Source organism: Strongylocentrotus purpuratus, unplaced genomic scaffold (assembly GCF_000002235.5).
Source record: "Strongylocentrotus purpuratus isolate Spur 01 unplaced genomic scaffold, Spur_5.0 spur5_scaffold_15, whole genome shotgun sequence".
Classification (NCBI taxonomy): Eukaryota; Metazoa; Echinodermata; class Echinoidea; order Camarodonta; family Strongylocentrotidae; genus Strongylocentrotus; species Strongylocentrotus purpuratus.
This window is the reverse complement of record NW_022145600.1, coordinates 27,452,375-27,589,069: the sequence shown is the minus strand read 5'-3', so window position 1 is coordinate 27,589,069 and position 136,695 is coordinate 27,452,375. Positions and strand designations below refer to the sequence as shown.

The 136,695-nt window shown below is 37.8% G+C and overlaps 7 protein-coding genes across 9 annotated transcripts; 5 read left to right on the top strand and 2 right to left on the bottom strand.

The window, feature by feature from the left end:
• Positions 1–6,688: 6,688 nt before the first annotated feature.
• On the top strand, positions 6,689–8,125 carry LOC576037. The gene has a single exon (XM_011666267.2). The coding sequence runs from the start codon at positions 7,208–7,210 to the stop codon at positions 8,123–8,125; it is 918 nt and encodes a 305-aa protein (XP_011664569.1). The 5' UTR covers positions 6,689–7,207.
• A 16,009-nt stretch (positions 8,126–24,134) lies between these two features.
• On the top strand, positions 24,135–30,555 carry LOC100887948 (C-C chemokine receptor type 8). Its single transcript, XM_003724827.3, has 2 exons — positions 24,135–25,523; positions 28,827–30,555. Exon 2 carries the CDS (start codon positions 28,892–28,894, stop codon positions 30,038–30,040), a length of 1,149 nt encoding a protein of 382 aa, XP_003724875.2. The 5' UTR covers positions 24,135–25,523; positions 28,827–28,891; the 3' UTR covers positions 30,041–30,555.
• An 11,170-nt stretch (positions 30,556–41,725) lies between these two features.
• Positions 41,726–43,055, top strand: LOC575907 (nociceptin receptor-like). Its single transcript, XM_776270.3, has one exon. The coding sequence runs from the start codon at positions 41,783–41,785 to the stop codon at positions 42,863–42,865; it is 1,083 nt and encodes a 360-aa protein (XP_781363.2). The 5' UTR covers positions 41,726–41,782; the 3' UTR covers positions 42,866–43,055.
• A 31,940-nt stretch (positions 43,056–74,995) lies between these two features.
• LOC752136 (suppressor of fused homolog) lies at positions 74,996–86,945 on the bottom strand. The gene is made up of 10 exons (XM_030985966.1): positions 86,597–86,945; positions 85,761–85,895; positions 84,604–84,743; positions 83,096–83,238; positions 82,003–82,088; positions 81,161–81,357; positions 80,378–80,618; positions 79,490–79,628; positions 78,497–78,565; positions 74,996–75,889 (listed from the first exon to the last, which is right to left on the bottom strand). The coding sequence occupies exons 1-10, from the start codon at positions 86,740–86,742 to the stop codon at positions 75,818–75,820; spliced, it is 1,368 nt and encodes a 455-aa protein (XP_030841826.1). The 5' UTR covers positions 86,743–86,945; the 3' UTR covers positions 74,996–75,817.
• Positions 86,946–87,453: 508 nt separating this feature from the next.
• Positions 87,454–100,972, top strand: LOC105445260 (alpha-centractin). Its single transcript, XM_030985964.1, has 10 exons — positions 87,454–87,585; positions 91,450–91,514; positions 92,535–92,649; positions 93,182–93,268; positions 93,745–93,869; positions 94,339–94,555; positions 95,323–95,415; positions 96,269–96,505; positions 96,892–96,932; positions 97,748–100,972. The coding sequence occupies exons 1-10, from the start codon at positions 87,541–87,543 to the stop codon at positions 97,848–97,850; spliced, it is 1,128 nt and encodes a 375-aa protein (XP_030841824.1). The 5' UTR covers positions 87,454–87,540; the 3' UTR covers positions 97,851–100,972.
• A 3,878-nt stretch (positions 100,973–104,850) lies between these two features.
• mogs (mannosyl-oligosaccharide glucosidase) lies at positions 104,851–108,742 on the bottom strand. The gene is given in 2 exon segments (NM_001163807.1): positions 104,851–107,185; positions 108,143–108,742. Coding segments are annotated over 2 exon segments (2,493 nt in total). The 3' UTR covers positions 104,851–105,292.
• A 4,665-nt stretch (positions 108,743–113,407) lies between these two features.
• LOC591855 (PWWP domain-containing protein 2A) lies at positions 113,408–135,640 on the top strand. 3 transcript variants are annotated; one of them, XM_791402.4, is made up of 4 exons: positions 113,408–113,837; positions 116,412–117,924; positions 123,070–123,107; positions 132,838–135,640. In XM_791402.4, exons 1-3 carry the CDS (start codon positions 113,665–113,667, stop codon positions 123,097–123,099), a joined length of 1,716 nt encoding a protein of 571 aa, XP_796495.3. In that variant the 5' UTR covers positions 113,408–113,664; the 3' UTR covers positions 123,100–123,107; positions 132,838–135,640. The 3 variants fall into 3 exon arrangements, with proteins under 3 accessions (XP_796495.3, XP_011664566.2, XP_011664565.2); XM_011666263.2 differs by having other exon boundaries at positions 113,411–113,837; positions 116,412–117,978; XM_011666264.2 differs by lacking the exons at positions 123,070–123,107; positions 132,838–135,640 and adding an exon at positions 122,888–123,056 and having other exon boundaries at positions 113,409–113,837; positions 116,412–117,978.
• The last annotated feature ends 1,055 nt before the right edge of the window (positions 135,641–136,695 follow it).

Genomic DNA, 136,695 nt, shown 5'->3' with positions numbered 1-136,695 from the left:
AGCGGGACCACCGATTACATCGCTAAAATGTGATATTTTAGGATATATTTTCCATTGCAAATGTGGACAGTGACTCTGGCATGGTATGGTATGTGTGTGATAGGCCTAGGGAGTAGGGGGGGGTCTATGTCATGATTGTCCGTACAGCGAAACACTTGAAGGATCATGTGAGTCACTATGACTCGATACAAATGAGTCTTATTTATCTAAGACTCACTTGTATCGAGTCGTAATGACTCACATGATCCTTCAAGTGTTTCGCTGTACGGACAAACCAGTGACTCATCAATTTGAGTAAGGGTGACTCACTTTTTGTTGTGGGTGTAAATACAGGAATCTAATGAAGAACAGCGTTGATGCTGATGAGGCTTCCTTGGGTAATCAAAATAATGTAGTATCATTAATGCTAGAATCTATATTTTCGCAAGATTTGAGGGGGCGCCGTCTAGAGCCCATCGATCCCCCTATTATGTTCCCCCTGCCTTGGCTCTAAATGCCCCACCCATGCGATGCCCCTTAGAGGGGGAGGCACACCTTCCTATCCATCCGTCATCATCCACCGACCGGATGAGAATGCTAGAAGGCTATCATATTGTTGAAATAGAGAGGACTCATCAGCCTTAAAATCAGTGGCACTCTTGACTGGATCCTCCTGTGTGTCTCCTCCTATACCACTCAGATACCAGGACACGAAACAGGTCAGCCGTGGGCATGCCTGGTATACATGCAGTGGTGTAGCCAAATAGGCAGAAATGGGAAGGTAATAGCCCCCTTCTCAAATAAAAAAAAAAATCACATGTGTTCATTTACCATTCTATCATCATAATTTTAGTGAAAATATGATTTAGTCATACTTAACATGCTTAAAAAATAAATTTACATTCGAAGGAACGCTTTTCATTTTGTTTTTTCTTCAAAAGTTCATATCCATTCCCTCAAATATATTGAAATCGCTAAAATTATATCGATTGTTGAATACAAGAATTTTGCATTAGCTCTTTTCATGAAATGATTGTGAGAATATGGTTTATTCATGATAGACAAGGTACATTTCTTCTCAGAACGTTATCTTTCAATCTCTATGACTCTTTAGATTGAACAATAAAGTTCTGAGAAAATATGAACTTTATCTATCAAGAACAAACCATTTTATCAAAATACCTTAATGAAAGAGATAAGACAATTTATTACAATGTTTTGGGCAACAGTGTATTATGCATCCAGATAAGCAGCCGATGGCCATCATAATACACGAGGGACAAGTTAATAGTCAACTGCTCTATCACCACACTTCCAGTGGTGGTTTGTTGGAGGCAAAACAAAAATGGATATGATCTATTGGTGTTGGTGATGACAATGCCCCTCTTATCTTCCGTTGGCCTGAGCCCTCCATTAAGATTATTCATCATCACCCTGTATCGATGATCAGTTATAGGGTATAGATGCCTCCTATGCACCATGCGTGACTTACACTTGGATGTATGCGTTCATCACCCCCAAGCTTTGGTTACATTGGAGCCCCCCCCCCCCTCCCCTCCCTCTCCCGTCCCCACCCCCCAATAAATTGAACTTGCTGCAATGTCAATAGCCTTGTCCAATGTCCATTTCACTAAATGAAATGTGCGAACATCACAATAAAGTATTACGTTATCTGTTTTTTAAAGAATCTAAATCTAAAGTGTTATATCAACAGATAAAAGGATGGGGTTGTTTCGGCTCTCTTTTGTTGTATCTAATGTTTTAAGGTGAACATCTCCTTCCCGTCTCCCCGTCTCCTCCCCATCCCCATTACCTTTTCTCCACCCTCCCCCTCCCCCTTCTTACTGCACCAGCCTTACATGTCCTTGCCCTAACCTAATTAATCGGGAACATGATCGGTTAGGATGGTGCGTCGAAAGGAGAATAGACGTGCATGTAGGGTAAGAAATACCAAGTATCTAGATGCGACACATGAAGTTCATCAGTATGCTTTGTTTACCTTATCCTTTATTACTTCTAAAGTTATCAAGATCTTGCTTTTTTAACTATTTATTGAAAAAAGAAAAGAAAAAAATCGCAAAGATTTCCCAGATATCGACTCAAGGGCGATTTCATATTCCATAATCTGTCCCATAAATATCATGTTCAGATCGCGCAACATTAAGGTAACGAGCAAGGCCAGTAAAGGTTGAGTTTTGGAAAGCATTTGCGATCATGTTCAGACTGCCCTACGAAGTGGATTCAAATACGATTAAATACCATTGTGAAACGGTACTACACAGATCATCTTTTTATTTGGGTTTTGTATAACCTAACAGGTAAACGCCAGTCGCAGTATTGGAGGTCGTTGGTCAAACTAATTTTCCTAATCGGTTCACTGACACTGATAGGCTCAACTAAGAGCAAGAAATGCGTTAGCTCACATCATTGAACACTGTGTCATCGTCCTTTCTGTTCTCAATAGACAATGGATTCCTACTTTCCAAACTGACCGTAGGATATGGTCAAGTTACGACAAGATGAAAGAAATGATCATGATGATATACGATTGATAGTTCAAGTTACCCATAAGGATGCGTTGCTCATGCTTCGCGCTCTTTTTAAAAGCTATTTTTAAATTGTCTAAGTAAGTGGGTTTTACCAAGGATGGGATTCGTATGAAGACAGTCATTGGACGCATTCCAAGTTCACACACTCAATGCGTCCATGCAGTGTCGGTCAATCTTTACTCACTTTCTGTGACTGTTAAAGGAATTATTCCAGTACTTTTCTAATTCTTTTAAAGATGACTGCCTTTCTCCTATCCGACTAATGAATTATTGTGCATTGGTGGAAAAACAAGTATTCAAACCAGGAGAACTTCTTTACACTACTCTTCAAGGTTACTTGATATCAGAACATTATTATGAGCCGTAACAAAAGGGCATTTGATATGTTTTCTTTTCCTTTGTTACGTCAGAAAGAAGCATTACGTCAAGTCTGTAACGAGGAGTTGTTGAAATGTTAATACTCACGCTATTAATAGATAATAATTACGATACAATAGATATAAGCCTTAATGTGACAAGATATTTTGGCCGACTTTAAAAAAAAAGTTGAATACCAAGACAAGACATGGCTATGTCGGTACCGATCTCGGCCTATAGTTATAGTCTTATGAGTACACATTAATCATTATCTTTTTTGAGCGGCTGGTCAAAATTTCCTTTGTAATGCAAAGTTATTACATACACGTTCTCTTTGCATGGTTTCATTGCACGTAGCACAGGTCTTAGTTTATTTTATCATAGCAGCTATTTAATCATTAATCTAATTGGCTTAACAGGATCAATGTATAGTCAGTATTTTTACATTACCGTGACTGGAATTCATCACCCTTTTAAACACATGATTGCCAGGCGCGGATCCAGGGGGGGGGCCGAGCGGGCCTTGGCCCCCCCCCCCCCCGCAAAAAAAAAAAAAAAAAAAAGAGAGAGAAGAAAGGAAAAGAAGGGAAAGAGAAAGAGGAGAGAAAGGGAAAGAAAGAAGAAGAAGAAGAAGAATAAAAGAAAAGGGGGAAGAAGGAGATCGGGGGGACCGAAAGGGCCTTTCCTCCCAGGCTGTTGACCCCCCCCCCCCCCCTCCAATAGATAAAATAAGAGAGAAGGAAGGAAAGGGAAAGAAAAAAGGAAAAGAGGAGATACTGGCGTACTAATGGGGGGGGGGGGGCTTTGGGGAAATCAAATTCAAACGTGGTTTATTTATAATTCCACAACGGTGGATTACAAATAATGCTGAAATGACATAATTTCCGAGATTTGTCCTCACTTTTTAGTAAATTATACGTTTGTATATGTGTTTGTTGGAAAATGACAAATTCCTAAATTTACAGCCAGGCACGAAATATGATTCTTGAGATTCCTACATGTCAGGGCCCGAGGTACGGCAGGGATCGGGAGCCTCGAGCTCCCTCCCCCCCCCCCCCCACTTTATTTGAAAAAGTATAGTAAAGAGAAAAAAAATAGAATGAGCGCAAGAAAGAACGAATAGTTAACTGCCAGTGTTAAAAAATGAGTCATCAAAATATGCTCATCTGACCGTGATTAAATGCCTAAAACCCTTAAGCTTCCGGGGCTCTGCCCCCTGGATTCCACCTAGGGCGCTACGGCAGGCCCTTAGATGCTCATCTGACGGTAATTTAATGCCTAAAACCCCGCTTTTGGGGGGATCCGCCCCCTGGACCCCACGCCAAATAGTGACCTGCCAGTGTCACAAAATAATAGGTATTAAAAAAAAAATGATCATCTGACCTTAATTAAACGCCTAAAACCCCTGAGCTTCCGGAGCCGGACAAGTTATCAAAATGTGTTTATCTGACCGCAGGCGCGTAGCCAGCCGGGGGGGGGGGGGTCCCCCAAATCGGAAGAGGACGTAGAAAGTAAAAGGAGCAGACAAAGAAAATCTTTGAAATTCAGATAAGGATTAAGAGTATAGAGAACGGTACAACGTATCGTCTTCTTTCTCTAATAATTTAATGAAACGTCAAAGCTTCGCGCAGGAGGGGAGGGGGGGGGGGACTGAATTCAGACAAGGATTAAGAATCGAGAACGGTACAGTGAATCGTCTTCTTTCTCTTATAATCTTATGAAACGTCAAAGCTTTTGCGCGGGAGGGGGGAACCTGAATTCAGACGAGGATTCAGAGGCGAGAACGGTAATAATAATCTTTAATGAAACGTAAAAGCTTCCGCGTTTTGCGGGAGGGGGGGGGGACCTGAATTCAGACGAGGATTAAGAGTCGAGAACGGTACAACGAATCGTCTTCTTTCTCTAATGATTAAATGAAAAGCTTCCGCGCTTCGCGCGGGAGGGGGGGGGGGGAACCTGAATTCTGACGAGGATTAAGAGTCGAGAACCCTACAACGAATCGTATTCTTTCTTTAATAGTTTAATGAAACGTCAAAGCTTCCGCGCTTCGCGCGGGAGGGGAAAAACTAAATTCAGATGAAGATTTTGAGTCGAGAACGGTACAACGAATCGTCTTATGAAACTTAAAAGCTTCCGCGCTTCGCGCGGGAGGAGGGGGGGAACCTGAATTCAGACGAGGATTAAGAGTCGAGAACGGTACAACGAATCGTCTTCTTTCTCTACTGATTTAATGAAACGTAAAAGCTTCCGCGCTTCGCGCGGGAGGGGGGGGGGACCTGAATTCAGACGAGGATTAAGAGTCGAGAACTCTACAACGAATCGTCTTCTTTCTCTCATAATCTTATAAAACTTAAAAGCTTGGGGGTGGGACCTGAATTCAGATGAGGATTAAGAGTCGAGAACTCTACAACGAATCGTATTATTTCTTTAATAGTTTTAATGAAACTTCAAAGCTTCCACGCCTCGCGCAGGAGGGGGAGGGGGGGGGACTGAATTTAGACGAGGATTAAGAGTCGAGAACGGTACAACGAGTCGTCTTCTTTCTCTAATGATTTAATGAAACGTAAAAGCTTCCGCGCTACGCTCGTGAGGGGGAACCTGAATTCAGACGAGGATTAAGAGTCGAGAACTCTACAACGAATCGTCTTCTTTCTCTAATAATTTAATAAAACGTAAAATTTTCCGCGCTTTGCGCGGGATGGGGAAAAACTAAATTCAGACGCGGATTAAGAGTCGAGAACGGTACAACGAATCGTCTTCTTTCTTTAATAGTTTAATGAAGCGTCAAAGCTTCCGCGCTTCGCGCAGGAGGGGGAGGGGGGCTGAATTTAGACAAGGATTAAGAGTCGAGAACTCTACAACGAATCGTCTTCTTTCTCTAATAATATAATAAATCGTAAAATTTTTCGCGCTTCGCGCGGGAGCGGAAAAACTAAATTCAGACGAAGATTTTGAGTCGAGACCGGTACAATTAACGAATCGTCTTCTTTCTCTAATAATTTAATGAAACGTCAAAGCTTCCGCGTTTCGTGGAGGAGGGTGGGGGAAAACTCGCCCCTCTCTGCACCGACCCCCCCCCTCCGCATTACGTCACTGTTGGTCATCGTTACGTACCAATATTTGGCTCGCATAATTTCAAATTTGGGCCCCCCCCCCCTAAGAAATCCTGGATCCGCGCCTGATGATTGCGATCTTTAGCACTTTTAATAAGCTTAGGAGTAAGGAGTAGTGAGGGAGTAAAGTTCTGTGTATCAATATCCTATCCGTGTGCGATAACACTACTCCCCGCCCCTTTACCAACCCCACCGACCACCCCTCCCCACGGCCCCTCCCTCCCTCCCTCCTCGCCTTCGGGTGAGCGATAGATGATGCGGTAGACACATACATAGATCGCATACCAACTTGGACCACGTCACCCCGTATCCAGCGCTGCTACCACAGCGTGTAGCATGAGGCGAGCAGCAAGGAATGCACGTCAACGTATACCCGGCGTATGGAATACTGTATGTAAAGGATATACTCTTTTCGCGCAGACGACATAAGGGATGCACTCTTTCACTCTCTACACCATCTCGTGAAAGATTTTTGCGATTGCCGGTGTATGTCACTTAGTGGGCGGCAGCGGCCAGTGTGCCCACGGAGTTGACTTTTTATTATACTTCTTTTAAAGCTCAAGCGGAAATAATTTCTCGAGATAAACATTTCTAGTGTAATTATTCCGGTTGCACTTGAGCCCTAACATTCCTCCCAAGTCTGAGTGAAGTAGTTCGCTTGAAAACTCTGGACGGTATTTGACGCTTTACTTTCAGATAATTTCAGATCGCAACAGTGCAGCATTTTTAGCTTGGAGTCTTGTGATAGCTGACGAATGCTGGTTCTGTTCATGAGGCGATAGCTGACCAAAATAGGCCAGACACATCTCATCGTGTCGCCTTCAACACCTGTGGCAAACTGGAAGTGGACGTGTTAAGCTCGGATTTACATATTCGCTGGAGGCAAGAATACCCGGAAGTTTCTAGAAGGTTCTCGTGGTTTGCTGAGACTGAGGAGTTATACTTTGGAATGTTCAGTTGCGGATTATACTAGCCAGCAGTGTGCAAAGGTTGGCGTGGACGAGCGTGCAGTGACTTCACATCTAACCCAGACAGGAGGATTTGTTTATTTTTCATTTCGTGTTTGTGTGAAGAGCAGACGATACCCAACCGCGCGGAAACGTGACATTGACAGATATAGGCAAGTAAAATCCTGCTCGAACTATCAAACACCAGACGGTTTTCTGTTATTTGTTTGTCTTTCCATTGACTGGATACTAAACAGCGATCATGAATATCGAAATTAGAATTCCGTTTTCGCATCCCCGGGTGGAATATAGCGTCAATTCTGGACAAGGTGGGTCAATAACTCCGACAGTGATATCTGGCGGTCCTCCACAGTTCGGTCAGCCCACAGTCGAGGTGCACAAGGTGCCGCAGCAGCAAAGTGGTGGTAACCAGGGAATGCCAACTATCACTGTTCTTTCCCCGAATGCAGAACCAACGGTTATCAAGCCAAACCAAGCGCCACCACCATACCTCCAGCAACACTCTCAGCCCGAGTCTAGCACATACGTCACAACAAGTCAATCTGGAGGACCAGGAGGACAATCTAGCGTCAAGACCACCACCACGACCAGGAAAACAACCGAGCGACGCGTTTACGAGGACCCCGGGATGTCACCGGGATCATCGATCTATTCGTCCGATCCTCCTTCACCTTCTCCGACCCTCTACCAAGGATATTACGTCACACCCGTTTCTCTGACGAGCCAGTCATCAGGGCCACCGAAGGGCCTTGGTGAACGCCAGACGAGTAAGATCGAGTACGACAGTCAACGGTTCCAGGTGACCCTTGATGTGAGTTCATACCGACCAGAGGACATTGAAGTTAAGATCAAGGATAATAAACTGACTGTTCGTGCTGAGCACCGTGAAGGGACACCAGAAGGCGGCTTCGTTCAAAGAGAGTACTACCGTCAGTACACCTTGCCTGATGACGTCGATCTGAGGTTAGTCAAAAGCTACCTGTCTGAGAAAGGCATCCTGACCCTGGAGGCTCCCAAGCTACAGTTAGCCCAGGCCAATGAGCGGACCATCCCCATCCAAGTCAGGCCACATGTAGAGGGTTCTAGCGGCAAAGGAACACCGACTGGACCCATCGTGGAAGAATTCACGAGTGATGCTGAGTCCCTCAGGAGATCATAAGCTCGGAATTGCTTGATGGACATCTTGAAGTCACTGTAATCTACTAAAGGCAGCTTTGGTATTCTGAAAATGAAATTTGATTATATTTGCGTGTGTGACCCATATTCAAATTAGTTATCTCGATAACATTTTGCTGTATTTTGAGTCTTCGTTACTCCTAAAATTGATGACAGTTATGAAATTGTTTGATATAAAATGTGTGCGAATCATATCAGGATAGAAAACGTACTTGAAATGTAATCATGACGACATTTTCGCTCATCAGGAGAAGCGATAGCACTGACAACGGATTTCCTGTACGTCTTTAAGAGTGATTTTGATTTTTGATTTGTTTTATGAGCAAAAAAAGAACAGTCTAAGGTAACAGGTTTCGGATCGTAAGGTTAATTATTGTAGATAGAATATTGATGAATGTGTCTCATTGACGAAGCTCTAAGAACTTTTATTTGAGAAGGAAAGCAGTGTAAATATTTATGGGGGAAAATACATCTCAGACAACAATGGCTGCGTGAATGAAACTGCCTATTATCATACCTTAAGAATGTATGTATTTTGTAAAGTTGACCTCTTCTGTAAGTACAGCTGTAGTTTCTTTTTCTCAAATTGATACGTTTAGACGCACGCTGAGAAATTATGTAGTTCCTAGTATGTTTGTGCTCGGTTGATTTAGAGCTTATGGGGGAACGAATCAGAGCTTTCATTGTATAGAACTAGAATGCGTTTGAAGCCACTTTATTGAACAACTAAAAACAAGTTTCACCAACAGATCTGTGATTGGTAACCTGTGACTTTCCTATGGTATGTGGCAGATAATGCTCCGAAGAAAACATGACTGCTTTCAACTTTGACATTTTAGATTTCGGTCGGAGGTGTGTACAAAATATGTACATACTGGACACTGCACAATACTCATTATTACAGACAGGATTTATGTCAATTTGAAACCACTGATGGATTATTTAAGGAGATGCTGGTGTCAAAGATTTTGCATCTGTCAACAAAAATGAGTTTGACCTTTATAGATGACTTGGTACTGGTCAGTGAAAAACGACTCTGACTCATTAAAATGCTATGTGCTGAAGGGGGCAGATGGTCAAGTCAGTCATATAAGCGACCTGCATTCATAAGGGTGACTGTTAAATCTATCAAGACTAATATATATGTGGCTAAAATTAGCTCCATGCATACCTTTCTGCATAAAACTAATTGCCACAAAGGGTTGCAACACAAGGTGCGAAAAGACTTTCCCATCGTTAATACATCACTGACAATCTCCAGTTGGCATAATTCGCATTTTGCCGGCCGGCTTTTATCAATTAGAGATATGTCGGAGCTCCCTGGCCTGGATATAGACGAAATTGACCAAATCTTTCTCCATCCATTGAAGGTCTAAAAGGTCCATCTTTTATTCCACCCCTTACAATGCTGCTCGACTTTTGTTCAGGTTTGAAAGCCTTCCATTTGCTTAAGAGACCGTTCAAGACCGGACTAATATTTGTCCAGTTTGAAGGAATTTTTGGGATGCACATTGTTGAAGTAGCTTCCAAACCTGATTCAACAAGAATGTAATCTTGAGCTTTCATCAGATGGTAGAAAGAGAGAGAGAGAGACTCGCCTCGAGTAAAAAGAGTGTTTCTAATGTCTTGAGTATGGGGTGTAATCTCTTCTGAGCTTAGTCCCAGGGCTAGCAAACATTGTTGGCATTCAGGTTACATGTGAAGGGTCTTTGGGATAAAAGGTAAGGACATAGCGGTATTGTACGTTGTCGAATTAGTCCTCATGTGCTTTGTCTAAAGAAAGGCTCTGCTGGCATTGATAGATGTTGCATATTGTCGAACTTATTATATGAGAATTGTAAAACGCATTTCTGTTGATATTTAAACCAAATTATGAGAACCGGTCTCACGTGATTAGAAGAAATTGCTCTGAAGCCTATCTTCTGAATGTATCATATATGCTTTGTCATCACTGGGTGTGTATATTACTCCACTGGATAGAGAATATATTATTGAAAACATCATCAGACATATCATCATATGCGTCATATTAGTCAAATAATATCTGCAAATGCTCACTGATTATATTTGATTGCATCCATTTATTTTGTTACTTGATTTCTAAATCACGACCATCTAAAACTGAAATAATTCAGTTTATAAATTATATCTATTCATGATGGCAAAATATTGGGGTGATTCTGATATGACAGACACAGTAAAGAGAATTACTTTCTGCTCCATGAGATGGTGAAAGGGGGAGGGAGCTCGACTGAAATGGTGGACTATCTATCCCAAGACGGCTGTTTTGATTGTAATGACGTCATCATCAGTAACCCAATTCTTGACAGGGCAGTGTCCGTTCCTCAAACAGCTGTGAGCGACTTCCGCTGTCCCAGCATGCACTAGACATGGTTAGACAAATAATGTGCCGTCTGAACGCATGGGCAATTGAAATGCGCTTGTGTTTCGCCGTTTGAAATATTGGGGAGATTGGGGCCGTGATGGAAAGAAACCCTATGTTCAGTTGACCTTTAGCAGGACCTTGGAGGTTAGATTGAAACTTGGATGTCACGTTCCTTAGATATTCAGTTCCGATTGTAACGTCGCGTGTCTTGAAGGTAAAGGGCAAGGTCTGTAGATGATTCAATGTAGGCTGTCAAAATGACAACAATACCATATTCCTTATTCGGCCGTTGTGGATGCCTTTGTAGAGAGTAAGGCACACAGTTGTCCTTTATATTTGATTTACCATTTTGCAAAACTAGTGTCTTACAGTAGCCCGTAGTTTTGTTAAAACACGTAAGCAGTTCATACGGTAATCATCATCCAAGTAATGCTCTATCGTGACCTGAGCCTACACAAGATATGCCTGCAGGATAAGTCATATTCGTATACGGCGGAAGTTGCACATTAACTATATGTTAAAGTATATCATATATCGCTCTTCTTGCTCCAAATCATGTAGTTAGTTTGATTAGCAGCGTTCGCATCCAAAAACAGCGAACTCATTGTCCGCTTGAGGATGATTTCAGATCTGTCCATACCTGGTATATAATTCATATCGTGTGTGGTTAATGGAAATTTGATTGAATTAAAACGTGGATGTGTATTAGGTATTGTGGTTCAGGCATACCAGGGGACTTAAAACCTTGAACAGGGTAGTGTGGTCTCGCGGCAAAGGCGGATGACGAAAATGATGCCGAGGACAAAAGTCGGTTGACGAGAACACATCGCGTGATCGTAGCCAGCAGCACTACAGCTTGGTCGCAAATACGGTCAGACAGATGACAATTAATATTACAAATATAGCTCATGATTCGATAGTTTTTAAATCTTGAAACCAAGCCAAGTTTAATTTTGTTTCATGAGGCTGTATATTACCATGATAACTAGGGACTAGAGGTTTCATCTTTCAGAAGGAATAATTAGAGTTTCTAAACGGAAAGTTCTGTTTGATTTGTTTATTGGCAGCTTTAGGTAACTTATTATCCTGAATTTCAGTAAATTAACAAAGGGTTTACCCAATATTTACTTCCTTCCGTTTGGCATACCGTTGCCGCCAAATTATTACCTTTTTCCTCAAGCTTATCATGTCGATACGATACATTCTGTGACAAAATAAGACGGTAAAGAATTGGTAGCAGCCTGTGCAGAATCTTCTGTTTTTCATTATACCAATGCCGCTTGGTTGTCTCATGGGAGAGACGAATGTTGCAGACGAACAGATGTGCAAAAATGAAATCAACAAAAAACTTGTTCGCGCCAACTATCCCATGGGGACACAACATGTCAAACGAAGTATGACAAGACAAGGACGAACGCAGGGAGATTCCTCTCTATCTTATCTTTCTTTGTGGAGAGATCAAAACAAATATCTCACAAGATCCCCGCCTGACGAAAAGTGATGATGATAAATTGTCGTCTGATGGATGTTGTGCCTGCGTTTTTATTGTCAAGAAGAAGAGGAGGAGAAAGATAGAGGGACAACATCACTTTGATAAGATTGATAAGGTCTGCTTGGGAAAAGGGTTAGGAGTGTGAACAAGTCATATTTATCCAAGAGAATATATTGTAAAATTATTTAGAACAGCGTTATCTTTCAGAGTTTGTATAACGACTGATTTGAGATTGATGTGGTCATACCGACAATGATCTTCAAGGGTGGAGTAGCTTTATCCTTGACAAAGGGGTTAGTGGGGAGAAATTACCCCCTCCCCCCCCCCCCCCAATTAACGGACATTAAATTAGTGGTGCATTTTACAATCTATTGGCGCGATGAGCGGATGATGTCAGCAAATTGTCCCGTCAATGGATCCGATTTATTGCCATAAACAAGATGGCAGTTGCAATAGCGTTTAAGCTGTGTGATTTATCCTTGCTTTAAAGGCATCGTTTAACAATGTTGAATCTGAGATGCATGGCCCTACGTGTTATCAGTGTCTGTGAAGCCCAAACAGAAATCGCGCTTCAGAATGAACAAGAAGTGTCTGAAAAACGTAAAAATCTTTGAGTGACCGGTTTTACCATACTCGTTTCCCAAATAGACTGTAGTGTTATGAAGACCGTTTGCCAAACTCAACATTTGGTTTTGATTTCCAATCATAAATAACTTGATAATCAGACAGGCGATCGGCTTGTAAAAGTCATGGGGTTCCTAACTGACTCAAAGGTTTATAATTATCATTGCAGCATGAGCTAAATCGAGGGTTTTGTTTCAGAATCTGAGACAAAAATACCAGATCCCCTTAAAGATATATGGTGGTTTGGTTGAGTTTCACTAACATGTTATCTACTGAAGATGTAAATGTAGTATATCTGAAACTTTGGTTTGCACATCAAGTCTTGATAGTTGTACGTATCTTAAACAAATGGAAGATTTATTTAGGCTCGGCAAATGGTTTGGATCAAAGAGTGGAGGTTATATCAGATAACTAACCATCCATTGCGGTGCTATGGCATATCAAGGTTCCACATTGAACTATTTAGGTAGAAAATAGAATAGTGATAGAACGAGTGTTCGGCAACATGCTTAGGGTAGAGTTCATATGAATTCATCAACCGTTGTCAGCATAGAGACATTCGTTGTATGGATTTTACCCGTTCAGCATGTTGGAGACTTGTTTCTGGACGATTATAGCGAATGGAATAAATTGAGCGGTTTGTGTGCCGACTTGATGTCACCTTTTCTTTTCATTTCCCCTCCTCTTCCAGCCCACATCCCTCCCTTTCCTTAGAAGTCAATCTCTGGTTTCAATAAAGTGTCGTGGTTCAGCGGTTTATTCACTTGAATCTCAATCAAAGGGTTGAGAGTTCGATTCCCTGTCGCAATACTAATATACCCCTTGCCAAGACATTAATCCACATTTGTCACTCTCTACCCAGGTGTAAATGGGTACCTGGCAATTACTTAGACATTAATTATTTACAAGGCCAGTAGGAAGAGCACCTTGGGTAAATAAGACCAGGTAACTATAGTTTTTGTCAACATATTTTGACAACTTTCCTGTAAACACCACAATAATAACAACAGGACAGCCATCATTAAGATATTATACGTACAGTCGTAAAGCGTTTAATGAAAAGTGATCAGACCTTTGAGTTTCATGATGATGCCGTTACCCCTGTCAATAATGCTTATCAAGCTAATCACGACTGCCTTGTTGAGGGAAAGTGTGATTTTATTCGAACATTAAGAATCTATTTGGTTATCTATCAGTGAGGTTCTCATGATCTAAATCTACATGACCTATGAGCCATCGAATCTCAATCATTTAGACACAACGAGCAGAGATGCATTGCAGTTTATTTTTAATGAATCATGAAGACAAATGCGGTCTCGCGATGTGTAATAGCGTATACAGTATATGTCACGATGTTACGCGAAATGTTAAGATAACATAGGCCGATCAGATGGTAGATAACTGGGGTCACAGATGATCTCGTCTGACTGGTTTCGTTCATATAGTCCAATTGATTAATGTGTCTCACAGATTGACAGTTAGATTGTGGAATGGGTTTCCCCAAATTCTTCGCTCTTGTCACCAGTTATCCACCTTCAGAACTCAACTAAAGACATACCTATTTCAGATTGCGTACAATTATTAGTCACTGCTTTTTTGTTTTTCCTAAATAGGATCATGAACAGACATTTTTTGGTAGTTTTTCAGTCTCATCAGCGCCTTTGATTAGGCAACTAGATGTTTGAGCTTTCTAAATACCTGGATTGGTTTGGATTACATTATTTTTGTTTAAACATGGTCGCAAAGACTTTCGAAAAATCTCACTAAGGCAATGTAAATAGTCTTGTCCTTAACCTCATGTGATTGCGAACATTAACATGACGTATAACATAATCCGTGAATGAATTCTATGGTATGTACTATATAGGGTATTGACATTGCCCTCGAGATGATTTCTCGAAAGTCTTTGCGATCATGTTAATTCTTCAATTGTTTCTTTGTTACTATTCTTTAGTGCACATGTCTCTTTAAGCAACGTTAAAAAGACTCCCATCGCGTCCAATTATCCCCCTGCATTGGAACGATGGTATAAAGATAGGAGAAGCGACCATGACACTGGTAGGAAAGGTCGAAGTTACCCCACTGATATGTTTTCCAGACGGTACTTCCAGTGAGGAGGCAGAGCCTGTACAGATTTAGCATCGCTTGTCATTGCCTATCTCTTCACATCACAAACGATGTCGCTTGTGTCGTGTAAATGATGAAACCGCAAAGTGCTTTTTTAAATACTTGCATGGATATTTGAAGTGAAAGCTCTGGCCTCACAGTCCTGTAGGAGTAGAAGGTAAAAGGGATAGACGCAACCATCTTTGAAACAATGTTACACAGGCTGGTGTTATTTGTGGTAAATTTATTTGCTTCACAGGAAGTGTAGACTTTAAATTTGCGGGGTTAAAAAAAAACTTTTCACGCTTTCCAACCATCCTGGATCCGTTTAAATCGGCAAACCTTGTAATGACCATTTAACTTCAATGTTCGATTAGTCTATCATTATTTGGAATCTCATTTTTATTGTTAATAATGTAATGATAACCAATGATATGTAAGAAAGCCTCGTCAGCATTGATGATGTTCTTCCTGTCATGAGGGCCCTGCAATTATTATTACCCTAGCAATTGCCAGGTATCGATTAACAACAGGGTGGAGAGTGTCAAATGCGGATTTATCTTGCCGAAAGAAGTTAATGCCGGGATGGGATTCGAACCTTCAGCCCTTGGATTGAGGGTGAAGTAAATGAACCACTTTACTACGCCACCTCCACGTTTTAAATAGTGTTGATGAGTGCTCTTTACATTTTGCGACAATCGTCATTGCGTTTTGTACAAAATAACGCGTGCAAAACGTGCATGTCATATTAATTACCTGGTGGAGATGTGAGTAATAATGGACAGTTTGTAATCCTTGAGAGTCTACTGTTGTCAAGTATGAGCAGTAGGCCTATAGGAGACAAATGAGTAGGTTCGTTAATCTGAGACGTGTTTATCGGGACCTGGGAAAGCTAACGTAGATTGAAAGCCAGATTGGAAGTTGATGGGTCTTCTAGGGATTTCATCCGACGACTCTTGATGGCTTTCAAACATTATTTACTCCTACAAGGATAATGCGTGACAAATAGCCGCATTAGCCTGCTACCAGTCTGTCCGAGAGGAAGAGAGCGAGAGAGCGAGAGAGATAGGCAACTGAAAAAATACAGGCAGAGAGAGGGAGGAAGAGAGGGAGAGGAAGAGAGGGAGATGGAGAGAGAGGGGGATATGAGGGAGCGGGAGACAGAGACTGAGATAGAGTGAGACAAGGAGAGAGAGGGGGGAGAGGGCTACTTAGAAAGGGATTGGGAAACAGATGAATTAGAGACAAAGAAAGGAAATAAGTTACTTTAAACTGATGTTAGTTTCTACAATCTGATTATCAACCATTACCTGCACATATCAACATTTGATATTGTTTAAATTTATTTTAGAAAATGAAAATATATGGAATGATATGAAATGACATGACAAGGAAGAGATCGGCAGTTCGCAGACTTGGGATGACGAAGCATTCATCGATTCGTACAGCATCATCCATACACGCCTTTTCTCATTCGCCATCACCTCTTCATGTTCTCCAGAACTCTACGCAATATTAATTGGCTTCCAACCGAAAATTGATGGGTGACAATTGGAAAGCCAATCTTTTGGGGCACTTAAAGAGGGTAATACCATTGTATGGTCATTAAATGTAAAAAGGTTGATGAACTTTGGGGGTGACGAAGTATACTTAAAAACGACTATCATTAACCGTCATACTCGCACCAACTCCGGTTGAAGCCCTTTGATACTGTAGGCTAAAACAGAAAGCATTTTATATACCATTTATTTAGGCTGGAATTATCAGATGATAAGATGACCATATTCATTATAATACTTTTAAAGAGTTTAATTATAACCGATGTTTCAAATGTATGCTAGCATACGATGCATGGTGAATGGAATACGCAGGAAATAATATATTGTTGGTTTCCAGACGATCGTCTGCTGTCCAGGCTAGACTCATTATTTATTTGTTATGCCTTCGTGTTTGTGACAGTGGATGTGATCCATGGCTATGACAGTTGGCTGGCACCACTAATGTTGTAAACAACGTATTTAAAGCGTCGCAAAAATAAACATGCGGGAGCATCCGCGGTAAACTGGATGTGCGTCGGCAAAGGGCTGGGTGAGATGACGAACGGGTGATTGATATCTTTGATTTGTAAGGAAACGTTTTTTATTTGAAAGATTGATCGGATAAGGGCGTAAATTAGGTGAAAATGTACCAAGGAGAACGAGTGAGAATCTGAAACCATTATAACTGCTACAGTTGTTGAAAATCAGAATGACTATGTTATAGAGAAAGGAGACAGGGAGAGAGTCTAAAACCATTATAATTGCTACAATAATTGTAGGAAATTGCAATGACTATTTCATAGTGAAAGAAGACAGAGAATTAAGGTTATTATGTCATGATGGCATGTGTAAAAGAGTTGCATATAGAATGATTTAGTAGTGGTGGTAAAGAGAAAGAGGTTGGAGTAACAAGGAAGGGGAGGGGGTATGTTCACAAGACCCCCCCCCCCTAGTGCCTAGTGGGCTCTTTCATCATTGTTTCCACTCAACGTAATGACACATTACGTCTGAATTAGTAGGCCTAATTTGTAGAAACCCCCACCCCTCTCTCTCTCTCTCTCTCTCTCATCTCTCGATGGAAAGGGGGGAGGGGTAAGAACCCCAGTCCCCCATCTCCTGCCAGCCCCCTCCTACCACTCCTTAATCACTGCACCTGTTTTACATGTGAATGAAGCATCACCAAGCAGCAGGGTTCAGGGAACGCTCTAAAGATAGATGAGCACCAAATGTCACTATATCTCATTTATAATGTGATCATAGACCGTACTGGCTGGTCGTTTGTGTCGGAACGTAACAATTAAAACCCCTGATTTAATAAAGGGGCACTCATAGTAATCATACTAGTAATATAACGCACAAATATTGCCCCATCTATCTAGTAAAACTATTCTATCTAAGTATCTTCTCCCGGTTCGGAGGTTGATTGCAACATCTCTCCATTTCACTATATCTTCTGCCATTCTGAAGCGCATTATTAATTTAAGAAAAGACAGAGAGGAAATACAAAATGAACTGCAGAATAATACAAATTTTGTCTTGTACTGTATTCTTGTTAGTTCTGTTCAGTTGCATGTTATTAATTTATAAGTATCTTGAATGCAATCGATCAAGCTGAATATAGCAATAAAACTTCTTGATCCATGATACCAAGGCTTGTTGCACAAAAGAGATTATTTGTTTTATTTTTTTTTCAATTTCGAGTAATTATCATGAATGTTTATTCATGTATATGATATATGGAATAGATGTGCCCTTTAATTTCAGAAATATTTTGTGACGGAAAAGAATAGTTGTGTGGGTGCGCCCCTTACGTTCTATCCCATGCTCGACCTATACGAGACTCTTGTAAAAACTGCGTGGTCAAAATAGAGATGACAGGTTTAGTTTGGGTAATCAAATGACTTGCATAATGTACAGACAGATATGTAAGTGCTGTTACTCGTAACTACATTTGATTCGAAAGGTGCTATTAATAGCAACAGTTCAGTTTAGATTAAGAAAACAGTTGATGTGCCGACTGCCGAGTGAAACTGTAATCAAAGAATTCACAGTGAATTATAACCGTGCCTTGTTCATATTCATAGGAATAATGATAATGATGATTGTGGATACATTTTGCACCCCTATTATATATAACAATGGCGAATTCGTCAAGTGGTCATACTTCTCGACCGTTAAAAATTGTCTTACGGTTAATATTTATCGAAATGAAACAGCATTGTGTTTGTTACTGCAACGATATTCACTTCTGAGTGTTATGAATGAGTGAAAATCGTGCACATAGCTAGCGTTGTATAATTATCATGTATATATATATAGATAAATGTAAATCTAAAAGTGTAAATTATCAGACGTGCCAAGTTATTGAAATGCTTGTGTAATTAATGATTAGGTCATAACATGAAAATAAAATACTGTGCCTGAATTGAAAGCCATTATAGTTCCATCGTATGCCAGTTAGAAATTTGTTATGGTTTTTTAGCATTGCGGTATTATGATCATCGTATTATTTCACATGTACACGTGTCATATTTCTATTGGTTGCTGTGATTGATGTGTAATGACGTCGATGAATAATTGCCAATTTGAAGCATGTGCAGTGATCAACTGAAATGTATATTATATTGAATAATGCAACGTGCAAATTAAAACAAACAAAACAAATCAAATAAAAAAAAACAGTTTGCATTTGAATATTGTGCCTGTATTTATATCATATCATTATGTTTGTATGTTTAAACCACTAGAAATAAATTGCCCGCTATTTAACTCGTATCCAAGAAAATAATGTACAAATTATATGTAAATAGTTGTAAAATACCTAGAAACATTAATTAAGTAAAATCATGTGTAAATTTGTGTTTGCAATAGAGGGGTTGTTTGTGTTTGTGTTACAAACGATACAAAATAGCATGTTCTTTCCACTTAGAATTGTGTATACAATTTTGAACTACATTATTATTTTGCATACCGTTATACTGACTTCCAATTTTAAATTCACTGGAAGTATATTATCTGCTTGATATTACACCCAATATACTGAAGTGACTATGCAAGTTATCCAAGGAAACTAAAAAACAGAAAATCTTGTTGAAAAAAGTAGACAAAACTGTTAAAAAGTTACATTCTTGAAATCGTTTTGATATACTGTGATTGTTACAAAATCTCTTTGGTAATTACCAAATAAATGACTAAAATTAATGGTAGCAATTTTTTTATTTTCACTGAATCACGCGAAAGTTGGTTAGTGTTTCTTTAGTTTGCATAGGCTATTTCCGTCATATATTATTTTGAACAGATGCAGAGAATAGCTGCATAAATGTTTCTCATCATTTCATTTATCATGCTGCTTTTCAATATATTACAGTTCAGTCTTTGCAATGTCAAGTGATAAAGCTTGCATGACTTGTACACAATATAAAACTAAATTGCTCTACAGTAATACCTCAATCGTAACATGCCCAGGCAGCCTGGTTAATGTTTATTAATTGGATTAGTATGAATTAAAGTCAAGACAAATTTTGAGATATTAAGAGAACTTAAAATTGTTCACTAAATGGCTTGAAATCGACCATAAATGTAGATTTTAAAATTACAGTATTTTTAACGATTTTTTTTCTTTCTTAATCACAATTATATCTCTTGTGTTATAATCGACTAGAGTTTGTAACTCATTTTGTCTACTGAAGATATAAGGTTCACGTCGACTATCCAGCCAAACGGGAATTTCCAACGAGATTGAGACAGACAGAGAGAAAAACAGAATAAAATAAATATAATTTGCTTTCACGCTCTTGTTGTTTCCTTGGCCCATTTCTTTGTTCTCGTTGGGTGCCTGTGAAATGTCCTGGAAAGGGGTTTCTAATGCGGTGTCAATGTCCAAATCAACTTCGGGTTCGCTCGCTGTTGAAATGTACACGGCCCAATTGGCTTTGGCATCCTTGGAATGTCATATGTTGAACACACTGTACATGCACAGTCATCCGCTGCCCTATAGTGTATGCATCAATATATGACATTATACGACAAGCAATGGTACAGTTGTTATGTATGTAGTTTAACTGTCTAGTAATTACATGTATATAGTAAGAACATAGACCTATTTGATCTATGGTAAAAACAAATTTTAATAGGTTTCAGTAAACTTTAACGGTGCAGTATTTTGGCATCGAAATGCCCTATGTGTCATTTTTAAAAAAAACAGTTTTGATGATTGTATTTTCATTTCAACAGATTAATCATATCGACATCTAAATTAAATGTACAATGTATATGAAATATGGTATGAAATGGCAAGAAAGTGAGTAAAAGAGGCATAAATTATTAAGACGCAACAGATAGAGAGAGAAAGAGGGGGGAACAAAAAAGATAGATAGAAAGAAATATAGATATATAGCGGAGAGGGAGAGGGATTACGAGTAGAAAAGGGAAAGGTAGGCATGATGAGAGAGAGAGAGAGAGAGAGAGGGAGAGAGGGAGAGGGATAAAGAGAAGAAAAGGGAAAGGTAGGCATGATGAGAAAGAGAGAGAGAGAGAGATGAAGAATTAAAACAATCTATAATGAAAATATGAGGGAGAAAGTGCAGTATTCGTAATTTGCAGGTCAATTGTGATCAAATGATCAATGTAATTATTAATTTTGGTATTTATACGTACATGTATTTCATAGTTTGCTTTCACAAGTACTCAAATATAACACTCGCGTTCTCCCCCCCCCCCCCCTCTCTCTCTCTCTCTCTCTCTCACACACACGCACACGCTCACACACGCACTCGCACACACATACACACACATAACTATACACACACACACTCTCTCTCTCTCTATCTCCTCCCCCTCTCCCTTTATTCCCCTCTCACTCATTCACTCACTCTCTCTCTCTATCTCTTTCTCTCTCTCTCTCTCTCTTCTCACCCTCTCACTCTCTCTCTCTCTCTCTCTCTCTCTCTCCCTCTTCTCCTACTCCCCTCTCACTCTCTCTCTCTCTCTCTCTCTCTCCTCCTACTCCCGTCTCACTCAGTCTCTCAGGTACTTAATAAGTATGGGGTCATGATCTGCATGGAGGTACTTATGGGGAGGGGTGGATTTACACTGTAACCCAGAAAGTAAGCGACTTCGTTTTACCTCATTCCATGAAATCTCTACGACTTTAGATCGGTCTATAAAGTTCAGAGAACATATAAAAAATATTTGAAAAGTCTTATTCTAACAATAATGTCATGCAAATAGAACAGAGAAATAGCTCTATTGGCAACAAAATTGTGCTTTATTAAATCAGATAACGTTATAACGGCAGTGACATGAATAGACCAGTTCACGGTTAGCACATCACTGCAATGACCCCGAATATCCACAGATCTTCAAAACATGAAGACGTCCCACTTTGTACATTTTGAAATAATCACTCCTACAGCGATATATAGATAACCTTTGTTTCCCCTTTTCAAAGAATACTTCCACCTGTGTATCATGGAGTTCATTGAATGTGCATGAATGAATAATGATCACATAACTTTCATGAGCACGCATCCAGTATAACGTCTCAGTGTATTTCAAAATTTGTTCTGCAATGACCTTTATCTGCTCATGCTCAGACTGCAACCGTGAACTGGCTTATTAATGTCAGATGAGGAAGTGGGAATCTAACAAGACTATGAACCACTGATCTAGAAGTAATGAGCAAAGACTTATGGTTTAGCCAACTCCATTGCAGATGGACACAACACATAGTATACATGAATAAAGCAATATGCTCCATACTTTGTCCAACTGTATAGCGAGTTAGCCGAACTCTGTGTGTGTATATATAGCTCTGGTTCAGGCGTAAATATTCTAAAAAAGAATGAAACGCCGATAATACCAAACAACAACAACAACAACAACTGAATCCAGTATACATGAACTGGTGAGGGCGCTCATTGTTGAGTACCAAAGATAGAAATCAAGCTCCTCATGAAATCCATACATGATTATTGTGTCTTTTCTTCTTCTTCTTCTTCTTCTTCTTCTTCTTCTTCTTCTTTTTCTTCTTCTTCATCTTCTTCTTCATCTTCTTTTTTCTTTTTTCTTCTTCATCTTCATCTTCTTCTTCTTCATCTTCTTCTTCTTCTTCCTTTTCTTCTCCTTCTCCTTTTTCTTCTCCTTCTTCTTGTTCTTCTTCTCCTTCTCCTTCTTCTTCTTCTCCTTCTTCTTCTTTTCCTTTTTCTTCTTCTACTACTTTTTAGGGTAATTTTAGTCATGTCGCGTATGTAGATCTTGGGCCCCAGTAGGGGGCAAAGTATCTCATCTGTCTTTTTTTATACTATACAAACCGTTCAGTAAGAAAAAAAACTTTGTGAGGGCAGTGGTTATTTGCATTGCAGTACCGGGTGTCGCCTAAAAATTACGTATTGGGGGAAGAAAGGGTACATGTAATGAATGTCTCTATATTTTTGGGCGATTCCATGTGCAATCTTATTAATCGTATTTCCAAAATGATTCCCTAACTGCTAGGTTGTGTAGTATTATACGTCAAGTAAATGAATCACTATAATAGTGATTCGTTCACTTGACGCTTAATCCAAGGTTTGTGGTTCGAACCCCGGCCTGGCACTAACGTCCTTGGTAAGACATTTATCCACATTTGCCACTCTCCACCCAGGTCTGAATGAGTACATGGCAATTGTTAGGAACACGATCACAGCTGCTTTCGAAAAATCGGCCTAAGGCAATATAAATGAATAGCCTTGTGCGTCACCTAGTGCAATGTGCTAACATGACAATGAGGTATTATGCAATGCAAACATTATTTCCATGGGATGTACAACCGGGTATTGAAATTGCCCTCGACTTATTTTTCGAAAAAATTGTGATAATGATGGTTTGGGATAATAATAATTGTAGGGCCGTCGTGAAGAATAGCACCGGAGCTGATGGGCTTCCCTCGGTAAACCTATGAATACTTCCAATGTAAAACAAAAAATGACAGTAGTGTTTCCTCGATCTGAAATCTGTCGGGGGGGGGGCAGATAAAATCACAAAGGATCCACTCGATAACCGAATGCAACTACCTGTTTATCAGTGCAGGACCCCCAATTACATCCTAATCTGAGACATTTGAGCACAATGATGTACCGCCGACTTATTATGATGCTCAACAATGGCATACAACTGTTTGTGGTACTTTCCTCACTTGCATGGCGAGATAGATCTGTCACGGTTCATCGATTATAGGTCTATACCAGGTATGTACGCAATCACCTTGAAGTATTGTAGAGGTAAAGACTGAAAGACAATTATGTCTAAAAATCCATATCATCAAACCTTCTTTACAGTAACAGTCGATCAACTGTTAAGAAAGAGCATGGGTGTGGAAGGCATAGTACCAAGTCATGCAACGTACCCTACGTCTAGACTCCTGCCTCGAAACATTTTATTCTTGTTGAAATAACAATCATACTAGGGGGCCTTTACATAATCAACATGCTGGATCTAGGTGCTAAATGAGTTTTCTGCTATATTCTTGAAAACAGTTCATCACGCTCATAATGTTACCAGGCTGTTCGTGTCATGTAAGCATGCATCTGCAACAGATCTCCGAAGTCGGAAGCGCTCAAACAAAGGAAGTGAAGAAGCCTTAAGAACGTAAAGTTTGAGACCCTTTTTTTACCTGAACTGAAGTGGCATCGCCTTAAGCAAGTGGTTAGATCGTGGTCTGTACTGTGTATAGGCTCCACCGATGTGCGTCAACGTCTCGGAATACAATAAAGAACTATTTTTTGGCTTTAGCAGGGTCCCACGGAAGGGCAGTTTTGACATTTGTACAAAGCCGAGTTGGTATCCAGCCATTAACCTACTAGTAGGCCTATTCCTGATTTTGTAATGCACTTTTCTACCTCGGATGTATGGTTTTTATATCTTGATTTAGAAAATAAATATCATACCATACCATACCTGGACATTACTCAATACGTCAACGGATAACTGCATTTTACTGGAGAGGAAGAGATTGGAATGGCATCAATCAAAATGAGCGTTTTGTGATTCACGTGTGTTATCACCATAAACGAGGAACAACAACTTTGCTGAAATTTTAATCTTTGTATTTTCACTCGAATGTGGTAAAATGCAGACGTGATTCTCTTTATAAAGTGGGCAAAAATTATCTTTATTTTCAATTTGTGAAATTCAGCAGTGTTGTCGAGGAAGCCTAATCAGTTATTTCAAACATGATGCTACTTTAGGGGCCACCTGTGTAGAAAGACCACCTGTATAAAGACTACAATATCCCCCGTGAACAGGGTTTTGCATTGAAACGGTGGGGGCTCCTGGAATAACCTTCTCATAAAGACCTCCTACTACAGAGACTATATCGGTTTGGCTCCATTGCTAGCGGTCTTTGTATACAGGTTTCATCGCTGAGACATAAACCATAATATGCCCACCTATGATAATTTCTACGCGTCCGTTGGAAAGTTCACTTCGGCTTTCGTGCCCATATAAAGAGGGAAGAGGTCGTATATCTTGCAATCCGATTGAGAGTTTCATTGCCCCTCTCAAACAATCAACATCCGGCTAGTTACACAATGAGGACAGTTTAAAACAGAGTTTGGATCGAAAGACAGTGACGTGATTCATGGCTCTATAGAAATAGTCATCCAAGCAACTTGTCGATATTGGCATGCTCAGGACATGCTTAGTCATAATGTGCCATTTAACCTCACGATGTGAATCTCCTAGCATTGGATTTAACAACTCCTCTCTGGCCTCAATCTCTCTCTCTCTCTCTCTCTCCATAACGGATTTGTAAATGGATTCGATTGATTACCTGCGACGAATATTAATCAATTGACGCCCATTCCTGGAAGCGGATATATTCGTACACTGTAAATACAGCCTACGTTCCATCAAACTAATTATAATCTTAACACGGAAGGCAGGATTATGTAACAGGGTGCATGCTTGTTGTCGGGCCAATGGGTTCCATTAATGACTTATTCCAATGCCACTTTTGACGCCGTCGATACCAGAACGAATCTAGACTAATGAGATTGGGGGTCGTACTGAAAGGGAAGGTTCGACCATTACTAATCTCTACGTACCCATTGTAACTTACAATTCTCCACCACTGCCAATGTTTGTGGAAATTCTTATAGGCAGATACCATTAGTCTGCGTCGGAAATGAATCATGGACAATTACTTCTTGCATAGCAACCCGTGTCGTCTGGACCAAGATATTGAGAAGTTGACGGAATGGTAAGATATTGATTAGATTATTGGCAAGTTCAAAGTGTTTTATTCCATACGTTACCGGACAACTTGTAAACGTTTTAGGTATTTGGGCAAGTCCATGGTATTTGATCATTTGGTGTCCCGTAAGTTATCGAGTATCGTAGGATATTGATTGTAATCGACATATTCAGAGTATATTATATCTTCATATTTTATCTACTACGAGCTAGAGCAAGGCTATCTAATTCATAGAACCAGGTATACGAAAATTGGATTAAATGGCATTGCAGTGGTTTGTTTATTAATAAGATTTTATTCCGGCCACATGCGTGCCGAATGGTATTATATAATTATTGAGGTAAACAAATAAGATCGGATGAACTTAACCTTAGGGAAAATGGTACATATAATGTGTAATGTTCACTTGTCATTTTCCATGATTCTTTCAAACTTAGGAGACATCAAAATACCAAATAACTTTGGAGTTGTATATTCGTTGTAATCTCTGTACATTATGTTTTAGTCGGGATATATTTATATTTTTCAACCCACATAATTAATGTTATCAAAACAACAGCCGATAGTGATATCAAGTCACATATATCACCTATGTCTGACTGGAATGATATAGTATTTTTTTTTTTTAATAATTTTTTTTCCCCTTCCACAGGGTTCTTTATTTTCAAAACAAATTTCATCATATACAGAACATCCATATATCATATACAAATAATTAAAGAAATAATTTCCATATATAATGGCTTGACACAGATAATAATCATCACGGCCAAAAACTTTTGTGGCAGATACAAACAAACATTTATGACAAAATTAGTACTTTAAATATATAATTTAAAAAAAATACCAAACATAAAATACATGATCATGTTTATGTTAGCACATTTCCAACACTCTCAAAATATTTTCTAAAGTGAAACCATTTCTTTTTTAGTTTATTCTCTCTGAGATTTGTTTGGTATATATATTTTTCCATTTCATAATAATGTTTTACAGCTGATAAAATTATATCAAATGATGGTAGTTGATTTCGTAATTTAGCTGAAAATATTTCTTGTCTCACAACCATCAGAACACAGTTGAGTGCATTATTATTGCTACCGCAAAATCCAAACAATTTATTTTGATTTGTAAATTTGATCCTTTCCCCCGTATTACGAAATATCCAGAACTCTAACTTCGACCATACTTCATTAGAATAGTTACAAAAGCAAAAAACATGTATGATAGTTTCATCATTGTTACTACAAAAAGTACACTTCTTGTCAGCCACTACACCAAATCTTAACAAACTGTCCTTCATATATAATATTCTATTTAAAATCTTGATTTGAAACCACCTCATGTTGATATCTATTGTTGACTGAAATGGAATTTGACAGTACGAACCCCAAAGTACATCTTGAAAATCTAAAAAACTTTTCCACTTTGTAAGGGCTTTACATTCTTTTACTTTGTTTTTTAGCAAAGACTGATAAATATGTGAACAACCAACATTTGTTTTCACCACAAGGTGCACGGCTTCGGGAATGATAGGTGCTAAGGCCTTACTAAGAGCTACATGTGTAGTCATTTTAAAAATGATATAGTATTCCTTCCATATCGGACATGAGAAAACATGTCTCGTGCTGTTTGCGGTCATATTTCAGAAAAACGGCTGAATTTCAAATTACCTCACTGAAAGTTTATTTAGGCTTTAACGAATATAATGTTGAATGAGTCATCTCATAACGACATGTAAAACCTCTATACGGGATGGCAAAAACGTAATTGTGTTCTCATGTTATCTCCTGCATAAAAATACACAATGGTTTAAGATAAAACTATGAAGCGTAGGTTGATGCATTTTGTGAAACCTAGCTTGCATTTCAACATTTTAAAGATACTATCAGTGCGTAGTATCCTTGAACGAAGGAGTATTGGCCATTTAAAGGTAATTAATAATAATAAATAACCACATATCATTAATTCTTGTAACCATATTCATATTATACAGCATTACCTATAACTGTTTTAAAAACCTTTGATTTTGTAATGATTATTTCCATTTTTATTACCTGCCATGAACGATGTCCCTGTCATGTTTTGTCATGTATGTTTCTTTTTTAGTTTTGTTTGTATATGTAAATCTAAATCTCTTAACTACTGTTCGGGGAACTATGCCTCCACATTTGCCCTTATTTTTTAGTTCCCTATTTTCATTTTCTTATATATTGCAACTACTTATCATGGTATATACCTTTGTATTGTTTTTATTGAATACGAAAATTAATGAAATGAATTGAATGAATTGAATAATAGGTTAGGAAGTTTTTATCGAACTCTCAACCCTTGGATTCAAGATTCAAGTTTATGAACCACTATACCACGACACTGCTATTAATTTGTGCCGGTTCTTGGGCTATAATAATCTTGGGCATTTATTTGATGGCATCTAACAAATGAAATCAGATTTGAATGTGTAAATGTCGATTTTATCAATACAAAAAAAGTGGGATGGAGTAGATTACATTGAACTGTTTGCCATGCAGATAATAATGTGCAGGTGTATACTATTCATTATTCATCTTTCTAATGTTTGACAAATGCAAGGTGGTACTCAGAAGCAGCCAAATCTTCCTTGTTCCTCATAAAATCAGTCAGAAATTCATCTAAAATCTAGATGACACTTTCGCGTATTGGCACAATATTTCCTGGGCCTGAAATCTTATCTCATAATATTGCGAACAACCGAGCAAAAATATTAACACTATTGCAAGTGACATTCTGATTTCATACATCAGAAAAGATATGGAAATAAAAACAGATCGCCTCTCTTCCTAAATATCAGATGGCGGTTGCCCGAATATGGAACGGCAGCAACCATACAGCCCCTGCCCCTCTCCCCTGCATAAAAGTGCCTATCCTCCAGCATTAACTTAGAATTGTTTCATTCTACTTTCAGGGGGTTGGATACTAAATTATCGTTTCATCTGGGACGCCCATATATATTTTTTGCTGAAATTTGAACTAAAAAATTGTGTTAACCCAGGGAAGGCTCATCATCAGCATCAACCATCAATGCTGTTCCTTTTGAGGGTCCTACAGTTATTATTACCCTTAAAACAATATTGCTACATGTAGGTACCCTCCAACCCAAAGGAAGTTAGTGCCGGGCCGGGATTCGAACCCTAATTGACTGACAGTCAAGTGAACTAGCACTTTACAACGTCCTGTCAAGTTAATCTAATACTTTGCCTAGAAAAGCTTCATTAATATGGCATACAATGATAACGCTTTCATAATGTCTTCCCTTTTTTTTCATTGCAGTCTCTGAATCTTAAAGATGTGTGATATAACAACGTTTGTATAGTGACATCGATCAGCATCTCAAGATGGAGCTTTACACAGAAATGTCCTTGATATTTGAGAATTGTACCAACTGTACCGATAATGAGACTGATGTCTATGATCTCTACCCTCACTCGCTCGTCATCGCAGCCATCTACCTCTTCACATCTATATTCGGTATCCTCGGAAACAGTCTCGTCGTCGTCGGCGTGATCGTCACTCCCAAACTGCAAACCCCTACCAATGTGTTGATAGTCAACCTGGCCATCGCTGACCTCCTGACCTGCATGATCCTTCCGTTCCAGATGTATGGTATCCTTAGTGATGGATATATGTTTCCGCGTGTCTGCGGCTTCATAGGGGGTGTAATCTATGTAACATTTACCTGCAGCGCTGTCACTCTGGTTCTGATAGCCATAAACCGATGTTACGTCATTACCAAAAACATACGCACGCCAGTCGGTCTTAACACGCACAAGAAACAGATCTTCTTAGCTATTCTATCATGGATTCTAGCGTGTTTATACAACTACATCCCAATTTACGTTTTTAAATTCACCGAATACTCTTATTATCCTCCCTATAAACAATGCTTCACGAGTCCTACAGAAACGAGTGACTTTTATCATAACTTCCTGGCTTTACTAATCGGGAGTCATATCATCATCATGCTCGGCTGTTACATCAGGATTTTGGTGCATGTGCGACAGCAACGAAAGCTCTTCCATGTTTTCTTCGGGAGCAGTCGTAGCCAGAATATTGAACGACAGCATCACATCAAACGACTCAGTCAACGAGAGGTCAGGGTCACCAAGAACCTATTCAGCATTGTCATTGCTTTCATCTGCTGTACCATCCCTACGGCTGTGGCCTTTGCGACACCTGGGGTACTCCTATCAGGGATATACACCACCGCCATCCTCTACTTCAACAACTGCATCAATCCTGTCGTCTACGCCTTCAGACACCCCGTCTTCAAGAAGTTCTTCAAGAGGCTCTTAATGCGCACCCTTCAGATCGTTCATTGCCCGAAAAAGATGGTGCCCGCGGAAGAGGCCCTAGGAAACGTTGCGCTTAGTAAAATGCCCGAAAGAAACGTCACTATGGCATGTTTATATGCAATTAACGTCAGCCAGATAGTTGCTTTTGAAGGTGTCAAATCTGACTCTATGGAGGTGTTAAACACGTTATAAACTTATAAAATATTGGATGAATAATTATTTTAAAATGTATAACTAAAAATAATGTATTCATTGGTAACAATAATATACAAATGATGCATGCGCATGAGTTCATTATACGATCTATCCGCACTCGAGTTGAGGCTGTGTGTATCTATTGCACGAAGCCGTTAGGCCGAGTGCGATAGATACACACAGCATCAACGAGAGCGGATAGATCGTAGAATGAACGAATGAAAACATGCATCATTTTGTTTTATACAACGAAACTCCTAAAACCTTTTTATTTGATGTAAAAATAATTCATTCAAGATGGATTCGTGACAGTAGTATGGCTGACAAATAAATCTAAAGTTTAAGGCTTAATTTACTGCGCACACGTAGATATAATAAGCGCACTTACCTCTATACCCATTTACGCATAGTGCTGTGCAAGAATAGGCCTATGCACACACAGTATTAAGCGCTAACCTCTACGCGCATTACTGCGCATCATGTACATGCGCTAAAAAAGCCTGCAATAGTACTGGAAATTATATACCTCACTTAAGAAATCCAGCCATCTGATTGGTCGAATTGCATTCATAAACTTCAACTGTTCCTGTAAAATTCCCGGTAACCATGCATAAAACATTTCAATATTTTTAATAACCATGGTTATTAAAAAAATAGGTCAGTCTCCATGGTTACCCCATAGGTTTACATGTTAAAAAATGGTTTGAGCGATGGAGGATACCATACGTGTGCGAAAAATTGGTCGGCAATTTCAATACAATTGAATCTCGATCGATCTTACCGACAATTTTATCTTGCATTTTTGACATGAAGACGAAAATTAACTCTCAAAAACAAAAAAACAACATCTGCCGATAGATCTTGATCTAAGTTCGTGCCAATATGCATTGCAAAAGTAAAAGAAGGGTCCGTTTCATGGAGCTTTTGCGAAGCATCCCTCACGCGGAGCCGTTTTCAATCCATTTTAATGTATATATCGGAGAAAACTGCCAAGCATGTCAACGCCGCACGATAGCCGAGTGGTCTAAGCGTTGGTTTTCGATACACCTCTTGTTGTACGCAAGGGTTCGAATCCCGTCTTCGACAAAACTGCAAATTATTTTTTATTTTTTATTTTTTAGTCTATTTTTTTTCGGCATATAAAAGTATTAATGACTGCTTTAATATTCGAGAAATAGTTGTTTTCATACGCTCTCGGGAAGGTTACAATTGGGCTATTCCCCTCGGCAAGCCTCGGGGAATAGCACAATTCTAACCTTCCCTTGAGCGTAATAAAACAACTATTTCTCTCAAAGCAGTCATTAATACTATACTATTGCACGCCTTTTCATGAAAAAGCTTGCAATAGGCTCAGTAAATGAATCACACGTGACCGCGCATGACCAATCATTTGATTAGGATTAAGCGCTAACCTCTACGCGCATTACTGCGCATCATGTACATGCGCTAAAAAAAGCCTGCAATAGTACTGGAAACTATTGCACGCCTTTTCATGAAAAAGCTTGCAATAGGCTCAGTAAATGAATCACACGTGACCGCGCATGACCAATCATTTGATTAGGATCTGGGAGTGAGTTGTATAAAGTAATGTATGCTTGCCAACTAATTTTAAATATCAACATACATGTATTATATAAATGAAGAATTTATGAATGCATGTATTATAGAAATGAAGGATTTATGAAAACATGTATTATAGAAATGAAGGATTTATGAATACATGTATTATAGAAATGAAGGATTTTTAAATACATGTATTATAGAAATGAAGGATTTATGAATACATGTATTATAGAAATGAAGGATTTATGAATACATATATTAAAGAAATGAAGGATTTTTAAATACAGGTATTATAGAAATGAAGGATTTATGAATAGAGTACACAAATTAATATCGATCATCGATTTTATAACTTCGCATTCCTGTCCTCTCCTGCTTTGTATATCTATGCCGAAATGATTACGATCTCGTATTTCTACTACTGCATCATTTTCTCATTTTACATGTTTTAGTAAGCAAATATATATCCCACATCGGCAAAAAGGTCTATTTAAAGTGAATTTTACATAATTAAAAATACTGATTCTGCAGACAGTTTAGCTTAAGCTAGATTTTACAATGCGCAACATGCATACAATGTAACAAAGTCGATGCGCGCTCATTTGATATTGACATTTCGCGTAACCTACTTTGCTACGCGTATTCAATGGCAAGTGCGGCAGCAGCAAAAAATTCCCTTACAAAAGTCCTATCGCAGGTAGATAGTACTTATCTATCTTTTATCATGTGACCTCGTTTAGATCAATCAGATTGCAAGATTCTTAGTATGCGGGATATAAAACAGACTATCGCAAAGACTTTCGAAAAACTAAATCAAGGGCAATTTCAGTATCCTATTGTATATCCCATAGAAATCATGTTCAGATTACGTTCTCACAGTTATATGTGATGGACAAGACTATTGATACAACCTTGTGTTGATTTTTCGAAACTACTTGTGATGTTGTGATCGCATTTTTTAAATCATTCTCAAAATATCAATAGGATGGGCTCACGACTCTTGATTTCCTCTATCGAACCTAAAGCAAACAAATTGTTGTTTTATCACAGAACCGTTGAAACCGATCGTAAGGTACGTTCCGTACAAAAAAGGGACAGAAGAAGAAGTTTACGGTTAAATATATCATTCGAAAAAGGCTTTCCTACAGGAAAACTGCAGTGTCGAAAACAGAAGGGCCTTAACATGAACAAAAAATAACACTTTCATCTAAATTAATTGAATGGCCAATCAGCAGATCCGGAAATATTGGTTTTGAAAACAAGACAAAATATACCGCACCCAACGGGTTTACTTCAGAAGAGAAAATGGCCATGACTGCTTTAATTTCATCATTGTCTCCACTCAACATAAAGACACATTACGTATGAATAAGTAGACCTAATTTTCAAAACCCCTACCCCCCTCTCTCTCTCTCTCTCGCTCTCTCATCTCGCGATGGAAGGGGGGGGGGGGTAAGAACCCCTGTCCCCCATCCCCTGCCAGCCCTCTCCTACCACTCCTCAATCACTGCACCTGTTTTACATGTGAATGAAGCATCGTCAAGCAACAGGGTTCAGGGAACGCTCAAAAGATAGATGAGCACCAAATGTCACTTTATCTCTTTTATATTGAGTTATAATGTGATCACACACCGCACTGTCCAGTCGTTTGTGTTGAAAGGTAACAATTAAAACCACTGATTTATTAAAGGGGCACTCGCAGTAATCATACTAGTAATATAACGCACTTATACTGCCCCATCTATCTAGAAAAACTATTCCGAAGATTAAGAAAAGACAGAGAAGAAATACAAAAAGTACACATTTTTGCTGAATTTCAACGAAGTACTGTATTCTTGTTAGTTTCCATAATGTTAGTAATTTGAAATAAGTATCGTGAATGTAATCGATCAAGTTTGAATATATATGTAGTAATAAAACTTCTTGATCCATGATACCAAACCTTGTTGCACAAACGAGATTATTTCAGTTTCTATTTTTTTGCAACTTCGAATAATTATCACAAATGTTAATCATGTTATATGGAATATACATCATGTTATATGATATATAGAATCAGCTTTCGTAGTCGACAAACCGTTTGAAACCTAACGACGTGCCCTTTAATTTCAGAAATATTTTGTGATGGAAAAGAATAGTTGTGTGGGTGCGCCCCTTACGTTCTATCCCATACTTAACCTATACAGTCAGTGATCATAAAAAAAAGTAAAAACCAACCTGGAATAAAATCATTACAAATGATTTCATTCCAGGTACGTTTCCTTTCAGATTGATCCTTGCCGAATTCCACCCCCACCCCCCCCCCCCCCCCCACCAATTTTGTTTGGTCGCCTCGAAACCCATCGGGCGAAAACCACATTTGGCAAAATGTGGTTTTCTTACTTCTGTTTACCCTCGTTAACATACGTATATATATAGGAATATTGGACATTGTGGTTTCCAGGCAAGGTCACTCTTTTGTCTCTCTCAGAGCTCTCTCCTTCTCTCCTTCTCTCTCTCTCTCTCTCTCTCTCTCTCTCTCTCTCTCTTTGTATCAACAAATCTAGGGTCCATGAGTAATAAACCCACATCGTTTACACAATATAAACTAAAAAGGAGAACAACAACAAACACTACACACACAATCAGTTCCATAACAAAATGTTACTTGTACAATCGTCTGCTGAAGATATTGTCTTCAACTTAAAATTAAGCTTGAGTTCTAGTAATGATAGAAAATGAATTCTCACAGAATCCAACAAAGCTTACACTGAATGTTCAAGCTAACAAATAAATGACATGCGCAAGACGATTTTAGTAGAACACTATAATAGATTAAGTAATGAGCATAGAGAGTTTACCCTAAAAAGGCCGGGGTATTTGAGGTCTTAGTACGACGCGGCCGCGGTTAGGGTTAGGGTTAGGGCCGCGGCCGGGCCGGCCCGGGGGGGGGGGGGGGGCTTATCCCCCCATAAGATCTCGGCCATGAAGCGGCCGATCTCCGCGAAAATGTGCACGCATTTCAAGTGAAGTGTATAGATTACTATGATAATTTCAATTTTTTGAAAAATCCACTCATTTGCATGTTCATGTTAATTTATGCAAATAAGGTCATAAAATTACATTTTTACCCATTAATCATATATTATTCATATTTAAGCATTCTTTTTCACTACATATATTCATTAGACCATTCTGAATAATAATACGACAAAAAAATTGGAAGAGCCAGCTTATTCCTTTTGTTATCCCTTGTTTTGATAATTTCTTATGTATTTCATTGTTTTTTGTTTTTTGTTTTTTCATTTCTAACTACAATTCAACTATTTTGACTCCCAAAACAACCACCTCAACTTTAAACAAGACCCAATAACCCATGTTTGATCTGTTTTTAGACAAAATGACTTTTCTATATGTTTTGTACACAAATCCCGAAAATGAGCGATTTTCGGGCTGACATACAAAGACAAAAGGTCACGTGACCTTGTAACCGTACAGTTGTGTAGGTCCGATTTTCAAAAAAATAATTTTAGAAGTTGCGCAAGACTCGGAAGAAAAAAGTCAGCGAGCGGCGGGGCGCCATCCATATGCGTTCCCGAACAATCAGACAAATCGTGGAGGGGGGGGGGGGCATGATGGCCCCCCCCCCCCGGCTTTATTAGGGATAAGGGAAATCAATGTTAGTATATGCATGTACAATGTGCAAATGAGAGTGTTTTTTTAATTGAAGATGATTTCTAGCAAGCTTTGTGTAAGTTTGTTTTTATTTTTACTGGTTCAAACAATCAAATACTGCAGGATAAAAAATCCAGAATTAATTAAAGCCATGTTCCCTCAACATACGATATCCATATTGGAGCTCAAGATTAGAGCCTCCTTCCTGCGTGATGTAATATTTAAATAAGTATTCATGGCATGATAATAACATGATTCGATTAACTAAATACATGTACGATTCACAAATTGCGATCGATTTTTTTTTTTGGGGGGGGGGAATGAAATCAGTCATAATATGAAACAAATTATGACCCATTCCCTTACTACCCAACGCCAAACTAAACTAAACACCACATTATTGTGTTATGAAACTGATTGTTTGTGAAGTATTTTTTTTTGGTTCTTCTTCTTCTTAATTTATATTGTGTGAACGACATCAGTTTACTCATGGAACCTGGATTTTTTTTAAACACAAAGAGAGAGAGAGAGAGAGAGAGAGAGAGAAACGAATAACTTTGCCTGGAAACCACACAAATCTATGACCGACCCCATTAGTTATACCATTATGTGCGGACTGGCACACTCTTTATCATGTCACAGTATCGTAGGTGAATAGGATATTATAGGGCTGGGCTTCTAACAAGGGTAACAGAAGAAAGAGAAACACATTTGAAAGGAACATTCTGAATGAGACACGTACCTCGATTGAAATCGTTTGTAATGATGTTCAGGCAGGCAGGCTTTACATTAAAACCCCCCAAAAATTTATGAACACTGATTGTACCCCGGGGAGCGTGGGTGGGTGCTTAGATGCTCAAAATATGTTTGTCGAATGAATTCTTTAGAGTAAAATTACAATGGAAATGTATTTGAAGTGTAAGCATGTCCAAATTTGGGTATTACTTCTTTCCTCTTTGATACAAACATTCTTCGCCAAAATAATATATAAGAAAACACAGACAGACATATAAATGAAGTAAAAATGGAAGCAATATTTTGGCTTCTGTTTATGAAACTTAACTTTACCTGATATTCAGGTCCACCATCGTTAGCAATTATGATAATGTAATTCAGGAAATATGTGAAAACCCTCAAACATTAATACCAAATCACATTCATGCATTTAGCTATACGGCATGCTATATACTTGAGCCTAAGAGGGCTTTTAACCGTTAAGCTGTTGTTGTTGTTTTTATTTCCGAAATCAGATACAAATATTATATGATGAAAAATGTGATTTATTCATAATATGCGGTTATCAAAACAAATCATATTTATCCAAACTAATCATATTTCAAAGTTTTGTTAACACCATAAAGCTGTCCATTGAAACACATTTTCTTGATTAAACAGTTAATATAATGTTGTCGTGCCACACACAGAAAAGAAATGATCAGATAATGTGATGGGTGAGTCACTTTCTGTTTGGGAACAGACTAAGGTTTCTACTTGTTGAGCGGAATCCCCAGGCCGGTTTTATCACAATATGGTATTATAATGCATCACAATTCACAGCAGGATCTATACATCACTGAGCGAGAGATATGTATTCTTTTGTTCGGTTGGTGAGCTAGATCTAGTATTGTGTTTTCCTCTGGTTTCGTTTTTGGACCACAAGATCCAAGATTGACTTGCATCAGGTATACCTGCTCAATGCCATGACACCAGACGGTCAAATACAGACTCCCGCAGCCGTTGTCTTTCATTTCATACGGATTTATCCGTCATTTCTAATTGAAAATATGACAAAACGGAGCACATTAAATTTTGTGCAAAGGAAATCTGCACTGAATTGATTTTTAAATCGTTATATTCGACACACTGCATGTTTTGGCATCTGTTAAACCGGATCCATGTGCCAGAAACAAATTTTCCTCTTATCTCGCGAAAGAGGCGTTGTAAACGCCTTATAACACGTTCTTGAAGAGACTAGTAAGATTAGTGTGAATCCTTTTAGCTCGGCTATAATTGGATAAATGTTTCTAAGGAGAGGACTCGACGCCTTATTCGACGACTCATTTCGCATTTAGCAGGATCTAGGCAAACAGTGAGTATATATCATTTGTGACTCGTATAACGCTAAATTTTGTTGATACAAGCAAATGCCACTATATATCGGAATAGAGTTACATACAATCCATGTATATCGCAGAGGCCCTTATCCTTAGTAGGTATCATGAAAAAAATGTGACTAATTGTTATTAGTGTTGTGAGAAGGATGAGAAGGTTGACTTTACCCACATTACCATAGACCGTTCTTCTTAGGATAAGGAATTTTGAGCGAACTCCCTGCACGCGCACCTTTTCACACTAATTATCACCAAGCCCGGCTAATCTAGAATGGCAGTAGGACTGTGCATTTACTCCTGCTATGGCATCTACCCCATTAAATCCGTAACCTTGTTACCCTCATTCAGTCTCATACAACTACTGTTCCTACTATGTCATAGGTAATCAAAAACAGCAGCGACCACAACAAAAGAAAATAAAATAAAAAAAGGGCTCGAAAACTTTGGCACGAAAGTATAGGCCCTTTCAATTTCCTACAGTTGAAGTGCTTTCTTTGCACAAACAGCCTACTAGAACCGGGGTTTTCTGTATTAAACCTATATGCGATGTAAGAGTTCAATAGTCAACGGGTTTATTCATTTTTTTCCTTCAAAGCTGTACATTTTTTTTAAAATGTTGTTTTTTCTCCCCCTCTCTCTCTCTCTCTCTCTCTTGCGTTATTTCTACGAAATCATTTTCTAATATATTCTATTCTTCTACTGTCCCCTTTCACTTCCTCTCTTCTTCTTTTTTTTTTTTTTTTTTTTTTTTTTCGCTTTTTCTTTTCTTCCTCTCTCTTAATCTCTTTTTGTTTATCTATAGATTTAGCTCGTGTATTCGCACAGTTTTATACCCTCGTATTGCATTTTATGATTTGATTTCGCTAAAGTTTGCACACTGTACATCTATCTACATGTCCCCCCCCCCTGAATACCCATTACAGTATGTAATTGTACACGATCATTGTTATATTAATTGGAATTGTATTTATCAACTAAATTATTCATACCCCTGTAAATTTGATGTTTTTTTAGTTTTTCGTAACTCAAAAGTGAAAGGTGGACTGGCTAAATTTGGGCCTTTGATGAATACTTTTAGATGTAAGCTTTGATGTGTCACATTATCAGAAAAGTTATAAAATTTGGTAAGGGTAATAATACTCCTTGAACGAAGGAGTATTGGCCATTTAAAGGTAATTTCCTAAAAGTTGGTGGTTAGAGGTGCATGTATTTGGGGGATATTCTGTTCAATTCCAGGCATAATGCACATCCGCATTGAACATAATAGATACCTAGATATAATTTCACAGGTCACAAGTTTTGCATGAACTTTAAAGAGAATTGATAATGAGATTTACGTTCTTGTTGGTTGCCCAATATGAAAGACTTTTTGTGCGGAAATGCTGGCTGAATTGTACAGTGTTTAGTTTCATTTCAACACGAGGCTGCTTTTTTAAAAAATAATTTGATGTTGTATATTGCTCACATCTGGTATGTATTATTGGTTAAGAAATTCTGGAAAAGGATTCCATACGTTACCGGACAACTTGTAAACGTTTTAGGTATTTGGACATAATTTATCATGGTATTTGATCATTTTGTGTCCCCTACGTTACCGAGTATCGTGGGATATTGATTGTAATCGACATATTCAGAGTATAATTTCCCTTCAAATTTGAATTTTGAAGTTTGAAGTTTATTTGTTCCATACTTATATCAAAAAAAACAATTTAAATTCTCTTTTTTTTTTTGGTACAAGGTAATACAATGTAAGATGTGGGGAGCCTTATTAAAGAGCATAGCTTGTATGTATCTGATCCGAACTATTGTAAGGCTATCTACTTCATAGAACCAGGTATAAGACAATTGGATTGAATGGCATTGAAGTGGTTTATTAATAAGATTCTATTCCGGGCACATGCCGAATATATGATATTATACATGTATAATTGAGGTGAAAACACAAGACAAGACAAATAAATTATATATATATTTATACTTAATATGGACGGTAACCTACTAGACAAAATAATTTGGATTTACCCATTCTGATAATTGTCTTACGATATATATGAGCATAGGTCGGATGAACTTTAAGGCCCACTGCACTACTTGTAGCTAATTGCACCCTCTATATAGAAAACAATGCCTAATCATTGGTCCCCATGATCCTTTTTTTCTTATGTTAATTGAGAGCTGAGTTGATGAGATAATCACCTGTCCAGTGACCTTGCAGTGTGGTCTAATCCCTCCGATAAACTAGTACAGATAAGCTTTAGCATCAGGGCATTAAGGTACATGTAATATGTTTGATGTTCACTTGTCATCTTCTATGATCCTTATAACGTATATAGGACACCAAGAAACCAAATAACTGAAAAGTTCTGGCAAAACTTGTGACTTGTGAAATTATATCCGAGTATCTATTATGTTTGATGCGGATATGCATTTAATACAAGGTACCTGCAAGGGAAATTACCCCCAAATATATGTATACCTCTAACTTTTATGGAATTACCTTTAGTTGGCCAATACCCCTTTGGAAGTGCCCACACAGTAACTATTTATTTATTTATTTATTTTATTTGTTTTATTTACCCAGGGTAACCCCATCAGTGAGTAAAACACTGTACACTGTAAACTCTGTACATGCACTATGTTTTAATCGGGATATTTATATTTTTCGACCCACATAATTTACTGTTATCTAAATACCAACCGATAGTGATATCAAGTCACATAATTATATCACCTAGCTATGTCTGACTGGAATGATATAGTATTCCTTCCATATCGGACATGAGAAAACATGGTTCGTGCTGTTTGCGGTCATATTTCAGAAAAACGGCTGAATTTCAAATGACCTCACTGAAAGTTTATTTAGCCTTTAACGAATATATAGGACATCTTAAAACGACATGTAAAAGTAAAACCTATATGCAGGATTGCAAAAAACGAGATTGTGTTCTTATATTATCTCTTTCATAAAAATACACAATGATTCAAGAGAAAACCCTAAAGCGTTCGTTGATGCATTTTGTGAAACCTAGCTTGCATTTTCAACTTTTCAAAGAAATTAACTGTGCGTAGTATTCTTGAACAAAGGGGTATTGGCCAACTAAAGGTAATTCCATAAAAGTTAGAGGTATACATATATTTGGAGGTAATTTCCCTTGCAGGTACCTTGTATTCGAGGGATATTCTGTTCGATTCCATGCATATTAAATGCATATATATCCGCATCAAACATAATAGATACTCAGATATAATTTCACAGGTCACAAGTTTTGCCATAACTTTTCAGAGAATTGATAAATGAGAATCAAGTTCTTGTTGGTTGCCCAATATGAACGAATTTTATTGAAATGTTGGCTAAATTCGTCGCCCTCATCACAAAGTGACCGCCCAGAGCATCACGCGTAAAACTAAACTTCCGAGAAATTCGCTCTTACAAAAGCAGTTATGTTTAGCCCAGAACTATGTTTCCATGAAAATTGATTTTTTTTTTTTTGTAGTTTCATATGCTGCATACTGCATTCTTAAAAAGTGTTTTTTTTTTTTTTTTTTTTTTTTTGGGGGGGGGGGGGGGGGGGGTGGGGGTTTGTCAATGAACACAGCGTCACTTTTCACGAAGTGACTGTCCTTCATGTTCTTATGGTCGCGCATGTACTAAAAATATCCACACGCACAAAAATAACACTGTCATTATAACAATTAATTTGAATAAATAGAAATAAATGGGTAATTTGTACTCTCATTCCTTCATTCATTCATTGGAGCCTTTGCCTATTTTGTCCAAACACGTTTATATCTCTTCGTATATCTTTCAATGTGTATTGATTTTTTTATTATGTATTAAGTACTGAATAACTAAATGAAATGAAAAGAAATATTAAAAACAAATTGCTTTCCTTGACCTACAAATTAAAGCTGTCTTTTTATTATGAAGCTTGAAATGAACAATATAAAGTATGGCTATAACAAACATAGAATACTATGTTTAGAACAAATCAATAGGACACATTATAGTATTCTAATAATAGAATGAAACCCCACCTGTGTCTACCCGTTTGTGAAGCCGGATATATTCTCAAATTCGCACACTTCGCAATTTGTCGAGCCAATTCGGAGGAAAGATCGTATGCGGGTAGTTTGTTGATGGATGGCTGGCGCCGCGGTAAAGGAAGATATTTTTTGTGTAGGATCGTCTATATATATCTCAAGGGTTCTCAAACATTGTCCTTGGCGGTCCAGATGGGATTTTCATGAAAGATAAAAAGTCCGAAACAATGGGAAAATTTATTTTATTTAACCAATAATTTCCGTAGATAATGCTTTCATAATGTCTTCCCGTTTTTCATTGCAGTCTCTGAATCTTTAAGATGTGTGATATAACGCTTGGATAGTGACATCGACCAGCATCTCATAAATAATGGAGCTTCATACAGAAATGTCCTCGAGATTTGAGAATTGTACCAACTGTACCGATAGTGAGACCGATGTCTATGATCTCTACCCTCACTCGATCGTCATCGCAGCCATCTACCTCTTCACATCTATATTCGGTATCCTTGGAAACAGTCTCGTCGTCGTCGGCGTGATCGTCACTCCCAAACTGCAAACCCCGACCAATGTGTTGGTAGTCAACCTGGCCATCGCTGACCTCCTGACCTGCATGGTTCTTCCGTTCCAGATGTATGGTATCCTTAAAGATGGAGATACATTTATGCGTGCATGCAGCTTCGTAGGTGCTGTGCACTATGTGACATTTACCTGTAGCGCTGTCACTCTGGTTCTGATAGCCATAAACCGATGTCACGTCATCACCAAAAACATACACACACCAGTCAGTCTTAACACGCACAAGAAACAGCAGCTCTTCTTAGCTATTCTCTCTTGGATTCTAGCGTGTTTATACAACTACATCCCAATTTACGTTTTTAAATTAACCGAATACGCTTATTATCCTCCCTATAAACAATGCTTCACGAGTCTTACAGAAACGAGTGACTTTTATCATTACTTCCTGGCTGTACTAATCGGGAGTCATATCCTCATCATGCTCGGCTGTTACATCAGGATTTTGGTGCATGTCCGACAGCAACGAAAGCTCCTCCTTTACTTCGGGAGCAGTCGAAGCCAAGTTGAACAACAGCAGCACATCGAGCGACTCAGTCAACGAGAGGTCAGTGTCACCAAGAACCTCTTCAGCGTTGTCATCGCTTTCATCTGCTGTACCGTCCCGACGGCTGTGACCTTTGCGATACCTGGGGTACGACTAGCGGGGATATACACCACCGCCATCCTCTTCTTCAACAACTGCATCAATCCTGTCTTCTACGCCTTCAGACACCCCGTCTTCAAGAAGTTCTTCAAGAGGCTCTTTGTGCGCACACTTCAGATCGTTAGTTGCCCGAGGAAGATTGTACCCACGGAAGAGGCCAAAGGAAATGATACGCTTAGTAAAACCAGTGAGAGTGTAATTAATGGAGATACCGTCCAAGAGGCAACTTAAAAGTCATTCGTAGCACCGCGCGTCTTTTGTTTCCCCTACCGTAATTGATGACTGGAGAGGGTTTCATTTCTTGTTAATCCTGAATATATTTCCCTCGGTAAATTCTTTCGAGACGGTATCTCCATCCATTACACTCTCCCTGGTAAAACACCAGATAGGAACGTCATTATGGCGTGTTTATATTTTTAACGTCACCCAGATTTTTGCTTTTGAAGGTTAAATTATATTTCGTATTATTATTCCGTATTACTACTACTGCTGCATCATTTTGTAATTTTACATGTTTTAGAATAGACTATCGCAAAGAATTTCAGTACCCTATTGTTTATATATCCAATAGAAATCATATTCAGATCACGTTAATCATCATTGTAATGTTCTCACAGTTAAATGTCATGGACGAGACTATTGAAACAACCTTGTGTTGTTTTTTCGCAAATCCTTATGATCGTATTTCTTTAATCATTCTCAAAATATCAATAAGACTGGGCTCACGACTCTTGATTTCTTCTTTCGAACGTATTGTATTTAAATTATTATTGCTTGTTTTTCGCTGTATATATACATGGATCTGCCCCAGAGTACAATATTAATTTGTTGATGTCTTATAATCCTCCCAGACGCTTAAGATCATCCGATTCTCAATTGCTTGTTGTTCCGAAAAATAAGAAATCATGGGGGGGGGGGGGGGGATCGGTCATTTGCACGCGCTGGACCTCACCTATACCAATTGCAATAACATATTCGTTACTAGTATTTCAAGTGTAGATTGCTTTAAATATGCCCTCAAAACTTATTTGTTCAAAGCGGCTTTCCAGTGGATTAAGCTTTACTTTCACATTGTCGTTGTTCATTTGTGTGTGTATTGTTGTGTGTATTTTTGTGTATTTTTTCATATTCATGCGCCTCGAACACATTAGTCATGTGGAGTTGGCGTATTACAAATACTCTATAATTATTATTATTAGAGCAAAACAATTGTCAGATGCGGAGACGCCCTTATTCTGGTTGGCGGTAATAAATTTGAAGTTAATTGCAAATCAAGTCACGTTCTTCACTTAGTGCACTACTAAGAATTTTATAGTGTGTTTATTAACCCGACAAATAGATTGTTTTTAGAATAAGTTATCACTGAGTCACCAAAAGAATTAGCTTGGCACACCACCAAAAGAACTCGAGACCAACCGATTCACAGCCATTTGGTGTAATGTATGTGTTTTGTTTGGTCTGTAGTGAGGCTCGTAGGTGTGGCTTGTGTATTAATTGGCCCAGAAAAGATCATGGAACACTTCTTTTTGTTAAGGACAAAAATACAGCCCAAATTAAAACAGACGACCAAAGGAATTCGCATTATAAATACTTGCAAGTATTTCAAATGCTCTTTGTGGTCATACGGTTGTATGCGTATAGGCTATACTGTGAATCAGTCTGTATCAAAAGTGTGTCGCGTCACTTTACACAGTGTGGAAACACTGAACATAGAAATATGTTCATATGAATTAGTTTACACTATAATATGATTCATTAATCATAATTTTGTATGATCAAATTAGATGAGGGTGATACATCATGATTGTTTATATAGCATGATTCTTTCACACATTGTAGCCACATATAACACCGCTTTTCACAGTGTGGAGATAATGTAAACAGAGTAAACATAGAGTTTACACGTTGATAGGGTATAGATGAGTGTAAACTATGATGCTCTGTTTAGCAGTGTTTCACATGGTGAAAACAGAATAAGTATAGAATGTCCACACATACTCGTAGCTTAATTCCGTCATGACTATAAGACGAGGTCTTCAAATTCTCTCATTGCTATTGTATACTCAACAATGTTATAGTGGTGAATAACACAAACTATGCAAATGTGGGAAGCGGTATGAAACACCGTGAAACACGATGTAAAACACTGCTGGACACACTGTGTTACTGTGTTACACTGTGGTATACTTTTGCCTAATAGAGAACCCTGCCGGAAAGAACACACTCATTCACACTCATTCACAGTGTGAATCACAGTGAGAAATCATAGTTCACACTGTGAACACTGTGTGAAACACAGTGTGATTCGCACTGTGAATGAGTGTGAATGGGTGTGTTCTTTCCTTTTCCGGTTATCCACACTGTGAACCACAGTTTGAAACGAATCGACCACAATGTGAAAACGCCCCAATTTAACATTGTGGAGCACACTGTGATTAACAGTGTGATTCACTCTGTGAATGAATGTGAATGAGTGTGTTCTTTCCAGCAGGGAAACCATTATCATATTGAAGTTTATCCGTGTGACACAATAGCAACTTGGAACCATGTCATAAAAACATTGGAATTTACCTACATACTAATTGCTTTCGATGCTAATTGTTCAGGCACGCAGTATAATGTCACGCAGCGTGACACTCTTTGGTTAAGCAGACAACCACGGTATTACGTATACATTATGAGCAATCAAATAATTTGGAGCCCTGTTGTATTATGTAAACAAATAATATTTTCATATTGCTTCCACACTGCAAAGCGGTATATATATAACAAGCTATGTTTACACTGTGTCCTACGTATACCTTACACATAAATCGTTTTTGTTTTATGTGTTTTCACAGGTAAAAAAACACATACTATACAGAGTATATATCAACGCTTAAAAGGTGAACTTTGGTGTTATAAGGAATAATGAAAATGTATATTACCCGCTGAGAGCAAGTATCCATATAAGGTTGGTCTCAATAAAACTGAGAATTGCCATTTTGTTAAATTTTATGAAGTGTCAGAGATGATACTCTGCATAGAAAATATGCACAATTAATTGCGATTGCAGTTGAATCTGTTTGAAGACTATAAATCATTATTAGTCGTTTGCGCTAGTCCGTTACAACTGATATTTCAAACCTATAAAACAATTACAAAAGGTTGAACAGGTGAAAGAAGGTTATTAAATTGCGGCGTTTTGGCTGAAAATATTCATAATTAATTTACATGGTCTATATACTTTGACATCGTATCAATCAACATAAATCGAGACCAGCATGAAGCATTGTGTCAAAATGAAAAATTGCGCCACCACAGCTTATAGAATACCCCGGTCACACCAGGAGACCGATGCTAGACCGATACTAGACTGACACCAGGGGGTCGTTTCACAAAGATTCTAAGTCGAACTTAACTCTAAATTGGACTTAACAATTTTGGAGAGCCATTTGTAACCTTAAAATAAAATATATTAAAAAAACAAAACTTTAAGTATTTTGGACTTTTCATAAAGTCCACATCAAGAACATGAAATCTCCTTGAAAATAGAAAATATGAACGATTTGAATCAACATTAATGTTGATGCCTTTTAAAATAACTTATACAAAATATTTTCAAAGATGCTAATGGCTTTCCATGATTGTTAAGTCCAACTTAGAGATTTAAGTTAAACTTAGGATCTTTGTGAAACACCCCCAGGCTACTGAACAAAAAGTACATTAAGCTTATCAAATAATATTCTGGGTTTTGATAGCGCTTGATAGTATCACAATCGCAGACGATGTGTTTAAGCGCTTGGAGATAATTATATCATTACCCCGGTCATCGGATTCAGGCTTGCCTGCACGCAATGTATGCGCATTCTTCACTCCCTGGGGAGCATTTCAGCCGGTCACCATGTTACAGACACTCACGATGACTTTCGCATTCTACCGGGTAACCATGTAACACTTAATTAGGTAGAATGTGGCAATTGTGGATGAATGTCTTGCCAAGGGCGTGAATGTCGGGCTGGATTTCGAACCCTCAACCCTTAGACTGAGAGTCGAGGGAAGAAACCACTGTATCATGACACTCCGCCTACGTTAATCAAGAATCGGTCGGTATCAAGAGTCGGTTGTGCGTCGGCCTGGTGGTGGTTTGACTGATGTATTCAGTCAAAGAGCCATCCGCGTCCAAATTCTTCTAAACTGTTCTATTCGGGGTAATGTAACCTTTCAGTCGGTGTGGAGTCGATCTCGCTGGTGTAACTGGGGTTTTATACGTTTGTCATTAGTGGAACAAATTATATTTTGACTGCGTGAACTGAAACGCATTTACGTCATTCAAGTGGCATTACCGCCATTGAAAGTGGGTTTAATGGCTATCGATCATCTCGCATTAATATCGCGATGATTGCAGCCCACCGCACACAATGACTACGATCCGATTTCGGAATAATTTTCAGACCGCATTTTATATGAACATTGAATTATGTAAAATCTTAATGACCAGGGTTGTCAAGCAGTGGCGTACCTGGGGTACTCCGTCAGGGGGGGGGGGGGGCAAGCGACCGAAACAAACAAAAAAAGGCGATGCTAATTTTCACTTCTGGCGAGCGAGCGAGCAAAAAAAAATCTTTAAGTAACGTTTGGTATATAAACTAGTATTGTTGCAAGTAGGGGGTGGGAACATTCACTTGTTAGCGACGTTAATTTCATTTTTTTGCAAACGAGTGTAGCGAGCAAGAAAAAAAATCACTTCTTTTTTAAGAATTGCCACTTAAACTTGGTTCAATTGTCCCATGCAGGGCGCGGGAACAATATTGTGTTTAGGGTGATTTTATACCCATTTTAGCTAGCGAGCGAAAATACATCTTTCTCTCAATGAATTGCTATATAAAATTTGTTTCATTGTTGCAGGTAGGGGGCGGGCACAATCGTGTTTAAGGCAATGTCAATTCCATTTTGGCGGGCAGGCAACCCCCTACATTTCTCTTTTTAATGATATTGTAGCAGGTTAGTGGTGGGCACATAATTCCACAAGCTAGCGAGCGTAGCGAGCGAAAAAAAATCGCTTCTCTTTTATAGGGAAAATATGGTACATAAAACTTGGGTTCATTGTTCCATGTCAGGGACGTGATTATTAAAAGCGGTGTTATTTCTATTTTGGCGAGCGAGCGTAGCGAGCGAGCAAAAAAAAAATCACTTCTCTTTTATAGGGAAAATATGGTATATAAACTTGGGTTCATTGTTCCATGTCAGGGACGTGATTATTAAAAGCTGTGTTATTTTTCTCTCAATGAATTGCTATATAAAATTTGTTTCATTGTTGCAGGTAGGGGGCGGGCACAATCGTGTTTAAAGCAATGTCAATCCCATTTTGGCGGGCAGGCAACCCTCTACATTTCTCTTTTTAATGATATTGTAGCAGGTTAGTGGTGGGCACATAATTCCACAAGCTAGCGAGCGTAGCGAGCGAGCAAAATTTTTGTAATGATAATTGGTTCATAAATTTCAGATTTTTTTGTTGCAGGGCAGGGCTTACACAATCATGTCTAAGGTGATGTTAATTCCGTTTTGGCGAACACGAGCATACCAAAACTTCTTTGAATAACGTTTGGTACATAATTATTAACTGGTTGTTGCAGGTTGGGGCGGGCACGTTAGCGGTGTCAATTCCATTTTGGCGAGCGAGCATAGCGAGCAAGCAAAAACAACAAATAATCTTTTAATAGAAATTAATAAATAAACTTGTTTTTATTGGTGCAGGTCAGGATGGACGCAATCGCGTATAACGCGATTCAATTCCTTTTTGGCGAGAGGGCGAAAAAACTCTTCCATTTTTAATGATATTGTTGCAGGTCAAGGGTGGGCACAATTGTTTCCAAATCAATGTCTATTCATTTTATTCGCGAGCGAGTGTAGCGAGCGAGAAAAATGAATTAGTCTTTTTTAGTAACATTTGGTACATATATTGTGTGTTATTGTTGCCATGGTTGCAGGTCGGGGCCCGTCGGGGCAGGCACAATTGTATTCTAGGCAATACTAATCCTTTTCTTTTTTCAGGGGGACGAGCAAGTGAAAAAATTTAATACGAAATAGGCTAGCAAGCAGTTCGCGCCAGCGAAGAGTTTCGAATTTGTTATATCACTTATATTTTCCTATTTTAATTTTTCAGGGCCGTATGCGGAATATTTTTCTGGTGGGGGAGGGGGAAAGATGCGTTAAAAGTTTTCGAAGAATCTCAAAAGCAAAAGAAGTGAAGGGAGTTCGAGCGACCGAACTGGTCATGAGGGTACTTTTGCATTTTCAAAAGTAGAATTGAAGGATTTGGTATAGGCCTACACTACATTTTCAGGAAAAAACTGTACGTTTTCAAAATATCTGGGGTCAACTGCCCCTCCCCCCCCCCCCCCCTGGTGCGTACGGCCATGGTCTTTTTTTAAAAAATTTCCCCATTTTTATTCCTTTCCTTTTCTTTTCCCTTTTTCTTCCTTTTCTCTTCTTCTTCCTTTTTTCTTTCCTTTTTTTCCTTTTTTCTCTTTCTTTCCTTTTTTCTTCCCTTTTCTTTTTTTCTTCCCTTTTCCTTTTTTCTTTTTCTTTTCTTTCCTTTCTTTTCTCTTCTTTCCCCTTTTTCTTTTTTTCCCCTGGAGCCCGTCAGGGGGGGGCACTCTGCCCCCCCTGCCCCCCCCATAGGTACGCCAGTGTTGTCAAGTGATATATGAATCGTACAACCACATAACGGAGTAAATGTAAGTCTCCTTGTACGAGAGCCAACTCGGTTTTGAATCTTATTGGTGTCTGGGCGAGTAATCTTTGATTGTCTATGATTTTAACATTTTAATGACCGAGGTTTCCAAGTGGTATATGAATCGTAAAAGCACATGTAAGTCTCCTTATAGGAGAGCAAACTCGGCTTTGAATCTTAATGGTGTCTGAAGAGTTGTCTACGATTTGAAGTCGATGTAGCCCCCACTCCGACTAGAAGACTTACAAATGCACCAAAATTGACAATTGTTAGCATTCATGTCATAATTCAATACCTCAGTGAAGAAATTCGTCTCTGTTTTAATTTCCATATCTGACGTACATTTGCGATTTCTTAGTCATTCAGCTGGAATGTGCGATGAATTTAATGCATTTAAAAAAGTCACATTCTGCAATGCTGCATGTACTTGCACATACAAATGTCAATAATTTAATTGATTCCTTTTGTCTCGGATTGGGCTCTGTTTGATCAGTCGCTTGCAGCGTGAAAAAATAATCTATATGCATGTCATGTATACCGTTCGAATATATCATATAATTAGGTTAAAAGTCGATGCTCTCGGTCAGCAGATTATGTGTTATGATGAATTATGATTATATGCAAAAAGTGCAGATTTAATTAAAATGATGTGTTGAATTTAAAGCCAAAAGGGCGTTAAACGCGTATAAACCCACGATTTAACAAAGGGTTAACGCCAGCATTTTGTAAGGAGTGATGATTTATCATTATGAACAAAATGTTAGGCAAAATTCTGACAAATCGAACAATGAGTATGAGGACCAGAATAAGAGTACTGAATTGTTACATCTACCCAGTACTTATGTATGGTAGTGAAACATGGACTTTAGCCTCTGATACTAAAAAGCGCTTGGAAAGTTGCGAAATGTGGTTTTTAAGAAGAATGATGAAAATCCCCTGGACTGACAATGTTAGTAATGAGGAAGTTCTTACACGAGCTGGTGTGCAAAGGAAAATGATACGTGAGACGCAGTTGAAGTTCATGGGTCACATAACACGTAAAGAGGGCTTAGAGAATCTTGCTTTGACAGGGAAAATTGTTGGTAGAAAGAGTAGGGGAAGAAGGAGGATACTTTGGATGGACAGTCTGCAGAAATATTGTTGGAAGAGAGAGGAGTGAAAGAACTGGGAGTGGTACTAATACAGAAGGCTAGGAGCCGAGGGTTGTGGAACAGCATGATCGCCGAAGTCAAACGATATGGCACTTAGAGAGAGAGAGAGAGAACAAAATGTCGATTTTTAAATAAAGAATGTAACAAATATATCCTTAGTTTGAAACTGTGGATCCTCCATTTTTAGTGCACTGCTATCATACATGTATATGCGATATAATCTATACGAAGCGATGATTTTTTTTTTTTTTTTTTTTTAAATATTTTTTACTATAATCAATGCACCACGTTGCCCGGGGAAGATTTTTTTTTTTTGGTGGGGGGGGGGGGGGGTAGGGGTCTAGAGCACTGCTACTATTCAACAACACACATTAAAAAGCATTAACACAAGTCATTTGCAAGGATCACACACTGTCGGAGACTTTTGCTAAATTTGAGCACCTTGCTTCCAAACTCGATCCAATGCATTTGCAACCTGGAATAATCAATTTACCATCACCCAGATAGTAGCAAAGGTGATTTTGGTCTTCGGCCAAACATATTATTTTAATACATGTATTACCTATACAGTTCAAGGACACTGTAGAAAAAAGTAGCACCGTAGAAGGCGAATTCAAAAGGTCCGCACAAAAAACATCAAATATTCACTCAGATGACGGCGGGAGTTTGCAAGTTGCGACACAGCATTACTATCTTCATGAGTTGGTCAAAGCATTATACATAAGGCCAGCTGAAAGGGGAGCGGCGGCCATTTATCATAGGGTAGAAAAATAGTTGTCCTCAAGGGTCCAAACATATCAGTTATGCCAAGTTGTTACTTAAATGATTACTACAAGCTACTAAACGCCACAAATTAAAAGCACGAGGTGTGTGTCAGAATTTGTATGTATTTTCAAGCGAATGTGCATATCATCAGTTTATTGTAATCAATTACCGAATGAATTAGCTTGAATCGGAGCCCCGTTGCATACAATTACCAGTGATGAAAACTTTGCACTTAATGGTACAATTTTCATTAGAATCTTGATTTGATTGGCTTTTGAGCGATGCTGCCATGGTAGTTCATCAGTATCTGTTATGCAACGGGGGCCCAGATAGAAAATGGGGATAGATTTAGAAGATGATTTATGATAATGGATGGAGGGAGTAGAGAGAGAGAGAGAGAGAGAAGGATGGTGGGCAGAAGAACTTATAGTTTCGTTTATTACTAAAACTTCTGTAAAAATATAAAATATAACTTCCATTTTACGAAAGGCGGTTGATATTAAGTAGAGACGGATTTTTTTTTAAATAGACTGAAGAAACTTCAACTTTACCCCACAAATGAGGAGAACCTTAACCTGTGCAATGTACTCATGAAAATATGTGATTGCCATTATACTTTGTGCTCCTTTTCATTGTATTTCCATAGAATTGCTTCATGGGTTATTCATAAGTACAGGGTAGTACTGCTGTAAATAGCGCAATAACCGTGAGTGTGACGTCATTCCTCCGGTCGCTGTCCACGTTGACCATTTATCGACAAAACACTAATCACTTCACACAATTGATCAAATAAAAACAACATACCAATGATAGTTTTCAAAGGTTATAGGACGATACAGTTTATGAAATTAATTCAATTTGAATCTACTTTTTAAATCCTGAAAATGGAAAGAAAGGTAGATAATTCATACAGAATTGTGTTTATAATGAGATCATGAGCCCCGTCTTAACAAGAGGTTGGTTTGATCCTAAAACAATTGCAAATTAATTGACTCACGATTGATTTAAGGATTTTCCGTTTAATTCGGATCAATTGCAACTCTTATATGAATTACTGTTACATGCCTCCCCGCTTGTTAGCTTGTAAGGTATATTCCATAGTCGACATAAAAATAACTGTTTAGCTCAGCGAATTTTTCATCACCACCATCATGATAACCATCATCATCACCACCATCATCATCACCACCATCATTATCACCACCATCATCACCACCATCATCATCACCACCACCATCATCATCATCATCATCATCATCACCATCATCATCACCACCATCATTATCATCATCATCACCACCATCATCATCACCATCATCATCACCACCACCATCACCATCGGTATCACCATCATCATCATCATCATCATCATCATCATCACCACCATCTCATCACCACCACCATGATCATCACCATCATCACCACAACCCCCACTATCACCATCATCATCATCATCATCACCGTCACGACCAATATCATCATTATCATCATTACAATATACATAACATAAAATCATTGCAGATATGCACTGACAAAGCAACCAGCAATCAATCCTGAGTACTAACGTATAGGTGATCAATAAAATAAAACGATTCACAATTCACTATTAAACTTTCTTTTCATTTATTGCTGTTCGAAAATACTTCTATCTTTTATATATTATATTTCTACGCATCATCACATCGATTGAAAAAATGGAAAGAACAACAGTCAAGCTCTTCTAAGCCATCGAGGTAATTGAGATAAGGGGCACTTTTGATAATTAAATATGTTTTTCAGTAAACAAGATTATTGTGCAATCCCATTCTTTCACATGAAATAAATCATAAATCATTGCTCATTTTTCTTTATAAATATCTTGAAAATAGTTGAAATATACACTCTCGATATTTTTTCGTTCAACATAAAAATTATTGCAAGGTGGTGATCACTTTTCTATAACAAAACAGACGTGAAAGATAAATCATAAAGTGTTAATATTAACTACGCTGCACATGATCTTAGACAGTTGTCTATTTGAATTTGAATTTTAAAAAGGTGCACTATAATCTATATTAGATTCCTTGTCTTCTCCATTCGTTAGTAAATCAAAAATTATCACAAAAGTGACATAACTTTATTATATTACATTTACCACTGTCAACTCAACATAGTTGTTATCATAGTTATTGTTCTCATGTCAATAAAATGTTACAAAGAGAGTGGGTTTTCAGTTTTCACCATAATTTGGAGAGAGGAGATGAAATGAGTAAAATACAAATCAACATAATTTAATGAGAAAATTGCCAATTTATCTTCGTAATTATGAAGTACAATGAAAACATCATTGAATAATCAATCAAAAATGTGATGTTTATTTAAAGTCATTCTAAACCTAATTTCCAATAAACCTCGTTTTATGTAATAAATGAGAATATATAAAACAAATCTTTAAAGTTGTTTTCATGGTTTCAACTTAAAGGCATCGTTTAACAATGTTAAATCTGAGATGTCTGTCCCTACGTGTTATCAGTGTCTGTGATAATGGTGCAATATTGAAGCCCTACAAAAATTGCGCCTCAAAATGATCAAAAAGTGCCTCAAAAAAGTAAAAACCTTTGACTGACCGGTTTTACCATACTCGTTTTCCCCCAATAAACTGTAGTGTTATGAAAACCGTTTGGCAAACGCAAAATTTGATTTCGATATCCAATCATAAATATCTTGATAATCAGACAGGCGATCGGCCTGTAAAAGTCATGGGGTTCCTGACTGACCTAAAGGTTTATACTATGATCGCAGCATGAGCTAAATCCAGGATTGTGTTTCAGAATCTGAGGCAATGTTACCAAATCACTCTAACCAATGCACGTACACCGACACTGACCTGCATATTTGCGTGCCCTCACAAATAAATGTATCGTTACTACAAACACGAAAGAATAAACTTGTTTAACGGATTAAAAAACCTAAATACCATAATTACAGTAAATGAGGAAATGGAAGAAATTAACCGCACAATAAGTACACTAAAAAGTAATATACTTTCCATACACTTGCTATTAAGAAAATAAATACTTTACAATACATCTTGCGAGTTGTTAAAAAGGATTGAAAGTATATCATTTTTCTGATCATAAACACGTCCATCTTCTTTATCGGCAAGTGGTAAATAAGAGGTTTGTTTCAAAAGAAAATAAAATTTTGCTCCTAAACTGTAATTACACCTTACGTCAAGGTGTTCAATAAAATCATAAGATAGGATTGTGGTAACATGGATTTTCGAAATCAATTTTGCAAATAAAAAAAAATTAAAAAAAGTATATCATCAGAGTGAAAAGCGATACAAAGTGCAACCGTTTCACGATTATAACGATGAAGGAAAACCACAAAACTTAAATATTTAAATAAAATATATTGGAGATCGTGTTTCACAATTTTAAATGTAATATATAGTCTACATTGCTTTCTTGAACTATGACAAAAGGAAGAAAATAAGGGGTTGGATTTCAAGAGATGTCATATTAAAATACATGTGTTTTCAATGTTGAAACATCACTAGATAATAAACGATGTAAAACTGCTTTACATCGTATACATGCTTCCTGTATAGAAGAGAGCTTAATATTGAGAAATTAGTTCAACTATTTGCACGAAAAGCTTCCCCTCCGCTATTCTGATTCGATATGACTACAAGTCGAGATTCAAAATCAACGTCCGAGAGTCAATTCAGTTATAAACGTCTCCTCAAAATCATCGCTCATCGTGTCCGAAACTTAATTCATCTTGATCCTCAATTCAGAGATCTTAAGGTAGGAATACTCTGTCACAACAGGAAACCTTGGGAGTCGTTCAGGTCTTTCCTATAAGTTGGCTTCGCGAGGACGATCGTTTTATTTCTCGACTTTTCGCCGTTGACAAGGGCTCGCGATGCTCTGCTTCAGTCTTTCCCTGCCCACTCGATCGTCGGACGTGTATCTCTTTAGCACCTCTGTTCTTGTTTTCATCGTCCGTCGGAGACCGAGGTTGATCCCGTTCTTCCATAATCCACCTCAGGATTCGAAGCCCACGATCCTGCGGGGACTCTTCCCCTGTCGTGCTCAACGCCCGCTCCGTGATCGGAGCCAGGAAGCTCCCCTCGTCGGGGACATCGTCACCGGCATCGCTGAAAACGGGGAACGAATCCGATAAACCATCGATGACCTCAATCACCCCTTCAGCCTCCTCGTCGTCGCCAGTCGGGATGCCACCGATGATGGGTTGGTCTATCATCTCGCTACACTGTTGATCGTCATTGTAAATGAAGTTGAAAGTCTTGTGCGTAGGTCGAATGTTTTCTGGTTCTTGACGGGGTAGATTTATCAAAGGCGGGGCAGACTTACAAAAATTGTCTCTTTCCCGTGGTACGTTCGTATTATTCTGACTGGTTGTCAACAAGTTTGCAGCCGGCTGTAGCCCCGTGATCGACTGCCTCCGAACCGCTACGACAGAATTCTTGCTCGTATTAACATCCAACATGATAGGTGTCTGTCGTCGGCGGGAGACGGCGTTCGATCGCGTCGCCATCCCGTTCGCTAAATCAATGTCCACTTCTTCCCTGATCTCCGTGCTTAATGTCGATCTCCTGCGGGTAGCTGCACGAGTGCTCACCGGTAACGACCCGCGGCGCTGCTGACGTAGGTTCGATTTAGGGTCCTGTCGAAAGTGGCGATTAAAAGTAGCCTCTGTATTATCAAAACTGGCATAACGTTTAATATCTCCGGCAGATTGTGATGGTATTTGTCCATCGGCAGTAATAATGCCGTTATTGTTGATTTCATTACCCGTCACAGCAGCTGGTTCGACACCGTCATCGCTCATCACCTTGTAGCCGCCATTGTTCTCATCTTCCGACATCGATAAATGCCGATAATTCTGATATTTCTGGCTCAAGACATTCGTTCCACAGACGATCGAAACACGCCTTGACGTTCGCGCGCTTCCACCTTCATCCGTTGCCATAGCGATGGGAGGCAGGGAGCGTGTAGAAGGTGAGGAGGAAATGGCGCTTTTCCGCCGAGTGAGAAATGAAGGGCTTAGCGCAATCACGGACAGATCAAAGCTCGTCTTTTCAAGTCGTATTTCCGAGATTGATGAGGACCGAATTAATGAAACAGCCATCGCGAATCGATCTTGTCAATAGCTCCCGTCATTCTGCAGTATTGATCCGCTTGCTTTCAATGGCTTAATCGAGTAATACAGCGTGGTAAACATCATTGGTAACACCTTTGCTAGTAATTGTGTATGGATAACATGCCGAAAACAACAATTTTGTGTTTTAACATACTTTTGACTCTCCGGTCCCCTTTGATCCTTTTAAATAGATCAATACATCCAATTGAGGTATGGTGGAATAGTGTTGTTCCAATTAGCAATGAGAACTTTACCAGTCAGTTAAATCTTGCTGCCTCAAAAAAATTATAATATCCAAAGTTTCTCCATCTTCTTCCATAATCCCTGCCAAGGTGAGTCAATACCAGGTTGAAAAACAGCAGGGATGAAATTCACTCGCTAGCATATAGGCTAGGTCTCTAATTGGTAAAACAAACGAAAACCTCCATTCATTTTTATACGCAATATAGTGCTGTCACTGATAAACCTCCCACAATCAAGTATCGCGAATACAAGTCGAGAAGTGGTTCAAAAGAGAAAACAAATAATCACCTGCGATTACAAAACAGACGACTTTTCAACACCGAACAGAATATATAAAATCGTCACAATAGTTTTTCGAATATCAATTTCTGTTATTAGAAATGTCTGTTTATCCAATTGAGCTCATAAACGTTAACTTGCCTGACTGTAATCTGGAAGAATACTAGAATGATCATTAAGACTCTAATTCGCCGGTGGTTGCTAAGAAAGCGCGTCCTTCTCGATCTATTGAACTTTGGTTATCCGTTATTTTGTTTATTCAATAATCCCCAAGATAAGTCTGAAACAAATCAGGAAGAGCAAATAAAAAAGAATCCGTGACTCTCCGGCGATTACGCGGAAAATGTAAATACAGATATAAATAAATGAACCAAGAATTATTCCCTTTTATCAGTATGTTAATAAACTTTTGGACAGAGTGGTCAGTTGCACTCCAAAACAAAATTGCGTATAAAACGATAACGATGATGATGATGATGATAAGAAATTGTGATTGCTATATTATCGGTGCAATATCGATCGCCAATCCACGCACATTATATTTTCCGATCGTCTGCGTTGAGACTGGGGAATATTTCTCCAAAATGTCAACTGCCACCTATTTTTTTTCCCACGTTGCATTTGATGTCAGCTCCAATCGATACAGAATCAATTTCAAACTCATTTGTTCAACGAGGTTCAAATTTCATCATAAATAATGTCGATTGCTCAAAGCGAGTCGTTGTTAATGCGTCTCTAAAAAAGATCCAATATCCGATAGAAAGAGATGTCATTCTTTTGTCTTTTTTGTTGTTGTAATTTTTGTAATTTTTTCATCTGTGAAATGTGACCGTTATTTTCTTTTGTGAATCCATCTGTAGCTTTGACCGCATATACCAGATCTAGGTGGAATATTTGACTATCACTGTTGTTTAATGTTCAACTCTTGAGCGTCCATGTAGTAGGGTTATTCCGTAAATAACATTGCACAACTCAGGCTGTCAAATTCCTCACGCTTCTGCGTTGTCTTCCTAATGATCTCATTACACACTACCCATGATCAGCTCGAATGATGAAGCCAGTTTTTAATTTCTTGTCTATGTCCTTCGTGAATTATACATGAATAGTCCATCCTCTAACCTTTAAAGATGATGTTCTAATTCCAAGCTTTCCATCAAAACCGCCAAGACGTCGTCTTCCAAAGCACGACAAGATATTAATTGGATAACTGTTGAATATTGAACTCCGGGGATTGCTTAACGAGAATTAAGCCTCGATCGTCTTCGCTTACTCCGTAGTCGTCTTTATCTTCGATGAGACAATTTTTTTAACCAAATCAAAATCTTTCAAGGTTTCAGTCATCCGATCTCCAAGATCTTAGTTACCAAACAGACTTTCCCGCATCCACGAGTGGTAGAGAAACCTGCACTGATGGAGACTCTACATTAAATGGCGCAGACGATGTAGTTACATAACCATCAAGAACGCGCCTTTTCAGCCAACATCCAAATTCTCACACCTTCCCGGGGTATTATCTTCGCATTTGGGAGAAAGCGAACCCGTCCTTCTTTATGTTTGAATATCAAATCCTGTCCGCCTTCGATATTGGCGTGTCATTTAAAAGTATCAATACGGGAAGAAGAGTGTTGAGCAAACAATGGTCATTAAGTTAGGACGCCATGTTTATTTAGTAAGCAAGGCGAAGGGGTTCTGTAAATACTCATTCAATTATCACCAACATGGAAGAAAGTGGTAGCCTCCATAGTGCGAATTGATAAATTAGTATTGTAGAAAACAAAACAAGATATAAATAGACGATGATATATGATTCATTTCACAGATTACTTTCCTATGGTATCCTTGAATAATAATGATAATGGTTTTATTTACAGGGGTTGTCTCATCCTGCTCTCTCTCTCTCTCTCTCTCTCTCTCTCTCTCTCTCTCTCTCTCTCTCTCTGATGGCACTGCAATCATCGCCAGCGTTGCCAGGTGCCTAATTGATACACCTGTGTGGAGAAGGACAAAACAATACACCTTGTCCTTGGATAGAAACACCACGTAAGGATCGAACCATTCTTAGTATAGGTCCATGATCAAACCCAGAAACTCTCGCACAAGAGTCAAGGCTAATTACCAATATACCACAGTGCTTCAGTAAATTCTAAAATTATTGTGACGATTCTGGAACATCATAATATTATTTTGACTCCCCTCATCCCAGTTCCTCACAATCCTTTGGAAAAGTTATTTCGTTAAAGATTAATGATTGCAAATTTTGATTTCCATCTTGTCTCTGTATGTTATCATGGTCACCTAAATTAAGTGATTATTATATTCCCCTTTCACATAATGCTCACAATTTCCCTTCTTCGATCACGTTTTAAAATTCCAATTTTTCCATTCCTTTTGCCATCCTTTTGTTCATATAATTATATTTCTGATTCTGATTATTAATCCCATCGATTTCCCTTGTCTTCTCATTTTCTCATAAGCAGTTAATTTCCATGTTTTAATGTGCTTGGTCATTTTCCGCTCTCTTTCACTCAATACGCTTTTCTTTACCCTTCATTGCCTTTTCAAATCCATCTTAATACATTAATTCGAAGTGTGGAAACAACAATTACGAATAGCTGCATAAAATGGGTTTTTATCCATGGTTTTGGAAAGAAAAAAGGGGGGGGGGTCAGGTACATTTTCTGACAAACCAAGCCCCCCCCCCCCCCCGAAAACAAATATTATTAGATTTCCATATGCTTTTTAGGTCAACAAAATTAACAGGGGCACAAAACACATCGATGGGAACATTTTTTGGGGTGAATTTACTATCTTACTTCGTGGTTTTCAAAAGGGGATACCCCACTCGAAATCCACCAGTGATGCATGTACATCATTATATAGGGCATTTCATTCTTGTAATCTTGCATGAGTACTCAGATCGATATCCCCGGGCTACACGAACATAGTTATGATGACCCTAGAATAAAGTGCAACAACCGATTACAGACCAAAGGCACAGACTGATTAGATTATTCCTTTGTTTTATTGTCTCTTGCCGTTTGTTTTAACAAAATATTGATGATCTATTGGTTCTACGATGAACGTATCGGGTGATACACTAACCTTGCAAATACAAAAAGTATGGAACTTTGGCCTCTGATGTTTCATGTTATCATTTAATGTAGTATTCTCTCTGAACATTAACCCCCATCCAGTCTTGAATCAACATTCAACACATACTATGTTGACGCATTGTGGAAGCAATTATATACTTAATGTAATCGTGTTAGACTGTGTGTTGATAATAAGGGCCTATCATATACGACTCTCTACTGCTTGTCCATAATCTCTTGACTTGAAAACTCTTGACTTGGATGTAGGAAATACATGTAGTTATCCAACACTCATTGATTATGAGGGAAGTCAATGATAAACATTTAAAAAAATTAAAAAATTAAATATGTTCCCTGTTGTTTGTTTAATCAAGGATAACGGAATCACCGATTATTATTTGTTTATTACATTTTTAATAATTATTTCCTATCAGCTAATTTCATTTATATGAATTTGAGGAGACTCGTGGTTTCATGAAACGGTTACGTTTTTAGGCCACTAAACTATATCGACGTGGTGCCATATGGGTTAATAATTTTATGCGCTGTAATGAACAGCATCGCTTCGTCTACGGAAAATATCGGCATTTATTTAGGTAATTTATTGAAGTTGTTTTTTTAATATCGTTTAAAAATGGAAATTTCAAAACGAATATGGAAGAGAATATTTTTGAAACAAAGGAGAGAGAAGAATTTCGGTGACAAAACACAAATGTAAGCTACAAGTATCTCAATTCAAGCTTTAAGTAAAAACAAATTATATAACAGATCTTTATGACATATTTATAAGCCAAATTAACTTCTTCTCGGATGATATATTCTCCAGTTTACGAAAAGTTTAAACTTCATTTTGAAAGAAGAAACTCTAAACAAGGAACTATAAAGTGTTAGGAGCATGATTTAAACTTTCTATATGTGAGTCAGGCTTTGCGTATAATTATATAGGATCGAAAACTCAGAAACGAAATTGATAGCTCTAAAAATGGATTCGTCGTTCTCATCACTGGTAAATTTTGTGACCGGGATATCAAATAGCATTAACCGATTTTATTTTTGTAACATATTATAATTCAATTCCTAATTTGACTATAAACACAGGGACACACAACTTTATCTTGTCTTGTCTTGATGGAACATCATCTTTCTAAAAAAAAATTGTGGTTAAAATCAGTTGGTGAGCGACAAAAATAATCACATTTCTGTCAAAGATATGGGCTACAAAATGTCAAATGCCATTTTAAAATATAATATGTTGTACATATCATGGGATCGATATCATTGTAACTGCAGGGGCGGGACACGATCAGATACTGACCTTTATCAAAATGCGACCCCACACTACCCCCCCCCCCTGGTTTTCTGTGCATCCCTACATCTCTCACTTACCTGTGTCCTATATACCTTATAATCTGAGTTCGGGATATTGCTGCCTCTGACTCCCCCCCCCCCCCCCCAGTCTTTTGATCCTATTCTACGTATTGTATCCTTTTTGTTTGACTTTTACAGACTCTTCTATTTGCAGAAGGCTAATGGTCCAATGAATACATCTTACAGCTCATTATGATCGAAGAGAAGGTAAATTTGTTTTCAAACAAACAACAAAAACATGTACTCAAGGATGATTTGTAAATAGAAACCGATAAGGAGACTTTAGTTTGTTTTGTGTAACATCTTCTTTTGTTACCAAGGATATGTCACTTGAAAGTTAACCAGATCAAAGTCTGCCTGTCTGTGTAACAATGTGTCGTGTTTTTTTTTGTTTTTTGTTTTTTGTTATAGAGGGGGTTCGTGCTTTATTTTTTTTCTCCAATAAACAAAAAAACATATTTTTATTTCATGCAAACGGAGCCCACTTAACAAACAGTGGTGAAACAACAATTTTTTTATTTTTATTTTTTAAATACGGGTTTGCCCTAAAAGTTCAAGTAAAATTTAATTGACAACCTACATTGTTATCTTATTCTAAGGTTAATAGACGATTGTCTCATTGTTATCCTATTCATCTTGACTATGATGTGATAAATTTAAACATTCTTTTTAATAACGCTAGATGAAAATGATGACTCGTGCAAATATCGCCAAACAAATCAGGCTGATCTTGATAAATGGAGAGTCATGCAGCAATGCGAAGACGATTTTGAATTCTGTATACTGCCCCCTACTGACAAAATATGATATACACATCATAGCAGAGCTAGCATTATGAAGGAAGACTGAAGTCAGGGGCGGTAGGGAGATGTAGAAAGGGGAAAGGGTGAGAAGAAGAGGGGGAGATAGGGACTGGAGGGAGAGGGAGATGGGAGGGAGAGGGAGAGGGAGAGAAAAAGAGATAATGAGTAAGTGATTGAGAGAGAGAGAGAGAGAGAGGAGGCGAGTTGGCTCAGTCGGTAAAGCGTCTGCCTGTCGAACCAAAGACCCCGGGTTCGACTCGCACCTAGGCGGATGACTGAAGTCTGCGTTGTGTGTTAACGTGCCCCTTCCCTTGTTCATAGACGCAGGTTATGTCAAGTGGAAAACACTCCGTCCCTCGGATATGACGTTAAATGGAGGCCCCGTGTACAGGAGAGTCACCACCCTTGCACGTTAAGAACCCATTGCACTATTCGTATAAGAGTAGGGGGAAACCCCGGTGTAATAGTCCCACCTGCACACCCCAATCAGGCCGAGTATACGGCATCTGCAAGAATCTTCAGTTTTGAAGAAGGCAGATTATCTTGAAGAAGAAGAGAGAGAGGGGTAGGGAGAGATAGAGAGAGAGAGAGAGAGAGAGAGAGGGAGGGGGGGGGGGGTCACACTGCAAAATTACCTCCACACCGAACGTAAATCGAATTAATTACTTTAGCCATTCTGGGTAATGCAAATTTTTATTCGGTCCGCTTCCAGTCAGGAGTCTGTATCGGTCGGTGTGACCGGGGTGCGAATTTTTTTTCCGTACTCGAGAGAGCAAAAATCCCATGTGCGCATGCGCGTGGACTTATGATTTCTCTGCTACTTCCCATACGAAATGTACATGTATTCGCATGTACTGTGCACGATTCGCGTTCTACGAGTAAACGATGGCATAGTAGTCTTCAAACACAGACTCTGATTTGCCAGTTTGACAAATCAATATGCGTATGTGTCGCGATGTGCTTATTCAAGTCTGTGTAGTTGTATGATTCAGACCCAGTAGTGCATATGGAAATACATTGCAACTTGTATAGAATGGTATAGTAGTCTGCAAGCACAGACGCTAATCTGACAGTTTGACAACATACTAGTAGTGTGCTGAGAAGTACTTTATTCAAGTCGCCAACTTGTATAGAATGGTATAGTAGTCTGCAAGCACAGACGCTAATCTGACAGTTTGACAACATACTAGTAGTGTGCTGAGAAGTACTTTATTCAAGTCTGCGTAGATGTATGATTCAGACCCTACTGGTGCGTGCGTTAGAAATGCATCTCAATGTGTAGAGTGTAGTATAGTAGTCTGCAAGGACATAATAATATATTGTGTATTGATGAGTAGTGATTTTATGCAAGTTTGTGTAGTTTAATGATTCCAGACCCCATGGTAGGCCTATGTATTGTGCCACTGCTCTCTCACACTCTTTCTCTCTCTCTCTCTCTCTCTCTCTCTCCATATCTCTCTCTCTTTCTCTCTCTCTCTCTCTCTCTAGCCCTCCCTCCAGTATGCTCGCACTCTCTGTATTACTTTTATTTATAATCATGGTCTGCTGAGAGCCAGAAGGATGTTAACTCTTAACACAACGAATGCCCTTCTTCAAACTGTCCGATTAGCGTCTGTGCTTGCAGACTACTATACCATGCTATTCAATTTGGGATGCATTTCTGTAAGCACTAAAATGTCTGAATCATACAACTACTCAGACTTGAATACTAGTACTATTGCTACGCACGATATATGCGTAATTGTTTTGTCAAACTGGCAAATCAGAGTCTGTGTTTGAAGACTACTATGCCATCGTTTACTCGTAGAACGCGAATCGTGCACAGTACATGCGAATACATGTACATTTCGTATGGGAAGTAGCAGAGAAATCATAAGTCCACGCGCATGCGCACATGGGATTTTTGCTCTCTCGAGTACGGAAAAAAAAATCGCGACCGGGGTATATTGATTTGATTTCATTCTTCAATCGCCCCCCCCCCCCCACCCTCTTGTTTAAAATAGACCATAACATAGAACATTTCGTCGGCTGCCTGCAAAAAGGCCGCTGCTGTCATTGATAATACACTGCTCCTACGGCCTTCTTGCCGACGATTTTCAATCAGAAGAATGCAAATGCGAAAACAAAAAGCGTGACATGACTCGAATCACGTAGCATAGTTAGTAGTCATAGCAACCGGTGGTATCCCGTATTTTGAATGTTACCCCACGCAGAGCCGGGTTCTTAGAGGTAACTAGTCAGGGGGTCAAAGTGTTACCCCCGTCAGGAGCGATTCGGTATTGGATTCTACCCGGGCAGGATGAAGCACAACGGTGACGTTCTACCTAGATTGGTTTTGGATGCAGCCCTTCTTCTTTCTATTTTTCATATAGTATGATAGCCGATGGGCAGGAGCGGGGTGGGGGCCGGGGCACAATTATTATTCCATACTTGCACCCGGGGCGTCCCCATCATAGAATAGAAAAAAGATATGTAAAAAAAATAGCGAAACGATATGTAAATGAAGAGAATGGCATTGAAAAAAATGTAAAGAAAAAGAAGGTAAAGAAAGAATGAAAGAGAGAGAAAGATAGGGGGAGGGAAGAGGGAAAAACAATGTGCCAAAAAGATGATAGGACATCTTCCCCTAATCGGTAGATGAATTCCCATTTCATCCACCGTGTAAGATCGGTGGCGCCCCTCATGACCCTCGAAGGCTTGACCCACGGTACTCAACGGGTCAGTCTATATCATCATCTCAGTCATCATCATCACCATCATCATCATCATCGTCATCATCATCATTCCTATGATCATCATTAATAATCATCGTAATATCATGCACCGTAATCATCATTATAATCATCATCATCATTATAATACCACCACCATCACCACCACCACCATCATCATCATCACCACCACCACCACCACCATCATCATCTTCACTACCATCATCACTCATCATCACCACCACGTTCATCATCACCACCAGCACAATCATCATCAGCAGCAGCAGCACCATCATCATCATCACCATCATCACATACACTATCTGCATAAACCTTCTGATCTTCTCCAATTTATACTTATTACATTTATCTTATTTATGATTACCATGGTATGTGGTTTCTTTCTTCCATTCATTATGTCCTTTCGCTTATCTGCCTTTAATCAATTCTTTTATTTCCCCTCCTCCTCCCTCCCCCCCCCCCCCTCTCTCTCTCTCTCTCTCTCTCTCCCTCTTTCTCTCTCTCTCTCTCTTTCTCTCTCTCTCTCTCTCCTTTACCTCTTCTTTTCAAATTCCTACCACATTGTCCTTTTCCACCCCCTCATCCTCTTCACAATATATTTTCTACCAGATATCAATCTCCGTTTAATTTGTTTATCATACACTGTTTCTAGAAATGACAGCGTAAGGGACAGTAATCAACAACAAAATAACATCAAACACAATGAAAGAACAATCATGACAAAACAAATTTTACTTGCTGTGTGTGTTATTGCTATCAAATCACAATATGGAAACGGTGACGAATTTACTGATAAAGAATCTTATACATGCACTCGTATAATTCACAACTCTTACAACAATATATGTCGCCTAAAAGTGAAACTGTCAAACTGTTAGTATCAATATTTTTTATTGCAAAATTATGTCCAACAGCTTAACAATAAAATACAAAGCAGTGAAGCACACCTAACTCTAATACCGTTGCATTTAGAACAACCATCAGAGCAAACAATGCAAAGACAAGTAACTTCGCAATATGACAAGAAACGTGGAATATTACTTTAACAAAATGAAGAAAAAGAACTACATGGAGTTTTTATTGCAAATTGTACAACCCAAACGAAGCACAAGTCAGGAGACAACAATTTGCATCACAGTTTATATTCACCTCGTATATTTAGATTTGAGATTTCTTCTGTGACCAAATTAATTCCAATAGAATGCATAAACAATCGAAATAGCATGGTTTTATTAAAATCTGTTTTCTACAAAGGCATGTTAAAACATTTATGCAATATATTATACAAGTCTGAGATGGGATTTGCTTGCTTTTGAGTAATAAAGTGTTTTCAAAATTTGCGATATGTAGTAAAGTTATCAATTTACGTCCAGCGTTGCCTGACACTTGGGAAGACAAATTTTGACATACTTTCTCTTCGAGTGGGATTTTTTTCTGAAAACCAGGGATAAAGTATGACAAATCGAAAAAAGGAAGACATTCAGAAGAAAAAAATCGAGGTCATAATATTCTGGTATAGGAGGTAGTTCATACTGTTTATATACTGTATTTTATAAGGTTATTATAAGGTTCTGACGCCCGTTGTACATAAGGAGTCATTTGTCTGACGTAGGACTGCGTTAGTGGCTCGGCATGTTTATTGACGCACAACGACATGACTTGAGTAAAATCGGTGACTTAAGTAAGATCAGTGAAATACTATTTTATGTTAACACTAATTTCACCATCAATGTCAAATTGACGTTGAGTTAATGCAGTTTTCGCATACATATTTAAAGGATTTTAGGTCATCTGATGCTCTCAGAATAGTCAGCAATGAGTTGATGATGGCCTTAGATTTCAGTATCTTTTTCATTGTCATTACAATAATTCTTCAGAATCTTGAAGTAACAAATAAAGTGAATAATAATAATCGCTACATCATTTCTACACTGCATGGCTGTGCCCTCCTAACATTATCAATCCACGTGGTAATGTCGCGTTCGCTTGCTTTCACTCCGACTCGCTTTTCGTGGTCGACCGGCGGGTCGACATGGGCCATGATTCTTCTCTTTGATTTTGGTAGTCGCCATGGTACAAAACCAGCCTCGTTGACGGCCTCAACGCGATTTGAGCCAACGCTGGAGACGCGCTTGTTACCATCAACAGATATTAACGTTCCAACAACCGGGGCTTGTACGATATCGTGCCATGTAAGTTTACTCATCTGCGCGCTCTCCAACGATTCGGGGTTCGGAATGTTCGAATACTGAAGTTTCTCTGGGAGTGGTGAGTCTTCAAACCGAACGACTCTTCCTCCATCTGCAAATCCCCTCTGCTTCTTCTTGAAAGCTTCGAAGCTCACTTTCGGATCGTTGACGCGGATTGGACGCTGAGGGTACGACTGGCAGAGTGACTGCTTGCCATTGCCGAAAGGCGAGGAGATGTGATACTGATCCATTTCGTTGTCGCGTGGGCTTTCGTTCGATTTCGTGCTCCGCGTTTCACTTGGTGGCGGTGCTTTCACTTTTCGGGTTGACGAACTGTGTCGATGACTAGCTGCTGCGTCTGTAAATTGAGCAGAACTTGCATACCTTTCAGGGTTTACCTTTCGCAAATCTGCGTAGCGCGGCGAGTAGAATTGCAACCGATGACTCTCGTATTCGCGGGCGATGCCGACACACTCCGGCTCTAGAAAACGTTCTCTGAAGGAATTTCTCGTGTTCGGCACATTGTAGATGTCGAACGCGTCTTCGTCGTCTTTCGTCTTCTTGCGCATCCCTTTAAACGCGCACTTAGGGCCGATCTGACGCAGGAACGGCCATGTTGACTTTCCATCGCGTTTCGCGTCATCGGGTGTTTCGATGAACGCTCGGAAAAACTCGGGTGGGTCATCCCACGGAGTCACCGGTGGGTTTCTGAGGATGAAATCGTGGTTTTGAGGAGAGAGTTGGTAGAGCTCTCTTGCAGATGGTTTCTTTCTCCTCTTAAACATGGTCGCTTGAGATGAAATGGGAGGGAAGTAATTTAACCGTCTCGGGACAGAAATGGCAGGTGAATCGTCCAGTGGTCCCATCATGGTCGCCATTTGGTTTCAGTAGTCAAATCTCACATAATTAAATCAAATCTATATGCAGTATAGATGGCCCGCTTTGAAAGAGAACATCGGCAAATCCAAGACTGGTGTCACGTTAACGACGACATCAGTCAGTGTCCGTTATTCAATGCATGAAAACAAAGTTAGTTATCTGATTGTTAAAAATTGTGAGCAATAATTATGATTAACTAAAGTCATGAGAAAACAAGACCAATATTAATTCGGGGGAACATAAGCCACAAACCGAGCTTGACAGTCTTCAATCTCATCACATCACAGTTAGCATGACATCGAATTATAAGGTTGGGCATCTAGAGGTTTCTTTCACAAAGATGAAATACGACCGTCTTCGTAGTTTAACATTTTGAACGTCAACTGTACATTTATTTAAATGCTCCAATATATATAACTTATGTCCCAAATCATGACCAATTATTTTCACTGTACCGATAATAGAGCACTTTTCTATTTACCAGCCGGCAGAAACCGTAGAGCGTTTGTCAAAATAATGTTGTCACTTAATATTCCACACATCAGAGTCCAGTTGATACTAAAGCAAACTTCTAAATCTCATCTGAAACTTTTCTGCATTGGATATCCAAACTTGAAATCAAGATTATACACCCTAGCAACGTGTACATCAAATCATTTCATGACATTTTATGTTCCACAAAACCACAAACTGGCTAAAATCCGCCGAATGTTTCCAGAAATGTGTTCTCTCCGTCAACATCCACGCAACGAATAAAGTCTGCTACTTTCAATGTAGTCTACCTGATGTTTTAACGAAATACGACACACTTGAAATCCGACGGCATACTATTTTCTTCTTCTTCCATGAGAGAACAATACTTCATTGGGAGTAACTCAAGTTTAAGGTCATTTTCTCCAGAGTAAATTTGTCAGCGCATTGCAAATCAAATGATTGCACTTTACGACTGGATTTGATGTAGTCCGTAACTATGTGGGCTGTGTAATTCATTCATACTTACTCTGTACTCTATACAACCTCCATAAACATGCCTTTTGTGAAATCTCTGCGATTCAAAAGCCGGCTTGGGGGTTATTGTCGTCTATGGAATTAATAGTTCTGAACCGAGACAATGCATAATGGTGTTGCTCATACACTCTTGGGTGCTCAACCGGTTCGCACAAACCCGACAACAATCCGAAAACCTCTCAACAACTCTCCTCGGGGAAAGTAGATAAACAGTCTATTCATGCATCTCATCCACTCTTTTCTCTTTGTCCAAACGACTAAAAATTGACAACTCCCGCCAAATGACATTCTTTCGTGGGGTATTGTAGTATAGTAGATATGACATACTTGGTTATGTTGTTTATCCCAGGCGTTGGAATCGTCAGCGGGCAGATCACGAATCATATATCGGTTGCTATGGGCGACGTATCGATATCAAAATTGGACGTTGTTGTCTGCGGAAATAAAACCAGCTGTGCCGAAACTATGATGATAATAAAACGCACTGCGTTCAGATATCACTGAGATTTTTCATGTTGTATATAAATGTGTATTGGTTACAACACCACGTCTCCTAGGAATAAAGTAATTAAAAATTGTATTCAAAGATTTGTCGGCGAGATAGAAAGAGCTTTGGTAGTTAAATTCATCTTATAAATAAACCTACGGAATTATGAGAATGATGCATTAATTAAAAAATACCTTTAATGATCGAGCAAGCTACTGAAATTAATTTGTTAACCAGCCACCCCCCACACCTACACCTACACACACACACACACACACACACACACGCACGCACACACACACACACACTTAAAATTTAATATTTTGGCAGATGACATGAGATCAGCTGGCACTGGGGTTCAAAACAAATAACATCAACCTTTCTTGCTTATTTGAAAGAAAAGGTTGATACTCCGCAATGTGTTTTACTAGCTTTGATGGGAGGTGAACCTCTTAATGAAAGTACAAGCACTGAGCTATACTCTGGTCGTGTATATAAGCGTGTGCATAACATAAATTATATTTCCATGCTAATATTATTACTGAAAAAATAACCGTGGATCTATGTCAAAGTCCTTCACGCATTTACTTCAGTACACCTCAATTCTTGGAATGAAAAAAAAAAGAACAACAGAAACAAAACAAGCACCCCCCCCCCCCAAAAAAAAGGACCAAATCATTGTAAATCGCAAATAACATGACCTTCGCGTCTACTCAGCTAGTTCGTTGATATTTTGTAATTTCCAGTCAGTGATTAATTTATGACGAGGCACTGAATGTGTCCGAACTATATTGATAACTTTTGAAAATTGATTTAAATGACTTCTTTTGGCGGAAGAAACAACAGACAATGAACGTCTCCAAAACATTTGATACTTTTGATTGATAATGATATCTACAAAACTGACAACTCTTATTAACCTTGTTCCCTGTGTGAAGTTGGAAGGTTTACATTTATCGGAGTTAGTTCTCGAAAACGTTTTCATACCGCATTATTTATTATTCCTAAAATAATGTGTCGATATTATGATTTTATTTAGGGGGAATCAAGACCATCATTATTTTAACGCATACCATTAGTCAATCAGAGAACAATACCGTTTGTGTATCACTAAAGAGCCATTACAGAAAACTCACGTTCGTATCTGGCTTTGTGAAATGCAAACGGTATTGCCCAATAAAAAATGCGTTTATACTGATCAAATAATATACACAAAACTATACACAAATGATGTGGGCTTAATTTGTCAAAGAGCAACAAAACCCCTTCAAATTCAGAACTTCAATTTGAGAATTGAAATTGAAAAAAATCGACAAAACTATTAAAGACAAAGCAATATTAAAATCATTTACACGTGCAATTAAAGAACAAATCAGTTAGATATGTCTTTAAAGATTTGAGTTTTAATCCATGGCTGTACAGAACGTCTACTTAAAGTAACACCTCGATTTTTGAAATGGCAAAATACAGAATAAACAGAGACAAAAGGTGAAATGAATTTGTTTTTTGCAGTACTAAGAAATTTATTTGTTTCGTCTGGGTACAATTCATATCTCTTACGGTATCCTTAAATAGTAAACATTATTATCGACAAAATAGAGTCTTTGTATATATTACAAATTACGTTTTTCTATCCCAGTATGAGGAATTCATTATTTATCTAAAATTATTGTTCATACAAATATAATAGCACCGTGCTGGTAGCAAGTATAAAAACTACAGTTTACAAATGATTGTTTGATACATCACATTACCAGCTAAAGCTAATCAGCCAAAAGACAGGAAAACAATTAAAGTTATATAAAAACAAACCACTTCCAACATCTCATATCATACACAATATCAGGATAATACTTGTTTGGAGCAGAAATATAAGAAAAATATTCTACTAGATCATTTTCCGAAAAACATTTAATAATTCAGTAACTTGGCAGTAATACTATCATAAGATCTGCGATTTTAAAAAAAAGGTTAGATTATGATAATACAAGACAGACATAGTATCAAATATTTACAGATGTACAGAGGGCACATAGACTATATATAATAACATTTTTTAAACAAAATTACAAATTATTATTACTGTGAAACAGGATAAGATGTATCTAAAGATAGGTACAGTTTCCAAACATATTTTAATTAAAAGAGCAGCCTTGTGTGACGATCTGCTCACGCTGAATGAAGGTTTAGACGTACACATACAGAAACGAGCTTAGATCCTAATCACAATTTAAATTAGAAACGTGCTCTAAAATAATGGTCTACCAAGGCTTGTTTGCCTTCACAATGAGCACAATATTTAGGTTGATTTGCCTTACACTGAAAACAAGTGTTCCTGGAGTCAAGGGTAAACTACTAGAATGATATAAGTAGATAGATTTGCAGACAAATTATTGACATGCAAAAGCAAGAAATGGCCCTCAGGCTCAGCAGAGGTATTTGAAAAAGCTGGTACTCATATTTTCAAATTTCAAGAGGTCAAAGAATTACGCGTTTGCTGATCAAGATCGAATGTTTTGAATGAAGGGTGTAAAAATCCCCTCTAGCGACGACACCCCAGCTTGAAAGGATATACATGGACAGTCAAAAGCCACTTATCTTATGGGTGGTTATGAGGCTGTACACCAATGCATGAAAACAGTATCAGAAAGTATAAAGAAAAGTCTCAATTCTGGGCCAGTATTAAAGCCACTCTGTACTAGTTTGGCATGGAGGGATTAGACCTCCCTGTGAGGTCACTGGCAGGTGGTTATTTCATCAAATCAGGCCTCAATTAACGTAAGAGAAAGGGATACATGGGATCAACAGGTACCGCTTAGGCATTGTTGGCTGTATAGAGGGCACAAGTAGTTATAAGTAGTGCCGTGGGGCTTTGAAGAAAAATATCTACACATGAACCTAACACATCCAACTATGTATAACGATATATATCACAATAAATTACTGCCTACAAAGTATATACCTGAAACACAAGAAAAATTTCGTTTTACCACAATTATTAGAATAAATCAATACCACAAGTATCATCAATATCAAAATTCCTTCTCCAGATCAATGCATCTTAGAAGCACTTTGTAAGGTACATATATATAGGTGCAAACATATTATGAATACTACAAAAATCTTCTCTCTTTTCACACAAGCAATTCTTTATCAAGTAACACAACAATCATTGTTTGTTAAAGATTGAACACATTTTCCAGTTATAAAAGAATATCTTATGTGGAACATGTCCACAAAATTACAAATTGTTATGCATTGACATCTTTACAATGAACCTCTCGCTATTGGCTAAAAACTTTCTTATTTACCACATCAAATTTAGAATGCAGCTTAGTTTTGAAAATCATTCACAGAAATTAACCCGTACATGATTGAAGCAAATCAATATGCATTTGAGTGAATTGAATAGATATAATCAGGTAACCCCTATAGAGTGAATTCTTACTTCCATATTGGTACAGAATTATAATTACTTAATAATTCTTACTCTAGAATCTACATGTTAGAATTTGCATCAAATGTACTGATTAGTCTGTGAAGCTGTTCACACCGGCAGAGATAGCGCGCGCTAAACCGCGCTATCTCTGCGGTTTGGAAGGTAAAACGTCGTTTCGGTCCGCCCAACAGCAAGCCACGGCGAGCCAAAACGGCGTGCCACTGGAGCACCTCTTGGGGGTGGTCCACGAGAGATAGCGCAGTCTAGCGCGCGCTAGAAAAAAGGGGGTGCTACGATAGACTGCGCTATCTCATTGCGGTGTGAACAGCCTCTGTGATTACTTCATACAGGTTTTTACATTTTAAAAATTGTTTATTCGGGCAGTAGCAGGGTCTTTAATGTTTCATTTTACATGCTTTCTGTTGTTATATTCAATACATTAAGTATGTGACATAAAACAGAAACAGAATCAATCATTTCATTCATAACAAAAAAATCATGATAAACCATCAAACATATTCTTCAACATTTTTGTGGGTACCTCCCATTTTAAGAAAGATGCTTTCCATTACTGTTTAAAAGGAAAATTACTTGAAATTTTACTCTCAACGGATAAAACCAACAAACAAAAAAACAGTGTTTTTACTTTGACAGAGACATACACAGCAAGCCAAACAATTGCAGTAGTTTTCTTTGGACTTTCAACTTTCAGCATCATTAAAGGCACTGTCCTTGCTTGCAGCATTATAACAATCACTCCTATTTGTTCAAAACAACCTCCTAATTATGCCAACTTTTCAATCGTTGCTTGCTCTTTATAGCTGCTTTTCTTTTGATCAATGTTCAGCTGAGGGCTAACATAATCATTACATTCATTTAAAATCTTATGCATTCAACACACTTTTGACACAATCACAATACAATCATCTTCTTACTTTTCTTTCTTCAAAATAAAACATTTGGTAGCAGTCCTCAAATGAGATTATGACAGTTATTTTTGCTGTTTATCCTACTTACATAGTACAGTGGAACCTTATTATAAGGAACTCTGTGCCCCGTCTTACGGGGAGTTGCGATTGATCCAAATCAATCGCAAGTCCTCTAATCAATCGCAAGTTTGCAATCTCCTATCTCTTATGTACATAGTTGCGATTGATATCAACTCTTTGAAATACAGGGCCCAGATATGACAAGGTCATTTAGATATTCCCAGCTCTTTATATTACTGTCTTTTTACCCTGATATAACAAGATTTCTGATAAAACAGGGTAATTTCCATGGTCCCAATGACCTTGTTATAACAAGGTTCCACTGTATCAACTGTTGAGAGCTGAATGAGTGTTTCCTCATGAATACACTTCAGCCTGCTGGATACACTTTGATTTTTGTAATAATACTACAGCATTCATATGCGCCATCAATCTAGTAAACTGTTCTGAAGCGCAGAGGAAGATGATTATCCTGGTTATAGCACGGCAGCCATTATGGTACTCTAGCATTTCTAGGAATTAATTCCTGCCAGGTACCCATTTACATCTTCCCGGTTGAGTGTGGCGAATGTAGATCAATGTCTTGCCAAAGGACATTAGTGCCTCGGCGGGACTTGAACCGCTGACCTTGTGATCCAGTCCGTTGACATATCCACTCGACCACAAAACCTCTACATTTTGGTATAACATGCAGTTCCCAAAGACTCCTGCCCTAGTTATGTTAGGCTAAACTAGTTTAAATTTGTGTATAACACGCACATTGCTACCTACAAAATATTAATAACTGCAATCACAAATAATCAGAAATTGAATAATATTTGATGAGTGAAAACAAAATGGAGCAAAACCATAACCATATCATTTGCTATTCTTTACATATTTATATACATCAAGGGATATCAATATTATTAACCTCTACTTGATTGGAAGTCTGAATAAAATATAGTCCCAAATTAAAGGTGCATAAATGATGAATATGTTTGGTAATACCATGTATTACCATGCTACAATCAATAACCCATAGGCATAGCATACATATCTAAAACATAATCTCAATCCATGATTGTTCTAACAGTTTCATCAAAATCCATAGCTGAAAAAGATTCAAAAACGGCAAATACGTTAAAATCAAGGTGACAGAACGTGGAAGCACTATATTTCAAATTTAATTATTTCATAAAAAGAGTGAAAAGGGATACCAAACATGTGCAATGTGCATCCAAATTGCAGATAAAATACTACATTTGTGAAAACATAACTACTAATAACTTAGTACATTAATTATGATGAAGAGCAAGAATTTTATTCGATTTTTACATGTCACAAACAAATATCAAAGTGTACCAATCTCCTGAAAAAAATAATATGTGTATGGTATACAAACATGTATGTGTAGTTAGAATGAATAAAATCAACCTCTACCTGCCATTCTATAGGTATAAATAGGTAGACGATTGGGGACATTATAATTGATTCTCCATTATAGAACAGGACCATGCCTGCTGTATATATGAAAACAAAATCATGTTTCTAGATTCTATTAAGGTACTCTTCAAATTTACATAATTGAAAACAAACATCTTATTGGAAATATGAAATTTCATTACAAAATGTCATTTTGGGGGTTTACATACAATGATACTAAAAGGCAATATATTCTACAATGAATACAACAATGAGAAAAGACAAAGAAAATTACATTGAATCTTCATATTCTCACAGACTACTCTATTAGAAATCTATATTTAAAGCTATGTATTCACAGACAAGGAATCTTACATGATGATATATATATATATATATATCTTCTCCTGCGACAGAATTTCAATTCAGGATTTATGGAGCACACAACGGAAGGCTTTGACCAGTTGACTGGTCACTCCACACCGGTCACTACGTCTCGTCTGGTGTGATGGTCAGGGTTAGTTTGTTGTCCCTCCAGTCGATAATCTTGGGAAGTTCCAACTGTGTGGAAAAAGCACATAAGTACATTTTATTCACATAAAAAAAAATGTTGTAGGACAAGTGCTTTGAGTCTGGATTAAACACTATACTTACCTTGACGCCTTACCTTACGCCGTGTACGAAAAAAGAATCTTAAGTCCCTAACCCTAAACCCAGTTGCATCTCTAAACCTATCCCTATGTCTTTAATGAAATAAAGCGGTGAGCACCAGAGAAGAACATATTGGTATTCTGGGCCCGTGCTATAAAGAGTTGATATTAATTGCAACTATGTACATATGAGATAGGGGACTGCAAACTGGCGATTAATTGATTTGGGTCAATCGCATCTCTTTACCAGACGGGGCCCTGGTAGTGTATCTGTTGAAAGTAATTCAAATCTTATTCCCATGAGCATTAGTATAGAGACAAAGGAATTCAAATCTTCTTCCCATGAGCATTAGTATAGAGACAAAGTGATTCAAATCTTACTCCCATGAGCATTAGTATAGAGACAAAGTGATTCAAATCTTACTCCCATGAGCATTAGTATAGAGACAAAGTGATTCAAATCTTCTTCCCATGAGCATTAGTATAGAGACAAAGTGATTCAAATCTTACTCCCATGAGCATTAGTATAGAGACAAAGTGATTCAAATCTTACTCCCATGAGCATTAGTATAGAGACAAAGTGATTCAAATCTTACTCCCATGAGCATTAGTATAGAGACAAAGTGATTCAAATCTTCTTCCCATGAGCATTAGTATAGAGACAAAGTAATTCAAATCTTACTCCCATGAGCATTAGTATAGAGACAAAGTGATTCAAATCTTCTTCCCATGAGCATTAGTATAGAGACAAAGTGATTCAAATCTTCTTCCCATGAGCATTAGTATAGAGACAAAGTGATTCAAATCTTCTTCCCATGAGCATTAGTATAGAGACAAAGTAATTCAAATCTTCTTCCCATGAGCATTAGTATAGAGACAAAGTGATTCAAATCTTACTCCCATGAGCATTAGTATAGAGACAAAGTGATTCAAATCTTACTCCCATGAGCATTAGTATAGAGACAAAGTAATTCAAATCTTACTCCCATGAGCATTAGTATAGAGACAAAGTGATTCAAATCTTCTTCCCATGAGCATTAGTATAGAGACAAAGTGATTCAAATCTTCTTCCCATGAGCATTAGTATAGAGACAAAGTGATTCAAATCTTCTTCCCATGAGCATTAGTATAGAGACAAAGTAATTCAAATCTTCTTCCCATGAGCATTAGTATAGAGACAAAGTGATTCAAATCTTACTCCCATGAGCATTAGTATAGAGACAAAGTGATTCAAATCTTCTTCCCATGAGCATTAGTATAGAGACAAAGTGATTCAAATCTTCTTCCCATGAGCATTAGTATAGAGACAAAGTGATTCAAATCTTACTCCCATGAGCATTAGTATAGAGACAAAGTGATTCAAATCTTACTCCCATGAGCATTAGTATAGAGACAAAGTAATTCAAATCTTCTTCCCATGAGCATTAGTATAGAGACAAAGTGATTCAAATCTTCTTCCCATGAGCATTAGTATAGAGACAAAGTGATTCAAATCTTACTCCCATGAGCATTAGTATAGAGACAAAGTGATTCAAATCTTCTTCCCATGAGCATTAGTATAGAGACAAAGTGATTCAAATCTTCTTCCCATGAGCATTAGTATAGAGACAAAGTGATTCAAATCTTCTTCCCATGAGCATTAGTATAGAGACAAAGTGATTCAAATCTTACTCCCATGAGCATTAGTATAGAGACAAAGTGATTCAAATCTTCTTCCCATGAGCATTAGTATAGAGACAAAGTGATTCAAATCTTCTTCCCATGAGCATTAGTATAGAGACAAAGTGATTCAAATCTTACTCCCATGAGCATTAGTATAGAGACAAAGTGATTCAAATCTTCTTCCCATGAGCATTAGTATAGAGACAAAGTAATTCAAATCTTCTCCCCATGAGCATTAGTATAGAGACAAAGTGATTCAAATCTTCTTCCCATGAGCATTAGTATAGAGACAAAGGAATTCAAATCTTCTTCCCATGAGCATTAGTATAGAGACAAAGTGATTCAAATCTTACTCCCATGAGCATTAGTATAGAGACAAAGTAATTCAAATCTTCTTCCCATGAGCATTAGTATAGAGACAAAGTGATTCAAATCTTACTCCCATGAGCATTAGTATAGAGACAAAGTGATTCAAATCTTCTTCCCATGAGCATTAGTATAGAGACAAAGTGATTCAAATCTTACTCCCATGAGCATTAGTATAGAGACAAAGTGATTCAAATCTTACTCCCATGAGCATTAGTATAGAGACAAAGGAATTCACATTTCGTGTAATCGTGTGTTGATAATGATAATGATACTAGTGGATTCTTGTACAGCGCTCAAGTCCGTTAAGCATGTCACAACTGGCACTCCACAATTATCACCCCGGCTTAAGCACAGCCAACAGAAGCGTAAGGCTCTAGGCTATAAAGTCATAAAGTTCACGCCCCCAAATAATCATCCTTGAACAGGTTTCGGTGCATATGTGGTGATGGGGGTAGGGGCAGGGAGGGGGGGGGGTGGAATAACTTACATTGTCTGTTGATTGTAAGAACTCTAGATCATTGGCCATGGTCTCTGCAAAGTCTGATCTGATGAGGAGCTGAAAGAGGAAAGATTTATAGATTTAAAGACTGAAAACAAACGTAAGTGAGAGAAAGATTGTCAGAAATCTTTCGATATCTACGTCAACCATCAATAAATTTTTGTATACTCTTTGAAGAGAGTCTTAAATTTTGGAAAAGAAGATGTGCAAAATTAATAAAAACATCTTTGAAAACTCACTTCACTTAAACCATAAACAGTGAATAGCATTAACACAGATGTGAACTAATAGGACCTATCCCAAAGTCCCCATCTTCTGTATTTGATTATATGTTACTAATAAAAATTTGAATAAATTATGTTTGGCAGAAATTATTTATCTGTTGTTTATGGATTTTCAAATCTAAAAAAGCGAAACCTTCCAGACTGATGTTCTAACTCGACAGAAGAATTGTTTAATTAACATTGTAAACTATTCTGGCTTTTCCAGATGAAGGAAAGTCCGGTTGGATGAGAATTGTAATGTCAGACAAATCGCGAGACTGTTCTCAGTTTGAAGCAAAATTAATTAGCTTTTTCTCTGTCTGGAATGCTCATAATACAACGCAATTTCGATTTGACCATTCATATGACTATTAGGCCAAGTAAAAAATAGTAATTAGTTTTTCGTCCAGACTTTTTCCCAAAAAAGGAGAGGGAAGCACTTTAGTATTTACTAGTTTCAAAATTCAGAAACAGTGAAAAATGTACATGTGTTTAGCTTGAATTAGCTATAGAAGCTATTTATACAAAATGCGCATCGCAGCCTTTTGGGGGGCTATTTTTCTTCTAAATAGTGAATAGTAAACTTACTTGGCCTTATGAATCTCAATAAAAAAATGTTTCAATTATTTTTAAGTTATAAAAAGTCTGATATCATTGCAGTTTCTTCAAAATGTGATCGCAGTTTGATCGCTTAGTATGCAATGGGCTTTAGACGTACCTGCAGCCATGGTCCCTTGGCTACAAAAGGATGATTCTCTTCCACAAAGGAACCCTCGACGCTGGGTGAGACCAGAGTGATTGCACAGTCATTGGCTACGTTCTTAAAGGTGAAGTGACGGCCGTGGGTAAGACGCCCTCTGTTGGACATAAACAGAGAATGTCAAGTTGAATAATAACTTAAAATAAATGCGACAGCTGTAGTAGAGATAAAAATGATAGAAATGCCTTACTAAACACTCTTCAAGTACCAGTAGAAGGGAATTCCTTGAATGCTGCGAGCACCAAAATCGGTAGCCTAGCAAAGCCGGAGTAACATAGGAGTGCCTTGAGCACCTAGCATGGTGGAAATGTGCGCTATAAATATATCCAATATCATTATTATTATCAAATTTACTCCACATCGGCAAATCAGCAAAGAACGAGCACAAATGTTTCTAAACATAATCTTTTATAACATATTACTGAAGATATAGAGGTACATGTATATACTGTAAGATGCCCTAAAATGTTACCGTACTTACAATTTCTCTGAATTGTTAATAGTCAGAATGTATTTGAGGAATCACAATATTCATGAATCCATTCACAAACACTAAGATCGACTTAGTTGGACTTGAACAATGGTAGGCCATTTATGCCACTGGTTGCTCTCACCATTGGTCTCTCAAGGTAGGTCACCAATCTACAGAATTTTCATTTTTTAATAGTTTATTATTGAAGGAAAAAACATTATATAAAGATCCTAATTTCTAAGGTTTTTTCTTCTAATTTTATATCTGGTTCAAGGCTTTTCTAAGAGCATAAATCGCTTGCCATAGTCCAAATTATGTTGATTTTAGTCTTTGTGAAGAAAAAAACCCCAGAAGTAACTATTTCTGGTACTCACCTTACTGCCAATGACAGGAGAGCAGCAGCTTCCAGATTGAGCTTGATGCTCACACCGTCCAGGTACCTTGAGTTACCCAGCTCAAAGATGGAGCTCCGCGTGTCTGTCTCACTCTCAGTGGAAGGTCGGCGGTTCAAGCCTTGGTTGGTGTCCTCCTCCCCCTGTTTGCCTGAGATGGGCGGCAGGATGGGCTTGTCGTTGGATAGGCCTCTGGTCAAAGCCTGTCTGATCTGTTCGGTTTCTGGGAACATGGAGAGAAAGGAAAGTACACTATCAAATTGATGACTAGAAGGTAAAAGTAAAGGAATGCAATTTCTGCTTGTAAATTTGTCAACTATCACTGATTCACAATGCCAATGCAACATCCTTAGAAATGTGTTATCCACTAAACCACTTGTCCTCTCCCCCAAAAAGAATTATTCTGAAGTGATGTGATGATCAGTGGTAAAGCAGTGGTCCCATAAGCAGGTGGGTTCTGGGTTCAAAACCTATGTCCTAGTGCCCTTTCGTAAATCATCAACTCATTCGCGACAACATTTTCTCATAAAGGATCGTGTTGGACACCCTCCTGCAGAGCCTGAAGAACGTCAACAGCGTTCTAGATTTCTTGTAAATATGGCAAACCACACAATGTGGTCCATTGTCGCCTGTGAGTTAAATATCAACTCCTTGCCCCTCAAAGTGACTTTAAAGTTGTAGGTAGCATGTACTTGTTTCTTAGCAATCAACCAATATCATATGTTACACCTGGAAATCATTCACAAATAGAATTGGGGGAGTTACCTATTTGTGATATCCTAGGTGTGTCGGTCTCGTCCGTCCAGTCACCAACGGGGTCCCAGGAACACCTTGCGCAGACACCGCTAAGGTTTGAACCCTCTGTGTCGATCCCTCTCTCCACTTCCTCCATGAGTAAGGGGTTGACCTCAAAGATAGTTTCACCTCTTCTCATGTCTGTGACAAGCCACGATCCACCAGCACTGAGAATAACAAGAAAGAAAGAAAAGAGGGATGACAGTTCACTGGGTGGAGCAGTGGGCTTGGAAGCAGGAGGTTGCAGGTTCAAGACCAAATCAGTGCACCAGTGCCCTTTGTATGGCAGTTCTCTCAAATACCAAGTCTTAGAGACAGACTGCAAGTCATTGGTCCACTCTTTGTTCGTCTATTTAAAGCATTTTTCTTTCTTTTGTAGCAGTCACATAAAATAAATGTCAACATCTATTTCAAATACAATAGTACAGAAATGAGATCATTAATTGGTCACTTGATATAAGCTAGGGGGCTAAATGAAAACTATATGCACTAATTTCCGTAATCAGTTAAAATAATTAATTTCATGTGAGAACATAGAGGGGGGAATCAAACTTCATATCATGAAAGCTGTACAAAAGCATGCTGCAACATTATCCAGTATAAATGCTGTAATCCAGCTAACAGTGGAAGTTACAAACTGATTGAGCCGAGGACGTAGGTTCGAAACTGAGTCATGTCTTTCGGATAGTGACGTTTCAAGGTTGGTCCCCAGACGTAAATAATCATATCTGATTGATACAAGTCTGTAAAAACCAACAAAAAACACACACACACATACATGGGACTTGTCAACATGTAACAAATCCACTTACACTTCCATTGACTTGAGTAGATCCAGCATGCCGAGACCGTTCCACCTCTGTGATGCTTGAAGTTCTTCAGAACATACTCCTACAATCTGCATGGGCAAATGGAAATCAGCCAAGATTTTAAAAAAATTCATCAATAGCCAATACTTAAGTAATCAAATGAATTAAAACAAGTGTGGTAAACCTGCCCGACAAGAAAGTGAGGGAGAAAATAAAGAGTCATGAAAGGGAACATGATCACCTCATCATTATTGTGAAAAGCAGACAGCTGCAGTGGTTTGGGCATGTAACTACATAGAATAGCTTGGCAAACACTATCTTGCATGGAGGAAAAAATGTGAAAAGAAAGAGGGGGCAGAACGATTAGGACATGGACTGATAACATCATGTAATCGGTGGGAAAGTCATTTGATCAGCTAACTAGAACAGCTGAAGACAAAAAGTTATGGAGAACCTATGTTTTACGGTCCATTTCACTGTCGCCCCAATGGCCTCCAAACTATGGGACATAGATAGATAACTAGAAAAATAGATAGATAGATAGCTGTCTTTAGTGGCCACCTCTCTATTAAGGTCACCTGTTTATAGTGGCTATGTATTTTGTCTTTCAAGAAATAAATGTGTGTTGTAGAACTTGTCTACAAAGGTCAAGTGTATACAGTGGCCACTTTTTCTGTTTCCCTACCGTGAGCTCAATAGACAGCTTTGACAGTAGTGCATAAACAATAGTGCTACATTGAAATGTACATTTAAATGTAACATTTTCTTTCAAGTGTTGCTTCCCAGTCAAGCTATGACAGATTTTATGAAATATAACCTGTTAGAAGAAATTAGTTTAATACATTTTTATTTTCACTTACAGAGGCATTTTCAGAAGCTAGAGGCAAGGTGCCTCCCCCCCCCCCCCCCCCCCCCCCCCCCGACACATGCCCTAAAGTAAAGAGTTAATAACTGTTAGTCAGGAAAGAAATTTCAATCGAAGATCAAGTACTCTTTGATTATAAATTTACCAAATCAGCCACTGACTAAAAAGACTAAGATTAACCTATACTACTTATGAGAAATCATTTTAAACAGAGATAATCGTGTAATTTACCTGAACAAAACTGACTGTTCCATGTGGTGTGGTGATGGTAGGTAGCTGGGAATCATCTGCCATTAGCATATGCTGAATACGAGACTCACTGTTATCTAATGGACTGTGCCAAGACACATGGTCTCCATTACATAGGGTATTACCTGTTGAAAAGAAAAAAAGAAAAAAAGAAAAAAGTCAGAAAGTTGTCAAATAGGCAGCAGTTTTGAGTAAGATTGAGAACTGACTTGGCACATGGCTTTGTTTCATCGAGAAGAGGTCATAAGCAGGACACTAACAAGCGCTTGGGACAAATGAGTGCCTATAATCTAGGTCCGGACCCCCAAAGTTCCAAAATATATTCATTGGGCTCATGCATAGACTTTGGCAAAGTTGAATCTGGATCCGCTTCCAAAAATGTTAGTGTCTAGCCCTGTCATTAGGTTCGATATTTGTGACGTTTTCCTCTTAGTTTTTTATCAAAGATTCAGGGAATAATTTGATAAGTCCTTTTGTTCATTAACAGTCAGTTAAATAATAGATGTAATCTCTACGATAAACAATACCGTCTCGTAAAAAAATATACAATTGCATACCTGCCAACCTGAGACAAGAGAAATTAGGAGTAAATTTTTCTGGATGGACTACGAGGTCGCGAACCACCGAAGGATTGGGGTAGTAGCCCGTAGATTGGGGGGGGGGGGGGGGGGGGGGTACACAGGACTTTAGGGTCTATTTTTTTTCTCTCCATTTTAATGGTGCAAATGGGCCTTTTCCTTCAACCTTTTCGCCCCACACATAAACAATTTTTGAAATGTGAACACTCACAAAACTACATGTTTCACTACCCACCTCAGTTAGGAGCCCTATTTTGCAAAGGTATATAGTAGTAGTAATCCAAAATAAATCCGAGGAAGTCCGGTAAATAACAAGCTTCCACGATGGCAGTCATCGCACAAGCATTGAAGAAAACACGCCAATGTATACAGTGTTTATGCACGGCGTATCAACTGCACATGTAATATGAATACACGTGGGCTATACGCAGGTATGAATAAACATCCCCAAATTGCTGATGTGAGATGCTTGTAGGATACTTTACAGGACAGAATGGACATTTTGCCTTTGAAAATGGCGGACGCAAACACAAAATATTAATTTTTAAAAAATTATTTAAAAAAAAAAAAAAAAAAAAAAAAAAAAAAAATTAAAATTAAAAAAAAATCGGAGTTTTGAGGCATGCACTCGGAATTCGGAGTTGGTATGAAAAATGCGGAGAAACTCCGCCTAAATCGGGGTGGTTGGCAGGAATGCAATTGACAGTTTTAAAATGCTTGTAGAATTACAAGTGTGGTAAAAGATTGGATGAAGATAAATAAAAGTAAGACAATATAAGATTTGTTTTCTTCTTCAAAGGGTAAGAGAATGTTGAAAATGTTATAAAACCAAGCAGATGAACTAAGAACAATGAAGTAGTAGTGAAGAAGAAGGATAAAAAGAGACTGCCTGCACAATGAATTGCTTCTCACCAGATTGGAAGACGTATCTTGCCAGCCCCTGCATGAGCTCTGCTGGCCAAGTAGGGGGCGCTGTTTCGGTGGGCTCTTTCTTCAGTCTGAACGTCAGCTCAAAGCCAAAGCCACTTGGACCATTGGGACCAGTAGGAATTCTAGATAGAATAAATATAACAAGGAGGACAAATTATTAATATCAGGCACACTTGTCCTGTCCAACAAGAATACATTTTTTATCTTAATGTATGTTAATCATGCATTCAATATATTTGTTTAATATCGTTTATTATCTGTATAAAATTATATACACTTGAAATATTGTATCAAGCCATATTATGTTCATGAAAATGTATGATGAAAAAAAAGAAAAAAGATGCAGAAACCAATAAATTAAATCAAATCAAATCAAAGTGAAATTCATGTTCATGCAACTGTGATCAATGGCTCAGTTGTCAATGGGGACCAGTCTGAGGTGCATGTTTCAACTCTTTTGCAAAACAGTTTGATAAGGGAAAAATGAAAGGATTTATTGTACACATCATCTCAAAAGGGTCCATTAGGGTAGAACTACATCAAACATTTGCCTAAAAGAGTCGTAAACATTCAAATCATGCATTAATTTTAATACAGGTAACTTACTAACTGTATGAGTATGGATTAAGTAACTCCAAACTCTTTATGACAGTTTGCACATCTTTTCTTCTTTCCAGTCTTGGAAATGTCTTGGATTGTTGTTGAAAGGAATTGAAATGCCATGTTCCATGTGATTATACTTAAAACTGGCATACAAAAATCATGCAAGTCATTTCTTGCCTGCTATGTATTACTTCAAATAATGAAACCGTACCTACTGTATACCTTTCAGGACCAAAAGTGGCAAATTTGATATTGTAACCAGTACCTTTGGACAAAGAAAAGTTTTTTCCTTTTTCCCAAAATTGATGAATAGTCAAGTTAGATATAATTGTACAATGTTTATATCAATTTGGACAATGAGTAAAAAGTAATTACAGGATCATATATGGATACATCTTGGTAAACTTGGGGCACCACAAAGGGTCAAGCTAACTTTATTTTCTATTCTAAATATCTGCAGGAATCCAGATTTTGTGTATCAATTCTTACCTTTTTAAACCACTAATTACACTTTTTCATCGCCTTGATCAACTTACTCATGAACTCGTCCATCACCGAACAGATCCGAGAGACCAAAACTGACGTAGTGCCAATGGGGCGGGATCCCATGACCAGGCTCTCCTGGATTACTGTACATGCTGATGAAGTCTAATGGATCTGGTCCATTCAACCTGTCAAGTCAATAAAAAAGGGTCTTTTACATACATGTATCTTTTTAAATACAAACCTTATGTCAGCCTCAATCACCTTTAATTATCAAAGTACCCTTTGACTACTGAATTTTCTCAGCTAATCCTGTAGGCTTTAAAACTGGGACACTTGGTTCCCATAAGCAATGGGGATCTTCATGTTGAGCAATGTAAATGACACCATTTTGTCCCCCAGCAGGTGTCATTTTTGTATTTTGCCCTGTAGATGTAGGCTGTACATACAAATAATCAGGTCTGCATCTGAATGATACACCAGGAAATTACAGATTATTACAGTTCCCTAAACTTCTCTTCTAAGTTCTAACATAACATTGTCTTCCACTGTTGTTAGAAAAATGTGACAATTTGTAAAGTAGGTCATCTGAAGGGTGTGCATAGACCCTATTTAAACTTTAGATTTCCCTACCCAGTATGATCATAAAGTCAAAAGTGATCCATGCATCATTATCATCATTATAACAGCAAATTTTATCTTTTATTTAGTTTCCTATCTCGATTCACAATCACATCATCAACAATCGAGTTCATCATCATGATGAGCATTCATATTCTTATCATTCATGCTTATCAGTTATGTCCAGGATAACAATTATAAAATCATATTTCTCATTAATTATAATGCTTCAATGAAGAATAATCCGATTAAGTCATGCTGATTTTACCAGTATTTCAGTACGGCGGTCACTTGTAATGGATTTGGCTGATCAACATAAAGGCGCCGACATGCCGTATACACAGCGTCAAGCCCGCCCGGTAGTGCAGGCACAGGTGCTGTTCCATGTTCCGCTTCGCGCTGCTGCTGCTCCATTGAAGTTTGGATACACTGTTACAACGTCAATGAAATATCAGAAACTCCAGGCACAGCATCTAAAAGTTTACCAACTTTCTCCTGACATGAGTAGTGTAAATTTAAAGCCCAATTGTTGGACTGAAATTATACTTTTGTGTGATTTTAATACACTTTTGAGCGTGGGAATGACAGAGTCACAGTTCAGGTATTTGGCTGTTGAATTGTACGCCCACTCTTCCCTTTGAAATATAACAAATTAAACGTTATTTCTACTTTTAACATTTCTTCGTGGTATCTAAAGAGGCTTATTATTTTTTTAATAAGTTTTTAATGGAAAATGTAGAAGAGGTAGTAGAATTCGAAATTTTTGTAATCATATAAAATGTAAAATAATTGGTGAGATATTTTTGTAAAAACATCAATGTAACAGCCCAATGGGTTGGTAGACTTTACATTAGACTAACTTACAATCAAAGAAAAAATCATAAAAATCATATATAATTCTTGATAAAATTATATTTTTTAAAAATATTCTATTTAAATGAACATGATTATTTTATAATGAAAAATATACAAATATTAATTTTATGATATATTTTAGAATTTATCCATTGAAACAACGAGTACATATTAGCAACTTCAGCTAAAAAGATATAAATATTTAATGGCTACTTTCAGTCTCTCTTCAGGCAGAATACAATGTTATACGAAATAAAAAATAGCCGATAACTTTGAATAAGAATTGACGTATACACCATCTGTGATGGTTAATTGATCGTTTTCCTGAGTTGGGCGTGTAAAGAAATATCCCTAAATATGTCTTATGATGTGATTGCGAACCAACCAGTCGTCATTGATAATGTAAGTTTTTATTCATGGAGATAAAAATTATAAGAGTAAGCTACTAAAATGGTCCATTAAGAGGGCAAAATGCTAATATTGCAATATAGGTCTAGGGTCTATTTGCGGCTTCGCTCGCTAAATTAGCTGAGCCGACACTGCAGTGTGACTGCACTGTCACTTGTGTTACTGTGTGAAGAGCTGTGTCTGTGAAGAGCTGTGTCTGACTCCGAGTGGGGGCTTTTGAGTTTTGACTGTATTTGTGGTGTGTTTGGGAAATTTAGGCACGGTATCTGAACAGCAGAGTAGGGGCGCTGGTCTGAGAATAAGGATCGTGATCGTCCATATAAATGAGAATCGTCTTCGTAAACGCGGACAGATGTATCTTAACAAATAAGGATCGTCTGCATTTTCGTGGACGAATATTATTTCTGATCGGCTCGTTGGCGATGCGAAAAACGGATTCCTTTCACACTTTGTAGTTGTACAAGGCTTTCACGTTATAAACGATAAATCTTCGGGAAGATGGAGAACCAGTAAAAAGTAGACCATGAGCTGGGGGTATTTTATTTACAACGAGGAATGCGATTTTTGCATTGCAAGCGCGCAGATCAGGAACCCTACACCGGCAGATCACCAAAGAACGTTCACGAAAATGCGGACAATCTTTATTTTTTTATTCTCCGGATTCTGCCCGGAGTTGAAAAATAGCCTGGAAAGAGAATAGTTACGCACTCACGATACCTTCATGGCCGCCATACTTTATAAGGAATTAGGGTTGGTTGAATTTTAGGCGTTTTGAGGTATTACAAGTGCGTAACTCTTCTCTTTCCAGGCTCTTTTTTTTTTTACTTTAGGCATAATCCGGAGAATCGCCAATCTCTGCGAGGTGAAAAATGAAAAGATGAGCTATGAATACAATTGCCAATTTTGTACATGTAACTAAATTCTCCTTTTAGTCTTACAATGTCTTTGAGTGATCTGATAATATAATTAGTTACCAGTACATGTCCAGTTCAAAATTGGTAATTGTACTTTAATTATAGATGGTCTTTTTATTTTTTCAAGTGTACGTGTGTACTAGATAGTAGATTCTATAGTGACAAATTTTCCATTTCATGTTTGGTTCTGTCATTGTAGATTTTCCCAATCTTGGTTACGTGTTTCCTTCTCTTTTACCATCTTACATTCACAGACAACACAAAGTGAATCTAAAAATACATGTCCAATTGATACCAAGACTAATGATGTGTATTTATAGGACTTATTGCAACTTGTAAAAAAAAAAAAAGAGTGATCAATTGTTGGTGATGCAAATGTAAACAGTATTATTTTCTAATTCACGCTTTCAAATGAAAATAAATTATTTTCCATCACGCTTTCACCCACCTGCTGAAGAAAACATATAAAACACTTTCCAAACACTTAAGGGAGCACTGCTCATCTAGGAGGGCTGCGGACATCTCCGCCATGTTTTTCACCACTTCATTATGTCATTATGCAAAGTGGGGTCAAAGCTCCATTCATAGCAAGAAAAGGGAAGAAAAAAATGAATAGCACACACAAAAAAAAACAAGGACAAGAAATAGTAATAATAAAGACCATAGAGTATTGAAATATCTAAATGGAAGTTGTAAAAATTTGTTAGGAATTCTAAACAGTGTCATCATCAAAATAGAGCCAGGAAAGTGGGAGAGGGTGCTTGAAGCTGTCAGATGTTAGACATTATGGACCCATTGTTTGATGCAGAGTTGTATAAGAAGATACACTTACTGTACTGAATTCAATGATATAAATTATTTCTTCTTTTCTCTTAATTGACCTCATAAATGATTTCATTCACTGTCCCTTACAGCATAATCTGAGCATAAAAAGTGTGTTATGCAATAGGCGCCTGTATGATGTATCCCATGTGAAATATGGGTTGTTTTACAATCAGGGTACACACTTTGTCTCACTTGGGGTGGAAAAAAAAGTTCCTTTGATTCTTCTGAATTTTTTGTTTGTGTGTTGTATACAAGTTACTGGTAAAGTCTTTAAAATTTCAGGGCTACAAGTGTCAATTTTTTTTCTACTTGTCTTCAAGCATATAACATGTCCTGATTGAAAACATTAATCTATCACATCCTTTACAAGGGATGTTGTACACAATGCCGTCTCGTCTGTGTTGAGGAATAGGATCCTTGGGGCAGGTTAGTTGTTGAAATAGGGTGGTATCTGATCTGATTCCGATAATTTCAACAGAGACAACGGGATTGATATCCCCAAATTTTGGATGCATACGATACGCTGCCATGACACTCCCCGTCCAGCTGGCCCGCACTGAGCCAGCTGGTTGAGCACGCCATTGTTCTCTGTTCTTGTTTGTACATGCAAAAGCTGCAAAAGCTGCTTAAGTGGCGCTTTTGGATATTATACTCCTTGTGTGTTGACTTCACGCAATGGATCGACATTGTGCCGACTATCGTTTTGACACTTCTTTTTTGGCGATCACGTCTGATTTCATCAGTTTTGACAAACTTGAATGTTCTCTTGGCATCTTGGTATTCCCTCTGGCGCGATAGATACACTCCCTGACCAACATCGGTAAGCTTTTCCTGACAGAACTCATAAAACTCCTCAGCTGACCTTATCTGTTAGTTGGTGGGTTGGTTTTATTTTCCATAGAAAAATTTAAATACATACAAGAATTCAATTTACAAATATAATACAAATCAAGAATTAAAAACGGCTGGAAAGCTCTATTCAGAGGCATTATCAAAATGGCTCTGTTCTTCATAGAGGTCTGTGCTTCGCGGTGGGTCACAGCAGTGGTGACCCCTCCCTCTTAATGACTGCACCTTGTCCATCTACTGGTGACTTTCCATGTGAACTCTCAAAGCAGTGTTGTTGCAAATCGAGGCCAAGATCTTTCTGGCTGAAGGAGATGTCTGCAAAGCTTGTGCTGCATCTGTACTGGGAAGCTGCACAGTCACTAAATTGCAATATGGGGTTAATTCCTGGATATGCCTGTTTGAGATGATCACTGCACAGTTTCAGGAATTTGAAACTTCAATTCAATTCAAAGTTTATTTAACACTCTTCATAAAAACATTTAAAACATACAAATACAGAATGGAGTTATAAAAAAAACAAGAAAGTGATAACAAATACAATTGCAATTTATAAGAGCATTTGGGATAGGCAGAAAGGAGGGATTCCTTATATAAAAGCCTACCCCTAAAAACACACATACAGGAAAACGAGAACAAAAGAACAGAACGAAAAACAAAGAACATACTAAAACTTACTATCATGCACGATCAGAGTAAACGCATCTGCATCGTGCTAGAGATCTGATGAAATAAAATTTATTGCCTCAGTGTGTGTTGGCTTTGATACTTTGTCAGATATGTTTATGTATGAATAGCAGAGATGGATAGTGACTTGTGGCAGAGACCAGTGGTATGATTGTACTTCATCTTGAAGGAAGCAGGTGTAGTTCATGGCAAAGACTATAATAATAATAATAAAAATGTTACTTATAAAGCACTTACCACCAGAGTCTCTAAGTCTCACCATGATAGCTGAGTGAGGGGGCATGTTCATTTTCACCTTCTCCAATTGAGACTTTGCCAATCTGCCCTAAACTTATGAAAGGGGTATGTTAGCAGATCGGACATCAACAGATCAAAATGTGGCTCTTCTTGAAGGAGCACTGATAAAAAATGACACTTTTTCGGAGAGGACCTTTTTGACACACCCCTGACAAACGAATTTGAAACGCGCATTTACCAAAAACTGAATAAGTGTGGGAAAAGTTAATATCATAATTTTGTAGGATATTAGTGACTCTTTTCAAGCAGGAAAAAGTGACTTATTCTCATCATTTTCTTTTAATTGCAGGGCTCTGGTGTTATCAAGGCAGGATTTGCTGGTGACCAAATTCCAAAGTATCACTTTCCAAACTTGTAAGTATTTATGATTATCCTTCAACTTGTATACCGGTAGTTTAATATCTCCCCTTGAAATGTCTGCCTTTTTAGAAGAAATTCTTCTCTTTTTCATAATTACTCGCAAAAATGACACTTGCTCCAGTAATAATCTCTCAGCATTCTATCAAAAACACTAACCAATTTCCTACTTCAGTTAGGCCTAAAAAACAAAGATGTTGTATTGCCCTTTAGGTGCCAAAACACGGTTCAGTCGGTCTGAAATCTTTTCTTTCTTTTTTTTTCTTCTCTTTTCTTCTCCCTCTTTGGTCTGATATTTCTCAGTTTTGCTTTATTATTTTTTTTCTCTAAAAAAACAGTTTAAAAAAATTAAAAATTAAAAACCGACCGTAGATTTAAAATTTTTGGGGTCGGTCGCAAAGTGCAATACAACATATTATTTTTAAAGGCCTTATGGACAAGGGCTATACCTAGCCATAACCCAAACCTAAACCTACATGTAACCCATGGGGAAGCAAAGCCATAGTAAAACCAAAAGCAAGGACTATAGTTGTGATTTAAAACAGTGGGAACACTTATACCTTGATGATTAATCTGACTGTCTTTGTTTAACACAACATTAGAGAAAACTTAAAACCCATTAGAATATGGACCAACATCTTTGAAGAGTTCAAATAAGTCATGGAGAAAATGTCTGATCACCCATTTTAAATATTCCTTATGGTATCATCATCATTGGGTGACAATTGTACTCCGTTTAATTTGTCAGATATTATGTGTACTTTGTAGTGCATAGACATTGACAAGTTAATAAACATTAGATGCTATTGTAATTAAAGTTATGGAACAATTGTCTGATCACCCATTTCAAATGTTACTAATGGTATAATCTTCAGGTGACAATTATACCCTGTTTAAACAAGTCAGTTATTTTGTGTACTTTGTAGTGCATAGACGTTTACAAGTTAATAATCATTATATCCTATTGTATATCTACAAGTACTAAAGCTGATGATTTGATGACATTTGTTTTGATAGTGTTGGTCGACCAAAGCATGTACGTGTCATGGCTGGTGCCCTAGAGGGAGACATATTCATAGGTCCAAAGGCCGAGGAACACCGAGGGCTTCTTAGTATCAAATACCCCATGGAGGTAGGTAGCCAAGATATTTGAACATTGATGAATAAATGTTTACTTTATGCTTGCAGACTTTGTTTCAACCAGCTCGATGTAAAATAACCCATGAGTCAGATTTTCCCAACACCTCAAAAGATGATGATTATCTTTATACAATTGAATGAAATACATGAAAGATGATATTCAGTGCTCATTACATTTTCAGTGAAATTTTCAAAGAGTAATTAGGAATCAGAGATTATGCAATGAATCTTCACACATATTTGGCTTGTCACAACAACATTATTGTATTGAAATACAAAACCTTGTTCAAAACACTAGGCATGTATATATGCACATCATATTCATTTGCATAATAAATGAAACAAATTTTCCCAGATTAAAAATTTATGTTTAATTATTTTCCAATATTTTCCAATAAATCTGTCATTTAGATTTCAATAAAAAGATTTGTTTAGAAGCAAAGTTATACTTGGAGAAAAAGTTCAACAATTGATGTGTTATCCTTACCGGTATATGTTTTTTTTTCTTTACACTTTTTCCCCAGCATGGTATAGTAAAAGATTGGAATGATATGGAGAGGATATGGTCCTACATTTATTCAAAAGATCAACTACAAACATTCTCAGAAGAGGTAAGAGGCTTTATCTCATTTTCACTTTCTGTCTCCTTCTATCCTCATCTCATTCATATATTCATATTCATATTCATATTCATATTCATATTCATATTTATTTCATTTCCAACAGAAAGGTAAACCTGACTATTCACACCTAAGCAACAGTGCAGCAACACTTGGAACTGTTTACTCTTAATTGCAAGTCTATCTGATGCTAATAAATTACTGATAAATAAAAGGCCACTTTGGTGTACATTGTAAAAATGTCTAGCTCTCCTTCCTCTTTATTTTTTCTTTGCCTATCTCCATCTCACATGATAATATTGAAGTGCTAGAGAGGTGAAAAAGAGATCACTCTTGATTTTATGTTGTTTTTGTTTCTCTCTCATGGATCCTCTTCCCCTGCCCTGCTCCATGTTTTTTCCCTTCATTTTCTACTTATTTTTTATTTTATAGTATGTAATATTTCTTTGTTGTCTCCTGTAATATAGCATCCAGTATTATTGACGGAGGCGCCTCTAAATCCCAGAAAGAATCGAGAGAAAGCAGCGGAAGTCTTCTTTGAAACATTCAATGTACCAGCTCTCTACATCTCAATGCAAGCCATTCTTAGTTTGTAAGTATCAAAATCATCCTTGTACATTACATCAATGTTTACAACTGTCTAAATTTGAATTTTATGGTATCAACACTGAACAAGGTTGCTCTGTTGATGGTTCCAATATGTGAATTGTATGTTGGCGGTATTTGAAGTAAAGATAGTACCAGCAAGTTTGCAGCAAATTACATTTTGATTATTCATTCTCTATCCCTACTGGCCTTCATAGACTTTATTGTATTTATTTATTTTGAATATCTAGCTGTCTGTTAATCAAGGTTTAATTTTGTTTACAGATATGCAACAGGTAGAACCATTGGCGTAGTATTAGGTTCAAAGTAAAGCACGCCTTTCCCATTTATTAGGGTTTCACGTTTCCACACTTAATTATGAGAGTAAACTTAGCTTGTCGGATATGACGAAGCAGTATACTTCTAATGTTTATTTCTTATTTTAATAATACAAATTTTTAAATAATTATTTCCAGATATGCTACAGGTAGAACAACAGGAGTAGTCTTAGATTCAGGAGACGGTGTGACGCACGCCGTCCCGATCTACGAAGGTTTCACGCTTCCGCACTCCATCATGAGAGTAGACCTAGCTGGTAGGGATGTGACACGCTATCTACGACTACTACTCAGGAAAGAGGGCTTTGACTTCCATACATCAGCTGAGCTAGAAATAGTCAAGTTCATCAAAGAGGTATGAATTGAAGCATTGATTTTCATCAAAATGATGATAAGAAAGTACTCTGATTCTGTACATGTTATGGATTTATACACAAATTCTCAAAAGCTATTCACTTGACATGAGCTGCGTAGAATTAGAAATTGAAGGCAAAAGTAGAAAGGAAACACAAACTTGTTAGATCAAGATCAATGATCTAAGTTGTTGTACCTCTTTATTTGTTTCTAAGAAATATATATGGTTTTCTGAAACTACTAACTAACTCTAGCTCTTCATCAACTAAGATTTGTAAAGTTTACATTCGGGAAGGCTGCCTAAGTCTGTACAAGTAATCTGAGAGCAAAGAATGTGGGGGCATTAGAGCTGTGATGTTTTGATCCGTATAGTTATATGATTAAGAGAATATAAATTTCAAATAATTTCATGCTTCCTTATAAGAGGGAAAGCTATATCGGCTCAGAATCATAGTGATGTCGTACCAATAGTGCGATTGTCTATTATTCAAAGCCGATTCTGAATAGAAAGCTTAAACACCCTAAAACTCTGGTTGTTAGCATTCTTTTTATTTCTGCCTAAATCAGGCAGATGATGTTTGTTTAGATTCCTACATCTAATATAATTTCCATTTCTTTGAAAAGCATATTGCAGAAAGAATGTAAAGTTTGCGACAGGCTTTAGTTAACGAAGTTTAAACTAAAATAAGATGATTGTAGACAAAGATCTAGGGGCATTACCAACAATAAACATTGACAACTTTGTCTCTCTTTCATTTTCTCTTGTAGCAATCTTGCTACCTGTCAATAAATCCTCAGAAGGATGAGACGTCAGAAGCAGAGAAGACTACATATACCCTACCAGACGGCAGCCACTTAGAGGTCAGAACATGGTTTTCAGTATCAATTATTTTACAGAAGGTTCAAAGCTCAAAGTGAGCATCACATTCGCGCCTTCGTCCTTTTAATACAAGTTCTTAAATTATATTTATGTTCCTATGTATAAATTGTTTTGTTTAAACAGATGCAAATTTGTTATCTCATTGAATGGAAGAAAATAAATGTTAGTTTGAATCTGCATTTCAATTTCAATTATCTGCATGAATAGGACAGTTGCCAATAATGCCATTGCTAATTGGTCCCCACAAATCTAAATTTTTGTTTTGCTAAGATGGAGAGAGAGAAAAAAGGAGAAGCATATAAATGTTATGACCATTCGGATTTGACTTTACATTGGAAGAAGAAAAAAAAACTCTATTATGTCCCATCATTTGTTGGATGGGGGGGGGGGGGGTCAGGCATCAGCTCCACTTATGTTGTTCATGGTATTTCAATACTGAGCATTTATAGGGTCAGGAAAGTTCATTATTGCCTAATTCACCAAGTTGTAGATTTTAAACTTATTTAGATTGTGAAGTATATACACTCTCTTAAAGAAAAAAAGGAAAAATTAATAAATAAATATGAAAGTTATGAATGATTTACTATAAAACTAGACTAGTGCGCTATGAAATGTTCAAATTTCAATAGTTGTGCAGATTTGCAAAAGTTTCACAAAATGACTGAGTCAAAATTTACACAACACAAATTTTTCGCCATTCTTGTTTCTTACAGTGAAAATTAAAGTCCTTCTCATTTTTAAAAGTTTTTATGTTACTAAAATTGCTGGCATCACAGTAGAAACTGAGTAACACTTTACTAAGAAGACGACATTAAATTTTGGTCTCTTTCCCAGGTGGGCCAAGCCAAGTTCCGAGCGCCCGAGCTTCTCTTCCGACCCGACCTGATAGGTGAAGAATGTGAAGGTCTACACGAGGTCTTGACCTTTGCCATCGACAAGTCCGACATGGATCTCAGGAGAACGCTCTTCTCAAACATTGTCCTGTCTGGTGGATCAACGCTCTTCAAAGGGTTCGGTGATCGGCTACTCAGCGAGGTCAAAAACCTTGCCCCCAAGGATGTCAAAATTAGGGTGAGTGTTTGATGTTTCCCTTGGAGATGTGCCAATGCTAAACAGTGTACATATCAGTTTGCTATCAATTTGAGTGTTATGTTTGTTTGGAATCCTCATCAGTACAAAATAAATATTTCAGCTTAGGAATAGGAGAAGAAGAAAAATCTACTTGCAACGAGGGATCATCTGTTTGGAGCTAGAACGCCATTTAACCATTTACTTAACACAGATTTAATGAAACGTATTTTGACAATGAGCAGTTATAAGATGACAATTGAAAATGTACGATTTATATCTGTTATGAATTATCTCACATGGTTAGATAATCAGTACGCATATATTGTTTTAGTGTTAGTTATTTTGTTAACATTTTAAAAATGTGTTTCTGGTTTTAATTTTAACAGATTTCAGCTCCCCAGGAGAGGTTATACTCAACATGGATAGGGTGAGTATATATACTTGTTATTTCTGGGCCCCGTCCTATAAAGGATTGATATCAATCCCAACTTTATATATGCAATTGCAGCAATAAGAGATAGGAGAATGCAAACTTCCCATTGATTGGAGGGCTTGCGATTGATTTAAAAAAATCACAACTCTTTTTAAGATGGGGACGTGGTCAACTATTAATTAGCCCTCTGATTTTAACATAAAAATTGAAAAAATATGTATTCTATAATAAAATACTTCCTCTCTAGTTTAGTTTCGATTCTGTTTTTTGTTTTAACATTTTGTTCACATGATTATTGAGAGGAAAGTAGAGTTTATATCTTTGTTTATAAAAATCCATTTAATAGTTGATAAAAGAATGTAAAGCCCATAGAGCATTATGAATTATTATGCGCTATATAAGCACTTTCTGTTATTATTTGATTTGATTTGATTTGCAGAGAAGAAGAAGAAAGGGGAGAGAAGGAGCGTTGGTAATAATACAATAAATCTAATACATCTGCTGATTGAATGCAGGTTCATTCATGGATGGATAAACAATGCTAGGTCATGGACAATTACACATCATTGTTGAATGTATTATTAAACTGAATGGTCTCTTTTATTTTAATGAATCCCTGAGAATTTCATTCCCACTTTCTATGGAGAACTTTTAATTGTCATTGTCTTTTTAAACGTCATGTATTAGTTAGAAGCAAGTAGAGATAAAATCAGAAATCAACCAAGTATCTCCACAATAAGGCCAGCTCTTTTTAAATTCATCACATTTAATTTTTCTCCTGTTGCATCCACTTCTCATGTATATTACAGAGGCTCCATCTTAGCTTCCCTGGATACGTTCAAGAAGATGTGGGTCTCCAAGAAAGAGTACGACGATGAAGGAGTGCGAGCCATCCATCGGAAAACATTCTAGCGGAGAGCTCCAATTGTGTAATATTATTACCGAGTAACTTTAAACAGTAAAAAATAAGATACTTAATTAATCAGCTGTACAGTTCTTAAATATTGATTATGAAAACCATTGTATATGAATGCAGGGTGTGACAAACTATGGCTATCGTAGATAAAGGCTGTAAGATCCATTATTTGTGTAGACAATGTGTCTGCAGTCAGACCGTAGCATTCTGCACTAGATATTTTGAAAAAGAGACAACTTCATTACTGAAGCTACTCGCTACTATCAGGAAGACATTTACAAAAGAGGCGTACTTGTTCATAAAGAGTTTGTTAAGTCCCTGTCTCAAATTTAAGAAATGCAAAAATGAACAGTGAGTGATTAACGGGGAATACATCAGGTGTTTGTTCATTCTCTCTTGATCAGCATTCCAAGGAATACACAATTTTGAATATTGCTGTATAGAAAGTCATTTCACAAATCGGTTCTGGTAGATTTGCCTCTTAGTAGTTAGTAGTTGCAAGCTAGTCCAGTTTCCGCAGCGGAAGTTTGTCACGCCCTGCGCATTGTATGCCTATGATAATTAGCCTACCGGTATACAGTTATACAGAGCTTTCTATTCGATGTGAATCTCTTTGTCCACTTCTCTTAGACTTGCAGAGGGAAAATGTGCTCCAGGCATAAACGGTCAGACCAAAACCATCCAAAACTTTATGTTACTTTGTGATTATCTTTTAGCATTGCTAGGTTTTGGTTGGAAAAAACAAAATGGCTGTTAAGCAGTTCATTATGTAGGTCAGATACTAAATCATATCACAAGATTTGGTTTAGAAATATGTATGTATGAAAGGTATCGATATATCCTTAGGGCAAATAATTTTACAAAGTTCAAGCTGTCTTTGATGATTTATTTGTTCAGTTGATATGCTTTACAAAACACTGAAGGAGATTCTTTAGTGGTGCCATAACCGGTTTGGCGGTCAGAAATGTAAAATAAACCATTCTGTAGTGATACAATTTTAGTATAGAAATCAAGCATGCAAAACATTCCATACTTTATATCAGAGATGTAAATTATGAATAGGAAGATGGTGAACAAAAAAGCAGATCTGCTGCACTGATAAGCCAAGCCAAAAGCTTGTAAAGAAGCATGCTTTACTTCAGAGTTTTATGCTGAACTGCTCTCTAATGAGAAAATAAAATACAAAAAAAAATGTGCTATAAACTTCTTGCCCTGTTCTTAAATTTTGATGACCTTTTACAAAAAAGCCAGGAGCATATTTTCCTCTGTATGTACAGTAAGTACCCCAGTAGTTGTATACCTGCTACCCTTGTATGTAGTGCTGTAACGTGTGCGTTGTGCAGTGTTCTCGTCTGTATGAAATTAAATCTCCATCTCACCAATTATTAATGGTGTCCCGTAGATATACCATCGCATTGCAAGATATGAATATATCTTTGTCCGTCATGATGTAATCACATTATTCTGCATCGATACAATCTTCTTTTTTTTTCATGGAAGATTAGATTTGTCACCGATGTGGTTTCATTGCTAAATTACTCCACATGTTCATCATAATCCCTTTACTAATGTGGACTACAATTTCTGCACAAGAGCGTTATTGTTTATTCGCAGTATGAAATATCAAATAGCAGTTTTATTCTCTCTTTGAAACATAACATCATTTGAGCTGCAGCGACACAATTTGATTGGCCTACTGTACGTGCGACTATGTGGGACTGCCTGTGTGACCAGCTGTCAACAATAATCTATTGATACCTAAAGTGACTATGGTTTGCAATTGCACGATATATACTCATGAATATATACATTTTTGTTTAGGCATGTCTACAGTGAAAGTTATTCAAGGAATAGATTTAACCCCCAATTTTACCCTAAAAATAAAGATTTCAAATGGTAATTTGAATCTTACACATTCATTTTGTTACAATTGTATGTGTAAAGCTAGCAAGACGGAAGGGTTGAATGCATTAACCCCTACAGACTGGTATATAACTCTTTCAGCATGTCTACTTTTTGTTTGATAAAAAAGATATGGAATGTAATATGACGAGCCATTCCTAATTGTGCAAAAATTGATACAATATGCAATTAGTTCAACTTTTGCACCATCATACGACTTCATTCTTTTTTAAACACAAGCCTCTTACAAAATATTACAAGCATACATTCGAGCTGGAAACAAAAGTCTTTGTTGTGTTTCTCTATTTAGTTGAAGACCCTATGCTGGATACATGTACATGTAGTTTCGCTTTCAATATTGCAGAGCTCATATTGAAATTATAGTGGGACGACCAACATGAATTCAGGCATAATTTATGAGCCATGATTTATGGCAACAAAAGTAGATGGATTGGTAGAACAAGCTTCTCAATTTAGCATAAAGAATAGGATTTGTCAACTCTCTCCTAATGATTACCATAATACACTCTAGTTCGAAACATAATGTGTCTATTTGCAGTATGATGCAATACATGTTTCCTTCTTTGCTTTTTCTAAATTTATATGTTTGTATGTGCGTTTGGCTTCCAGCCATATCCCAACATTAATTAGTATTAGATTGAGAAAAAAAAATAGCACATAGCTACAAATAATAGCACATCAGCAAGTGACAATATTATTTGTATTGGCACATCAGTGATTGATGAAGATCCTTATGCTCTGACACATCTTTGTTCTGGCATGTATGGGGTATATTTAAGAGGAAGTAATATCTTGAAATGTTTTTTTTTCACACATATAGCCTTTGTTGCATAATTCAAATCTAGAACAGGTGTTTTTTATTTGAAAATCTGAATGTAGTCAATATTTATGGCTAGTCCGCATGTTATATTCAACATTATTTACTTTTAATTTATTACTTATTGTAAATATTCTTTAAACTTATTACTGTTTTTTTGCTTTGATATTTTTTATGTATCAAATGATGAATTATTTTTATTTCTAAATTATATTCATTTGAAAAATGAACAGGGCTCAGATAATTTCAAAGATGTACAGGAGTAACCAAAATCTCTTTTTAAGGTCAGTTCTTTTTTTAATGTTTTGTTTTTCTTCTGTTTTGGGGAATCAAGGTATGATTATTGGATTTGTGATTATAAATAATATCACTGTCTTATTTCATGAGTTTTGCATTTTTGTTTGTGTGTTTCATGCTAGGAATCAAACGCTTACAGTTAACAAATGAATTATTCATACCCTTACCAAGTTTTTTAATTTGTCTTGATATATGTTTCTTGATTACGTTACATATTAAACCTGGCATCTGAAAGTATTCAATAAATACCCTAATTCAACCAATCCATCATTCTTGAGTTATGAAAACAAAAACAAAAAACATTTAATTTACAAGGGGTATGAACAATTTAGTTAATGTATCTCAACAAATTACCGGTAATTGATTGTTTAGTTGGATATTGTATCATGCAAAGGAAATCGGTCAGTAACCACATAAATGTGAAGATGCATTCTGTCCAGTGACCATCATTTATCTATCAATTTGTGCAATTGTTAAGAAAAGCGTATACCTTTTAAGGGAGCGTGTCGTAAAAATATATTTGAAAAAAACATGCTCAGTTTTCGTCTTATCACCACTTGGTAGAGGAAATATATTACCAACTCTTCTCCACTTTACCTCTTAACAGCATCCATGAAAAGAATCCCCCTGTTTTCCAAATGTATTACAATCAATTACCTATCGAGCATATGTTGATGGGTGTTGTTTAGGATAGTCTCGCCTTCCTGGTTTTACCTCCCTGTTTTTAGTAAGATATCCTCTATCTACCTTATTTTAGGATCGTGGAGATACATGAATGTGGCCGTTTAAACATAGTTATTTCCACTTGATATACATAGATGGCATGTTTAGCATAGATCCCCTTGTAGAAAATGCATCTCTGCTGAAAAGAAAAATATTACTGATACTTCTGCAATTCTATGTAGTGTAAATAAAGAAGTAATTGTGACTCTAAACAATGGTCTTATCTTTTATGTTTTTGTTTCATGAGTGTACTATACTATTAAGTATATTGTCATTTATCAAGAAGTGAGACAACGATGAGTCACTTATTGGACAACTTGTTTCATATTTTATGTAAACCACCACATTAATTAGGAGTTAGAGTATGTCTGTTTTCTGGGGAAATAAGATAGATATTATAAAAGTTCAAGACTACATTTTAGGCTCTTTCAGATATGACTTTTTTTAATGACGCAAAGTGTAATACTGTTCACATCTCAGTATCCTTTAACACATAGTTCATTGAGAACATGCATGCCCTTTGTTGTGAGCAGTTGCCATCCATTTCAAACGTTAAAAATGTGGCAAATTTTTTGCAGTGTTTATCCCGCACTATCTGAACATACTTTTACTTAATGATTCATGTAAAATGAACCCCTTTGACTACCAACCGCAAATTACCTTTTAAATTTTAAAAACACTATTCATCACCTCCTATCTGAACGTGGCTTTACTAGGATATGACAGCCACATTGCCCAATTGAGAACTACAGAGACAATCATTTGTGTTTCAAAAAATCTTTAATTGTGACATTATTGTGATCTTTTACAAGAATATAGCTTCTTAGAAGCACCTTCACTGCACAATAGAGCTAAAACGAACAGAATATTCAAATACAATATATATTCAAATACAATTACCAAAATGATTAACATGTACAGTACAATCCACATCATAATTGAAACGAAAACAAAACACCTAAAAATAAACAAATAAACAAACAAGCAAACAAAACAAAACAAAACTTACAGTTTGTCCAGTGAGAGCTAATTGGGCATGAACTCATATAGCCCTTGTAATGAGTTCACTACAATAGAAGCAGAAAAATCAGAAAAACCAAATGGTGAAAATTTGATATAAATCAGACCTACAGTATGAGTTATAAATGCTTGAAATATGAGATCACTACAATTTGGGCAATTTTGTCAGTTCATTGTGATATAGTTATGGATAACTCTACCTGTTGTGTACAAAAATATCACTAATTCATGTTTTTCTATGTAGTACCTCCACACTTCGGCCACTACTCAAAATAAATTATGGAGAGTACATTATTACAAGTCCTCTAATAAGAAAATACCATCCAGAGTCATACATTTTTGAAAAATGGACATTTTAGTGACTTTTTTTGTTGCAACAGATGGAAAAGTTGATCACCACAACATCACAAAGACGATACCAATTTAGGATCATTCAGCCTATTGGAAGAGCCCATACCTACAGTGATCGCAACTTTCAAAAATTCATCAATTCAAACAAATCCAATTTCATTCAGATTTTCACCAGTATGCTTCTTTTAGAATAGTTTGCCATCAAGTTAGAATTTCTCTTTAACATTCAGTGTAAGGTCAATGCCCTTCTTGGCTTGAAACAAATATGATTTCTATACACACTTTAAACACTAAGGCACATACTCGTAACGTGAACATTAAAACCTGACTCTGGTTTCAAGCTTTTGTCCAAAATTGGGTTTATCAAAGGAAGTTATCCGAGCTCTTAGTTCTTTTTTTTTTGGTCAAACATGATCTTAGAACCCCAGGTCAGGTTTAACTGAATTAGTAGAATATTGACATTTAGAAGAGAATGTTATACCTAAAACCAGGAAATGAAAAGTAACATAATCTACTACATGTCTTAAGCCCACCGCACACTATATAATCTTCATGTGATCCAATTTTCAAAGAAATGACAGAACTATTAACAAATAAGGTTTCCCGATGTAGCTTCTAAATAATGATAAAAATATTAAGGAGCAGAATTGTAACTTGTGCATTTATAGTGTAGTGTGCAGTGGGCTTTGGATCTCATGTTTAAATTTAAGCTTTAATATGTAAATGGCTTATGTAAATGGCTTATGTTTGGGCGTTGTAAGAACATGTTCAAGGAGATGTAAAGATCTTACTTTTGGCTTGAATGTCATTGTGAAACTGAAAGTAGCATCTTAATACCCCAGCTACACAGTCTAAGCTTGAAGTAGGACATTTTGTTTGTCTTAATGTACTTCTCTTAAGAAATGATGAATCAAATACTGCTGTAATTAGCTGTGACAATGCAATGAGAATGGCAAGGCAGAAATGATGGATTAAATCTGGCCTAGAGTCAGCTGAAATGTAAATTTATGGAGAGTGGAGTTTCACAGACAATACCACAATATTGCAGAATACAAAATGAATCATATTAAATTACATCACATACTGGAATTTCAAGAATGCCTAAAATTGGCTAATTCACTCTTAATACACTCTTAATAAGGTTCAAGTATATCAGGTACCCATTTACACATGGAGAGTGCCAAATGCAAAGAAATGTTTTGCCAAAGGACGTTGGTGCTAGGCTGGGATTCAAATCCTCGACATCATGATTAAAAACCAAGTGAACAGACCACTTCACTATTCCATGACACCGCTTTTTTTCAACACTTACTTAATGCAAAGGAAAAGAAAAGCGAGTAGAATTGCAATAGTGTAGTGTACACTACATCTACATGTATGCAGCATGAGGGTCGAGGGATAACATACTTCATATGCAAACTACATGTGAAGGGACGTAGTAACGTGCTTCTAATACAGCTATCAACAAACTGATTTAGACACAGAAATTAACCAACACTGCACAGCTCTAAACAAGTACTATCACAATGAAATCTAAACTTAAAAATTGGACCAAAATATACATATCTTGCTCCTTATGGGTCTGAAAATTAAATTTATCAAATTTAAATGGCCAGGCTCCTTCCACAGTAATTAATTCCACAAAACAAACAAAAACATCAATAGTACAGACCAAATACTTCCAGTGCTCTATGACTGTGTTAGACAGAAACAACCGTCTGGTATGGGTCATTCTTTAATAAAACTGACATTTGTCAACATTCCCCATACACATATAGAGGCGGTCAGAGGAGCCAGATGTAATCTCAGCGAAACAACCGCCGATATCAGAGACTGAAGCTTTCAGTCTAATACTATGGCTGTGTCTACTTTGATGTGCTACTAGTAACAAGTAACTAGTGCATGTATCCAGAATTCATCTTATACAATGAAAAAGTAAACTTCGATATATTAAATTCCAAACAAAAGAGAAAATAATGCTATCTTCAAACTGGACCTAAGATGTACTAGTACAACCCACTAATACAACACACATACCGGTATTGTCTGTTTGGAGCAAGAAAAGCGTTAACTCACATAGTTAATGCCGTTCTTGCTCTCATCAGTCATCAGTCATTTCTTATTACCATGCAGAGAACAGTTTGGGCAAGTATCATGATTAAAAAGATCACATCATATGATGAATTCAAATTCAATAACATGATTTTGATTTAGAAATGAATAAAATCAAGACACAAATAAAGATCTGGAAATGATCATTTCAGAAATTTAGAAAGCAAATATTCCAACAATATTATTACCAATTGTCTAGTATGATTCGGACATCATTAAAACAACAAGAGCTGACCAACCAGTGAATGGGTGACACCCTTGCCCTTTCCCAGATATATCATTGTAATTCTCCCACACATATCCTGACCTATTATATTGCTTTATGATATTATTGATGATGTTTGCCCTGAGTTCACTGTACATCTCTTTAGCTGTAGCGGCATACGGACCAGGTACATTGGCATAATGATGCAAGGCACGCACAGCTAGGTAATTGACGTTGATCCACACGGCTCCGCGCCAGTATGGTGCATCGTGTTCTGTGTTGTGTTTCATGTACAAGGGATCGCTCTTTGATAAGGACCGAAGACCATAATTGGTCCACAGCATATCTGGGTTTTTCATGTCGGTGAGAGTCTTCCCGAGTCTGTCAGAGTTGGGGTCCAGAATCTGAAGAAGGAATGGGAAGAGGCTGACGTACCCAAACGAGTTAACGTACTTGTTGGTGGGTCCGACTTTGGATTTGACAACACGGACCATCTCCATCTGCTGAGCTGGTGGTTGACCTGGTTGACGGGGTGGTGGATGGGGGCGCTCTAAGACAACTCGGGTCGTATGGTTCCCGAAGTCACTGAACATCTTAGCCTTCGGGGACCAATGGAGCTTATCTAGGAGGGCATTGTTAGTAAGGAGCTGCAAGGTGTGCTCGTACTGAGCATAGGGTAAACCAATGGTCTTGCCAATCTCAACCATCACGCTTGAAGCCAATGCCATCCAGCAACGCAGGTCAATGTGCCGTTCTTCATTTGAAGGGTGCGAGGCTCGAGGGTAATCGTCAAATCCGGAGGTCAGTGTCTTGGGATTTAACTCACGATTCGTCTTGCTTTCACGACCCCTCCAACGATAGGATGTTGGGACAGGACCATACTGGGTTGTGTTGAACCATTGGTACCATTTATCTAGCCTGGGGTAGATATGCTTCAGGAATGAGACAAACTCTTTTTTGGGGATGACGGATGATCCATCTCTTAATAATGACTGGAGGGGAAGAAAAAATGTAGGAGGATTAGCATTTGTATCATGCTGCACTACAAACTCGGCAGGCACTTTACTCCTGGCCTCGGAGTCCAGAATCTGCTCTCTAGGTATCCAACCATCTGCATTCATCAAATCAAGCCAGTGGCCTATGATGTCAATGCTGATGTATGGATTCCACTTGCTAATCAAGAGATTGTGAAACCCTTCATCCCAGAGAAAACCTCGAGGAAAGAAAGACCTGGAAGGCACTGCAGTGTAGAGAGGAGCTTCCCAGTAAGCCACAGGTTCTGTATTATGCTTTGATTTCACAATTGAACTCCCATAGAAATATCCGATACCTCCTATCATGTTACTCATCGTTGCTTTGGCAAAGGCAACTTCAGTAGGTCCGTACCCTTTCCCAGTCAAACTAAACTTCTCTTCAAACAGCTTGTTGAAATCGTCGCTGTAACTCTGCACGAGACTTGTCAGCTCTGAACCGGCAAGCTCCTTCCCCCTGTTCGTTTTGCTTCCAGACTCGAACACAACATCCATGATATATGGAGGTGCCACGGTCACCTGATACACGATGATGTTAGCTGTCTTGTCAGGTGACGCTTTAATCGTTTGCTGATCATTCCCAACCAGGCCAAGAAGCTGGGTCTTCTTCTTGTGATACTTGAACCGACGCGTAACGAGGTCCTTGATGGCGTGGAGCCCCGGTGTGTAGGACACCAGGTAGTTGTTCATCTTGACCTTGGTTGATTGCGGGAATCGAAGGACAAACTTCCCAAGTTCTTCAGTGGTACCCTTGATGCCCTGCAATTGGTTTCCATTCAAGATTGGTTCAATGGATCCCTGACCATCCAGAGCAAAGTAGAACAGGAGACTCAACGTACTCTTCTCCTTTGCCTGCAGGATCAATGATACAAAAAGAACATCTTTAATAAATGTAAAGCTTCCTGGGAGAAATTTCAATTATTAAAAAAATATTTGTGACTTACACCCAGTAAATAAGATTGATTGATCAATTTCTAATTGAAAAAAACAATAACAGATCAATTTTCAATTACAGATCGATCGATCCATCTTATTTACTGGGTGTAAGCCACAAATATGTTTAAATAAAATTAATATCATTATTAAATATTTCACAGGGTTCCCCCAGACATTCGAGTACAATATTCCAAGACTATCCACGATTTTCTATGACTCATTTTTTACCTTTTCCATGACCAGATGGGTTGCGCCATCAAAGCGGCCTAGAATACCATGCAGTGATATATATTATTTAATGTTTGTGATGGCCTCTGCCTCCCCTCACAATTTCTGTTACTTTCCCTGACTTGTAGAGATTTTTGGTCATTTTCAATGACCATGGGAACCCTGATTTCAGTACTAGTAATTCTTTTCTGTGTTTACATAGTAATGTTTGAATGTCCATCTGATTCTAAGGACACAGAATTAGTACAAAGCTAAACAGTATGCTCATTGCAACATCACAACATATACATGTATATCCAGGCAATGAAAATGTTAATACAAACATGATCATCAATTAATGAGTTAATATTTTAAAAAGCTACGAACTGAAAATTCTTGTTCAATCTGTCTTTAGACTTTGTCTAGTTTAGCTCCTTATCATGAAGTGTAATTTTTTAATCTTAACTTTCGTCTTGTTTTGAATAGGTGCAGTAGGACGTAATATTGACAGTTGTATCTAACTTTAGGCCTACTTGTGCAGATATAATCTTACAATTACAGACATTACTCATTTCAATAATAAACTCAGCACAAACGAGATCATTGACTTGTACTAGGGTCTACTAGGTAGATCTAAGAGGCAGCTAGGTTTAACCAACTACTTACAGCGTCTACTCCATCTTTGTATCGGGCAGAAATAGAAGCTGACCAGTCTCCTCCATGGGCACCACCTCCACTTTTGGCAAAAGCAGTTTTGATTTGGAGTGGACCATCAAAAATATCTTGAATTCCAAAATTGACTCCATCATGTTCAAGCCAGCCATACTTGTCCAACCCATCCCCTTGTTCACATGTATGCCTGAATTTGAGATCTGGATTTTGACTAGGCGAGGTAGGTTGTTGGAACCACATTAGTCCCGCAACAGGTGATTTCGGAGAGCGTGTTTTTAAGCCAAAGTAGACGCCGGGGCGGTAGGTGCCCCAAAATCGCCCGGGACTGTTGGCGGCGGAACTGGCATCGTTTGCGATGGTGAGAGGAGCACTAAGAGGAGTCTTCACTGCAGATCTGAGGACGTGCTGATACCACAAGAGCATGAGTGGTATACTAACGACCAGAGCGGTTAAAAGAAACACCAAGAAATTCTTAGAAGATGATTGCGTCTCATTATTGCGAGACTGCGCCCCGTTTCCAGACTTAGGTTTAGTCTTAGTTTCCCGGCTGCGGGCCCCTCCCCCTGAATCTGCTATCCGAGTTCGGGCAGCCATGCTCATGCCCGAACCCGCTTGTTTACGTTGCTTCGGCATCTGCCGCTGGTGACCGGCCTGGTTCGCCAGGTTTCATCAACAAATTTCAAATCTTGGAACGATGTGGATCAACAATTCGTGCCCACTCTAACATAACATTTTGCAGCTCCAAGGGCAATACAAGGCTGATCGACCAAGCAAGCCAATTCAAAACTGATACTAGATCTAGTCTAAGGTCAATCGGTGACGACGCGTTGTCTTTCTGTAGAGAGACTAGTCTTGTAGCCAAGCGCAGCTTTGGCCACGTGTATTGTGTAGTCTCAAATTCGGGCGTATGTCATAATGTCACACGCAACCATCGATGTTTGAAGAAAAATAAAATAACGGGGTTTTTTCTCCCAAAACTTGATAACATCTAGAATACGAAATTAATAGATTATTGCATAAATCTTTTTTGTAAAATAACTTTCCATTTCAATGAACAACATAATAAGTTCTGTTTGACCGTATATAGAAAGAAAATAAAATTGTACTGATGTTATATACGGTATTGTTATAATGTTACATAGAAATTTATTTATTTCTAATCTTTTGTCAGGGTAGCCCATTCACCAATTAGTAGTGGTCTTCCATGCAGGGCCCTGAATAAACATGAACATATTTACATCAAAAAAGCATAATGTTTATACACTCCAGTTAAAATAAAAATACATAGCACATTAAGATATAACACAGAATTAATAGACGTGGCACAAACAAAAACATAAGCGTCTATTTCGAGGAATCAACAAGTCGTATGTATAAAACTTGGATTATTTCGCATCTGCAATAAATGAATAAAATACATAATCTTTCGTGTTTCCTTCTTTTGACTATAAAACTTTATTTAGCGTGTTAGATGGCGCCATTTCCCTCTCTGCGTTCAGACACGTTCATTGTATTGAACAGTACTTTTGCAGCAAAGTCGTTTTGGCCCCGCCCCACTCCTATAAGATTGATCGGAAAGATCATCACAGTGATAGTTCAAGTTCAAGTTTATTTTTCTTTCTTCTAGCATAAGTGTAATACAATTTAACAAATTTGTAACATGTAGAGTATATAAAAGGAGCAAGTTCGTTTAATTAATGCATTTAAGTGAGAGAAAAAAAAAGAAGACGAGGAGACCTTAAGAAAAGCTTAGCTTGTAGAGGTCAGGTCCCTCAAACCATGGTTCATGCTCAAACCAATATCATTATAGACAACAAAAAAACAGCCTGGTTATATAATGATAGATTAATACAAGATAATGTTCGTAAAGGCGCTTATTACAAATTAATAACTATAACCATAAAGGGTGATGAGGAGAAGAGACTATAGGGCGATAAGAGTGATAATAACGTGGGATATAGAAATGGAGAGAGGGGCAGGAGAGAGGGAGAGAGAGAGAGAGAGAGAGAGAGAGAGAGAGAGAGAGAGAGAGAGAGAGAGAGAGAGAGAGAGAGAGAGAGAGAAGGGGGAGAAAGAAAAATGGACAAACTATCGCTGTAAGCTGAAAGCTAGCTACAAGCGAGACTGAAAGGAAAGAAAAGGAAAAGGTAAGTTGGCAGTTGATATAGGCCTACTGAAGTAAATTGAGGAACGGATCAAGTTCAAATATAACTCACGGCAGCATTACAGTGTTGCCCGGAGGGGACGGGGGCGAGGGGGGGGGGGGGGGCTCCATGATGACTTAGTGGCGCATGAGAATTAATTTTAAATGAGACTAACTTATAACAAATGAGATTAGACGAAATGAAAGGGTGCTTTAAAATTGCTACAGTCAAAACCATTCTCACGCGTCTACTATATTAATTTTATAATAGATAGATGAACACAAAAAGTTGATAGGTCCTAAATCGTCTAGAATAGTTTCAATTAGGCGCGTACGCAGGAGGGAGGGTTGGGGGTTGAATTTTTTGAGCAAAACACCCCCCTTTGAGATTTTTTTTTATTTAATTAAACAAAATAAAAAAATTATGCCAATGGCTGACTTAAAAAATGAAAACCTTACCCCCCCCCCCCCCATCAGAATAGGTATAGGTCCTCGCCCCAATTCTAGTCCCTATCCCATTTGATCGGGTATTGCTCATTCATTCTTCAAACTTAATTGACAGATAAAGCTGTAATTGTTATGCAGATTGGTGAGATTTAGGGAGGGTGTAAGCAAAGTATAGGAACCAGGCCTCGATCTAGTATCCCTAACCTGTCTGGTATTAATCTTTCCTTCTTTAAAACTAAACAGGTAAAACTAGAAAATTATACAGAAATTTGATGTGTATTTCTTTTGATTTTTTTATTTTTATATTCGTATTATGTAAATTCATTGATTTTTTTCAATTTTTTGTTTCGGTTATTTGTGGTTGAACTGTTTCATTTTTAATACACCTCTATGATAAACAACATCCGTGATGATCAGCTAGGATTCATCCTACAAGTGCTAAATAAATTTTAATGAATGAATAAATATTTAAAAATTAGTAAAACATGAAGCGACTGATCTTAATTATCAATGGAATTCAGATGACCGGACTCTGTGGCTTTCCGGCTATGGACCTGTAAGAGGGGACCACGGTCAGAATGAAAGGGGATGCATGACATGATGGGGGACCTTTATTTTTTGTTTTTTCCTTGGAGTAGAAAAAGGGCCCTCGTTCGGTGTTCCCTTCGTCATGCCTTGCTCCCACCCCATATACCTGTAGTGAACTGTTTAGTATTGTTTTGTTTCAAATTAAAAAAAAAAGTAAAATATCCCTATAGATTCATTGACTCTAAATAAACCTGAGAATGTTTATGTACCTCTGCCAATTATGTTATACTGGCTAAATTTGGCGGAGCGTGGGCACGTGCGGCATGCGGTCATAATGAATCCTGTTTTCTCCCCCTGTCATCTCCTTGATTGATTGATTTTTATTCGACAAGCTTCCAACATACAACAATATACAATAATAACAGATCAAAAATAAGTCAGCTTGAACAGGATAACCCACGAAAGCTCGAGAGCTTATTTCCTTTTTCCCTTTTCCTTTTCGCTCTCATTTCCTCACCCCTCTCTCCAATTGCATGCTCCCCCCCTCTCTCCCCCCTCTCTCTCTCTCTCTCTCTCTCTCTCTCTCTCTCTCTCTGTTTTCTTTACATTATGACAGACAGACGCGCCGGAAGCAGTTTAGGATGGGGGAGGGGGGGGGCAAACATTCCAGGGGGCTCGATCACCTTCCAGGGGCAGTCCGTGGCGTAATGAGCAAAAACGTAGTTTGGGGGGGGGGAGAGAAAAATCTGCATCATGCCACCACTCTAACTTGTTACATAGGCCCCGGGGAACGTTTTTCAAAGTGGAGTATTGATCAGGCGTAGCGAGCGAAGTGAGTGGAGCGTAAGTTGGCGTGGGGTCCAGGGCCTTTCCCCGGCGCGGGGGCCAAGGGCGGAGCCCACGGAAGCTCAGGGTTTTTAGGCATTAAATTACGGTCAGATAAGCAGATCTAGATACCTCATTTGTGACACTGGCAGGTCACTAATTGGCGGGGCGGGTCCAAGGGGGCTGTACCCCCATGAAGCTCAGGGGTTTTAGGCATTTAATTACGTTCAGATGAGCATCCATGCAGGGGCCCGCCTAGCATAGGCCCTTGGTGGGGTACAGGGGGCAGAGCATGCACCGGCTCAGGGGTTTAATGTATTTAATTATGGTTAGATGAGCATCCAGGAGCTCTCCTTAGGGCCCTTGGTGGACAGAGTCCAGGGGGCAAAGGAAGCTCATATTTTGAAAGCTCACTTTCAGGTCACTCATTCTTTCCTTCTTTTTCTCCTAAACATCCTTTGTCAAAATTGAAAGGGGCTCGAGCCCCCGAGCCCCGCCGTTCTGCAGGCCCTGACTTGAAGGCTTCTAAATAAGCATATCTTTTGCCTGACTGTAAATTTGGGAATTTGTAATTTCCAACAAACGCATACGATACAATACATACAGGTAATTTACAAAAAAATTGAGAAAAATCTCAAAAAATCATGTTATTTCCACAACAATTGTAAATCACCGGTATCGAATTAGAAATAAACCCCCATCAGTACGCACGTCTTCAGGGGCTCATGTCTTCTCACCCCTATAATATATTTTAAATATATATATATATATATATCTTTCCCATCCTCTCACAATATTTCAACGATATACGCGTATTGCTAATACAAATCCATCGATTGATAAATATAGGGCATAAAGAATGTTTAGAAATTTTAATTCCCGATTATTTTTATTTTTTATGTCATTCAATTAGTCTGGTTTTTTATCATTTTACTTTTTTTTTAGTTTAATTTTGTAATATTTTTTTAATACTCCTTTACTGCTGCTTATTTTTCGGGGGGGGGGGCAAAATGCGTTTTGCCCCCCCCCCCCCCCCCCCCAACTTTTTCGTTGGGAGGAGGCGAGACACTCAAATTATGAATAACAGTATCTAGTAAGTTTCTGCGCAAACTCTGAACTTTCAAGACGCTCCCTTGACATACTACTACAACTACTACGAGGTATGTCGCATATGCGGGTGTAAACATTATAATCGCGAACTACATCAATGATATAAATACAAATTTCCCCGCCTTTTAAAACAATTTGTCAATTGAAACGTATACAAATATGAAACTTATAAGGGAAATTGTATATCTATGTCATTTTTTAATAGAGAATTCTATACTACAACGATGTAAATCTCTACTGAAATACGGTTTAGTTTGACAGCTTTGTACGAATTATATACTTCGCTGAAAGCAATACATTTACGCATGCGCTGTGTGTCCTTGCGCGGGATACACACAGCTTTTCCCTTGTTCTCGTTGATGCGTTTGTGTTTGTATGCGGCGTGTGAAATCGAATGGGGACGTAAATTGTCCATTCACGTAGTACACAAATAGCCAGACCCGACCCATGAAAAAAGCTGGCTATGTCAGCTGTATTACTGGAGCCAAAAATGGCTTCGCAAATCGTAGAAGACAGTCCGAAAATCGGATCTGTCTTACCAGTTGAAGTTGAACAAGCTCTTCCAGACCTGCTAATGGTATCACTGAAGTCCGGGGGTAAAGTTTTTCGTGGTGTTCTGATCGACTCAAACTCAGGGTAAGTGAAAAATACGTGTAAAAAGTGACCATGAAATCTCGAAAAATATAGGAGTGGGCCTGGCTGTCAATTATGATGATAGGATTTTGTTGGGAGGGTGCTGTCAAAATTAAAGATGATGCCAAAAGTTATAATAACAGGTTTATTTAATAAAAGTAAGATGAAATTATATCTGTACAATATTGGAAAGGTGAAAGAAATCGAAAATATATGATATTCTTGATTTAAGTTAAAATTATGTTGCTGACTTGCTGTTTACGTCGCTTACACAATTGCTACCCATTCCAATCGTCCCACTTGTCATTTTGCATTAATGCTTTTGAAACGTCTTTGCCTCTGAGAAACTCATTAAAGATAACAATTTCCTAAAGTAGCCGTAATGACGATAAACAAATTGATAATGAGATACATATGGTGTAACCGATTCCATTATTTTGTAGTCTGCCGCTGTTCAACTTAAATCATGCAAAAGAAATTGTTAAAAAAATGAAAGGAAAAAATCTGAGGTCGAAAGAGTGAAAGTGAACAGCTTTCACTGTGTTGGGTAAATGACACCTTAAGACGACAGGTGATCAGAAGTAATTCTTTCTATATTAATAATAACGTATGCCCTAACATTGTACTTTTCCTCAATGACTAGCGTTTTCTTTCAGCATGTTCTTTCAGCAAGTCATCAGAGTCTGTCCAATTTAAATTCTAGAGCCAGGTTTGGTTATAATGAAAACAAAAATCATGACTATAGTTAAAAGCCCTCTGTAACCATCTGATGGAACTACCCAAAATCAAGATGTGTCTCTTTATAACTTCTGTTCTGTCATGTTTTAAAATATGACTTCTTGTTGGTAAGATTTTCAGTCATGAATATCCTGCAAGAGCTACATTTGTATCATAGCATTTATTCTTCTTCTGTGTCTGACTGTCTATGGACATCAATGTCGCCCATTTAATTGTTAGCTTTGTAGTTTTTATACCGGTAGGTAATGTAGGAACATAGCAGAGACGCCAAGTTCAAAGATCGGCAATGCGTGACATTTTCATGATTCGGCGCGTGCGAGGGTATAACACACGTATAAGGTATAGCGTTTTTTCAAAATCTAGCGCTGGCGTCGTGCGTAAGAGCATTTTCAGACCCTCGAAATGCATGATGTCACGCCTAATGCGTGATACTTGGTAGCTCTGACATAGACTAGTGCTAGTGGAAAAAAAGGAGTCTACCACAAATTCTGTTCAGCTGCAATGTGGTTTGAAGTTGCAATATTATCCAACGAATTAAAAAAGAAAAGTTGCAATATTATTCAAGGAATTTTAAAGAGAAAAGTTGATTTTGTCATCTTGAAATTTTTCATCTGATCAGGAGACAAAAGATAGATGTATCATTTAATGAAAGTCACAAGTCGTCTTTTATCTCCCCTCTTGTAGCGCTAACATTCTCTTGAATTTTACATTTTTGTTTTATTCTTTCTTATGCTCAGATTTAGACAGGATTCCAAGGACCCTGGTGGGAGAATTTGCTGAAGCTTGACCTACTCCTTAACTCCTTAACTCCCGATGTTGTGTCTAACTCTAATCTGATACCACAATGCATTTTATATTTCCCCTCAGATTTCAGCCTTACAGTGTAGCTTTACTTACTTGGAAAGTGTGAATCCTGTTCTCTAGTTGCTACCAAAAGTGACTCCAGAAAAACCAAACGATTCAAGATGTCATGGATCAATATATCTTTGTCAATAATGAAATATGTTCATATTCTGCGCTGCTCTCCACAGTTGGATACCAGCACATTTGTTCCCCAGAATCTAGGTTTATGAGACACATCCTACAAATAAGAGATATATAACTTTTATAAAATGATAATTACCATGGAATGTCTTTCATTTTCTAATTCTATGCAAATAATCTATTGACAACAGTATCTTCCTAGAAGTCTCAGACTAGGATCTATAGAAAGCGCATGTGTTAAGCAAATGAAATGGTATATGTACAACAGGTTAATAATAAGAACAGATGCATACAAATTTATCCGCTGTACACGTCCTGGTATCCCTGAACCCTCACTACCCCTTTTACATCCTGAGTTAGTTCTGATAGTATCAGCTGTTTGAAAGTGAATAAAGGGTACTGTTACAGTTGCCCAATAGCTCAAAGCAAGCAAATTTGTCAACTGAACATGTTTAAAAATATCAACCCTAATATTGAGTTGGCCACTTGAAAAAAGAGGGAATTGGAGGGTATTAAACTCTTCCAACAGCCAGATTGTTGAACAGATTTGTTATAATTAAGTATTAAAAAAAACAAGGTGTCTCTTATTATAGAGACTAATAAGCAAGAGCATTAGGATGCTGCTGATATAGAGCTTTTATTTTATTGAAATTTGAAAAAGAACTGGTTCTCCTGACCCTACTGATTTTCATCTCAAGAAATGGATGAAAACCAAATCTTTTATTATGCTCCCCATTTCCAATTATGAAACCAGGTTAGGTTACTTTTATACCTTAGCCAGTACATATAATTAGTCAGATAACTATGCCCAAATGTCTGATTGAGATTCTTTGTGTGTTTATGGTGCTCTCTTAGAGCATGTCCTGTAGGTGTACCAGACCCTTCAAACCTCGGCTCACGGCTTAACAAGGAGTTTGGCGTGCCAGTCATAGACACCGCTTTCATCAAGCACGAACAGGATCCGGGCACAGGGGACACTGCTACAAAAGTAGAGGACTCTGCCTTGAGCTTCAGACAGTCCTACTTCCAGAATATGCCACTGCCCCCTGCAAGACCACTTCTCTTCGGCAAGAAGGAGAAGACACCAGAAATCAAACCAAAGACAATTAGCCATGTAAGGTCCAGACAGTTTCGGCTGCGGCCTCGACAGTTGCTTTGTAGCAAGTGCAAAGGGGCTTGTCATTCAGCTAAAGCAAAGACTGCTGCAAGTAACAGACCTGATAAGAATGGTCTAAAGAAGAGGAAAGCAGACTCTTCAGGTGATGTTGTCCGTAAAAAGCCCAGGCCCGACCCTCGGGTGACTACAAATGGTGGAACACATGTGGCTAAACCAAATGCAGGGGCGTCAGGCTCCCGTCCATTGAGTACTCCAGCAAAGTCAGTAAACAAGTCTCTCAAGAAAACTAGCCCTGCCATCAAGATATCATATGCAACGCCTGGGAAAGGACAGAGGTTGATTGTGAGGATACCACCTCGCACAAACAATTTTAAGCAAGGTTCTCCTTCTACAGGGATCGGTTCCAAGAATAAGAACAGAGTACTAACCGTTCCATTGTCACCGTTATCTTCACTTGGTAAGCATACAATTGACTCTTTAAAGAAGATGAACGGTCTGCATAAGGCACCAGTGAATACCCAGCATGATAAGATCAGGATTGTAAAGACCAAAGGAACTTATTCAATACCTTCAGAAACATTATCAATGAGAACTTATGGCCCTCTACCTGGGTCACCGAAGATAGTGAATGGAAAAAAACTAGTAGGAAATGTCACTGTCAAGCCAATAACATTACTTAATGGGTATCGGCCACTAAGCATCATGCAGAAAAAACTGCCATGCACCCCTAATATCTTGCCGCCATTTGAGATCAGTGACACAGCCAGTGATTGTTCATCTTATACTAGTAGAGGATCAAGGAAAGGTGGTAAGAAGGGCAAGCAGAATGGTTCCATCAACAACAACAATTCAGAATATGAGTTTGATTCTGATGCATCGTCAACGGTAGCCCCTAAGAAGAAAGAAGAGGAAGTGAAACCCAGCAATCACAAGAAGAATGTGACCAAGAGCATTTTGCCCGGAGGTCGAACAGTCTGTGTAGGTGACATCATCTGGGGGAAGATCACAGGGTTCCCTTGGTGGCCGGGACGCATCGTCCAGATCATCGTGACCCGAAGCAACGAGGGCGGCATCACTCTGCAGGAGGCCCAGATCACCTGGTTCGCGTCGCGCTCCATCTCCTTCATGCCGCTCACCAAGCTTCCACCGTTCCTGGGGGAGTTCAAGAAGCACTACGATAAGAAGAGGAAGGGGCTGTACAAAGAGGCCATCTCGCAGGCAACCAAGGCTGCAGAGGCACTGTCCAGTGAAGTACGAGAACTCCATACTATGTTTGAAACTCCACTTAACAAATCCTAACCCAAGGTGAGTCACTGTAGATTCATCTACTAATCTTGCATCATCGCGCTCTCTCTCTCTCTCTTCCTGGGGAACCCACGCTATTATGACAGTTTCTTTTACCCAGATACAGAAACCATTTACTGTTTCATTCGGAGGCGGAAATACCTTGATATTCCTCCATTAAAAAGAGAAAAAGATCAAATAAATTTTCTTCCATTTTCAGGCTATTGGTTTGTACATAAACGGTTGCAAATGTACATTTATAGGTATTTTGTCATATTTGGTATTCTTTTCTTTTGTAGTTTCTTTTGCAGGAGATGTCTTTGTAAACATGTTATCGATAGGCAGAGAGCTTTTAGCTACAGGTCTCCAGAGCTGTCATCTGTGCTTATTGCTCAGACACTTGAAGTTCAACAACCCAGATAGTATTTCATCTTCATGTGTAAAAAACAGTTTGTTAGGCATCTTTGTGATTATCAAGTCTTCTGCATTGTAGTAATGAACTGGTGGCAGCAGTGGTCCTATAATAAGTGAGGTAAGGCATGACCCTGTTACACACTAATGTCCTTTGGCAAGACATTGATCTTTATTTGCCACACTCCACCCAGGTGAAGTAAATGGGTTCCTGGTAGGAATTTATTCCTTTAAATGCTAGAGCGCCGTATGGCAGCCGTGCTAAAGCCAGGGTAATAATCGGGAGCGCCAGGAGGGTCAAATTTGACTGACATGAGCGCTTTACAAGAACCCATTATTAATATTTATTATTATTATGTTATTCAAAAAAATTTGGCAACTGATGGTATTAAAGAAAATTCAAGATAGGAATAGGTTATTCCAATTGTTGCATTGATAAAACATGGCACTGGCGTGTTATGCTTTTTGGCCTCCATCAAGTTACGTTTGCATTGTGCCAGCAAATCTGTTCTTGTCCTTTGTGGCGTGGACTGTACCGACATGGCCACATAATTTGGGTTTTCTTGTCTTCTTTTTTATAGTCTTTCTTCTTCATGTCTGACCATGTTATGGAAGCTCTCACATGGAATGAATTATAACAACTTTTTAATTAAAAAAATTTATGAAAAATTGTCCGACTTATCTTGTCCAAGCCTTTTAGTCAGTCTAGTAAAGTAATATGAGTTGGTCTAGCGGTAATATCCACGCCATTCGGTGGTATTATCAGTTCTCTCTCTTCGCGTACAAATTGACTCTGATCGGCCCATGTCTTTTGGATGGCCAGTCTCAGACGTAAATAATCATATCTGATTGATTCTTGTCTGTTATAAAACGCACACACACATTGTTTTTCTTCATAGTGAAACATACATGTATATAAGTAGAAGCAAAAAGTTCTGGCAAGCCCTCCTGATGTACATGTACATAGAGAACTGAATCCTCCCTAGAAATGACATTAATAGCTTATCAAAACAGTGAAGGAGTTTAAGGTATTTAGTCAAAGGCTTTACACAAATAATCTTTGTTTCTTTAAAAAAAAAAAATCATCTTGACTAGGTAGGTTTGGGGCCAAAATCTCAAAAGATCATCGAACATCAGGATTTGATATACAATGTAGCCTACACATACGGTTTACATTCATGAAAACAAAAAGTCAATCAGGTGTGTATTGTATGCCTTTAAAACCAATTTCTTCAGATACATGCGTACACAGTCACACAAATCATAATGACCAAGTGTCTCTCAACAGATGCCAGAGCTCTTGCTAAATTTATTCAGTCTTGGACCTTATGTCTGACTCATATCCTGTGTCAGATATAGATTCAGTTTAATATCATCCTGATTCATTTCATTTACATGGATATGAAACAATTGTACGGTCAAACCTATCTAAATGGCCACCTCTCTATAAAGACCACCTGTCTACAGTGGCCACTTCTTTTGTTTCCATTTAGTGGCCTTTATAAAGAGGTTTGACTGTCCATTTTCCCCCTTATACAGTCTTTAATGGAACCCTTAACTGACAATACCTGTACGTATGTATACAGGTTTCAGTATAGGACTTGTTGAAAGCCAGCAATACTGTAAAGGTTATGAGATGCCATGGACTGTAGGTGGGTGACATAAAGAGTCTGAGGTCAAAGGTCATTCCTTGTCATATTGATCGTGTTCAAGTATCTTTAGTACAGGTAGTCTGGTCCTTTGAGAGTTTACAAGCTGTGCTGTACATTGTGGATGAACAGTGTAGTGTAATGTACACATCGTTTGCATTCGAAGAATGTGCCAGTGTATTTGAATTGTTTGTGAACCCTCACAGTCAATGGAGGATGTATCAAACTCCGTGGAAAACCCAAGGACACATGCTTCAAGTCTTTGTATTGACATTCTCATAATGAGAAGGAAAAAAAAATCCCCTCGTAGAAAAGGGGACCATGAGCATATTTTGAAGCACAACCGTACAATGAGTAAAATATGTGAGTCTCTCTCAACAGTTGGCAATGTACCCATAAATTTGCTTCTGAAATCATTCAGCATCAAATACATTTAGACATAGTTCTTGTATTGTTACATGTTGGGATAGTAATATGGCACAGAAGAAGAGATATGCACAGCTGCAAGTACATGCACATATACAGACGCTGTGCTCATGTTTGTTAACAGGAAGTGCCTGCAGTCTGGCTGTAAGTACTGTATGAACAGCATGAAGCGTAGCATGGCAGTGATCAACCCTGCTATGTAGTGGGGAGGAAAGGAAGGCTTACTACTACTGAGTACATGATGGTGGTTGGGAGGGAAAGGGGCGGGGCACATTAGACAACTCATTACTCATGATTGGGGGGGGGGGGGTATGTATGTAATACAGACAATTCATATCTCATAATAGGAGATGGGGTAGTTTGACTGTAGACAATGTTTCATGATGAATGATGGGAAGGGGTTCTATAGACAATGTGTCATGGTGGTTTGGAAGGGGAGGGGAGGGGGGGGGGGGGGGGGGGGGGGGGAGGTACCATAGACAATTTATGATTGCAGGAGTAGGGGGGGGGGTCTATAAACAGTGTTTGATGATTGGGAGGGATGGAAAGTTCATGCCACTGACAAAATATATTTTGCATTTGGCCTCCTTGAAATACGTGCTATTCTGTTTATTATTTAGTGACATCAAGGTTTAGTGGAATCCAGTAACACTAGTATCATAGTAGCATCCTTGGAGAGTTCTTGGCAGATGGTTATGAAATCATGGCAAACACCCTAGGACCCAATTATATCTAGGGCGTCAAATCCAAGGTACTCTCTCCTGCATCCTTTCCTTTTAATTTGAGGATGTGGCTTGCTGAGGACAGTAAATGGCTCAGCAGAATTCCATACGGCTTGGCAGAAAAAGATGCAATGTGGTTCTTTCACTCATACCCTAGTAAACCCTTTTCATAAACCTCTCCATCAAAATACAATTGAGTTAACATTCATTTGACATGTATGAAAGAATGGGAGGTGAGTTTGGGAAAAAATGTGTGCAGCAAGCCAGCAATGCTCCTACATATAGGTGCATTTAAATATCTGTGTGTTGTAATTCAAAGAAAAGTGAAGAGCACTGCGCTTAACTGCTTAGATCATTGTGTTATGCCGTGGTAGGTTTTTTTTATAGGCGGTTTGGTATGTCATACCGGTTTGGAAACAAGGCTAAAGAGATATATTTTTGCTCTTGTAGAGCAGTTACTTTGATAATACTGTCATTTGAAAGTCATTAAAGTACATGTAATTTTGATTTTCTGAGTTTGTTTTGTTGTTCTGCCAAAATATGAGATAGATCTAATTCTCCACCCTGTCCCTTGAAATAGAATTGAGTTTGTTAAAACTGTCATAATTTTGTGGGTTCCTGAAACCTAATACTTATATTTACATTCATTGACTGTACTCTCTCCTTCATTATTATATTCACTAATATTCACATTATATGTATATTCTGATATTTATTTCCTTTCTGCTTTGTAGTATATCATTACAGCTGATTGAAATTCAAATGGACCATTTTCGTAATGTAACCAAATAGTCTTTGTGAAGTGCCTCGATACAAATTATATCATTAATCTGTTACAAATGATTTTATTTTAATAGTCAGAATGGGAACTGCATACATTAGTTGTTGCCAGGTAGATCAAACATTATGGCTTGCCCTAGGTAACAATGCGTGATATATGTATTTTGCATTCTGTTTATTGAAATACAATTATTCTCTATAGGTGAATGAAATATCTGTATTTAGGCACTTCACAAAGATGTTTGCATTGAATATGGTTACATTATGAAAATGTTCTATTCATATAGAGTTCATATAACTCACATCATTTACATGATAGCATTTAACCATTCAATTGTGTTCGCATTTAACAGAAAATGATTTTTTTCCCCCCAATTTTATTTTCTTCCCCCAATTTTATTTTCTTACATTATTTCTAAACACATTTCAGTAGCAGGCTTCGCTATATGCACAATGCTAAAGATCTGATGAAAAATATACCAAAGCTTTGAAGCTCAACTAATCTGCTCATAATTTGAACTTTGCTAACTTATAAGTTGCCCCTTTACATACGGTACTCTTATTCATTGATAACAACAAAAAATTGTTTCAATCTCAAATAATATTTTATTCTTAAATGTACTCTTCATGTTCTGAGCTAAATAACAAAACAATTAGATATTGATTGATTTTGATGGAGAGTGTAAATTGAAGATCATCAAGACTAACTCTATGAACATATTGTTCTTGATGTCCAGGCATATACAGTACATGTAAGAATTGAAATGTATGATATTCTTGTTCAATTCCATTATTTTTTTCAGAGGGGAGGGGGGGGGGGGGGGGATAGGACAAATTAAATAGTTATATTTTTGATCTAGCCCACTTATCAACCATCATTTTGCAATTTATGTCAATCTACCATCTAGATTTCAACTACTAATATGTCTATTTTGTCTGAAGCATTCTTTGTTTAGCAGTTCATGTCACAGACCAAGTGTTGATAACAAAAACAGGTCTTCTTTGCTTGTGAGGAACAAACACGTTGCCGAAGATCGTCTATAGATGATTCATATCATGATCCATGCCTGTCTGTACTCACTATCTTCTCTCGTCTTCCTCTCCCTTCTGATTGACTCGTCAAGTTGGCAACAGCTCAAGGGAAATCGGCTTAGATTCACAGGTGAGTGATACAGTCTTTCAATTACAAGGTCTATATTCTACTGAACCAATTAAACTCGATGCTGGTTTTGAGCTTGATATAAGTCAAGGTCGACATGTCTAGTTTGTTCAATATTTTTGTAAAGTGCTTTGAGAGACATCATAGATGTACGTAGCACCTAATAAAGCAGAAATATTATTATAATTCTATAAGATCAATTTGTTAAAGTTGCTTTGTCAGACATGACTTAAATTTTGCGTAAACCCAGCATCCGGTTTAATTTTTAAGTAGTATAGACCTAGATTTTAAAGGTACAGGGGCCGTATTCTGGAATTTATATTATCTTTTAAGTTAGTGAAAGTATGTTAAATTAAATAAAGTCAAACCTGCTTTAGCCCCAACCTGTCTACAGAGACCACAAGTTATGGTTCTGTTGAAAACCTTTCTACCGGTAATTGAAACATGTTCTAAAGGAACCTGTACATAAAGACCACCTGCCTATAAAGACCAATTTTTTTGTCTCCCTTGGGTGGTCTTTACCGACGGGTTTCACTGTACATCTAAATTAGGGCAATTCATTGGTTAGAGTTATTCATCAGTTAAGAGGTCTAGACATTTGTGTATGCACCAGTAAAACACATTTATCCTTTTTTATATCATTTGCGAGACCAAATTGATATATCTTTTACCAACAAACGATAACAAAGCTTTCAGGATATGGCCCCATATTTGTTCAGTTGGCATCAGCATTATGCCTTTTGTTGCTTTGTTTTATGTTGCTTGTGCCCTCCACTGTATATATATATATATATATATGTATCAGTCGTAACAAAAAGTGTCTCAGGTTAAGTCAATCTTGAATAAAAACACTTCTCAAGCAATGGAACAAGAAACTAGTTTGTTGTATACATGGTGTAGTTAAATAGGGGTTTAATTGAGGGGTCTCTTTGAAGATAAAAGATGAATTTGTGACCAGGTACAGGTGTGCCTATTGGTACTGAGGCAGTCAGTAATTGATTGCAGTGAGGAAGTGTCCTGTAGATGAGCTTCTGATCATGCCCATTGCCCAAGCTTAAATGTTTATTATACTTTATGATTCTTTAAGTTTAAACTAATTTTCTCTCTGTGTAGTCCATCTATGGAGTGAGATATTCCATACCTAGATTCGTAACACACCAAAATATCTCACGCCGTATAGACAGCAAATGAGATTCCAGTCGTGAGATTTGACTGGTAGACCAAAGAGAGATGTAGTCTGTAGAGTAAAGTGCAGCTTTGGATCTGCAATTTCAGCTGACGGGATCGAGATATCCTCATGCGTTTATTTGCCAATGTGTAGAGAATGGAGTGATTTGACATATTGCCCAATTGTATCCCTTGGCAGTATGCCGGATGATACTTTGGATCCGGCAGCTGTAACGCCGCTGCATCATATTCTTGTGTGCGCTCTAACTGCCACATTCCTTGACGAATTTCTTTCAAATTTTGTATGGAGGTGTATCTTGGTATACTCTACAAGCCTATAGATTTTGATGATGCTGCCTCCAGTGTTCCGTCTTTTATTGGGTCAAAGGTCATATTTTGATAGATGTCTTGTGTGCACTCTGCAGACCACATATCTTAGGATATAATATGAACATTAAATATCTATTAATTTGAATACGTCATTTGAAGCCGCTTTTTTCTGCCACAAACCTGGAAATCCTCTAAATTGTATTACTGGTATTTACCAGTATAACTTTGTCAGTGGAACCGAAGTGTGTTGCAGCCATCCACACCAAAACCCACTATTGCCTTAAATATGAATACGGAATATGATTTTTGCTGGTGGGAGTCACTGGAAGGGTGTTGTAGCTACCCACCCACAAACCCACCATATGAATACTTGAATAGTTCATATTTGCCTACCGGTATTAGACTGAAGGGTTGGCCTCCTCCTTCCCCCACAGCCACACCCACAGTCCCACACACATCCTTTGTGTGAGAGAGAATGTAGGTCAACTCCATATTAAGAAATGGTGATGACTAATTGGAAGAGCTACTTTCACCTTTGACCTCTACTGTTGTTACCAAGAATCAAGTAGTACTTTCAGAATTCTTCAGCTACTGTGGATGAAAGGGGAAAAAATTCTTGGAGGATGGAGGAAGCAAGCTTAGTGATGATACTTCTTAATTTCATACAAGAGCGAATATGAACATGTATTTCAAGATGTATTGCATTGTAACACAGATGGATGTTTACATTGATGTGAGAGAGAGAGAGAGAGAAAAAGAGAGAGATAGAGGAGATATAGAGAGAGGAGATATGTAGAGAGAGATAGAGATAGAGAGAGAGAGGGAGAGAGATAGAGAGAGAGAGGGAGAGAGAGAGACTGAGAGACAACGAGATAATTATGAGAAGATGAAGATGATGGGTAGATTTTTTCTCTTCAGAGGAATGCCTTGTAGATTTGGCAGTGTGCCAAACATCGAGAACATACACTCCTTTCCCCACCCAGTCTCCACTTTGAACTTTAACCCCAGTGCCAATGACCCCATTGCCACCCAAAGCATAGGCGTGCACTTGGAATGGCAGATTATCTTGATAGTACAACACAAAGAGCGCTACAAGGAGTATTCTCCGCAGACCCTAAGTATATTTGCTCTCTCAGTGATGTCCCTTGTCTCTTTTATTGTGTCCTGAGAAAAGGCTGGAATTAAGTCTTGCAAAAGTAACATGCTGTATTGTTGTACAGTGTAGCTACTGCATAGAGCTTGGTACATAAAGGAAAAACAAACATTAGTTGAGAGAATAAAGAGATGGTCATGAAATAGTTGGAAAATTGCCAGAATCATTGCATACAATGATTTTTGAAATCATTGTTTACCATTAATTGGTTTGATAATTTGATAGTGTTCTGAATGTCAAGAGCTTGACTGAAAGGGTTTGTGTTCTTCAAATCTTCATGTAACATTTTATTTTTGTGTGTGGATATTTCTGCCTTTTCATTGGGCTTACCCTTGGCATTTAGAGCCAGCATAGCTTCTGAATACATTTAATTTGCAAACCTTAATTGCCCTTTGAGGGATATGAAAGTTAGTAATTCATCCCCGGCCTAAGAAATGTCATCTCTCTGCTTACGAACTGGATACTGTTTTGGTCATTTTTATCCCTCAGATTTCAGGGATGACTCATATTATGTAAAGAATTTTTTTTTATTACTAGTAGTTTTAATTTAGTAATGATGGGTGTGAGATACTTTTCATTATTCTTTTACATAGTGTTTGAATGATCCTAACTTATTTGCATCAATATCAGAGAATACTCTGAAAAAGGAATTTCTACTCTGATTTTTAGATTTCTGATTTCTTTTTCGAAATCAAAACGGCTCTGTAAAAACGTTATAGTAAATTGAATATCTTCATTCCATCCCCCTCTCTCAGTCTTCCACCTCCTGATTCTGAAATACTAGAAACTTCTTGCATAAATAATACATTTTGCTGCAATTCACACAGTAAAATACTGGATTGAGGCCGTGTATCTCGTGTAGGACTCAAATATGGGTAGACTATCTAAACATATTCACTAGCTTTGCAGCTGCAATTTTTACACCAAGGGATGAAGGATGTTGTCAGTATGAAAGTACCGTCAAGCATTTGTCAAATTCTTCTTGAACGTTCAAGTATCAGAGGAAGATCAATGTGAGGAATAGAGGAAGTAAGAGAGACATGTGATAATATTGATACGTACAGATCAAAGGCGGGAGGGAAGGAAGGAATAAGAAAAAGGAAAGCCATTTTAGATGTAGAAAAAGTTACATGTAGTAAGTGGTAGCAATGTTCTCAAAATAGACCAGTTTACTAAAACATAAAATAATATGCTTACTTTTTAAACAAAGGTTGTTCTTAACAACCTGAAAGCTTGCCATAACAAGTAATGTTTGCAGACTGGATTCCATGTATTGTAGTTCATTCATTAATAACAGGTTAGTGGAATAACCTGTCATTAGGTCCCCAGGAAAGAAACATCCATAAATTTGAATATGTTAGTAAACCGGTGTAGTGATAGAAAAGATGACAAAAATAGAAGTATGAATTTCTTACAGGCTAGGGACGAGGAGGCTGAAAGAAATACAAAAAGATTCGACCTACAGACTGATAGATGATGATGAGAGAGGGCAAGTGAAGAAGAGGTCAAGCAAGAAAGGGAGAGAGAGAAATAGAATGACAGCTGTGTCAACTATCAAGATTACAGTCACAAGGCATGTCTTCATCAGCTCGAGTTTGCCAAATAACCCGTTATTTTAACTATCTCGATCTCAAATTAATTAATTTGCGTTTTCATCAGCCAGCAGTTGCAATTAGCGGGATATTTGGTCGAGAAAATATCCTGAGAAATGTTGGTCTTGTTTCCAAAATATCCTGCTATATGGGAAATAACAGGCTAATTTGCGCCGGTCCAAGCTAGTTTGTGATGAGCGTATCGGTCTGGTGAAGACGCATTTTCGAGCTTTGGGATAATTTCCTGGGTCTGAAAATAGTGGGTTATTTGGCAAACTTGAGCTGATGAAGACAGGCCAACAGAGAACTTTATTCTGGCTTGCTAATGTTATGGGAAAGGACGAGATGACAGAAGCTGGAATTAACATCCTGACATAAGTAGTTTTCAGTTCATCCTTCCCTAGTCCCCATGACACTGACAAGGGCCTAGTACATAATTTGTGCATGTTTGAGGAAAATTCTCTCTTTCTCTGACTCTGTCTCTCCCTGCTCTTGTGGCAGACTGTCGGTAAGACTCAATATACGTAAATGTAGGAAGTGTACCGTTATTGCACTCGAACACTATCAAATCTGCTTAGTTTACTTACCAGTACAATATGTGATTTATCAGAGATATTTGGCACTATCAAATTCTACTGAATGAGGAGTCACCTACATGAAGGTGACTGAATAGCATTGATTGAGGGACAATGCCCTACATTCTTTGGGGCTTGTTTCTTTGTCTGCAGCCAAGTTGTCTTTATTCTTTGTGTAAGCGTACAGTTAGTAGTCCTCGCCCAACGAATGCAGTCAGAGAGAACAAAGAGACCCATAGACCGTGCGGCCTATTGAAGATGCTCCGTTGAGCTTACACATACTGCTATACTCTTGACACTTTAATATTGTGTGTTTAACTTTTAAGTCTATATGAGCCAATTAGACAACATAAGATCATCTATAACTACCAAGGGCATTAACACATGGAAGCTTATTTGTAATAAAGTATAAATCTACATGTAGACAACGTCACATTAATAAGGAAGTACCTAGACAATATCTAATAAATAAACGTCAACAATTTCTAATCAGTTATACATACATTGGTACTTAAAATCCATTGTACAAAAGATTCCAATGAGATACACTTTAATAGATTAATCTATTTGACACCTCATCAACAGCCATTTACAATTTTCTGAGCAAGCTCTTACAGGGTAATTTTGGAAACGGTTTATGGGTTTTTCAAGTCTGAAGTCACAAAAATGCTGTATCTTGATTGTCTTCCTGCGGTTACAATTCTTGTTGACCAGTCCATCAAAATGAGATTTTATTCTGCAAAGTAAACACAGACATGTAAAAGAAACTATGGGCCTACATGAACCCGTTTTTGTAGGTTTATACATGTACTATTTCTTGTTTAGTAAAATATTTAAAGATGCATTCGTCAGATATGGCATGTTCTTTGCAATATTTTTTCCAGTTAGAATAGTACATCAGGAAATGGCATAAGCACAGTGCAAATATCGCGCTTGTAGGACATGCATTCATTTTCATATGTTTACAGGAAACATTGCTAGTGAGTATAAATCATGCTCAATGTATAAATCAATGCTCAAGTATGGATTCTGCCTGTATAGGCATCGCAGTTTAAATGGAGCCGAAATAGCAATAAAGCTCTCTTTCATCAATCATTCACTTAGGGAGATCATTCAAAGTAACCATGGTTTATCCCCATTTGTATAATAAATGTCACTAAAGGGCAAACAAGATTTATGAATACTAAAGTATAGTCACATCAATGCAGCTCATAAAATGCATGCCTCGATCATCCCTGGTCAAAGTATTTACATAAATAAAGCCTGTAGGCTGTACAACAGCACATGCACATGAAGATACTCTGTAGATTTAATTAAGGTACGTAAGTTAGACATATAATTGATGGAGGCCGGAGCAATGCCAAGCAAATTTCATCAAAGGACAGATATTTTAACCTGTATAAATCTCTATCAAGTAGAACAATGTTTGATATGCTTGTATATCTAAACTTCTGGCATACAAATGTTGCAAGTTGTCCTCTGATATCTTGAATGTTTTCAGTTTTCTCGTTGTACTTTCCATTCAGCAAAACTTCATTCAAATCTTGAGAGTCGAAGCCTGCATCTGCTCCAGACAGAAAACAAACTTGCTTCATTTTTAGTAAAACTAGTGCGGCTAGTATATGACTCAAAGTGATAGACACATGCTGCAGACTGAGTTATAGCTTGATTAATACAGCTATATTATATACCCCAAACAGATACAGTGCCGTGTAGGCCTACGTCTTTAGAATTTAACATCTCTATTTGAGCTTCACTGCAAGTTATAATTGATTCTGCTTTTGAATTAGCTATGGATGCTAATATAAAAAGGCTTGGTACAAAGGAGTGCAACGCACATTATACTTGTGCTATAAAAATGAGCGTTGAACTGTATCATCTTGTATGACACATAGATCGATTCTTTGCTGTACATATCTCGCTTTCATGACATCAAGTTTTATCAAGCCCTGGTGAAATAGTATACCTCTCTGTGAGCATTAGCACCATTGAGCTATATTAGAGGAGTTACATCAGGGTAGGGAAAGAAAAAGAGATTTGAGGTAACTACATGTACAACTACAAGTTAAGAGGGAATGGAGAAAGAACAGATGGAGAAATCCAATATGGCTGCCAGACTCTGAGATTAGAGCCCACTGGGCAGGGAGTGAGAAAATCCAACCTTGAGTACCAAGCTGTACAACAAGACATGTAAAACCACAACACACACTGTATAAAGTAGGGTGGGTCAGTCCATGCAGTGCTTTATAGCTATAAGCCAGCAGTGTGTGCATTGTGAGGAAACTCAATGCTGACTGCATGCGTAATAATGGAGGCCACTTTGCTTGCCTAGTCTGGCTTGTTCAGGGAATTCAAGATGAGTCATTGAATATGAATGCAGTGATTTCATCCCTAGCTCCTGGTCGCCATCTTGAATTGCTTGTTGTATACATACATGTACCTGTAAGTTTGTCAGGAGATGATACATGTTTTAAAGTGTGATTATTTTGAACAAGGTTTTGACTGAAGTTCTTTGTTGTTAATTGCTCTTAATTTTTAGAATATTCTTTTGTTTCAGTTTTCTGTACTTAATGAAAACTTTATCGAACCAGTGCAGGCCATTCTTTGCGTTGGGATATGGAGAGATCAAAAACTAGTCTTTCCCTTTTAATTTTACCAGGGTGTAGGACCTACGAGATTAGATTCATAGTTGATTGATATTACGCAAATCACAGATTCTAGAATATAATTTGTTTTGAAATTCTACCCCTTGGCAATATAGTTGCAGGGGAATTATAATATTATATTCACATACATGGCGTGAGAAGATCAAGCTCTATTTACATTCTATTCCATTATTCAAGATTAAAAACATTTCTAACTGCATTCAGACAGTAGAAATCGTGCATCATGACTGATTTACAATCGACAAAAGTGCGATGTCACTCAAGCGTGGGAAAATCAGGAAATCTATATACCATACATATTGTATACAATGTACCAGTTTGTAATATTTATCTTGTCCTGTGTACTTTGTCAGCTCCATCTTAATTCATGTCTGATACATTGTACAGCAGTAGCGAGTGAACATTACATGGAGTGTATGTTCGGAGTTGAGGTCAAAGGTCAAGTGTACCTGCTGGTTGTGATAGTGGTAGCCTGAGCAGGTTACCAGGCAGTGTACGTTACAGTGCATGTGCACAGGTATTGGTTGCATGTGTGTATGAGAAATGCATGACCTTTCATCATTTTGAATATACCGTACATACATGTGGTAGAAACATTACATATGAGGTACATTTACAGTACATTGCAGAAAAACCAATGGTTTATTTCACTACCATTTACACTTGCATGATGGACCTTTAGTTTTCACACATCTCTGCAGTTATACTTGTTCTTCATCCTCTTCCATCCTCGGTCCTTCATCAGTGACCTTTCCTTGACCCTTAAAGTGGGCGTCTTGATTCTTGACCATACTACATGTTAGTTGTACACCATACCCTGTAGGCTGAGATTAAAGGGATAGATTAGGTTTCCATAAAGCCTTGTACTAGTACTAGAAAGTCTAGAATGGATTGAAAGAGAGAACAGTGCATGACATTTTTTCTGTTTCCATGGTTTTTGGTCTCTCTTTGAGTCTCTTGGCAATATATCACATGACATGTTTTTATTGTATGGTGTCTTGCCTTTGAGTTGATGTCCACAAACAAGAAGGTGATTATCATGGCACTTCCAGATTCAGTGTAAACACATTCTGTCTGAGAATACGCTGCAATATAACTTTAAGGCTACATGATGTGTTATATGTCAATGATTGTTACTCAGTCATTGAGGCATGTGAAACGACTGACATCATTAAATTGACCAGTCCTCGTAATATAGAGGCGCTTGTATATTGCCTTTTCTGTACTGGTATGTGTAATGTTGTTTGTCCTGCCTCAACATGAGAGGCGTGCATTTTCTTTATAACTGTCTCTTGTGACCCATATAACCCATATGCACAAAATAACTTTTTTTTATTCATTTATATTTTTGTTTTTATCTACTGCAACCAAAATAACAACATACAAAAAAAAAATCTCACAACATATATGTTGAACAATGTTCTTTGTTTTGTTGTTTTGTATATTTATTCAATAACGACAGCTATTTTAATGGCAAGGAAATTCTGTCTCCAAATCGCAAAAAAGCATAGTTGTGATTTGTTTATTTTGCGGAACGAAACTCTGCACCAAAATTTACGAAAGTTACAAGGTTACTGGATCCACTTTACTTCTATATTTTCCTACATTTGACATGTTCTTTCAGAGTTTGACATTAATGTCCAAGTTCACAAACATGTTCCTGCATGTTACTGTGCTGTTTTGGTAGAGCTCACTAGATTTCTATATAAACATACCTTGTCAGTTGTGAACTCAAAGGCATACATTGTTTTACATTTGTATCATTTATGACAATCACCTAAAAAGAATGTTGGATAGTGGACAAGCGCTTGGCAAAGTTGACAACACCTTTGATCAACGTCAAACAGAGAATTATTGATTTAACTGGGGTCATACAAACAGAAGAGTTTGTAATGTCTGTTTGATTGTATGCCTATCCGTTATCCATGTTGTATCACTACAAAAAATAGTTCTGTATGAATAAACTTTCTTAAATGTTTACTGTTTACTTTGATTATTGAAATTAAAGCAATCATTCTAACTATCAATAAACCTGAAAAAGTACATGTACATGTAAGTTTATAAGAAAAGACTTTTGGTCTGAATTGTGTATGACTGAATGTTATGTATTGCATATATGTGTATTTTACTACCTCAACATTCAATGTAATAAGATACAATTTCCATCTCAGACATTGCAAATTTTATTTCACTCTATACTCTGCTTCAATTTGAATAACCCTTGAAACAAATCTGATTTATATCTTCCAGATGCTTTGACATCATATTCAAATCATCCCAAAGCCCAGATGTGGAACATGCTCATCACCTTGCCGAGGACCTGGACAAGACAAGTAGACCACTCCTGCAAACCACAGAACAGAATTGTCTCCTGACCCTGTGCCTTCTGACCAAACCTGAAGAATGCCAGGAATTCCACCATCACAAAACTGCGGAAGGATTCCACCATGAGAAGAAACTGCAGGGGAAGTCAACCAGCCAACACTAAGGGCTGAGGAATTTCACCACAGAGGAAATACAGAGGGGGGATTCCGTACAATGTGCCCCATACAACATCCCTCTTGTATCCATATTACATGTATTTCATCCGAAATGAAGAAAAAAATAAATCTTGGTAAGAATTTTCATTTAATAATGTTAGTGATACCAGATAAAAACAATAGTCGGTGGTCATATCGAGCGATTTGAATATTTTGGATGAAAACAAATTTATAAATTTCATATGTCGTCGTACAGGACATATTGCATGGAATCGTCCAGAGGGGATTGAGCGCATTTTGGACAACTCGAGTCGAGACATCCTTGGCCAGGAGATGTCTGCAGAAGTTTGCAGGATGTCTGCAGGAGATGTCTGCAGGTCTTGAAGGAGTTTACTAGTTCCAGGAAGCAAGGCCGATTGTGGTTTGTGAAGAGATGTGAACAAAAAAACAATTAATGCAACTCCTAGGTTGATGCAACCATTTAGAATCAGAGAGATATTTGCTGTGCTGGATCACGGACATCAGGTTGTAAGAAAACCTGGTGTGGTATTCTGAAATCGATGTTATCTTTTATGTTATTTAAATGATGTTAATTATCATAACAAACCAAAATTAGAACAAGTCATTGGTTAATGTCTGTGTAAAACTGGCTGCGTTTTCGTAAATTTCAAAGAGACATCTGCGCAGTGGCGTTGGTTTCAAGCAATTTTAGTCTGCCATGACGAGTAACATCGTTTTCACAATATGTCTGCAGATATTATTATAATGATCTATAACTGCCAGGGAGGGATTAGGTTGGTCAATTATTATTTTCTGGATTTCAAGCAAAAAGCTTTCGAGAGGGAGGAAAAATATTTAATGAAGATATCATTATCAGTTCTTATGTAAGGAAATGAGATCAATTTCTCTTTATTTTGATTAATTTTTAAGGTATTTTTGTCTATCTCAAGAATATTATTGTCTAGTTGAGGTGGTACCTTTACAATTTTGAAAAAAATTGTTTCTATAACGGGTCCTGTCATGAAACTTTTCTCTCTTTTTTCTTCCACATTTTTTGTTAATTCTCTCTATTTTGTTGGCATGCTGTAGGCTGTACCATTAAGTTTGAATGTAAATCCGCCTTTGACTTTCTCTATTTTATTTTGCCCAACAGTCTTCGATTTACTTTTACTAGACATGACAGTCTATACATCAGTCTGCTCGTAATCAATGATCAACTTGTAGTTAACAATCAAATTATTCATGCCCCTTGTAAGTTTGATGTTTTGTGCTTTTCGTAGCTCAAGAATGAAAGGAGAACAGGTTGAATACTTTTAGATGTGAGTTTTAATATGCCACATTCTTAAGAAACATAAATAAATTCTTCATACAATTACAAAACTTAGTAAGGGTATGAATAATTTAATTGTTAGCTGTTAATGTATGTGAAGATGAGTAATATGCTGTTTTTAAAAAGTTTTTATTTTTGCAGATGGTAGGAATGGTTTATTGAAATATTAGTCTGTATCTGTAGTTGGGCATTATATCCAAGATGTATTCACTCAGAGGGTTTCGCTTTATACTTCAGAGGTGGTGAGGGAAAGCTTCGCAAATGCCTTTCTCTTTCTCTTTCTCCCTTCTATTTTAAGAAAGAAACCAGCAATGACTCACCCTGAAGTAACCTCCAGAGGTTCTCTGTGTATATTGACTAACTCATCCAGAGCTGGGCTTGAAGGGGAGAGTCGAGATCCTTCAAGATATAGCGATAATGCCTCAGTCACATCTTTGCGTATTTGGCTCTCGTGTTGCTGCGTATTTATGGCAAGCCGTTTTAACATTTATTCCTATTTCTTGAGATCAAGAATTACCACTGCTTTACACTTGAAAATAATTTCTTGATATCAAGAAATAAGAATAAATGTTAAACGGCTTGACATAAGTATGCAGCAATACGCAAGCCTAATAGGCAAAGGTGTGACTGAGGAATAACTCATTATAATACCGGTGAAAGTGACCTTCAAAGGTAAGGTAGAAAACCTCAGGAGGTTCTCGTCAGAGCAGGACTTGATGGGGAAGTCAAGATCCTGCATGATATAGCGATAACCCTTGTATCTGTATGATCATAATCCCTGTGAAAGTGACCTTCAAAAGTAAGGTAGGTTGACTGAATGTAGAAACAATCTGTGCATTGGCAGATAAAGGTCATTTGAACTAAAATTGTAAAATCTACCTAGACAAACACCGTACCTGGCGCGTGCTCATGAAAGTTGTGTAATCATTATCCATGTAATGCACTAACGGTACATTCTAAGGAACACAGATGGAGGTGTTCTTTTGAACCATGTCCTGATTAAGAACTGGTCTATTGACCAACCCCACGCTAAAATGAAACCTGCTGTAGAGTATAAATAAATCAATCCAAACTGCAATTCCTAAGGGTCACAGAAGGTTTATCACATGTCAGATACCACATTAGGTATGTTTTCATCAGCTGGAGATTGTCAAATACAGTAGCCTGTTATTTCTGATTTGGGAAATAAGCCCAAAGTTACAAATCACGTCTTCATCAGCTCGAGACACTAGCTTGAGATATTTTGCTCAGTGTTCGCGCATAGTGCGAGTCTTCAGGCGGGTGATGACGCACCGGACAAATTGCAGGATATTTTGCCAAATAGTGGGATATTTAGCAAACTAGCCCAAGATATCTAGGGATGATTATCTCTACCAAATATCCCGCTAATTGCAACTGCGTGCTGATGAAGACGCAAATTAGCTGGATAATTTGCGTTCTGGATTGTTAAAATGGCAGGTGATTTGGCAATCTCTAGCTGATAAAGACGGGCCTAGTGCAAACTCTAACCTTGAGGTTTGTTCACACACGCCATGGTCAAGAACAACAGCAGGTGTTTTGTGTACTAAATGAATAGCAAATGGAGATTTAAAAAAGTAGCTATACACAACAATGGTCCGAGGCATAGTAGTGTATCTTTGTGTAATGAGATACAAAAATGTGAATGCATCACTCTTAAAACACAACTATACCAGCAACTATTTGTATACATATGCAAGGATTATGCTTAATACTAAGTAATTTCTGCCCGTGAGCCTGCATTCATAATTTACTGAAGGGTTTAACTGAAAAGATGATTGGTACTACAAAATCGAAGAATCGCGTTGAAAAGAGCCATACTAAAGCTTTTCGTCTTGCGCTCATCAGAGTTAAACGCAAGAATGAACAGAAAGCCGAAATTGAACAATATAAACAGAACAAGACACGAAAATAACGAGCTTTAATTGTCTAAGGTAACAGTAAATTAGGCCTATTGCCAGCCGGTTAAACAGGATAATTGCTGAGGGTTTAATCTCTCTCTCTCTCTTTTGTCATACACTAGGTGTATTATAATATTAATAATGATAATAAATGGTGCCCAAATTACTAGGTGGTCATATCAAGATCATATTCATCTCTAGATTAAATAAAAAGGGGAAAAAAAGACGTAAGTCATAAGGGACAGGATTATTGCGTAAATCACCAATCTACAGAATAGAAGAGCAATGTGGTTACCTGGATAGTATAGAGTACCGAAGCTGTGACATCATAAAAATCTATTTTTGGAATTTCCCCAATTTTTTCTTCATTTTTCGAAAG

Coding starts and splice junctions, on each gene's coding strand:
- LOC576037 (XM_011666267.2), top strand. CDS start 7,208: ATGAATATCGAAATTAGAATTCCGTTTTCGCATCCCCGGGTGGAATAT.
- LOC100887948 (XM_003724827.3), top strand. CDS start 28,892: ATGGAGCTTTACACAGAAATGTCCTTGATATTTGAGAATTGTACCAAC.
- LOC575907 (XM_776270.3), top strand. CDS start 41,783: ATGGAGCTTCATACAGAAATGTCCTCGAGATTTGAGAATTGTACCAAC.
- LOC752136 (XM_030985966.1), bottom strand. CDS start 86,742: ATGGAGCAGCAGCAGCGCGAAGCGGAACATGGAACAGCACCTGTGCCT. Junction 85,896..86,596: donor ACCGCCGTACTGAAATACTG/GTAAAATCAGCA, acceptor TTGACTTGACAG/GTTGAATGGACCAGATCCAT. Junction 81,358..82,002: donor CTACTCAAGTCAATGGAAGT/GTAAGTGGATTT, acceptor TGTTATTCTCAG/TGCTGGTGGATCGTGGCTTG.
- LOC105445260 (XM_030985964.1), top strand. CDS start 87,541: ATGTCTTATGATGTGATTGCGAACCAACCAGTCGTCATTGATAAT. Junction 94,556..95,322: donor TAGTCAAGTTCATCAAAGAG/GTATGAATTGAA, acceptor TTTCTCTTGTAG/CAATCTTGCTACCTGTCAAT. Junction 96,933..97,747: donor TTATACTCAACATGGATAGG/GTGAGTATATAT, acceptor TGTATATTACAG/AGGCTCCATCTTAGCTTCCC.
- LOC591855 (XM_011666263.2), top strand. CDS start 113,665: ATGTCAGCTGTATTACTGGAGCCAAAAATGGCTTCGCAAATCGTAGAA. Junction 113,838..116,411: donor CTGATCGACTCAAACTCAGG/GTAAGTGAAAAA, acceptor GTGCTCTCTTAG/AGCATGTCCTGTAGGTGTAC.